This window comes from Anopheles coustani, chromosome 3 (genome assembly GCF_943734705.1).
Source record: "Anopheles coustani chromosome 3, idAnoCousDA_361_x.2, whole genome shotgun sequence".
Taxonomy (NCBI): Eukaryota; Metazoa; Arthropoda; class Insecta; order Diptera; family Culicidae; genus Anopheles; species Anopheles coustani.
The window spans coordinates 36,774,403-36,918,581 of record NC_071288.1 but is presented as its reverse complement, the minus strand read 5'-3'; the positions used below and the strand labels follow the sequence as shown (position 1 = coordinate 36,918,581).

At 43.1% G+C, this 144,179-nt stretch overlaps 2 protein-coding genes across 2 annotated transcripts; both read left to right on the top strand.

The window, feature by feature from the left end:
• The first annotated feature begins 41,385 nt into the window (after positions 1-41,385).
• LOC131258761 (histidine-rich glycoprotein-like) lies at positions 41,386-42,951 on the top strand. The gene has a single exon (XM_058260140.1). It carries the CDS (start codon positions 41,386-41,388, stop codon positions 42,949-42,951), a length of 1,566 nt encoding a protein of 521 aa, XP_058116123.1.
• A 17,280-nt stretch (positions 42,952-60,231) lies between these two features.
• On the top strand, positions 60,232-138,180 carry LOC131260551 (uncharacterized). Its single transcript, XM_058262304.1, has 6 exons — positions 60,232-60,310; positions 104,735-105,102; positions 119,014-119,236; positions 127,941-128,068; positions 134,014-134,182; positions 136,854-138,180. Exons 1-6 carry the CDS (start codon positions 60,241-60,243, stop codon positions 137,453-137,455), a joined length of 1,560 nt encoding a protein of 519 aa, XP_058118287.1. The 5' UTR covers positions 60,232-60,240; the 3' UTR covers positions 137,456-138,180.
• Positions 138,181-144,179: the final 5,999 nt, after the last annotated feature.

The window sequence follows — 144,179 nt, the reverse complement described above, 5'->3', positions numbered from 1 at the left end:
GTCAAATTTGGGTTTGAAGCCACTTTGCCTTTTCTAGCATTGCGTGCCTCTGTGGAATCTAAGTAATACCCGTGCAAAAAGTGGTTGTTTTCCCCAAACAAAAGAAACGGTGGGATGAAAATTGTCACACACAAAAAAAGAAAATACAACTCCCGGGAGTGTAAACGTGGAAGAGCAAAAAGGACGAAGAGAAAGGGCCAACTCCACCTCACGTGGGGGGGGGGGGGGGGCGGTCAAATCGGGTGAACGAAAGAGCCTTAAAATCAAACTGATAAATGTGCTCAATTACTTTTCAAGATTATATGTTTTGACAACGGCATTCTACTGCGGCGCGGGATGCGTTGGGCGGAGATTCAACATTACGAGCAGCGAGACCCATCAGCGTAAGAGCCATCGTAAGGGGCGGTAATGGTACGCGGGTTAGGGGCGCTGGGAAACTTCGACAACAAACAGAAACGGGACCCGGCTCCTTCTGTTTCCTTCCATCTCACGCCAATCGTGTGCGCAAAAGTTTATCGCGTGACGGTGAAATATGCTCACATTAGCGAAACGGCAGCCCGGAGTGGATGGAAGCTTTTTTTCGGTGCTGCTTCCGGTTTGAGCCCACGTGCGAAGCCCCATTCGGACAGGTATGTGTATCTGTGTGTGTGTGTGTGTATCGGTGCCATCCATTGAACCGAAACGCCGAAGCGTTCAAATTGTTGACGGGGTAGGGCGAATTCACAAATTCAATAGGCAAATGGTGTTAGCGAAACATCGTTACTAATTTATAATCAAAAAGCAAGCGCAAACCGAGAGTTTTCACGCGGGGGAGGAAAAACAGATGGGCTCGGTTTGATGGTAGGGTTTCCCTCGAATTCGCTAGAAAATAACTGTCAAAGGCAATTTGGTGTGATTTAAATGTTTACCACGGAAGGGATTGTTTAACTGGTGTGCGTATACCTGCGGGACGCGATTTATTGTTGCAGAAAAACCTAAGACGGTTCGTTAATGCGTTTAATTAAAGTTTTAATCTTCACCGAGAACCATACATTACCGACGATGTCTGATTAAAAATAACCCCCCTCGAAGCTGGAAGGTATGATACCTGATGTATTCTGTTTCGAGTTTTGTTTATCTTGATCTTATTTTGTGCCATGATAAAATCGATGTTTATTTTCTAGCAGAAAGTTAAAATCTCGTAGAAAAATCCTTAACAAAAGCTTGCCTTATATACACGTTGTCTCGCTTGTCACTGTTAAAACTTCAGCGTTTGCTGCAAAACTTCGAATCTTTTCCAAAGATCGCCTGTGCCGGCAAGTTTTCACATCACTTGCAGCTTAACGCTTTGCCAGTCGTAAACCAGGATCAACCCGCGGGGGCAGTAAGTTTAAAGCTTACCGGAAAAGTGTACTATAGTACCAGCTGCAGTTTTCTTCCGAACCAAACTGCCGGTCGTAAAGTTCTCGTCAGCAAAACGGCCGAAGTTCGGTTAGTGGAAAACCTGCCCGGTTGCGCGCCGAATGAAGGTGGCCCTCGGTACTGTGTTTGGCGACTTGAGAAATATCCTAATTAAAAGTTACGCCTTAACCGGAACCATTCGCTGGAATGGTGGTCGGCAGACAGTGGAATCTATTTCACACCTTCCCTCACACCGCCGTGACGGATGGTTGCGTTCATTTCATTTTAACTATCGGCATCGCGCGTTGTGTGATAAATCTAGACTTTGCCGGCACGATGGATCTTTAAGCGTAGCCCCGTTGCAAAACGGGGTTTCTTGTTTACGCAAGCCAGGAAAAGCGAAGATTCTCGCACCAGTAAGAGCAGCCCGGAAAAGAAGAGACGGTTACAATTTAGAAGGTAAAATTAGCTAAATGGAATGAATTCCAAATATTTTTGCGCTCGGTGAACGTCGAACCAAAGCTTGTGCCTCGACTGTTTCCTTTGAAGCAGGAGGATAGCATGCGGAGACCAGAGGCAGATATAATTACATGAGGGAAATTCCTCGAAATCTTCGCACCTCTGGAAAATGGCGGATTCGGTAGAGCGTAGGACGCAAGCAAATCGTATGTAAAGACTAACAATAAAAAGGAAGGCTTCCGTTCCATTCACTCCAGGCCAACAGCACGAGCTGCACAACACAAACACAGAAATCTGTACAAACAACCAACCAAACCCTCCCCTTAGCGCTCGAGCGCCGGTACGAACATCAGCTATTTCGGAAGGAGAAAAACTTTCGCGGAATTTCAAACACCTGCTCGCGCGCGAAAAACTCACCCGGGCTGGGGGGTGAGGCTTCTTTTGTCTTTACCCACTCCGGTCCCCCTTTTATTCATTCCGGTTTTGCGTTCGTGGTTCCATCCGCGCAAAGGTATGGTTGTTTCCATCTGTCACATTTCGCGTAATCACAATTCACCGGAGCAGTGAGCCTACGCATTGTTTAGAAAGAATCCTATGGCATCTTCTAACAGTGTAGCGTCGTGAGCCGTGCGATCTGCGGGAAGCTTTCCGCGTTGCTTCTCCATACGCCGTGGCGTTTCGGGTTACATACTTCTTCCCCGGAAAGACGCTGTAAACCACGTTTCAAATATTCCACATGCTGGTGCGTGCGCGCCAAAAGCAGCCAAACAAACGCACGAAGCTAAGCCCAGAATCTGTGCAAGGTTAAGTGAGGCTTTGGGGGAGCCTATTGTTAGAAGGTTGAAGGGAGAGAATATTCCACTAACCATGCAAGGAATCCCTGTCAAAATGCTTTAAACTTATGATGCCTCAAACTGAAATCCTATTCGTATATGGAAGGAAGGAAACATTGCGTTTCGTAACCTTTGGATGGCTCAATGTTTCCTAATACTAAGAAAACTACGCTTACGCATGAATTTAACATAGATTTTTATCTTTTAGCATAAACTGAACCCAGCTAAGAAAAGTATTATTTCTTAAAATTATTATTTTTTTTAACTCATGTTGCATTAAAATTTATGTTTTTCATTCATTTAATTTCATTTATGAAAATACTCTAACTTTTCTAAAGATAATTCTATTCTTTTACTCTTTCCAGGTATTTCAAAAACATGGCTCTAATTGATATCAAACTTAAGATATTTGTCCAAGGTACGTCAATTCATTGCAGAAATGAACAATTGTTGTATGCACTTTATCCTAAATCATCGAATTAACCTAGTGCTCACTCTGACTTCAATTGATTTAGAATTTTCTTGGTGCACCGGGTGAGGTGGCTTCATTTTAATTGAAACAAATAAAACTAAAAAGTTAAATTTGTTCGCTTTTAAGCCATCGTCCGCTCGTTTGCTAACGCTATGGCACTGTCTGATCACGCGCCGGACAACAATGCTGACGAACATTTATGTTAAAACGACGTGCAATACTCAACTGCCACTAGGGAGATGAACTTTGGACGACTGTAAACTGTTCCTCCCAGTTTCAACTACTATTGTTTCGACCCCCGTCAGAAACTTATGTTTGCATATCTTCTGTCTATTTCAAAAATTTATCTTTCGTCTGGCCAGCGTTGAAGAAAGGTTAGTTTAGCCGAAGGAGTGCATTGCACAGAAGGAAAGTTTTGTGAAAACTCTAATATAAGTTTTAAGGCTTTTCGCCATAGTTTTGCCTTTTCTCGATGTCGTTATCCTGCGGGAAATGTTTGCTGGTCCAGTCACGCAACGGGAAACTAATTCAACATTCAAACACGGTCCGGAACATTTTCTATCCGGGTCTACTAAATGTTTCCATAGTTTTTCCACTCACCTGTAGACTTTATTCAACTTTTATTATTATATTTGTAGGTTTTTGTTTGGATTGTGTTCTTTATGCACAAAAGAAGATTTAAAATTATTTTCATTTGTAAAAATTGAAAATTCATACTTTAAATTACCAACAGCTAGTTTATTACTAACTCGAATCTTTTTATGCGACCAATAAACAACGTTTTTATCATTAAAATATTAACCTTTATTACGTTTTAACTTTTTCCTGCACCTACTCTACTTTTCTAACCACTATTTATGTTGTATGTGAGTAGCGATAGTGAATAAAAGATATAAAAAATACTGTTTTTTACTCCATCCTTTACTCTTCAGCAAGGTTCCCTCAAGTTAACTTTAATAATCCTTCGAGGCGTGATTAGAAAACTTATGTTTTGCCGTGCACCTTTAAATTGTGTTAGTTGTGTTTTTTCCTTAAGGAAAATAGCTTAACGGTAAACAACTTTGCATCGCTCCCGTTGATAGCATGATGCATTTAGAGCAATCCAGTGCGGCATGAAAGCGTTTTATTTGTACTGTTGTTTGCGGATGCAAAAACGAATTGCATTTTTTATACCACCCCGGCAAGGTGCACCGTTCTCATCTTCGACTCATTCCGCTTCAACACTATCTAATGCACTCCCGTTATTTTATCTCAGCGTGCTGGACGTCATAGACAAACGGAAAACATGATGCACAAAGGCAGCGAGAGAAAGGGAAGGAAAAATAAATGGAATAATGGATAAACATAGTCTATTCGCCTTTTTTTCCACAATCGCTGCATCACGCTGTCCTCCGTCCACGTCCGCGCCCCCTTGATTAGCCATCGTACTACACCCAGCAGTAGGTTCGCCTCGGGCCAAGCATATTCCAGCTCCAGTCCCAACGCGGCCCGGTTCACGACTTCAGCTATTAGCGCTCCGGGAGAACGATGCAACTTTACCACTGCATCGCAATCGCAGTCGTGCCCGTTGCGCAAACTTCCGCCCCGGGTTTCCACTTTCCGCGATTCGGTTTGTCTAAAATAAATTTTTAACAGGCAGCAGCACTGGAAGCATCGTTGGCAGGGCGGCCCTAGTCAGCGTTCGTACTAAATATGGAAAATTATGCTGCACGATAACGAATGGGTTGGAAAAAAGGCTCGAGACTTCGGTGACCCCTCGATCCCCCCTTCCACTCGGTGCTCAATTATCCGTACTCGTTGATTCCAAGGGTGGTCCAGGAGGATTAATTACTGCATTAAATTCGTACGCCGTGCAGGCAGACGCTGCCGAACAAAAGGGGTCCGACTTGTCAAGCATCTTCGGATGCGGTTCGAGGCGAAAGGGACCCGTGGGAGCGGAGAAAATATCGTTTGTATCGAGCCAGACCCGGTGCACAAACGTAGGTAAATACTTAAAATCTTCTCGAATTGCACTCGCTTCCCGAACGGTTCTCACGCTATTATTCATTTCCATCAAGTACTTTTCATTGCGCCAAGCTCAAGACGATCCCTTGAATCGACCGTGTGCCCGAACGCGATCCATTTTCCCGAGCAGCATATTACTTTCGGGGAAATGGGAAAAATTATCACGAAACATAAAAAAATAAAAATACCCGTGATTCGTGATACCTTTCACGGGATGGACGGTGCTCGGTGCTGTGAAGGCGATAAAAAGTTTGGCTCATAATAATGCTGAATAATGTGCTATTGTGGCCATCGCCAATGGCAAAGGGCAGCCCTGTTTGTGCACGCCAAGAGCAACGAAACAGCGACAAGCAAAGGGGTACTTGGTGGGGTCGCATTGAAGTAAGCATAAACTTTCCCAAGCTCCATCTCCGGCGGCGGTGATGAGGTTTTCCCGTTGTTTTTCTTTTTCGCCTCAACTCAGCCTGAGCTGCAATGAAAATTATTGTGCGCCAGTAATTTGTGTGGAGGTTCATTTATCAAACGGACTAATGCATTGGCGTGCCGGGCGTACATTGACTCACCCGTTGTGCATTTTTGTGGGCAGGATAAATGTTCACTTTACTGTTTGTCAGCAGTAAATGGAATTTACCGGTACGTTGTTCGCCGATGTTTTCGCAACTTTACCGCACACGAGAAAAATGGCGGAAATGTTATTAGAGTCTCGAAATGAGGATTATATTTCAACCGACGAGCGAGCATCGCATGGCTTTTGAAATGCCCGGCGCACATTTCGATGCCTTCGCAAAGCGCATCGAGTGAAAAACAACACACTTGTCTAACATCCCTAACGCTAACCTTGCGGAAAACGATACGAAACCGGTGAGTTTTAGACCCGAGCACGTGGTGCTTATGTCGGCTTAAACTCGACGCTTGCAGCAAGCATAATCCGATTAGATCGGTTTAAGTTGGTTGGCAGGGTGACTAATGGGGAGGGACGAGTGGGAGAATTTCTGTCATCAAAAAGTGATTTACCATTAAGCCGGAACTAATGCGCAATCAATACCACGTCACAAACAGTTTGGAGGTGAGTGGGAGGCTTGCAGGCGGAAATAGACAGCACCACTCCATACATCGTTTGTTGTCGATGCTTCGGCATTGTGGTGACTGTTTTAAAATCCATTCCGTTTTTTGACACCCTCCAGCCGGCTTCGGCCTGCGAAGCCATGAGTGCGCCTTGCACGGCAAGCACATAGCAAACGCATCAAACGGCCGGGCCAGCTAAATGTAAACACATACGCAACAACAACAACAACAACGCCAGCTTCCACTGGCACCGCAGTGATCGTTCGAAGTGTGGCCGTCATCAACGGCCGTTTGACACATTCAATTAATTTTCCATTAAAGATGAGTGCGAAAGCGGGGAAAAGTGTCAAGTGGAGGTGGAGAAGCGGGCGGGATGGAAAAGAAATTGACGCTTCGCAACAAACACTGGCGCTGACCTCCTGCTGGTGCGCGTGTGGTGAAATTTCTAAAGGCAACACAGCGACACTTAGAACCGCCAAGAACGGCGAGTGCTGGTTGAGTGCTCTTAAACACTCGTTTTCGATGTTTTTAGCTATATTTTCTCACACACGCCGGTGAAGTATTGCTCGCGAAGCATGTCGTTCGAGCATGGTAAGATTTTTTTTTGCCTTAACCTAGTGACTTTTGAGTACACAAACCATTCAGAAGGGCTTTATTGTAAAACAAGTCGCCTCGAAACATTGGTTGGTTTTCACAACTCAATGTGGCACTGTGAAGAATTTCGCCAGGATGAAGACTTGTATGTGCTCTGTGGGTGGTGCAACATTGTTGTATCGGTAAGATATTTGATACTCACTGTCGACAACGACAAAAGGTGTTATGTCTAGTGACACATTCCTATCGAGACAGAGAAAACGGGATACAAATATAACTTTCCTTTTGCCTCAGTTTCGGAGATTCATTTTCCGAGTGTGTCGCACACAGATTTAACAGCTTCATGGATTTTTCCACACCATGATTTCTCAACCAGGGTCAAAGGGCAACATCACCGGCAAGGGCGAGCGGTGCGAGTGTGTAGTTTGATTGACAGTAGCTAATACGAAACTCACCGGGCGAGCGAGATGCGCTGGGAAAACTGACGGAAACGTCGGTGACTTTCCCAGCTCGCGGGCTCGAAAGGTTATTTCTGGCCCGCCAGCCTGCACTCGTCCGTTCGCGATTCTCCGCGGGAAATTGTTTACGTCGTGGCCGAGTGGAAAATTTCGAACCTGGCACTCGCAAAGGTAGTGGCAAATTTTCATAAGTGCCGTATCCTTCCACCCGGCACGTGCCAACGCATCACGCAGTGTGTTGACTTTGACGTGAATTATCCTGATTGGAAACGTTTCGGGCCTGGACGTGACGGAAATCGGGTCCCCGGGCACAACCCTGCTGGGGGTATGATTTGGAGCCATGAACTGGAAGGGCAGCGTGCTTGCTGTAGAGTCGTAGCAAGTAGCTCGGCACGACTTTCTCGAGGGTGATTTCCCGAGAAAAGAAACTTTCCATGGCCATTGAGGTGCTGATCGTTAACGTTTTACGAGACGCGTAACAGTCTCCCGCGGACATGAAAAGCAACATTAAAGAAAATGTGTTGTCACGCAAGTCTTTGATAGTTGACTGTCGGACATGCAAAGCAACGCAAGGGATGGTCTGGGAGTTCATACTTTAAAGTCAAGATGGCATGCTTTTTGTATCAATCTAAAACCGTTTGTATTCCGCAAAATGCTGTTGGAAAAATTATGAGATAATAAACATTCATTCAATCAGGAACCACAATTTTTGGAAAATATGCTTTTAATAAATTTTTCAGTTTTTAGTTAGAATACGAATGTTGTAACTGCTGAATTTATTAGAAATAGAATTATTAATTTTCCTTTCATTGAACGGAAAATTAAAGGAAGCTTTTGATAAATTTTGAATTTTTACAATGTGAATATTTCAAGCATCTACTCATCTTTTCCATGACAGTAAGCTCTATTCTCTCTCAAAATTTATTGCCACCCGTAAATTGCTTTTTTTAGAAAAAAACTGAAAAATGGGCAAAATAATAAAAAGAACATAAGGCCCTCCCGTTCCACATTCGCCAAGCAAACGAGGGCAAAAACAATATGTTATGACATCTATTTTTAAGCCCTGTCTCATCGAACATGAAAAATACTCCCAACTGATATTGAGCTATACGGTAATGGCGCAACCAGAAGGGATACGGTTCCCAAATGAGTTACCCCAAAGGTTTCCGTCGTTGCATAAATCATGCACACTCGTGATTAATTCAGAGTGAAAAAGGAAACTCTTGCCCAGCTGTCCAAAACCTTTTCACACGCAAAACATGCTTCGCTTCCCGTCCGACAACCTGCTTTCCTGTAGAGGAGATAAGGAACAACTAAGACCGGTTCTTAGCCCGCATCCGCTTTCTCAATCAATCGATCTCGCACGTCCATCCGTGTGTGTGTGGCAAGGTACGGGTGCTTTTTTTTCCCCTAACCTACAACTTTTCGCAAAAGTTAAGTGAAAATGGAAAACAAGGCTGGGCGGAAAAAAGGTACAGGTAAACCAAATGCGTCTGGGAATTGAAACGAGATATAACAAAAAAAAAAAAAAAACGAGTGGCACATCGGTCCGATACGAATCGTACGTTCGTGGTGGAAAGGGTTGGGATTCTTTGCCTTCATATCTGACGCATAAGATTCAGCCATATTCAATCGGATGGTATAGTGTAGGGCAGCCGTATAGGGAAGGCAATCGAATTCGAACGGTGGCTGCGAAAACCTTTCGAACGGCGGCCGGATTTCTGTCAGTGTCAGCGTAGCCGGTCTGAAGGAACCTGCCGTACAATACGTTATCAAAATGCTAATTCCTAACCGTCAAGGTACGGTCCTGACCTGACGCAGCTGCCAAATCCGGCACCGAGGCGCATGCTGAACCTGGTTCACACACGACCAGTGTCGTTTTACATGCGCATAAATGCCGTAGTGTGCCAGTTTCTTCTTCCCGCATGCTCCATTTTCATTGAGTGCCAACGAGGAGATGCGGTGAGAAGCGTAATGTCAGCTGTCAGCAACTATTTCGGAGGGATCGATCTCAGCGCTGGCGAAAGGTGAGAAGAAAAAATAAAGTTCCAGAAAATAGGGCATCAACGCTGCCATCTTTTCCGTCTTGATCTGAGACGTTGCTGTGCTGCTCACGCATTCCGATGCCAGAACATAGCGCCGGGAGTGTATTAGCAGCTGACTAAGGAAAGCAGTTTGACACTTCATGTGTGAATTGAACTTGTTTTGCAAACGACGCGTGCACAACTTTCTTCATTTCGAAACATTGTGCAAAACTTATTCAATCCCGTATAGTAGATTACAGCAGGCAAGCGCGGACTGGAAGAAATTGGATCATCCGACAACGGGTGCACATGGGCTGCCTTACCATTGAACAAGTTTGAAATGCCGTAGCGTGTTGCTGGGGTTAAGTTTATTAGTTCTGGAAGTACTAAAGCTCAGGCAAATATGCGTTTTGTACATCCTGCACGTTTATACGTCTTAGACCAACTTACGGATAAATTGATATGCTTCACTTTGCACCTTGTCGTAGGTAAAATATTAAAGAGGCCGGTCGGCCACCTGCCGGTCCATTTGGATCAAAAACCTCAGCAGAAAAGAAACCGATTAAAAAATCGCAAAGTACTTCATCCACTCAAGAAAACATCCCCCTGGGGAAACAATCATAGCCGTGCTGAGGCGGTTCCCTGAACGTTTTCCCATCGGTCGTAACGATCGCCGCTTGATGAGCTTTTGACGGTTTGCTGCGGCGTGCAACATCAATCAGCATTACTTGAGTGAAAAATTAAACCCGGCTTACGATATCCCGGTGGCACAGCGCGTCAACTTGGCGCGAGGTGAAGGAGAAAAATCAACAGCGACAGTAGAAAAAAAAGAGGCAAACAAACAAGCTCCTCAAAAGTGGGCCGAGCAAAGTTCGTGTGCAATAAAAAGGGAAAAATTGCCTTTCCTTCGTTGTGTACTTGAAGAAATGTTATCGTTTTTTTTTTTGCTTGGAGCACATCAGTACGCGCTGCGTTTGACGTTTCGGGTTTTTCGGTTCATTTTCATCAATCATTGAAAATATCGAAATCCTCGCGAGAGACGCTAGCAAATGTGGGTACACGGTTTTTCTTGCGAAAATAATAAGAAGTAATAAAAAAAAATTGTGAAAACAAGCAAACAAAATTTATTGTTGGTAAAAGCACGATGTTGAGAGTTGAGGGCATTTGGTGATAACCGAAGGCCTTATAAACGACACTGATAGAATGTACAGAAACGGTGTAGTAAGCCCATTTGAATGAAAACATAAATATAACCAACATGGACAGCTATAAAAGAGCAAACAAAAAGGCGTACTCAATGATCGTAAAAGAGATACGAAAAGAAAACCCATCCCACATTTTATTGTGTAGCAAAGGCAGCAGAACTAGTCCTACGAGAAAGAAAAACAAAACTCAAAGACATTTAACTCGACAAAAATGATACAACGTCGATGAAACCATTTTGTAAACGGTACCACTGCTCAAGGGAGATATAACCAGCGCGTCAGGGATTCGAGTCCTTGTCCATTCCAGCAATCACGGATGGAATCTTCCGATTGAATCGAAGTAGCTTCGTTTTGGAATGGGTCGGCTTGAATGACGAATCTAGAGCGAAGGATCGAGGAAACTGGCCGGCAGAAGCGGTGAATGTGTCCAGATCAATCCCGGGAGACTTGCTATTCCCAGAACAAGGGACCGATTACCGTTCAGGCAGGAGTGGGGAGCGAGGGTGAGAGAAAGAAGTAGCTGGTTAGCTTCGGGGACTCCGAGCAAAACCGAATTGTCATGGGATTCTGAAAACCAAACCATTTATGTGGGTTAGTGTGGTGGAGCTGTGCACTGTGCTGCAGGAATGTTTCCATCCAGAATCGCTAGAAGCTGCAGCTCGCGGAACTAAGTCAAGTAGAAGAATTTGATTTGTGCAACAATGTATACGTAAGACGATCTGCATATTTTCTGATGAAGCGGAAAGGCAATGGATGAAGAGCAAGGACAACCCAATTGATTGAATTTGAAGACAATTTTTGTTTCTTCGTTAACTCCTTCGATGGGACTGTGGAGTGCAAATAATGTTACCCGAAAGGAAGGAAACCGTGTCGTCACTCAATTGATCTCGATTGTTCTAAAACTAATGTTTGTGCACACAATTGTTACGCTGCATTGGTTTGGTCTCCACCGGAAGAAAGTGTGCATTATTTTAGACAACGACAGGTTTTAGAATCTAGGAGAGGTTAATGTTGAAGGTGATGGTTATGCAAAGGAGATGTACAGTTTCCACTTTTATTTGACCAGAGAAACCTTTACCAGAGAACTCGTACTTTATCTGTGGCTGTTTTGAGCCGCGGTTTTCCTGATTCTTGCCTCACTCTACGCCCGATGCAATAGTTGTTAAGGGCTTCAAAAACATGCCACAGAGAAACGAGAGCGAAAGAGAGAAAGAGTAAGAGAAATGATGATGTGTCGAGGGAAGTAGAAAAAATCAATTTCTACGAATGGATTTTGCTCAAAGTTCACACAAATTACTTTACCCCGCCCGTGCCGTCACGCCCCCGGTTAATGCTAGCCCAGCGTCTTGCATTTCCTAGGAGCAGCTTTCGGTATGCGTCTGGCCCTGGTTCTCACCCCGACCCATCCAAAGGCTCCTTCTAGAGTTCATCGAAAGCGGGTGGCGATAAATATTCGATACAGGAGGTCGATAAATCTTGTGGGGATTTATTTCATCCTTTTACTCACCGTGAAAGGATCCTTTCAACCGTCGCCCATTCTCCATTACCCCACGGGCCGCCGTCCTCCGGTGGATAAAATATTCATCGCTTCATCCTTCATACCGGTGCGCTCGCTGGCGTTCGGAAAGTTCCGCTGGCACCGGAGTAAGCAGCTTTTTCCTCGTTTCGGACCGTTCATATTTCATTGGCACTTCGGTTCACTTTCGGAAGCGGTAGTGCTCCCCGAAGGTACGAAGAATCTGTATCGAAATCGAACGAGTGTTTTCTTTTCCCGCACTCAGGTTCGACTGGTCGACCAGAGCATTCCCTTCGGGGGGGGTGTTCTTTGACCAAATTGAACTTTATACTTTAGAATGCTGTTACGGGGCGGATTAAGGCAAACGCAATCAGATTCAGCTTCGTAATGTTTCGTCCGGCAAAAGTGGAACTTTTTTTCAGGTTCGGTTTCCGGTAACCTTTGTATTCTTGTATAATTACTTTTGCCAGCATATGGTGTGTCACGTACCAGAGGTTGGTATAAAGGGATTGACTATTTCGGACAAGCCAAGCACTTGGGCAATGCTTTTTGGTCAAGGATAATAGGTTCGATGCACAGTGAATAAAAAATATGTATCTATTACATCATGCGATTATCTATACAGTTGTGGTTTAGTGAGTGCATAAGAGAGCATCACACACAATATCTTCGTTATATCTACACGTTGCCCGCTTCTGAAACCAGTTCTCTGATGCTAAATATTCAATCCACTTGTTAACCTTGTTGGAAAGTTTGATAACTATTTATGTAGCTCTATAAATAGTAATCAACGGGGTATGAGGAACTCCTTATGTGACCGTTCACAATTGCTGGTCAGGCTGGTCCACATGTATATGATTATGAAATCTAGCTAAGGTATATAATGACGGCATGCCAAAATATCATACCATACACATCAATGATGATTCAAAAAATCTGGTGGGAATAAAATATTACTGCAAATGAAGTAATTCGAACAAAATACTACGACCTCAATTTGATTAGTTCTGGATTTTGCCTCATTGTGATCTTAAGGACGACATATTTAATTTGAAAAAAAAAAAATTAAAAACTTCAATTTGTTTTACCAACGATACTTATTATCAAAATGGAAACTTTTTCACTTTCGTTTGCTTCAGTTGGATGAATTTATTTATTTAACCAATTTGGTTGCGTTTTTATGTGGGAATATATCAAATTGAAGTACTTAAATAGAGTGATCGGTTTGTTTAGTGAGGACTAGGATTTCTGTTCAAAAGGTAATACAATTTAACAGATTTACTGTTAACTTGAACATACCTTTGTAAATCAGTTTGGCATTGAAATAATTTACGATAGTGTTGGCATGTTTTTTTTTTTTTTATAAATCCATATTTGTTTTTCATACTTAAGTAAGCTCATAGAGAGTCGACGAGCAGCATTTCACTTCCAGAAAATCATTTTATCGTACCCTTAAGTACAAGAGCTGACCGTCACCGCCAGAAGTGGACACTTCACGAAAGTTGTACATGCGTCGTTAGTGAAGGTCGCTAGGAAAAAGCCGGACAAAAATACGGCAACTTCGAGACCACTTACACTCACGCACAGTAAACCCGGTGGCGAACGGTAGGCAGGACCGTCGCGGCAATAGGCGTGGCTGACTTTGTCGTGCAAATAATTATGGGTGACTAAATTAAAGGCCCGAATGGTTTGGATCGCCCGGACCGAACAGACGAGCGACACAAACTCATCCATGCCTTTGGGCACGCCAGGCTGCCGCTAAAATAGATGTTTGTCGAGATGTTTGGTTAGGTTTGCTTTTCTCGGTAGCTAACAGAAAAAAAACGAAACCCTCCTCGCACACAAATAACTCTCCCTCGCGGAGCCAGAGAACGCTCTCGGAAAGCGCCAGAACTTAGCTGAAAACCATTAAAACGGCAAACCGAAAGATCGGATCTTTTCCAACGTCCCCTCCCCAAGGGAGCAATAACAGCGGGGATGCCAGCCCGCCGCATGGTGAGAAACGATGTCAGCTTGTCGGTGACATTCTTCGTGGGATGGCATCATCGTGGTCATCAGCTTCAGTACCAGCTCGATACGATACGAGCTCGTGCGACGAAAAATTATAAAAACCCTCTAGGTCAAAGCGCTGATAGGATCGCAGTTGGGTTGGGTTAGACCAAACTTTTTTTTTTTTGTCGCCTACTCACTCTCTCTAGTGGCACGACATCTTAACTGTGGCCGCTGATATCGTGTCTGTTAGGTTATGATAACGTTAACAAACTTACCAAAAATGTTTTACAAAAATGATCGTTATGGTAAAAGCTTACCTTATCTTTAACATCAACTCTTAACGTCGTTCCTAGTCCAGAAGTATCTTAAACAGGAGAGAAGGTCGGCATCTTACATCTTCAGGAAGACATGGCTAGTACCTTCCTGAATTTCCAGCGGGAGCTCAATAAAACGATGGCCAAAACCTTCGCCCTCTACCGTTACTCTGTTTCCATGATCCAACAGGAGAGTAGAAAGAAAAACAACCTTCTGTATGTAACATCGCGTAAAGGAAACTAGAACCGGGAAAAAAGCTTCAACCTCAAGAACAAAAATGGCATCCGAAGGTTGTACAACCGCACTCACGAGCCCAACAGTAGCCCACTCAAGTTCAAACACCGTCCAAACGAGCCTTGAATAGCAGTACCTTTATCAAAGAGTATCCTTAGGCGATTGAAGCAGCATAAAAGAAAGGGAATGCAGGAAGGCACAAACCTAATGGTAGCCCTATTTTTCGACAAAACCAAAGACATTCCTTGGCATTGGAGGCACTTGGTTTGTTCTCTAGAGCCAGACACATCCAAGAAAATTATTTAAAGATTTGTAAATTAATTTAATACTTGCGTAAAAATGAACCCCCATTAGAGATTTGAATATAATTTATTATACTTCAGCAATACTAAATAAAACTGCAAAATAATGCGTCAACTTCAAGAAGAAGAAAAGCAGAAAAAACATGTCAAAACGTATGCCTCAATTAATTTTCTGAAGTGTTTACCGTTTGAATTCCCATTTTCGGAGAACTACGGTTGCGCTTTATTTATATTCGCTTTATTTGTGCTCGTTTGCACATTTTTGCACATTTTGCACATTCAACAGGGTTTCCAATTTCCCACACCCTTTGCGAGGGCGGTTCGTTGAAAAGCCCCATCGGTTGCTTACCTGGAGTGTCACGAGCGACGCATTAGAACGTAAATCGCCCGGTTTGCTTGGTGTTAATACCGTTTGGGTGTTTAATTACTGCCACACAACCACATTCGGCATTCAGCTCTGCTCTGGCTTCATTGGAAGGGGCTTTTATTTAAGGCTGATAAACGAGTACATTGTTTACAGCAACGAAGTTCCTACCGGGGAAAAACATATTTACGCAAAGTCAGTGGGCTGCGACTGATTAAAATTAAAAGCTTGTTTTCATTTGAATCCACACAAAACATGGTGGAAGATCTTTGCATCATTCGGAAAATAACTTTGGAATGTTTTAGTCAAAACTGAGTGACGAAGGAAAAGCAATAAATAAACAACCAGCATCATATCTGTAAGAGAGAAAACATTCACAGAAAGATTTCTATTAATTGGAAGGATTTTGCGAATAAGCAAATACGCTACGGGACCAAAAATATTATGAATAATTTGTCACAATTAATACAACTTCTGTTGAAACATACTGACAATACATTGAATCATGAAATAATGAAGAAAACAGGCTCTCAATTTTACACATTTTATAGTCAATCAGTAATTTTGCACTATCAGTACCAAATTATTTGGGAATTACATAGATAAACTAAATCAAATTAAACTATCAACTCAGGCTTTGTATGCACTCGCGGATTTATTGTATTCACCATAACTCATGCTGTGCATTAAAGAATACAAAACTAATCAAACGTTCCTTACCACGTCACCCAAATATTCGTGTTTGATGTTGGACATTTTTTTTTTTTTTATTATGTGGCACGACATCCCCTAGTGGGACAAGGCCTCTCTCCGAAGAGAGTTTGTGTGACCGAAAGACGGTATATTATAGATCGGTGATCAGCCGTTCGTAATACCGGAGGGTGCCAGACTCGAGATTCGATCCCACACCTGTGATGTGGTGTTTCCTCGCGCTACCGCTGCGCCATGGGCACCCCCAATGTTGGACATAGATTGTTTTATACTCCAAAACCTTTTTTCTGTGTAGGATGAGTTAGTTTTGAAATGGCTGATGAATGCGAAATGTTAACTGCTACTGCTGAATTATTGAAAGCTTTTCTCCTCTAAAAAGATGCAAGACTTGCCCGTTGATAGTATTATTTTTGGCATGGAACGTGTTAACTCTACGGTTAACTGGACGCTCACCAGATAGTCTATCCCGCACTAAGCGTCATATCGCAGTGTCAGCGATAAAAACTGTCGCTTTTTCATTACACGGATGTAAAGTTTGGAAATACCTTGTACGCGGTTTTATATGTCCAACCAAAACGGTTTACTAACAACATGATCCGTGAAAATATATAGCACTTTGAACAGTAGTCTCCAACTGCTATCTAATACAAATTCATCGACATTTCGAGTCAGTACAGCATATTTATGACCACAACCTGCCGATGGACTCGGGTGGTTGAGGTCAGTAGCGTAATTCGTTTGCTGTTTTCCTATCCAAATGTGCACAATTTTATTTGCAAGACATTCGATTCTGTCATAATGTGGCTGGGGACCATCTGAATACCATGGGATGCATTTTGTTGTTGCCTTGGGTTAGCAGTGGCATGCAATTTCCTTATTTTTCCTACCACGCCCGGCGCCCGTCAAACCACAAAACCACAAATTTAATGCTTCAGCATGGTGTCAAAGCTTTCTTGGGTAAAGGTCTTCCAACTTCTTGCGCGAATGAAACATCCCAATCCAGCAGCTGTGCTAACGCTATGCACTCTGTATTTGTGTGTGTTTACCCGTTTGTGCAGCATTTTATTCGTCGCCGGCTCTCGGTGTCAAATTAAATTCCTCCCGATGGCAGTTGCTGGAGCGAAGGCGTGCATTCAGCCATTCGAATGTAAATATTATGTACCATAATTTACCATTTTGGACCCCGGGACTGCACAAACTGCAACCATTGCAGATTGTAATCAAACAAACAGACGTACTTCACGTCGGCACGGTGCCGTTTTTCCACTTAACCGTCGAGAAGAACCGCCAGCAGAAGCGCTCGGGCTGGCAGTTTTTCTCGAGCATTCATTTCGAATGCTTCGACAGGCCTGGTGCCGACGGTTGGCGCAAGCGGGAGAGTGGAAAAGTGCCGATAAATTTTCCATCCATTAGATTTTCACTCTGCGCTTCGCACTGGCAAGCCAGCGCCAGTGGTAGCAGCACGCCGGTCAACGCGGGAGCTATACTCACTGCCGCTGACAGAAGTTGCTTGGATTTCGAGAAGATCTTCGCATTCTTTAGTGCCGCCCTCGATTGTGCCAGCGCTTTGTCGACCGAAGGCCTGCGGCTAAGGAGCGCCAGGCGAAGGGCGTTTCAAGGATCATTGCCGCTTTTCCAAGTAACTATCCTAGGAGAATGGTTTTACTTTGCTTTCTCCGCTACCGAACGATGGTACGAATCACGGAGCGTATGAAACCGAGTGCCTTCGCGGCTGCTCATTTGCAGTCTTTACGGATAAATGGAAAGTATATTGGTGGTGGTGGTGGTTTGCGTTGTAAAATGAATTAAACACCGTTTGAGAGAACCCGAGCTTTGCACAAATGAAAGATCAGTGAAGCACATCTGAAAACCTTCTAGGGTGGGAAAAAAGGACAGTAGTGAAGACATGGACACGTTTCTAGGGTTTTTATTGCGCCATATCACATTTCATCTCACCTCAGTAAAAGCTGTTATTCCACTTATTTAAAATCTTTGATAACTCATAGTATGAATAAAAATGTAATGGCAAAAAGATTATTTTATAAAAAGAAATAAATTTCTAACCTTTTGAAATACATCAATGTATGCAACATATATTGCAAGGAACCGTAAATCATAGAGAGTTTTGTTTTATCTATTTTTGAAAGCAATTATGCGCTTATATTTATTGCAAATTAAGGAATTCATTTGATTCTTCAAACAAGAATATATTTGTTGATATTTAAGAACTTGCAAGTCCCAAAAATTTACACAACTACACTTAAAATTTTGCCAAAATGCCAAACATCCATCCATATTAATTATTATTTTGCTTCACCGTACTGCATAGAGAAATATCGTTTCATAACACATAACGACCACTGGAAGGCTCACCGTTATGCTCAACCATTATCCCAAATAAATGCCGCACAAACGACGTCCCGCCTGCATCACACAAAAGAAGGCTCACACAAAACGGAAACATGAAAACTATAATCGAATGTCACGTGTCACTAAAATGGATTATCCATCGGGAATGGTGTCGGAACGGCGCTAGAGGACGAATCGATGCGTCGGTGTCGAGCGGGGAAAAGCATAGGCCACTCGCGAACCTGATAAGATAAACCCTGAAACAAATGACAACATCCGAGCGGGCGAAGGCAACAATGGCGATCAATGCTCAATCGTGTTGTCCCAGGTGGGACCGGGTGTTGTTGTCGTCGGGCAACGAGAGAACTACTGGAGCGCACGGACCCGGTGGAGCTTTTGCAAATAGAATGATGGATCGGGTTGTATGCGCTTTGTATGTTTTATCCTTTTGGCACAATAATGTTCTCTATCGTAGTTTTTACCTGTTTTTCAGCCACAACTCGAGTGTTCATACCTTAAACGTTCCATTTTATGTCACTCTTTGCAAGAGATCGCTTTTGTAAATTAAGGTTAGGTTAAATCAAGATGATTACTTTATCGCATTTATTTTGAACAGTGAAAGAGAATGAACATGCTCTTCATAACATTAAATGTACAACAGACCCCGGTACAATTAATTCTATTTCAGATTCGTCTGGTTGTTAATGCTGTTGCAAAGCAAATTAAAATGGGAATGCAGTCCGAGTCAGTCTGAAGTAGCGAATTCTGAACAAAAAGATCATTTGATGTTGAAGTATGCTATCAAAAGGAGAAAACCTTGCAAGCAAGCAAGATACACCAGTCGTACTTTCCTTTTTGCTTTGAGTGATCCACACACAAACACCCACCAGAGCTGGTCTCAATCCAAGCCATTCCGCTTATGTCGGGCTAAAAGCTTCTTCATGCTCCACTGACGCTGGGGCATTTGTGACGCGCTCGACGATGCTCCAATGCTTTGTTGTCTTTCGCCCGACCGCCAAGTTTTGCACCTAACAAACAGGTTAGCAGGTTCATCAGTTCATGTTTCGACGAGAAGAATGGCGTGGAAGATTGAGCACGTCGGGGGCCAGCGAGCGGACATTTACGCGAAACCCATCGGACAACCGATCGGTCTCCTAGCTTTTCCTTTTCCACTCAACCCAAAGCCACGGCTCTTGAATGGGCCCTCTTACTTTCCACACCACGAAAGCTGCAGCTTCGTCGCGTTTCTTAATCCTGTGTTGGGCCATTATTTTCGCTTCAATACTCCTCGACTCCCGGGGTCGCTGTTCTGCCGCGTGTAAAGTTTCCATTATTTGTTTTGCTTCCAACTAAATTACTTCAGAACGCTCCGCTGGTTCGCCAACGCAGGAGAAATGCCAAGGAAAACCATTTACCTTCACGTCGCTTCTCGATACTTCCGCTGGACCTCCATTCGTGCGGAAAAAATGTTTCCCCGGCGTGATGACGGTTAGCAAACCACTTGGGCTAGCACGGGCTCCCTGGTGGTGGTTCGGCTACGTAGCACTACGTCAATTGATAATGACGTCCGACCGTGCGATCGCCGGGACGGAAAAATGACGCTCTTTCCTTATCCCTTCATCGGCCGGACGGAGCGGAGGAAGCGGAAAAACGATACGCTCACTCACCGTAATGCGTTTTCCACACGCTTTCCGAGCGCAAGTGCATTGTCTTGCACTTGAACGCATGTGTTAGTCGCCATGCGATGCACCCGATGGGGAAGAATTTTTCATCGGAAACTACCCAGGGCATGGCATTTGAACCCTACACTAATCGCTAGTGAAGAATCGTTGAGTGTGATTTGTTGCGAATTTCAGTTGTTTTGGGAAATTAAGAAGTGTCCCAAGTGGTAGAAGATTGATTGTGCTCTCGTTAAAGTCATTACCGGTGAGAAAAGGTAGAAGACGTAGAGTCTAAGTCCTTTACGTCCTTACTTTTGACACATTAAATATTTCTTTAATTCACTTTTTCATGGTGGAAAACGTAGACATGACTATTGACCAAAACGTAAATGACAATATTAATCAATTTAAGACAGATATGTTTTGTATGCTTATAATAAATCTTAAACTAAAAAAAACTTAAACTTAAAAGCTGATTTAGAAAAAATAATTTTGCAAATAAAATTCACCAATTAAAACAAGGAATGAAAATTACTATAAATTATAAACGTAAAGCTAACTGATTAAGAGCATCTAAAAGCAAAATAAAACAAACCTTTGTAAGGTAAAATATGTGTTTAAAGCATTGTGTTTAAAAACAAAGGATGTTCTATATCAGAACAATGTTTTGGTTGAAACCGAACATGGATCAAGCCGACTAAATCTTGCAGATGAATTAAGTCCGAATTTCACCAATTCAATTCACTTCGATGCGCTCCAACAGAGCATTTCGGCACTACCCACCATCCGACATCCGCTTTTTTCCCTCTTTTTCCTGATCAACATTCTCTCGCAGGACACTGTCATTTGTTACCATCAACCCTTCAGACCCGTTCCCCCCTCGCCTTGCTCGAATGCTTTATCCGTTCCGTGAAGTAATTGCGTCCCCACCTCCTCCTCCGATAACCGGTTCCGGCGCTTCGTAAAACAATCCGCCCCGGTTCGTGAAATTGTTTCGCTCACTCGCCCGAGCATGTGGCGATTCGAACGGCTTTGAAAATCGGTGACGCTAGATGTAATTTTATCAGATCTGATTTCACTTCTATCAATTTGGTTCTATCTTTCTGGTGCAAAATAAAAGCACCACCCCCGGGTGGGCTGGAAGGGTGGTCGGGTGGTTTTGGGTTTTTGCCTTTGATAATGTGCCATTCTTATGCTGCCTTTGTTTTGTACGGCAGATTGGAACTAGCTTTTGTTTCGCACATCAGGTTTCATTTCGATTTCCATTCTATTTTAGCGGAGTGCAGAAGTGTATGATAAACTTTATCCCACTTTATTTCGCTATTTTGTTTTGCCCATGAGCAGCGTTCTACCATCTGTTGTTTTGAGCAGTTCGTTTTTCAGTACGCTGCTTCATTGTTGTTTTCTTAAGATTTTTTCTATTAGAAAATTTCGATTTACTGTTTTTTTCTAGCCTTTTTAGGTGATCACACTTGATACAATAAATATCATCTGGGGAGGTAACTTAATTCGCCCGTCCATCGTATGATGGCGTTCAGGCAAGTAAATTTTTTGCTAGGTTTTTATATCCAACCTCACTTGCAGCATATTGCCCCAAAGGTGGAACAGGAAAGGGGGACAAACTTTTCCAACTTCATTTTGACCATCTGGTGGTGTTTGTTTTTTTTTTCTTCGAGCAAGCAAACTTCGATCGATCCGAACTGGTTTCCAACTCGCCAGCGAACTAGGTCAATCACTTATTTACCAAATTGTTTTCTAATTTGGCACAAAATTGTTTCTCAATCGCACTTGATGGTGTTTAAATTTGTTTCACCATTCGTTCAAAGAACTATATTCGTGCAAGGTTATGTTTTCTATTTTTGCGTTTCCAGGAATATTTCTTCGATATTACAAAAAGATTTCCATAAATAGGTGCTGATATGTGTTGTTGTAAATGAAAGAACAAACGCCTACCATGGTCAGTGTAGGGTTTTCCTCTTCTTTTCTCCCAGTCCCTTCCACAAACCGTTTCTGAACATAACACCTTAAGCTTAAAATAACAGGTTCCCAAACAAACAGTCAGGAAGGACTAATTAGACTACAGGTTCTCGGAATAGTCCCCATCGCCTCGGGACGTCATCAAATGTGTTTGAAAGCAGCACCATTACGCCCCGAAAATGTTCATGTACATTCCGAATTTGTCGAACCAACCGAAGACCTATGCTCAGTTTCGCAAAAGAAAAATACTTGGAATGAAGGAAATGTGGTGTTGGTGCTCGTGCAACGGTGGAAAACCGAATCACGAAGACCACACCATCGACCGAGCTATTCGTTATGCAATCACTTCCTTTCCCCACTCGGGTCCAGTACCCAACCATCCTCCTAGAACACGTTTGGGTTCGTAGGCTCGTAGGCGAGTTTCTCGGTGCCCTTCTCGAAAACAACAACATGGCCAACCCACTTGATTGGCGACTGCTTTCGACACTGATGATGCTTAGCCCCCACCCTTTTTTCCCATTCCCACTCCGTCGTTGCCGGTATCCTTTCGAGGGGGGCCCCCGTGTTGCAGCGCGTGTCACATTTATCGTTTCGTACTTTCGAAGTAGTGAACATATTTAAGCCATTACGGCACGGTACTGTTTTTCCTCCCATCGCACAGCGGTCGGAACTATGCACGTCCAAAGCTTGTGCGTTCGTGCAGTGTTTATTTTTTTTTTGTTTTCTTCTCTTCTGTCTTGTACTTCCAAATCCTGGTCCTTTGCATCACCCGAGTACCAGCATCGTCATCATCATCATCGTCGTCGTCGTCGTCGTCGTAGTCGACGTCAACACCATCATCACGAATCACGAATTCGAGTGATTGAAGTGTCTCTCGTCGTCGGGGTCAAACCTATGCTGGTATTGGCGGGACCACGATGCCGACGGTGCTGTGGGATGAAGGAGGAAATTAATCAAAAATCGATCAACATCATGTTTATCTCGCTGCTGGTTGCCTCCTTTTCGATCGGCGGCAAGAAGCCGATAGAGGCGTTTCACAGTGCCGTGTGGTCTGGAGCGTAAAACGGGGAACCTTGTTTCTGTACTGCTAACAAGTGCACGGGCAGGCTCGGCAGCTAACAGACACTGGCAATCATCAATATCTTTACGTGTTTCACGCAAACATACACTTTGTCAGTGGCAAATCAGATCCGAACGATTTAAAATCAATTAGTTTAGCAAAAATAGTGTTCGTTTCCAAGCCATGAAAACGAGGCATGATTCCCAAATTTTTGGTTGATTCAGCTATAAACAGCAAAAAAAAATATAAGTCTACTAAACTGTTTTAGGCATATTTTCAAAAAATAAGCTTGATGAATAATTCAAGAAAATAAGAAAGAAAACACTATTCACGAACAACCGATTTGCTTCATTTGTTGTATTATCCTTCTAATCAATTAATATCATAGAAAAGAAACACAATCAAATTGTATCCAAAATTCATCGAATTGTAATGAAGCTTTTTGAGTGACATTTGTATTTAAAGTTTCATATATTTTTTCGACTTCTAAACAAACATCTTCTTTCGAAAACATCTAAACAATGTCAAACCGAATCAAATCTTGAAAAAGAAGATATAAGATGGCTTAAATGACGGCAGTGTAGAAAACATAAATGATTACTTACAAAAATATGCTACATTCCATAAAAAAACAACGAGTCAGTGGCAAATCACTTCTCTAATGATCCGGGAATCGTTGAAAAGTTTAAAATGACTCTCAACCATTTTCTGTGGCCAACGATAGAATTACTGGAAGAGCAAGACAAACGTAAACATTTCCTATGCCAGTGATGTTTTCCTACGCGGGTAAACGATCTTACACCTTTTTCCGCTTTCTGTCACCGATTTACGTCTTCGAAAGGTTCGTAATTATTTTCCGAACACAGCCACATTCCGACTCAGCTTGGAAAAGGAAGCACTTTGAAGTTCCGACCGGCCCGTCGAAGCGATAGTGAACTCTTTCTGTGCCTTTTTCTTCATGCAATTTTCTTTTAATTTGCTGCATAGGGAAACACCCAAGCACCCTTTTTTGTCGCCATCATTTCGTTATCGGCCCGGACGCCGAAGACGCTCCTTGGGTGAACCTTTTCAAGTGATCGGGTTTGGTTGCCCCTTTAAAATGGCCGCTACCTGTTTTATGGGGTCCATTTGCTTTCATTCGGTAGCATCTTCAAGCCCCGGTGGGCCACACTTCCGGCCGGTGACATCGATAAAGGAGGCGTCCGTGCGAAGTAGAATCCGATACAGCTCGGTCTATCGGCGATAATTTTCAATCAGGCTTGTTTTGCTCCTTTTTCCGACCGGCTGCCCACCGGTTTCCGCCGGTCCGCATCGCTTGCCAGCACGCAGCCTACCGAAAGTGTTGAAAGCAAACGAACACAACCGAAACACAAACAAAGATGTCAGGAAACAAGGAAAAACGACGATGGTTCCCCGATCGAACACGATTTAAAACACCCTCGGCCGGGAAACTCTGTCCGGTCGAACAAAAAAAGGGACGGCCCGGGTCAAACTTGTGGCGGCCGCGAGAAAGGAAAAAAAGCGAGTGCGCTGCAAAAAGTCGGAGTCCCGGTCCGTGGAATTGCCTCCGGTCAATCTACTTCGGTTTCAACCTCAAGTCCCTTCGCAAGGGATCGGTTTGTTGTCGGACACCAAGATCAAAGGGTCAGGATTGTGGGTTCCTGCCAGTATCTTCTTCGGCCGTCGAGGAGTCTTTCACTCGGGGTAGCGCGGTAGGTCGGTTTGTTTCAGGGTTCTCTTTTTTTTCCTAGAAGCTGCGGTGGAACGTGTAAAATATCTTACCATTTGTAAATTCCGCAAATCTTCCGCCCGAAAACACTCAACCGTTTGAAGCGATATCAAATGAGCGACTTTTGGGCTGAATGGAAAAGCACCATCTCTTTTTTTTAACATTTTCTTTTCAACACGCTATCGAACTGCAAAGGTGGGTTGGTATGAAATTCACCTCAATTGCATCAGTCACGATACTTTTCTACCAAAACAGCTTGACATTTCCGAATCCATGGGTTGGTGGTTGCTTGCGTTTAATCATTCAGGCTGATAGAAAAAGCAATTTGAGGATTACAGGAAACCTTTTGTGGTTGTATTACAATTTAAAAAATAAAGTGGTACCGTACTTCGTAGAACATTTTAAAACATGAAAAGTATTTAAATAAATTTCCACGAAATTTTTTCTCGTAACATCCACAAAATTCAAAAGACAACGAAAGAATCAGGGCGCAACAAACCGACTGGCTGACTCTAAAACAAAGATGTATAATTTTAAGAGCGATTTTGGTGAAAGCTCTTATTGTTTGGTAGTGTTTTAGGTTCATAACTTAAATATTTTGAAATATCAAATATGGTATAACTATAAAATAACGATTTGTTATAGTAATATCTAGCAATCAATTTGGCAACAGAAAGATCTAATGATTTTAAATGAAAAAATGAAGAAGCACTGCGAGAATTCCAATGGATTTCAGGAAATAATACTAAACAGTTGATGACTTTCGAAAGCAATCCGTTTGCCCAGCTTTGCTCCAAAGTGGAAGTCGTCATGAGAAAAGCGCTCACTGAAATGATTTACACTTCGTCACCTCCATCGCTCAATCCATTCGCTTCAAGGTCGTGCAAATCAAGTACGACAGATCTGTCACAGAGTTTCTCTTTTTTCCACAATTGGACTATTATACCGCTCACATCAACTGTCACCCGAGTGACGCGTCTTATTCGCTTCGACGCTGGTATCACAGCACAATGACTAGCGTGTAACGAGAATGCCTCGGAAAAGGGCCACCGTTTTCTTCACCACAACCATCACGGACAATACAATGCTCGATGCTGATCCTCCGGGAAACGGCTCTTCGCCGTGGTACAAAAAGTTCGGGCGCTGCTAAAGATGGCGCCCCTTCGTCGTCTTTTGTCTTTCCATCTTTATGCAAACCACTTTGAGGCAGCTTCCAGCGAGGGTTCAAACAGTGCTTCGGTTGGTATTGCGTCTCGCTTCATTTTCGACAAGCCACACGCAGCAAACCACGTGCTACAGGCCAACGCGTGGCGCTTCGCCTTCGAACGACTGTGCGCCCAGCGAGAAAGCAATGACTTTGGATAAATATTTTCCCAGCCCAACTCCGGGCGGCCACCAGTGCTCCGGTGGGGCGGTTTTTGTTTGCATGTTTTAATTCATGTTATGCCGTATCATCTTCTGCGAAGAGTCCCGTCCCACGCTGCAAGAGTTCGGTACAGCTCCCGGGAAGGGTAACACATGTTTTGTTGTCTTGTAAAATCTATTGTTTGTCTAGGCTCATGCTAAGCACATACACACGAACAGCAGCCGGGCCTACGAGCGATCGTGCACGCAGGGTCGGCCTTTTGCGTGGCGGGTGTCCTGCCGTGCGAGCTTCAAGTCCTCCGATTCCTGCTAACCGATGTGAAGAAGGCACCACGACCAACTTCCTTTCCAATTTCAACACCATCGTGGTGCCAAACGTTAATTTATAGCATTGACTTTCCATCGCGTTGGTTACCCAACTTTAAATCAGTTTGTGGTCTGTAAAGGATTTGATGGATGGTTTCTTGATGATGCATATTTGTGTTTGGTAGTCGTTCAACATCACTGAAAATCGTCCTATTGGGAAAAGTGTCCAAGTGGAACGAGCATGCTTTCTTGTGTAGACAATGATCCTTAAGAGAAACATGTGGACAAAGTAGTATAATCATACATTTGAGAAATAAGATAAATGGATAGTTTAATATAACTTGAGTCAATACTGTTATCTTTTACTATTGCTGATAAAACATCAATATTGAAACCGATGGGATTCAATGGTTGAAAATAAACAGATTATTTTTTATATTTTCACATACTGTCACCTTACTCAAAACCTACATCAAGTAATGTAAAAAAATGTAACTGTATTGTTATCAAAGATGAAACTTAATCGATAGTACAAACACGAAATTATGCAACATTTCTCACGTTGAATAAAAAACAATTAATATAAAAAATTAAAACCGTATTATCAATCCTTTTCTAGCTGCTTAATTTAAAGACATTTTTTTAAATGAATTTACGTAAAAGCTATTCATCTGGGCTGCTAAATTAGCTGCCACCATTGAACCTCAACATCGGCTCTCCAGGACCCTCAACAAAGCTATTTCCGCGAGTCAGCGAGTGGGTGTTGATCGGACACAAGATTAGGTCACACTTCAGTCACGATGCCGTTCCAATTACAGCCGAATATTAATTAACACTTGCACTCCGGACTTTGATCCCGGAAACCCCCTCCGTTTCTAGGAGAACGAGGGCAGATATTTGCCCGACACCTGCCCTTCCAATCCCTATGTTCGCGAGGGTCCGTAGTTCGTGCTGGGGCAAACGTTCCACGTTCCAACGTATTCGAGCCACGGCATGAGGTGAACGGAGCGACGAAAAACGCGATGCTCCGTTCGAAATACCGATACCATCGCCCGCTAAATACCATCCGTGCTGCTAGTGATGTAAAGGGCGGAAGGATCAGAAATCGTTTGATCTCGCGCCCGGCGCAACGGCGGGAAGTTTAAAATAATTGAGAGCCCGTAAAAAGCGAGCACAATTTCACGATGATCTCGTAGAAACAACAAATCAGCCGATAGCATGATTGTGTTCTACATAGAAGGTACTCTCTGTTGAATTTTGAAGGAATTTCAATAACTTTACGGCTGGAAACTTTGAATGACCTCTTGTTAAAATTTAAGATAAGATCAGATAAGAAAATAATAATGCATAAAAAATAGACAAACGTTCAGTAAATGTAGATCAGTGGTAAATTCACTTGATTACTCAATTATCTTTGATAAAAAATTAAACTTCGCGGCCCAATTCCCTACTTCCCCCACATGGCGTTCATCCTAGCGCTCATCCGTTGTGATGTGGGGCGTAATAAGGTCAAGATCGCGACCTGCGCCAGCATTAAATCAAGTGGAAAACAATTTCTGTTCGTTAATTTATATGGTCCCACGCTAGCGGATTTTCCCCGCCCATGATTGAGCGGCGAGGAATAAAAATGTACGGCAAATGGGCCAACCCAACCCGCCCGTTGCTTTTATTGTCCAGTGGATCGTAAAAACAACGTCGGCCATCGTGTGCCCTTTCGAGCTACATGGCCTATGGAACGGTAAAAACCGACGAACTGTGGATTGAGCAAAGCTCGTTGGTTTGGTTTTTGACGAAAAATCGATAGCACGGGTTCTGGGGTTGGCGTCTTTCACAACTCAACCAGTTGAATTTGGCGTGACCGTGTTGTTTTATACGTATTTTTTTGACGTCGGCATGTTTTAAATGATGCGCTATAAGCGATACTTTAATGAATTTTAATTTCATTCATCGGTTCTGGGCTATCATACTGTTTTCCTGGAATTAATCAAGGTGAAATTGACTTTAAACACATAAAACACACGAAATAAATTATTTTCTTTGACATTCGGCTCAGTACAATGGCAAAATGTCAAGTCAATTACAAGTTTCAAAAACATTTGTACCGACTATTGGATTTCAATAATGTTTACAATAATTTAATTCAAGTTTGCCTAACAAACAATTTAGTTTATAGCGTGGTTCTAAATTTAGTAATCGATTAGCTTTTTTAAGCTATCAGATAGAGACAATAACTGCCAGAGCAAAGAAATTAAAAAATAGTTTCATCAATTTACTAGCTCCTCAAAACTTCCCAATCGACGAAATTATTGCAATGGATTTCCCAAAGAAACCATCACTGCACAGCTGGTTTACCATTTGTTTCCCCATTCTCAACACAAACCCATTGTGCGGATTGAGTCAGATTGGTGGAGGTTCAGACTATCGATAACGGCATCCATAACTGATGGAGGGAAACAACTTTCCACAACTGTCACCCCACCCGGCAAGACGTCGTCCTAACGAGCGGCAACCTGATGGAATGGTTTTAATTAATTTTTCTCCAGTTTCCCCGACCAAAAGCGCGACGCACCCGCCCACGCCTGCGCCTCGTCACCGCCGAGGACGATAAAAATTGAAAACTAATTAAAATTTTACAATCCCTCGACGTAAAAAGGCGCGAACCGTCCGTGGCGGACAATGTTCGTTGAGTTAAAAACCCGAGCCAGCGCAACACAATGCCCTGCGCTGGCCACCCCCGGGGAGGACAATGGCGTGAAAAGCGATTAGGAAAAGGTGACACTCGGTTTAGCAGGCAAGTACCGGCCGATCGGCGCGGACTAACTTCTGAGCTGCGGGAAAAACCGTCGGCACTTCGTTCGCCTGCGATTAAATGCCGTCTTCCGGGCGGCGGCTATATCGCATCGCGTCACGGTTGACTGGAAAGTTGCGAAATACTTAGGAATTTTGTTCGGAACCGCGTGCAACCCTCCCCCCCCACTGCCCACTTGAGACTTTTTGTGCACAACTGCCGGAACACGTTCCCCGGCGCGTATGAAGAAGCCACGGGTCGGCTCGCTAGGCAAGTGGGTTTGTTTTAATTTGCACTCTCACACTCCGGAGTTCTCTCACCGTCTCATCGCCATCTCGACATTTCCGGCGCTGGTTGGGTTTCCGGGCTGCGCCCCTACCAGGGTCCGCACCAGCCGGCACAATGGGCAAAAGTTGCGAACAATGCGTCGGAAAAGCAAAGTAGCCAACTCCGCCGGACGGAGTCAAGCACCGGTCAATTGTCTTTTTATGCTAGCTTTGCAGAAACTTTGCCGCCTTTGGGCTCTCCCCGAAGTGCCCAACTTTCCGGCCGGCCCGGATTGAGCAACAGGCGGGCAACCGACGGGCCGAACCGAAGGCAAGGCTAGTGTTTGCTAAAATATGCAAAACCCCCAACCCCACCAGCCACCTCCCCGAGGCCCCACGATCAATAGAACATGGCTGTACGCACCCTCCGGGCGGGTGGGCAGGGAAAGGCGAGTTTATTATTTTTCTGTAAACCCACACCGCCCCGCGGCCGAACGAAGCGGGCCACCGAAAAAACGGGGCTCCGATTGGTGAATATTTAAACACAAACTCTCCTAGGAATAATTTAATTATAAAAACAAACACCCTTCAGAATTAACACTAGGTAAAAATGTTGCCTTGTCCAACGAACTTCTGCCCGGCTTGTTATGGTAACACCATGTACCGGTTTGGTTTCTTTTTTTTTGCGCTTCCTCCAGGATACACTTGGTTTCAACACGATCTCCTTCCCATATCCCATCCTAAACATACACACACACACACAGACACAATCACTCCGACATGCTTCATCCGTTTTCGCTGAAGTTGCCACATTTTCGAAAAGGAAAACGGGCGGCAATCGCCCATTCGGTATCTCCATCATTACTTCGAGGTGTACCACTTCCTGGTTTTTCGGCCACGCGGCGAGGGAGGTTTTCCCTTTTTTGATAATGATGTTGAACTTTTTTTCCCTTCCCTCCTTCTTCTTTCTATTTCAATTTTCCGCCGTACCGTAAAGTTTGCCGTTTCCATTTTTAATAACTTACTCAAACAAAACGTGCCCAAGTGTACGGCGAGCCGAGAACCAGCTAGCCGACGATTCTGCCGACCATTAAATCCCTCTATTTGAATATAATTCAACTTTTAATACTCTTGTTTTGCTCGCTCAACCCCTTTTCCTCCATCTCTATCCTCACCATGCGCTTTGGTTTGGGACAATATCTAACGATTAATCTTCCGTCTTCTCTTTGCAGGTCAGTTAAAAACCCAACAACTAGATAATGTTATTCTAGTACCGGAAGGAAGAAAGTGGATTACTGGCGTGAGAATGGTATTCATTTTCGTAAAGTACGTAACGTAATATTTATACATTTTCGACAAGCAATGTTTCATTATTTGATCATTCAGAACATAGGAGCGTATGTTTCAGGCTTTTGTGGAAGTTTTATAGTCGAGAACTAAAATAAGTTTGAAAGATAATTTAACGAACAGCTGGAGTAGATGTTTATCCGTATTTATTTTAAATGTACGTGGAAAACCTCCAACCACTACACGAGGAAAAATGTAAAATCAACTTCGTAAGCAAAAACGGATGGATAGCAATTTGTGCTTGCCTCGATAGAATGATCAAACAAATTCCTGAAACCCCCCGCTGGTGTTCAGTTTACATTTTCCAATTTCCGACACGAAAGCAAATACTTTACGCTGAGCAATGCAGAACATGCTTCCGGGTCTCGCAGTTGTTAAAATTAGAGACCTTTGCCGGCGTTCGGTGCTTCGTCCTTTCACCAACGCCACCCGCAAACGCGAACGAACCGATCGAGTTGCAGATGCGCCACGAGAAGGAATGCACCTACCGGGGATGATGCACATGACCTGCCAGCAAGCGCAGCATGCAGCGTGCACACGATGCCGACAACATCGGACGCTTTGTTCCGGCGTGCTGCGTAACCTCGCCGGCTCGCCCGCCGGATGCATTAATCATTCCACTTTATCTATCCAATATTGTCACAACGTAATCAATTCATGTATGCTACACAAGCACGATAACGATAATGTGCAGTGTGATCTAATCGCATGCAAATGCAGAGCGCACCCGCGCAAACAAGGTGCTGCTCGATGCTGCAAAAACCCACGTCCTGGCTGCCCTCGACAGCCCGATCATCATCGTCATCATCATCTTCGTCATTATCGATGCACACGTCATTGGTTCACCAGTGGAAAGCGTATGCTTTGGCAGCGAGGTCGTGGCGCTGATCCTTCGAAGATTAAGCTTTGTTCGCCCAGCGTGCGGTGTGTTTGAGTTCCGCTGAGATTAGATGCTTTGACTAATTGTGTTCACTCTCGTGATATCGTGGGTTCAGTGCTGGACTTGGTTTGCCGGACCAAGTGCGTGACTGTTTGATCGAGATGAAGGAGTAACTAATTTGTACGTAAACTGACTATCATGTTATTGATTTGAATGTCATTATTGGTCTGTCAGCTCAGCTTCTGTATCAAGCTGGTTGGTTAGTTATATACTAACCACGTATTTTTCTGTCGTGCCGATTAAATTGTTAAATTTAGATATTTTATTCCGACCATGAGATTTTCAAATGATTACATTTTTTAAAATACTTTTCCTTCACAATTTGTTGTTGTTGTCCTGTCTAAACAGAGCTCCAAATTTATTTAATTATGTTAATGGATTTGTGATAAACCTGGCATTAGTGATAATTTAAGCAATTAAAAGGAATGGAAATATTATCGCGGCATATCCTGCTGATGTCTTTGACAAGGCAATAAACATTAGTAAACCTTCACGATGGTTCAACGCTATAAAATACACAATACTGAAGCGTTAATGGTTATTACCGTCTCCTGCCTTGAAGCTTCCCGCAATCCCCACCTCACACGCACCGGCATAGTTCCCATCATCTTTACCATCGACCAACCGGTGGCGCCCAGGAAATAGGAAGTCCTTACCGGTAGGGCCAATTGGCGCATTTGACTATTGATCGCACGTTTTGCCCACATTCCATCAGATAAACGCATATAATTGAATCAATAATTTATAAGCGCCACATTAATTCACCATGGCGTGCAGGCCGTAAGCAAGTGAGTGTTCGCGTAGTCGTCCTTGCGTAGGCAGTTCTTCTACTACTCTATCCCTCTACCGCTCTCTCTTTCTCTACATCTGTCTTTGGGCCGCGCGGTCTCCGAGGACCACTTGAAGGGCACACTAGTAGGCGTGCACCACGGTGCAAGTGCCCGGGTCACGCACAATGTTGGAGGCAGACGAGTGATCGACTCTGTTGCAATCGTGCCAGCCACTCTAGGATCCATTTCCACCCGCTGCTTGGAAGCGGCACGCTCCCCACCCGCGGGTTCATTGTGTTAGTCGAGGCTCACGTGACCAGTAATGGACAGACAAAGTGAGTGATAGTATCAACCTGTCGTTCCGCGTTGATGTTCTTCCGGTTACATCATTCCATTACTCCCGCTCGCAGTTTCTTACACCGTCGCCGCTTCATTCCTCTCTCCGTGCGCGGCGATTCATGTTTCTGCCATTTTTCCGACATGGGAAACCTATGTCATGGTTGGGCATTGTTCAGGCTCCGGTTGCCCGCGTTGTCACGAAGGAAAATTAGGTTACGCTAGCGCTTCCCGGCAACTGTACGACGATGTTCTGCCCGGGCACGAGCCCGTTGCAGGCTGCAAGGACGGGCATCGATGGGAAAATAAACAGGGGACACCCGAGTTGACATGGCCTGGTAAAATTAACACGATTACCTCGCAACGACTCCGGAGTGGTGTAACCATTCCTTTCAGGCTGCAATTTCTTCGAGTGTTAAGTTCGTTGGTGAGGGTTCAAGGTTACGTAGAGCTGTATGCTCCGAGCGGAGCAATTGTTCAGGATAACATGTCACAAGGAACCTATTGTACCACATGTGACATAAGTGATGTCTACCAAATTTCCGGGAAAATTGTGATTGCGTAGTTAATAGTAAGACATTCGCAGAATAATTACATCTGAATGTATTGAGAGTATAAAAATACTCTTTCAGAAGCTATATGTACTTACAACGACCATTGTTTTAGCTATGTTTATTACGCCACTATACTGGAAATTTATGTCACAGCGAATTTCAACCGCACTATATTTACAGGTATGTCAATAAACGGCTGTGTTGGTCAATTTGAATTTGAAATAAACTGCTGCTTCATTTATCAACAACATAAAGTCGGCTGTATCAGCGATGCTTTTTTTTATGTAAAAATAAAATCCAATTCGTTCCTGTTTGCCCAAAGTGAACAAAGAATAAGTACATAACTACGCAATATATTGTTGCACAATACGTTTTGGCTTTGTATTCAAATTGAAAATCCTGAAAAAAGAGCTACTGTGTCGTTCATTGCAAAGCAAAAACTGTAGTGCTTTTTAAAAAACTAACATCGATGAAGTTTGCGTATCAAAAAAAATTTAAAATGAATCATGTGAACTCCTATACTTTTTGTTTGCTTGTATTAGGAAGGCTTTTACGTTAAATGATTAATAAAAGCATTAGCAGCAAAGCAAAGTAATACTAAAATCGATCTCTCAAACTGCAAACTGGTTTCATTTTTAGTATTCCTTAGAATAAAATAGTTTTCTTAAGATGCGAATGCGAATGTGGAAAACCTGGCAGAAAAAGCAAGAACTAATTTAAATTGTAATTTTTTGCTCCTATTTCTCCTATTATTCGGGCAAGCAGAAGTCTTTTCCACTCTTAAGTAAAAGAAACTTAGATCAGTTTTCAATTCTTTGTGTCGTGAAACTCTTTGACATAATCCTGGAAGCCAATGTAGCGTATGTGTGATAGGAGGATTGTGGTTTGACTTATTTTGTATAATTTGTCCATCACCTTTCGTGAATAATTTGTTCCAGCTGCTTTCTCTTTTATATAGAATAGAATATTATAGAATCATACTTATATTCTTTATATATGTTCATAATTTCTTGTTCGACCCTATCGTTCAGCGGCATAAAACGTTACCATATTTCAATTTAAACCGTGTGCTATGAATTTTCTACTACTAGATGACTGTACACAACTCAGGGAACAAATAAGGCAAATGAATGAATCAACGCAGCAGGAAAGCAATTTCGGATTATCGTATCACAAGTTTACCGGGAGAAAATAAGGAAAAAACCCACGTACGTCGAAATGCTTGTATCCGGAAATCGAATCCTCGAAAGCCGAAGCCACACGTTGCGGTTCCTTTACTGGCAACGTTCGAGAGGATTGTGGTTTGAACCTCACGGATGAACTTGTATCAAACTGTCTTCAAGCGATTTTTTTTTCAATTTCGTTTTTTTGTGCTTCATTTCTACGAGTTCACTGAGCCGCTGCTGTGCCAAAATCGGTGCCATAAAAACTATTTCCACCATTCGGTCGTTTGTATCAGCGTCAGCATTGTGTGTGCCTTGCCTGGACGGGGTTTTACAGAAAAAGATGGCAATGCTCCGTTACGCATACCAAATCGCCACGCAGGGAAATGCCATCCAGCGCCGCAATGCCGGTGGATGCTTGGAAAATGCCAAGAAAATTCTATACGGTAGGAGCCTTCACAAAACAATCCTTCCTACGTTTACGGCGGCAACCGAAACCCTTGATGCGTGTGCGTGTGTGAAATGTAGCTTTTTTTCGTTTTCTGATTCACAAAGTATTACGTGCCCTCGTCGTCACGGCGCTGACCAGGCCCGGGCGAAGGGTTCAGGTTTTGCATTTTCGTCCTCATCCCTAAATGAAAAGTCGGATTATGTGGCATTAAGAGGAGATGATTTTATACGTTCCCAGAATTGGCCTGCCCCGGGCCAATACTCGACTTACCCGGGAAGCCAGGACCGGCTGAGATGTTTTCTAGAGGCGGATTTAAGCCGGAAAAGCATGAAAAATGAACGAACGAAGGAGTTATCATTGATTGGCCACACAATTCGGATTTCATCTGAATCATGTATATTCATTTCGTTTTTTTTTATTGCTGTCGTGCCAAATCCATGCGCCTTCTTCCGCCGAATCAATTGCAGATTGATTTTCCGTTAAAATATGCAAATCTCGCACAGTGCTTCTGTTGGCGCATCCGATTAACGGAAAGTTCAAAGTATCGACCACGCGCGCCGGCATTCGTATTCATAACCAATCTTTCGCCCGGGAGCGAGCCGTTTCTTGTGCTCAATTCCCCGGGGCTCGCCAGTCAAAAGCAATGCTCATGAATTTAACGAAAATGGAAGTTCACACACACCGCACTCGGGCTCGGATCCGGGGGCTTCCATTAGTGCTGCATCAAACCGCCCACCGCGGGAGGGAGAGGTGGCTTGGCGTGCTGGGTGGCACTGGCACCGAAGTCACATAAGTCCTTGCCCACACTCGGGCACACCTGGGAAATCAATATGTTAGCTATAAAATTTACTGCTAATGAGTTTCGGAACCAGCTCTGCCGTGGAAGGGGAAGAGGGAGAAGGGTGTCGGGAAAGCTTGGAGATGGAGCGCGGTACCGGTTAAACTTTCCAATGCTTTCCGCAGGCTCAAAACTGCTCGTGAAACGGTTCTTATGGACGATTTGGGAGCCGGTGCAGCGATGGGTTTTGAATGTTGAACATTACCAAGGGATAAACCGATGCCGATGGTTTGTGCGATTAAATTCTCTCGACTCTTCGTACTCTAGCGAGACTATTTCACTGAAGTGGGCCACCGTTTTACAGCGTTTACTTCTGAATGCATGCAACAATTTCCTCATATTGTTTATTCAAACTATATCATGCAGTCTGTTTTTGATTCCTAGGAAATATAACTGTTTAGCAATATTGGAAATGTTGCCTATCGGTAATGGTGTAAAGAGTAGTAATACAGAAATAAAATATTAGGTTTAAACAGAGTAAATAACATGACAAGAATATTTTACAGAATAATGGCTCCTTTATTAAGAACTTGATGATAATATTTGCTTTCTATAACATCAGCATTTCTACACTTTGAGTAGCAAAAATCGATTTAACATTAAATGTAAAATCAAAATCAATGGCTGAATTTCCTTCCTCGGCAAACAACTTTGAACATGTATGTTGTCCCATATTTTAAACCCATTTGTCCCTTATTTTAAACACATAGATGCTGACAAGCAGAATGAAAGATCGAGAGAGATGAATTAAATAATTGTGATTTGCTTTGATATGCTTTCACTGAAAGCACATTTCGTATTTGTTTTGTATTAACTTTTGTTTGTTTGGCTTACCACTTTACTTTGTTTAAATGTCAATGAGTTGAAAATCAATTTTGCCACACACTTCATGCCAATTTAAACAAAACAAGTTTATCAGTCATTTTAATTGAATTAGAAGCACGTGTACTCCAAATAATATTTCTAACAGATTTCTGAAAAATTACAAGCAAATAATGATTCGAATATCATTTGTGACACAAAAAAAACTGTGAAGGGAAGTCACAGTAAAGCCACACGTGTTCGGTAGCAAATCATTAAACCAAAATCAGCATCATTGGGCACTTCCGGGGACCTGGTTTGGATTTGCACCTGAACATTGCACACCTACATCAGCTGTGTCGACGTTAACGAGGTTTCGGAAAATTTACGAGTGCACTAACCTGGCGGAAAACTTGCACGAGGAACAAATGCCATGGTGTGCCTGATGTGACCGATCGGTGATGGTGGCGGAGGAGAAGGGTTACCTAGTTACCCCACCACTAGACACACACAAACATGCAAACACGCACACCCTTCACCACGTAAGGGCATCGATTAGCGACACCAACGTCGTGTGTAGCATTAAATGACACGAACGAGCTCGATGGCGCGGTTACTGGAACCGGACCTGGACCCAGTTAAGTGTTTTGGGGTTATTGGGTTGCAGCTTCGGGGCGAAAAGTTGCTGACGCGCGATGCCAACGACGGCGACGACGTGGTGCCCAGGTGGAGCCCAGGTTTCCTTTACTTTACGGTGGTTTGAAGTTGAAAATTGTTACCACTCCCTCCAATTAGTGCGACTGCCGTTGTGTGGATGGGGGGTTGGTGGGGGTGGTTGAGGGGTTGTGAGGTTGCCCAGGTGGGGCTAATTGTAGTTTGTGTTTTGGTTTTCCCTGTTCGGTCACTCGCGCCTCCGATGCACCTGATGATGCAAGCCCGGCAGAAGTTTGGTGGAATGCAAATTTCCTTTTAACAAGGAATTGTAAATTGTCCACCTCCTTCGTTTACTGGGGAATGTATATGTGTGTGAGTGTGTCCGTAATAATAGAGTTTAGCCGAAATAGTTTTTTCTTCGTGAAATGCTTACTGAAGTAAAAGTACCTTAAATTACGTTTCCATGCGTCTTTAACGAAGGTGATTGCTTCCTTTCATGTTTCCACTTTAACCCGACTCGCCTAGCAGGTATTTCCCTACCGTTAAGCTTTTCCTACGTCGCGGTTTTCATACGCGAGGGCCGGACAACAAAAGAGAGACCCCGTAATGACGACGGCACGATGCAGCAGGGACGGGTGACATGCGACGAGAAATGTAAAGGAACCCGAAAACCGTAGGAAGCAGTCAAACTGCCACGCCAAACGCAAACCGAGGGAAGCCTTCAACTGGAGCATGCAACATGGAGGCGCGTTGAAAAAAACTACAGAAAAGAAAAATAAATAAAAACCGCCACGAAACGGTGAGAAACGGCGAAAAACATTAGAGTAGGTTCTGGAAGGGACGGTGAGGGGCTTCGCTGTGACGGCTAGTTCTCCCGAGCCATAGGTGTTCAGTGTGTCGTTGAGCTGGAAGACTCCGAACGCGGCTTGCTGGGAGGGTAAAGAGAGAGGGAGGCATGAGGTGGCATAAAAATGAAAACATGAAACCAACATATTTGCCATCCAACCAGAAGGTTATCCTCCCGCGAGCCCTACCCGTTCCGTTTCCTGCCTCGATTAACCTCCCGTCGGGTGATTTTCATTCCACGAGTTCTACGACGATCCGCTTATTTCACGAGCAACGTCCAACATTTCTTGAGGAGCTCGCGAAGGGGTGGAATAGGGGGTGAGAGGTTATTTTTTCATGCCTTCCTCTGCACAATATACCGACTGCCAGCACACAGCAGGGTCTTTGGCCTGGACTAGGAACTCGTTCGCCAATAAACAGACGCTTGAGCAAGCTTTTGTACGTGTGTTGTTTTTTTTTGTTGTTGCCGGTGTTGCTCCCTCCCCCCACCTCATCCCCTGCCCTAGGACGACGAAAAAGTCCTTCATCCATCGATTCTTTAACCCAACGCAGGAGCAAACAACATCGGCAGAGCATGGCATGGCTTTTCCCCCGCAGTGGCCCTTTGCCACGGCATCGACAGGGCGAACGAATTACATTACAACCACAATCAACAGTCATTTATTTGGGTAAATCGAATTCTTCGCCGTACGTACCCGTTGCGTTTGGTCGGCCCATTTGGCGACGAGGGAGAGTTGTGAAAAATAAATAAAATTTGCCATATATCATGCAAAGGTGTCATAATGGTCGCGTGGTGGAACAAATCGAGAAGAAAACAAGTTATGCTCGTGAGCTTGTCGTCGCTCGTATATGTGTATGTACATCGCAAATAATGTCCCATAGCTTGAAAGTGGTGATTTAAGGAAACTATTTTTTATAACCAATCGGTCGATGGAAGATGTTAGGACATGTACGATTTGCTAAAAGAATCAATGTAGCATATACACATGTTTATGCGAATTAATGGTCCATAACAATAATCTAAAAGGAGGAAAAAGATACTTTAGTTTGTTGCTCAATTTATTTTCTATGATTAATTCTAAGGCATAAGCAAAGTACAAAATTATAAATGATTAGGACATTAAGTATCTAAACTGCTCAGTTAGACTTCACAAAACATAAACAAATTCTTATTAAAATGAGATCGGAAATAACTTGGCAACAGCTTTAGCTGGTTCATCTTACAATAAACGTGTAGATCATGGTCTGATTTGTTTGACACATTGTTCATTGTCTTTGGTCAACATAAGAAACCAAATTTGGGTAATTTTGACCCCACCGCAATTTTCAATTATAATATTCCGAAATCGGCTAAATATTTTTATAAAACAAACTAGACTTTTCTTAAAATCCAAAGCTACATCTAAACCAAAAATTTCAGATTTTTCTGTTCGACCAGTTCCGAGAACTAACTTGAAAATCCCTAGAATGCTTTTTTGGGGTCATTTTGATCCCTATTTTTAAATTGATATAACTTCAACTTCGTTAGTTTTATGTGTAATTGTTGACTATCTTTTGACGTTTTTGGATTTTCAATGCATTTTTTCATAGTTCTTCTAACTCGGAGTAAAGAAAAAACGGTCTAAATTGAGTTTTTTCTACTTTTATTTATTTAAAATCTATAATGTAAATAAAAAAAGTGTACGCAGCAAAGTTAGTATGTTGAGGAGCATTTCAAAAATAAAATCATATTTCTCGCGTATGGAATAACGGAACAAAGCACAGGACGGAAAAAAACCTATGGAATATTTTGTAATCCACATCTTCAAGGTCAATTTGTGGCGTCATTTGATTTTCTTAAAAATATGAAATGAATTTTTAAAGGTGGCGTAATACATAAGCATTACAGCGAGCACTTTATCTAAAAATTGAAAAGAATTAAAATTCGATTCATATCGATCTTTTTTGCTTTACACCGAGCCAGCGGAATGATGAAGTGGTACATCAAAAAATTTAAAATTACAATAGATAGTCAAATATGCTAAAAAGAATTATATATTATTCCCAGAAAGAAAATATTCTCAGCTCAACCTCAATCAATTTCCCAATTACCGTTCCATCCCGGGACCAACAATTCGCATGAATACACAATTTGTGTGAGAAAGGGCAATTAAGAAAATCTTTCTTGAAGGTCAAAGCCGGTAACGAGCAGGGGGTTTTCTTCCGCGAAAATATGGCCTTTTGGCTCGCAGCGAACCACATCGATTTCACGAAACGGGAGACTTGTATTGACGGACAGACAAGATGAAATTAAGAGTGACACGAGCTAACGAAGGAAAAGAACAATTATTTTTTATACTTGCTATTTTTGGCCGACATGTACCTTGGATGGTTTAAGATTAGGCATGCAATGCGACATTGAATATTTAAGCAATGTTGTGAGCTGAACAAAGCTTCACGTACTATTTCATCCATGTTGAATTAAAACCTTATTAAACCATCTCTTCATAGCAAAACGATTGCATGTAAAAGCATTTCTTTTGAAACGCACGTAGTATTGACAGGCATTAGGTATACTTCTTCGCTTTAAATTAAATCTTTAAAATTTGTGATCGAAAATTGAAAATCGTCACAAACCACTTTATTTTAAACACTTTAACGCATGAACCTTATTCTAAAGCTTTCACCAATATTTTTGAGAGCTTAAAAACAAGAAATAAATGCCATCCCGATTTTATATCTTGGTTCGATTAAATTGGACTGGTCATCAATAATTTGTTTTCGTTTGGTGTCACTCTGATCACGGTAAAAAGGTGAGAAAGTTTTGGTCTGTTTGCTTAAGTTTCGAGGAAAATTAAATGGTGACAATGCTCCATACAAAAAGGCATAATAGTTTTGTGTTCAAAAATACGGTCCACTGAGGCGGTAAGCGATTTTAAGTGTGAAGCAATGGCTCGCTTGGGGAACATTTTTCGCAAAAAGTCGGAACCAGTAGGGCTTAATAAATTAAACTCAACGTAAACAAAAACAACTGACCTACTTGCGATTCGTAGGAATCATGAAAAACAATTGGCTGTAGCTAAAAACAAAAACTGACGATCGATCGCCGCGACACATTTGTTACCCAATTGCAACGATCGGGCCTTCTTCTGCTGACGCCGTTGATCGTTGGAACGCCATAAAAGTGCTTCCTGGGGCACTGATCGGCGACTAGTTGAGTTTGTGAGTTTCCCTCGGCAAGCCGCCTCCAGCAGCTGACCGACTAAACAGTGACAAGATGAAGTTCGTCGCATTGTCCGCGATTGGTGTGGTGTTGCTTGCGCTACAACTGACCAGCGCAGCTCCGGCGGAGGAAGTGAAACCAAGTGAGCAGCTACCGTCGAAAGCCGACCTAGTGAAACCAGTTACCCAGGTGGAGCAGCTTCCAGTGGCTGCCGTCAAGACGGAAACCGAGGCCCTAGCACCCGAGACGGCCCAGGAGAGCGAACAGGATGCGGTCCTTGCGGGTGCCGCCGAAGTGAGCAGCTTTGTGGAGGAAACCGCTGCCGAAGACGAGGTTGCTTTGGAAAGTAGTGAACTGGACTCGAGTTTCCGCAGCAAGCGATCGGTTGCGTGTACTGAGGTCGTTGGGGATGATGGCGTTACGCGCACGGTTTGCGCACCGGATCAGGAAGCGGAGAGCAGTGTGATGTCGGAGCGATCGTACGGTGGACACCACGGCGGCCATGGATACGGCCACGAGCAGAAGGGCCACGAGGCGCACGGTTACGGCCACGGAGGTCACGAGCACAAGGGTCACGAGGCGCACGGTTACGGCCACGGAGGCCACGAGCACAAGGGTTACGGACACGAGATGCACGGCCACGGAGGACACGAGCACAAGGGTTACGGACATGAACATAAGGGCTACGGACACGAGCATAAGGGCCACGAGCATAAGGGATACGGCCACGAACACAAGGGTTACGGACACGGTGGTGGTCACGAGCATAAGGGTTACGGTCACGAGCATAAGGGATACGGTCACGAGCATAAGGGATACGGACATGAGCATAAGGGCCACGAACATAAGGGCTACGGACATGAGCATAAGGGCTACGGACATGGCGGCGGTCATGAGCATAAGGGTTACGGACACGAGCACAAAGGATACGGACACGAGCATAAGGGCTACGGACACGAACATAAGGGCCACGAACATAAGGGATACGGCCACGAACATAAAGGCTATGGACACGAGCATAAAGGCCATGAGCATAAGGGGTACGGACACGAGCATAAGGGATACGGACACGAGCATAAGGGTTACGGACACGAGATGCACGGCCACGGAGGACACGAGCACAAGGGTTACGGACACGAGCATAAGGGATACGGACACGAGCATAAGGGTTACGGACACGAGATGCACGGCCACGGAGGACACGAGCACAAGGGCTACGGACACGGTGGAGGCCACGAGCATAAGGGCTACGGTCACGAGCATAAGGGATACGGACACGGACACGGCCACGAGCACAAGGGCTACGGCCATGAGGCACATGGCCACCACGGAGGTTACGGCCATCACGGCGGCTACGAGCACAAGAAGTCCCACGCTTACCGGTCGGCCACCTATTCGCACCCAGTTTCCCATGGCCACGCCGGAGGATACGGCGGCCACGCTGAGCCAGTGAAGTGTGGAGCGAACTTGCTCGTCGGATGCGCACCGTCGGTCGCGAAGGTTCCTTGCCAGCCGGTGCACGACCACGGACACGGACATGGTGGCTACGGTGGACATGCGGCCGCCTCGGAGCTGGCCTACCGGTTCGCCGAGCCGCATCCTTTCGAACAGGATGAATAGATATATAAAGTTAAATTAATAAATCAACTGCACCAAATATTTCTGATTTACGACTCTTGTCTTTCAAGGATGACATATTTGTTGAGGGTATTGTGTCATTATTAAAAAATATACGATCAATGATCGCTTTCTTCAAAGCTATTAACCCGTTTATCACAAATTCGTCTACAGAGCACGTTTTCACTATCAGTTCGCACTTCATGGGTTGACATTTTCGAAATGTTCGAAAGCTTTACGGAAAATTGTTAATCAATCATTTTCTACAAAAGACAGGTCATCAATCACGAGGGGTGAAATTAATCAATCCGGACAGTCGTCACGATCAAAATGGCTCAAAATTAGTGAACCATAAATCTTTACAGTTTTTTTTAGAACATAAAGCCTTATCTATTCGAAGAAGACAAAAACAAAAGTATGCCATCTTTTCAGCAACCTAAAATCTGAAATTATTCAATTCAACAAAGAAAAGAAACATAAAAAAAAATAATAAATTCCTCATGAATGCATAAATTGCGAATTCGGCAATGCCTATAATAATCTTACTTGTAGTTGTTTTATCTTAGCTCAGTAAAATATTGATTACGCAAAGCAACTTGAAACCCTGCTTTTATAGACTACATTGATGTTATCCCAATATTATGGAATATTGAAAATGTATGACACCACATAATTATTTCACGTCTCAAAAGACAAATTCATAATATTTTAGCATGTTGATTAAGTTTATGTTTTATTTGTCAATATACAAATCAAAGTAAGAATTTAATTTGATTTATCTCTTTTGAGCAATTTGAAACAGAATTTTTTTGGATTTGAGAAATCTGATTTCATAAGAGAGTTTCGTCATTAAAAACAAATAAACACAATCGCACACAGCACAGATTACGATCGAAAAAAATCCTTCGAATCGAGTTGTCAAAGTGCACTCTCGTGAAAATGCGCGGACAAATCTGGCTGTCAAGTTTCACACACCTCCCCTGAAATGTGTTCGTTTTACCTGCCATTTTGAATATGAACGAAATGAACTCTTTTCTCAAATCCGTTCGTTCCCGTTTGTATGGGAAGAAATTCACGAGGTTATAGGCCGTGGATTCTCAACGAATTCGTACATTAAAGAGTTCTTATTTTAAAAAAGAGTGTTAATTGCTTTTCTGAGAATCCTATTTGTAGTTTTTAATGAGTTTACTATCATATTGTATGATTATCAAAATGATTACCAACGACTTGGTTCGAAAAGAAACAATCATACACTTCATGTAAACAATTGAGCGCCTTAGCTATCAACAATACTGGAGGCTTCAAAGGAACTGTAGCGTAACGAACATTACGCTCAGTTTAAGCGCCACCACGGAGCACCCGACCCACACCACTAAACGGGCGACATAATTAGCCCCCATAATTATTTTAGAACAAGGCAGTGCCTTGGCAAAGTTAAGAATAAAATTAATCCTCTTCGAATCTGGACATCAAGCGAGTAAGACCATTTTCCCAGCGACCATCCAAAATCCAAAATCGATCCGAAATCGATCCGAAAAGGCGTAAGCCCCCAAAGAACCTTTGAACATATAAGGTATAATCGCACAGAGTTCATTTTTAACTGAGCGTCGAACGAATATTTTTCGATAGAAGTCCGTGCTGTGCACGATAGTATTTCATGCATCACATCTCTCGAAATCGAATTCAAAAGTATGTTACATCAACAAAGCCGAAAATTTTGTAAACGAATGGGAAGTGAAGCACAGTGAATAATACAACTTAATTCAACTAAGGCTGTTTGTATATTACTTTATTTTAAAATGGTTAAAACTATTTTTTCAGCTTTCATCCCTTGCAAACCCGTTAAAATTGATCCACTAGGAGGGTAAAGCATACTTTTTACCAATCGTAAGATCATTTGCATTTCAGTTCACAAGTTAACAAATCCTTTTCATGGAAAGGGAATGGTAAAATGGTTTTCGTGTTCCGGGAAATAAAAATTCATATCATCGTTATACACCATAATAAGTGCGTTGCAATGCTTATGAACCATGTTTTTCACCAGCAAACGACCACTACAAAAAAGCTTTAGCTTTCATATTCAGGAAGCAGTTGGAAGGATCGAAGCCTACATCGACTGTACGGTGTCATGTTTGCCTCGTGTGAAATTAATCAAGCGCATTATTTTTCCTCTTATTTCCTTACCGTACTCGCTGCTATCAATCCATCAACTCGAGGCATATCAAAAGCGACCGATACGTGCAACAAATTTCCTACTAGGCTCAAAATCGACTCGCGAACGGTCGAAGCCGAGTGTTCCCTTTTACCGGTGGTGTCAGGCTACGAAATTTTATATTTTCCTGCAAACATTTGGTCCGAGAGCCGATGATACGCCGACGAGGCGGCGTTCTACATCAGGTCGCTCTCTCGTCGATCAACCGTCAGCTTTACACTGCGTGATTCTATGCCCAAACGGAACCCTCGACCTTCCCATATGGTTCATTTTTCACCATCACAACGGCCGAGCGCGTCGCGGTAGGGATTTTGAAGTCAATTTGTTTAATAATGACTTTGACTTTCGTGTCCTCGGCAGCGCTCCACCGCCCGGTATCTCCGCCATTCTCTTCACGGGTCGTCCCGGGCAGGATCTGTTCAGCTTGCGCACAATGAACCAAGGCCGGGATAAATGAACAACAGTCACGTTTGTATTCTTGCAGCTTACAGGCTTTGTTTTCCTTTTCTAATGAAAACATTTTTCGTTTAAGGTTGGATAACAATTCAAAATACTTGTTTTGATCCCCTTTTATGCGATTGCACAAGACAAGAATTAACGTCCTCTGTATTATGGGTCGTACTTTAGGTATTTTAAAACACTAGCAATTAGCATTTGCCAAAGCCAACATTTTCTTTTTACTTTAAAACCATTTAAGTATCGCTAATGCTAAAGTTCTGCAAAGGCCCACCTTGTATGAAAATCTCTAAACTTTCCATGCTATACACAAATGTACCATGGATAATAAAACTGTTTCTTGTAAGAGGAGTTATATTTGATGGTCTTTTGCATCCCTTTGTTCACTGTGCAGCGGCACAAACGATGATAAAGATGACATTTCACGTGTTCCCGAGGTTTTGCCGGTGAGGGATTCCAACGAAATAGCTCGTTAGAGTTCGGTACCAACCCGGCACGGCTTGGGCGGTTGGCCTTTCGCGTCGTATGTCAAAAATTGTTTGCCACATTCCAGAACGCCGCGTTGCGATGAACTAGATCGACAGGAGCACGAGCGTGTGTTCGTACGCGAGCACTGGGCCGTCCATTTTATTCCGCCGTGTGACCCCGGGTGGACCGAGATGAACTACTGTCAGGAAAACCCACCGGCAACGGGATGCCGTGGCGGGGTTCCGGGGCCCGTGCATACTCGACGACGGTCGACGCCCATCCGTCACTGTGATGTATGATTATACTTCCAATAAATCAATGCTCCGGTTTCTCCAGTCTACTTAACATGATCCTAACACTTGCCGCGAACCGAGAGCGCGTATGTGTGCGTGCGTGTTTCGTCGACGGGTTAGTGCCTAAAGTTGGTTGAAATATATCCGGCGGCCGGAAAATTGAACAAGAAACGCCGAGCGAGGATGAAGAAAATGATGCTCGCTATCGGAACGTTTGGCGCTACGCTGATGCCACCGAGGTCGTCCGATGGCGACGCGAAATACCGCGGGATCTAAAATTCGGGCCTACACTTTGGGACTATCTACCGAACAGTGCTGGCCGCCGTAAATGAGCCACCGATAATTTATTATGGTTTATTGCATCCGACCAAAACCCATGATATGGAGGACTAGATGCGGTTTTGATGATGGAAGAATGTTTGCTGCAGAGTATCAGTTCAAACGCAGTTGGATCGGGTAGGTTTATTAAACATCTAATAGGCACAACTATTTACTTGTCTATAGTATATCCCCTTAGGTTGTAGAATTGAACGTAATTGATGGCAAATGCGTAATATATTGACCAGAATAAGTTGGATTTGACAAATCAAATAATTAAATGTAAAAAATTTTCAGAATATTATTCTTTCCAAAAAATTAGTATCATGCGTCAGTTATTCATATTTTAAGGAACATTTTACGGTCGCAGGTGTTCTCTTTCTCTGTCGGTAACTGTGTGGCATACGCGTCATCAGTAGATAGCATACCGGACAGGAACATGGGGCCCCCAATTCTATGTGTCCCATCAGAAATCCTTTCATCCTTTACCTTGCCATACAAGGCGCGCTGTCGTTTAGTATTGAAAATTCCAAGCGCAGAACCTTACCGAAACCTTTTGTTGTGACGTTGTGTCGGTGTCATTTTGCCATCGAGGTCATACTTTGCCATGCTGGAAGCGAAAAAGTGAGACAGGGCCAAAAGTTCACGTCCGGCAGGGTACACAATAAAACATTCAGGGAAAAAACCGGTTTAGAGTGCACAAAATGGAGGCAATTTCGTATCCGAATCGAAGTAGAACGGTGGGCGAGTGGCGCTACAAGCTGAGGCAATGTTTGGTCGAGCGAGCTATCAATCATCGGATCATAATTTGAAAAATGTTATCCGGGACGAAGCTGTGTGCCCCTCGCTTGTGACTCGCCGTCAACAGTACGCGCCCCCTGACCTCGAGTAAAGCCTTTCCGTTATGCTTTTTTTCCTACGCACATGGAAGCAGTACGAGGCAGTACGTGTGGCATCTTGCGCCTGACAGAAGCCAGAAGGCTTTCGTTTATCCATAGCCAATCAGTTCGTTAGCCCATAGCCGACGAAGGAGCTGGAGGCATCTCAGTTGGAGAAAGATAATCCTTCGCTTTCCCTTTGTTTACCAAACGCTGCGTGAATCATTTTGGGCATCGCATTGTTTGTGGGAAGAGGAAGAAGGCTTTTCTGGAAATCCAAACGTAGGGACCTGGGGTAAGAAGAGGAGCTGCAAAACCTCAACCGCACTGACGAAAACTTTAGCACCGAGCAGGTGACGGAACGCGTTCCGATTGTTTCCTAACCCAACAAACCTCCCCCTCCCGTCCTCCGTTGGAATATAAATAGGAAGTAAATTACCAGATAAGTTGCTGCCATTTAGACGCACGACAGAAAACGAATGGATTATTTATATGAGCCGCCGGAATTCGGCGGAAAACGCAAACGGGCGCCCATTTCGCCCACGTCACCTAATGGCGACACGTCGCGGAAGGCGGGGTGGAGGGTCGGAACCGATGGCAGGCATATTTTTTCCACCACGCTTCCGACGAGATAAATTGGGTCCCATTAAGGATGGGGAGCCCGATTTTCCGTTTTTCTTTTTTTTTCTTATTGGAAGACGACGACCCAGCTTGTTAGTCCTAAACGAAGCTATGAATATTTTTCACACTTCCCGCATCGAAGGGAACGTTCATGCTGGGTTGCGAAAAATATTTTTCCTCTCGACGAGGAATTTTCCCAACTCTCTCTCTCTGAAAATTATCTCCCATACGATTGATTCGTTACCCTCAATTGATGATTTATTGCGCGTTTCAGTTAGTGTGAGAAGGTATGCTTTTGTTCATCTGGAGCTTTAAATGTTTGATAAAAGTGTAATTATGCAACTAGTAAATAATATTTTTAATGGTAGATAGTTTAAAACACGAATGGAATGCATTATGTATTATACCAATTATACTCTTTTTTTATTAGAGAGCAGTGATTTTATGACTATTGTTTAGGCGTTGACATGTTTTTACTATTTCTTCAAGACTGTTTCTGAGTATTCAACATACGGTTCAATAAGAAAAAGAAAAAGTTTTAAATACTTTTAGGGTAGCTTTAAACACTATTTTTACCGTGGTCATGTGTGTGTGTCTGTGTAATCATTTGGTTGTATACTCTGAGATTATGCTATCAGATGAGTGGTTTTCGAGTAATAAAGTTGAGGAAAATGTCTGTTTTGAATGTGATTAGTTTGCTGCACGCCCAAAAGCACGTAAAACAAATTGTACCGTTCACCGTATGCAACAATCACTCCTTGAAGGACCACGTCCCCGAATACTAGGAAGTGGACATCCACTCACACGCCGAGGGTCATAAGTTCAATGACAGGTTAAGTGAGGCAACATGACTTGAAATCTTCGTCCAGAGACAGAGTAAACCGTCATCTTACAGGGTTTAGCCTTTGATAGGACAAAATAAGCAGATGATACCACAAACGCAGTAGATGATTCTACAAACGGGACAGATGATAAGCCAAGTGAGCCATGTATACCACAATCGTGGCAGATGATATCACAATTGTGGGAGATGATAACACAAGCCGGTACGGAAGGTGTCAATGAAGTATGTACGATTTTGTACTTCACTGGCACCATCACCCAAAGCTGCATAAAAAATGTAATATCGAGGTTAATATGAACATTTTGAAGGACCACGTTCTGCCATGGATGAGAACTAACTTTGGAGCACAAAAATACGTCATTTTCTAATAGTACAAAGCACCGTGGCGCACCTCAAAAAGGCCTCAAGCGTGGCTGAAGAAAAGTATAGAATTTTGGGCCATTTTACTTGACCTCCCACCGACCCGAACTAGAAACCTTCGGATTAAAAAATATGGGCACATGTTCAGCTTAAGACCTGTAAACGTTCTAGCACCATTGTTGGATACCTGACAGCTTCAATTGCCATGGCATGGATCTTGAAAACTAACATATATTGAGAAGGTATCCTCTCGATTCTCTCCCTGTCTTGAGGAGGGGATCGAAACAAATGGTAGACCTATGGAGTAATGAATACATTAAGATTTCGATAAAAAAAAAGAGTTATCGAGGTATGAATCTAAGGTATCGATTTTCGCATTTGTTTATGGGACATACTGTACTGTAACTGTCAAAAAACGTTAGGCAGAAAAATGCCCAGAAGCGGGAAACTTTAACCACAAACTAGTAACAATCCATGATTGCTGCTAGCATCTTTCCCTCTTAAGCTCACCGAACCTAGGACGGCTTACCACGAAGCTTTTCAATTCATTCCCGGAAAATTGTTTCCATTTCGACGATCACAAACTTTCTCCGAGCAGCGTTTCGCTCGCGCGTATCCTTGCGCTACCTGCGCAAACGTCCGGCGGGCATCAGAATGGAAGTGAGTGAGCCAGTCAGTTATTCCGCCATCCATTTATCCAGTTCAGTTTGGCAGTCGTACCGACCATGTTACTCGAAGCAATTTGGCATCGACAACGTCTTCGCCGAGGTCGCCCGATTCGGTGAAGTTTGCCCACTTTTCCTATGACCCGTTTTCCGACGGCACGCCAATGCCACTGATTCGCGCCCGGTTTGGTCGGCAGGAAATAAGGCCCACAGTCAATAGGACGGCGGAAGCTTGGGCAAGAACATCTTTGCATATAGATGAGCTATGAATTTTATAGCGACGGCGTGCATGCATGCACTCGCTGCGGAACGCAATGTTTGGACACGTGCGAGAATATGGCAGCAGATGCGAAGAAAACACATCGAAAGCTGCATCGCACGGTTGTTGGCGAGTAGTCGAATTGATGTTCATGGTGTTATTGACATTATTTGGCGTAAACGGGGAGGACGCCGGTGCGAGTGGTTCGCAATGCTCGAGCAATGCTTGGATGATAGCTTCATGGCCTTGCTTTTGTAGCTTTTATTCATTCTGCTGTTGGTTAGCTGATTTCAGTTATACTTTGTGAGGCCATGTCTATTTGTTGGACATAATATAACATCACCATTCAGTTTATACACGATTCATATCAAAATTTATGTTTATTTCATAGAGAAGATAATAAACGATAGTATATTAACATTAGTTTTCCTCCAACAAACATGAAACTCGATTATAAACGAACTGGACATTTATTTTTCAAAGTTATTGTTGGAATCGATTAATACTTGTTTTCAACATATCCAACTGTGAATACCACATTCACACCAACGAAGACAAACAATTTGCTATCATACTGCTTTATTTCCAACACGCCCCTGAGAAACGGAGGCTTCCCGCAAGAGTTACAAAACAAAAACACCCAACATGCACAAAATATCGAACGCAAAAGCTAACAGCAAAAAAAAAGAAACGCTACCCTTGCTGCGTGTCGCCGTAGTTTATTCCGGTTGTCTGCAACTTTCTGACCAACGTCAATGTCAATCATTTGTAACTTTGGCTGAAACGGCAACCGGGCTGCAGTGTGTAGGGCAAATAAAACATACCGATGTCAATTTACGGGAGGCAAGTTGTGTTTTCATCAAGCAAAACTTTTTCCCTCCGGGAGCTGGCGAGCTGGGTCACGGGTTGGGTGGAGGAAAAAAGTTGTTCATCGAAACACACGGTCCCGCACACGCAAGCCAACGCTGGGCATGCTGGCTATAAAGACAATGGACGAAGTATTTTATTTGAAAAGAGAGAATGAGAGGATGTATGAGAATTGTAGAGATGTGGCCCTTTTAGCGGTAAAACAAGCATGAGGAAACGAATAGTTAGCTATCGAACTAAATGCTTTTGAATTTTTTGCTTTGATGGCTTAAAACTGGCAAGTTATCTAAAGATTATTGCATATTGCCATCACAAAAGGCAATGACGACGAGTTCGACTTTGTCAAGTAAAATAGAATCTGTTAAATCTATCATGCCGTACAGCAACATTGTAAAATCAAATCAAATTCTTTAAAACAAAAACATAATGCAGAGCAAAACATTAACTATCTCAGAACTATAAGTGTTATTTATTACCAACCAAATTTAAATATTTGTTTTTGTATTACCGCCTTGCTTCACGCATTACATAGGCAACTTCAAAAGCTACACGTAAAATGGTGCAATTCGTGAAAGAATGTTAATAAGCAACTTATATTGCAAACAAAGTATTCTGTTAGTATTAAATGCACTACAAAACAAGGGTGAAGCATTGTATACAATAAAATTCTTGCAAAAGTTGAAACTAAATACATTGAAACTAAAATAGGACATTTATAGGAGACAGTGCAATTTGTAATGCATGGATATTATATAAGTATCACAAAAATATATTTAAAAACAAGGTTTTACACAAATGTAATTCAATAAACAGTTGAGTGGAATAGAAAACATTATTTTTGGTTTAGAACCTTTTCAAACCTTTTCAATCAAACGTTTAGAACCTTTTTCAATCAACCTACAAATGCATGACGGTAAAAGATTTACTGCCTGCGAAGCACAGAATAGTATAGTAACCTAGTCAGATGGCGTCAAAGACCACCGAGCTTTCGAGTGAACCAGACCATATTTAAACGCTCTTTTCCGGCCGAGAACATCCTGGGAGGCAAGTCTCAGGTGCCAACTTGGGCGACACCTTACGCAGCTGTCTGTAGTTTATCAAAAACTTGTTGTGCGCACCCGACGGCAGAGGAAGTAAATTGCTACCGTCTGATCAGCCGAAACCCTGCGACCGATGCCGTGCTTCTCTGGTGACTGTTGTTTCTGCACGCGAAACGTTTTTCCTACCGCAGCTCACGGAGCAAGTCCGTTAAAGCCACTTGCACAACGAGGGTGGTGGGGGGAGAGTGCCTAACGCAATGAAAACAACGGCTTGGAGGACTATTTCTTGTGCAAATTTTCACTCGTGCATGCCGCAGCTGCCGAAGCAAAAGAAAAGCAAAGTGCGGCTCTGCACAGCAGCAGCAGCACCAGCACCAGCGTTGGCTGTTATTGTGGCAGCGTTCTAGGCAGCATTGTCTTCGGTCGCGAAGAGGGAAAACTTTTCCGTGTCCAAAGTTCACGGTACGATAACGAACGAACTGCCTTGCAGCCCACGTCAGGGAACGGGGAAAATGTGCACGAGTCGCGGGCTGCGGGGGTGGAGCTCGTGGAAATGCTACATCCGCCGGCTACACGCAGCCACCGAGTGGGAGGGCACGTGTGGCACGCGGCACTGCGACGCAAACGGTTTCCGCGAACCGAAAGAAGAAAGCAGAACTATTTCACTGCCGACATACTTTTGGTGATTCCATTTTCTTTTCGTTTTTTCCGTGCTTTGTTTTCATTGCGGGCTCAACGGGTTCCGATAAACCCAAGCTGGGTGTATTTGTTGCCGTTCGTTATGTGCATCGAAGCCCCGGACATGCGTTTCCTCCGCTGTTTTGTTTTCCCGAAAGGAGTTTTCTTTCGTGAAATTCTTAGATTTTGTAGCCTGAGAAAAGAAAATTGCTCCTTGCACCTTCGAACGAGCCGAGCGGGGACGGTTTATCCTTGGCCTTTTCTGCTCCCGCAGTGCTAAGGAAAAGTCGTCGATAGTTTGGCAAGAAGTTTTCCCTCGGTTTAACAAAAACAAAAACAAAAACAAATGTTGCCTTAAGCCGCATCGTTCGGATTTTTTTGTTTGTTTCTTGTTTTTATCCCTCTTGCAGAAACAAATAAGCAACGACCCGTGCCGACGCCGATCCGATTCTAGCATTGCGTTTGGCCTGTTGTTTGAGCGTTCGAAGCTAAAGTTCATCCGCACCGTTTGATGCATCAGCCAGTGCTATCGGAAGGAAGAATTAGTTTTCCCTGGCTCGGGCCAAACCCGGGCTCACTTGGTAGCCACAAATAGGGATGTTGTTTCCGAGAAAAGTTTGCTTGTTATTTAACTATTTGTCTATTTGCTCATCGATCGTTCGGTCGCTGGTTCTTCGAAAACTTTCGGCAAATTCAATAGGGTGCAAAGTTGAAAAAAATAAAAGAAACACGCTTGCACACACACTCAAACACACAAGCAATGATAATAAAACGCACCCCAAGCTAACGAACCACTCGAATGTAGAAGAACGCCGTCGACGAATGAATCCGTTGCTTCGGAAAAGTGAATCGTTCTTTTTTGGGATTTCCGTTTTCGCCGGGAGTGCAACGACGGAGCAACTTTTGCATCGTTCTTCAATGTCATACCAAGCCGTACCTTCAATCACACATACGGTTCGGCAATGACGAACACGAAGACGAAACTACATTCCTTTTTCCTAATTGCAACACTCGATAGGAGAGATGATTAGTTGGAAAAGTTTTTCGACTGGGTTTGGTTCTGGGCGGGAAACAGATCAATCGAAACTCAACGACCCCACCACTACTGGAAAACTTTTCTCACCCTCCTTCACCTCCTACACACACCTTACCAAGGAGTGAGCGTTGCACAAATAATATAATTGTCTCAACGTTTCGATCAACAAATAGCGTAAGGAGATCTTCCGGAAACTATTTACCCGCGTGCCGTGTGCGGATAGGGGTTTGTTTTTCTTCGCCCTAAGCAATGGGGCTCCGAAGAGGAAAATGGAGTCGGAACCATCCGGTGCCGAAAAACCGGCGCATAAGTTAAAGTCAACTTTGGAAACGAAATCAGCAAAGTATTATGTCACTGATTCAGCTCAAACTCCGTCCAAATGAGCGAGCGGGAAGTTGATCTCTGTTGACAGTGGTGATGAAAACCGTACCGATCGGTTGTGACAGAAACAGGCCGACTCATGAGCCGAAATGCGCGGATAATGATGAAACACACATCTACACACAGAAAGCAGCCTCGTGGAGGCTAGTGGAGGGTTGAAAAATCTAATAACGCAATCACCAATCATCACCAATCAGTTTGCGGTACTCGTCACTCGATGGTGGCGGACACCGATCGATCCGATTGCGGACAACGATTTCGCTGTGCAAGTGAAACTTCTCTTCTGGGCTGGGTCAGCAATTCGGCCAAAACCCTGGACTGGGAGTGGGGCACGGACGGGACTTTTGCGCGTCGACCCAAAATCGACTCCCTCGATTCGAGCCACCCGAGGGCGAATGCGAAGCCCTCCGGGAGGGCATTCGGATGGCATCAGCGAAAAACGAGGAGCAGAGCGAAAGGTGTCACGTTCAGGGCCGCAAACGGCCGCGAGCGTGGAGTGAATTTGCTAGCGATGAGTGATTGATCGGAACAGGTCCACCAGAGCGTACCTGGCCGTGGCTGAACACGAGCCAGCGTATAAAAATTGAGCCTGATGCAATTAATACAAATAAGTGAGGTTTTTACTACTCAAGCTAGTTTCGCTGAGTCAGTGGGGCCAATGTAGCGGAAATGTTTTCATAAAGATTGAGTAATGGTGGAGTTTAATACGAAACAAATACAAATATTAAAATGTAAATTTTTATCATGATGAAAAGTATAAATAGTGTAAACGATTGCAAAAAAAGATTTTTCAACAAAACATGTCAATTGTTTCATAAAAGATTGTAAAGTGGAAACTTTTCTCTAAACAAAAGACAAAAAAGAGGGTAGTTTTCAAGCACAAACGTTAAAATGCAAGCACATTGGATCGGATTTCGTTCGGTAAAACCGTATAAACGCTGAAACAAACATTTAGCACTCACTAGTTGCGTAGAAGAATCGAAAACTGTTTTGTCCCTCCTAGGCTATCGCCCTCCTGAGTTGAACCTATTTGTAGTTCCAAGTTAGGTGTGTCGACCTGACAAGATTCAACGCAAATGCAATTCGTGTTCATTGAACTGCAAAACGCGAATCGACGAAGCCAAAGCAATGGCTTTCGTATCTTCCAACAAGAACCGAACGTGGTGCCATATTGCGTTCGGTGCCATCACTAAAGTGGGGAAATGCGTAATATTCCGCAGAACAGAAGATGCAAAACATAAAGCGTTCAAACTTTTGATCATCCTTCTCTCATTACCGTTTCGGTGTGAATGTTGCCAAAAATTTCGCCCGTAAACGAATCATGAAATCCATACGAATCCAGGAATTGGCGAGTTTTCAGGAATCTGCCATCCTAGAAGGACATTGATATACGAATGGTTGAATGTGATTAAAATGGAACTGCGAATTAATATTGTTTATCAGTTTTTATATTTTGGCTTTAAGCACAGTATATCGTCTGGTAAAGTAATCGCGTTTAAGTGCACGCAAAACCATACAATTGATTATAAGGGATCTTCAAATGTAAGGGATTAAAATAGAAAGATGTTTTAAATTGAACAATTCTTTTCACAAATATGAACCAAAACTTTGTAAACTATGAATATGTCTAGTAAATCATAAAATTGATGTAATATTAGCACAGGATCGCATAAGCTATCTTCTTCTTCTTGGCGTAACGACCATCATGCTTGCCCATCAAGGGTTTACGATACTTTTTCCCTTTGTGTACGTGGATAGTCAAGCCCAATACAAGAGCTTTTTACATTTTTTTTTTAACATAATGATTTTTCATACTTCGACATATAATTGCTAGTTAATTTTAAATGCAAACCTGGAAGACATTATGTAAGGCTATGCATTTAGATTAAATTGTTATCCATAAGTTTAGTAGACAACAATTTATTCTTATGGTATAAATAAAATGGTAAAACACTTAATTCATTTGTCAAAACAATTATGCAGAGCTCCATATTCAATTTTTTTTTCAAAAATTTTTAATTATGCAAAACTCTGGTGAAACGATTGAAGAAAAAAATTATTGTAAATATGTTTAAAATCACCTTTCCTCTGGCCCCCGTGTTTATTTGCAGATTAATTGGTGGTAAACTCCAGATGCTTGGTTGACAACATTGGGATGTTAAAAAGCGCACTTTTTATAACCTTCAAAATCACTGAAGAAAAAGGATATTAATATTTGAAAGCATATCCAATACACCCGGCATTCTTTTAAAAATTTTCATAAATATATATAGCCCTATGTAGCATTACATTGTAAATTATAAGTAAACGTTAGAACACTTCGTTTAGAGCAAGGCCCCTGTTAGCGTTCTTGACATAATTTTCCATCTACTTAACCCCTATTTACCAATCGCTTCTATGCTCCGTAAACACAAGTACATCACGCATACAGGATTGCTCAGTGTAAAGACGGTACACCCTTTCGCAGGGCGCAAAGTAAAACGAACGAGTGTACAAACACGCATGTAGGTTTCGAAAAAGTTCCGCTACGCAAATGTTTTTACATCTTTATTGCGGTTTGGCTCCACATTTTTCCACGGCACATACGTCGCCGAGGAAGAACGTGAGCGGCAAAATTTGTCTGGCGATGGATAGGAAACATTTGTTCTATTTATGTGCAGCGGGCACGGAGAGTCGACGCGTGCGAGACTGCTTTCCCTGCCCTCAATGCCCATTCGTTTGATGTCATTTCCATGACGTACGCGACTGGATCGACAACCGCTACCGTTTGATGCTAGTACCTTTCGGTCGTACCGCATGATGTGTTGATTTTCGGTTTTAAGGCTTTCCTATGCCGTCTGCCGCAAACCGCTATTTAAGGACGTTCCGGCCGGGAGCATTTGCTCGCGGGGAACGGAAAAATCAAACATGCCATAAAAATCATAACGCGCGTGCCAGCAGTAAGCTAGAGGCAGTAAAAAGCGTTGGCGAAAAACTAGGAATCTCTGCCGAGGTTAGAAATGTTCCGTTTGCGTTTCGAAGAAAAAAAAACATCCCGTCGAGGAATGTAAATAATTTCATACGCATCAGGCATGTTTCCCCGTACGAGGGAGGAATTTTAAACTGGATATGTCTGCGAAATATATGAAAATAAATTGAAATGCAACAATTTAAAACAGCTCGTTTTCACAAAATGGAAATAAAAATAGACTGTAGAAATTTGAAAGGAATTTTATCTCATCGTGATCGAATCCATATGATTTCAAAGTACCAAATAAGAACAGTTCTGGAGATGATTAAATAAAATAAACGCAACATATTTATTGCGAGGTTTGAAATACATTCTATTCACTTTCAGACAAAACACCCACGAGAAACGATTTCAACCCGACAACCCATCTCACACAGTGTTGTACAAATCATATCAGTTTTGTTGCAATTCGTGTTTCATCGAAAAGTATATTTATGTTGCCAATCAATATTCAACTGTGTTACGATTTCACTGACACCTCACTAACCTAGATCTTGTTGTCATTTTCTTTCTGCTTTTTCCCCAGCCGATGTTTACCAACGCATCCAGAGTGCTGCAACCCAACATCAACAGCACCATAAACACGTGGCACATCCAGGATTCTGCAGCACCGCCTGCTCCGGTGGAATAAATTGAGAAAATCGATCGACAACCTTTTCCCTTCGCCAAGCGGCAGCAAAGTGCACCGTTGAAAAAGGCGGTGCATCCGAGGGGGTAACCCTTTTTTTTTGGTCCCGCTGCCAGCGCCGGTTCCAGATCGTTGAGCTTTCACACCGATAAGCCACCGGCAAGCGAAGCTCGCAGCGCTCGGACGCCAAGATTAGAGTGGCGCTTTGCGGTGAAAGCGTTCGCCTGGGCGCGCGATCGATAAATGGAGTGAATTAGTGGCCGGATGCCACGAAGTCAGCCATCGCAAAATAAGAACCGAACTAGCTGGAAAGGTAGAACAGATAAGCGGTTGCACCGTGGCATCAGTGGAAGTAAAAAAGCGGGACCCACCAAAGTTAAGAGTGGCAGCGCCATTCGGTACTTGTGTAACGGGGTTTGGCAGTAACAAGCAGCAAACAAGCGAAAGCCATACATGGCGAGGTGCAGCAACTCCCCGCGGGCGTGAGACACAAGCGAGCTCGCACTGGTGAAGCTTTGGTGAATCATTTAGTGAGGCGCAAATAAACTTATCCTAATTCAACCTGGGATGTATCCTTCACACGAAAACGAAGTTCTCTCCACCGATGTTCCGTTTCCCAAACTTTTCACGTTGATAAAGAGGTTATGGAGTCGCGTACGGTGCATCGACACCGTATCGTGCAGCAGGAAGTGAATGTTCCAAGGCAATTCTATTTTATTTTCAATTCTTCCACCTTTTTTCCATTCGCATTTTCCCTTTCCTGCAACTGCTTCGTCGACACCCCGTTGGTGGCGTGAATTGCTAGCAGACAGCGGGTGAATAAAATATTCAAAGCACTGAACGACGGCAACGGTACGGGCAGAAGTGATATAAAAGATCGCGAAGCAAAGCAAAAAGCGCCAAGCGAACAGAACAACAACAACAACACAAATCACCACACTCAGCTTCACATTACACTCCCGGAAGCGTTGGGAAAATCTTCGTACTCCGCGCGGGACCGCGAAAGTGTTCCGGAAGACGGTCGTGCAGGAATAAACAAAAAGAAAGAGGAAAACGCAGCATAAATAAATAAAAACAAAACCCGAAAGAGCGAAGAACGTGTGCGAGTGCGCTCAATATTGTGTTTGGAAATGAACACTTTCCGTACCCGTTTCGCAAAAAGAAGTGACGTAATATTCGGGATGCATGGAGGGAAACCATTCATCTCACCAGCGGTGAAAAATAACCCAAGGAAAAAATCGTGAAACCCCGGGAAAGGGAAGAATTGTCGTGTCTGAAAGTATGCGAGTGAGCGTCGCATCCTTTTTTTTGCGTCAACTAGTGTTTTACTGACGAACCTCACACGTGAGCATCATTTAAGTTTATGGCGTTACTTTCTTTTTCTCCTTTTAGCATTGATGAAAAACTAAATAAAATCCGGTGCACGGTCGGAAATAAAAATCCCAGAACTGCTGGCGGTAGCCAAGTGTACTTATTAAAGTGAATTCTAGCAAATGTCGACACCCCGCGATGACGCGATGATGGGCCCATCCGAAAGACGAAAGTGAACTTCATTTTGACCAACCGCAACGCCGGTTGTAGCCCACAGTGCCGATACCCTAACGGTGAAGTCAGTGCAAGTGCAAGCTGTGCCATTTACAGAAAAGGCAAAGGTAAAAGGGGCCGCTTTCGGTGGAGGTAAAAGAAAAAAGGTGCAGTGCAGAAGAATAAAATATCCCCCTCCGAGGACCGGAAAAGGTTTTCTTTGATCATGCAAACGGTATGGTTGCGTGCAGCGCTCCACCCACCGGGCGGATGAGGGTTTCTTTGGCAAAAGCAACAGAGTTAAGGCTAGTGTGTGTGTAAAAAGTTAGTGGCTCGTATGTGTGTGTATGTGTGTGAATGTGACCCCACCAACTGCGGTACCGGCTGCGTGTGACTGACCGACCGGTGGAAGCTTCAAAGCTTCAAAGCGACCCACTTGACGCCAACGTAACCGACGACGCCAAGTGCATCCAAAGACCGGCGTTGCTTCGACAGATAAAAACCCCGAGCGCGGGACAAGGAAAAGTGTAATTGCCCTTATTTATATGCGCACCCGGGCAACTTCCGCACACACTCACACACACAATCGTACCAAGTGTCGGGCGTGGTTGTATCCCGGGGCGACTACGCTACGAGCCATCCGAAACCGAAATCTTTCCCCGGTGCAGCAGGAAGCGGAAGCGGAACAGGATACGGACCACTGCTACGGAGCCACCGGCGGGAACGATCCCCCGAGTGGATAAGCGCATTCAAAATGACAATGACGAAGGCACACATGCTGTGCATCTTGTGGATGATTATTTTCTTCAGCTCGAGTAGCACAGGTAAGACATCCGCCATCACATTCTAGATAAGCGTTCGGGGCTGGGGGGCTAGACGTCGGTAGGACACTGCGTTTGGTTTGTTAGACTGATTGCGGTAAAATGTTTAGTTTCTTTTCCAAGTGCACCTCGCTTCGAGAGGCAAAATACGGTTGCCACTACGCGCAATTACAGTAAGCTGTTCCGTCTCTTCGACTCTGACTGACGCTCTGACAGGCTGACGGCGAGTATGCCAAGCACTCCAGGAAACGCATCTTGACATGGATGGGTGCATTAGTGGGTTTCGCCAAGCGCTGAACCGCATTTACCACCGAATATTTGCGCCATTGCAGCAAATAAGCGCAGTGACTGGCTTCATGCATTCCGTGTGTTCCTCGGGGTAATCCTTTTGTGGTTCAATCGAGTGGATCGGTTCATTTCCGAAGATTTCTCAGCAGCCTTTCAAGCACGACAATCGCAGTATGTGAGTAAAGTCGGAAGTCGGATCATCGAAGACGAATGCCTTTAGTTTACTGATATCGAGATTCCCGTTGGGATTAAACATGTGCGGATAAATGTTGCTCTTGTGGTTTTAACAGACTGTTTATGTTACTTTCTTCCGAATATTTCGACTTTCTTAGTTACTTTCTTAAATTGGTTTTGGCTAGAGAATTTTTTGAACCAAATCAAATCCAAAAAGATCATCTTTCAAAATAAATCCATGATGGGAAAATTGTCATTTTTTTAATCTGGAGGCATGTTTATGCTAGTACTTTTACATACTAATGACATCATAAACTTGTATTTTATTTGAGTTCAAACTATAACATCTTCAATTGCTGAACAAAACACCATAGTGGTGCTATTGTTGTATTTCCACGCCATATTCCATAACTATTCGGCTTAAATGTTGATAGTCTAGATTGTGAAACTTATTGCAAAAACGTTTCTAACATAAAAAGCTCAAATTTTAAGCAAATGTAAAAAATAATATAATATAGAAATAAGTGTATTAAAAAACAATTGAACAATTTGATCTACGATGTGAAATGACGAAACGATTAAGGAAAAACTTTTGTAAAATGCAAATGAACAACATTTTCAATGTTTGAAATTATTTGTCTCAAGGATATCTCAAGAATTGACACTACATCGAACAAAATAGAAAATAACTTGGATTAAATAATTGATTATATTCAATTAAGCTCTGCACATGCTTTCTCCATTTTAAGACTTCTAGCTTTTACTTACTAGTTTAATTATTTATACTCTCTTTTACCAACAGAGTTGATTTTTATTTGATTTTGTTTGATATTTTATCCCTTTAAAGATTTTCAATGTTGCTACTAGAGATTCGTACGAGTAGTGTAAAGGTGCAAATTTTATTGCAGCTTATTCTTTCGGCTCGATCTATACTTTTTTCACTCTTAAGTTTATTATTCTTTATCTTTCGAATCTGCATCAATTTTCCCTTTCCCAATATTATTTTAATTCACTTTTCCTTAAAAACGAACCCTATCGGCATACTTCAATAAAGAGCGTACACATGGCTCAGTGCCCAGGAAGTTACGCAATCAAAAGATTTGCGTAAAGGATATTGAATTACAATCCACAACTCGGAGCCTCATCAAACCGCCCACCGGCCGCAAGAAACCGGTTTTGCCTGGGAGCATGTTGAATTTCCCTGCTAATCATTAATTTATATTTGTTCTAGAATTTCACCAAATACACACCCTTATGCACACACACGTACCGAAACCCTCGGGTTCTCTCTGTCTCTTTTCGTGGTACCAAAACAAACAAACGCACGCCCACGCGTAGGGAATGGAAATGTGCCCACGGAAACAGCCAGCCTCGTGCGATGATGTATTCGATTCCCGAAATGAACGCTGCCGATGTTTACTTTGCGAATCAATATTAAAAAACCAAACGTATCCACGAATCTCCCGCCGTGCTCCACCGTACATCCCGATCGAAAGTTGGAGAAGGCAAAATAACACAAGCTACGCCTCTAACAAGCGCCACAAATTCAGCTGCGGTCGTTTCGGAATGCGGAAAAAAGAATGAAATGCCGGCTGGATGGAATTTCCATACATTCCGGAGAAATTGAATAAGCCATCAAAATCTTAACTCACTTCCGCCGCCGCCCTCGTCGGGTCGTCCCGTCGGAAAAACTTCTGCGTTCGGCCTGGAGGACGAAACAAAACAACCCCAAATGCAAATATCCGGTCTCCTTTCGTTCTTTGTTCCGCACTTGCGCTTTTCCAATGCGCTTAGCGCTCTCGCCCTCCCTCACGCGCTCGGGCACGATCGTCGTCAAAGAGTCGTTTGATGATTGACATAAAACTGGAATTGTTGTATTGCCGGTTTACTTCCTTCCCCCCCTCGGTGTTCCGTTCTGCCCCACCAGTTCCGCCCACCGGAAGGGAAAATAAACTTTCTGGCTTTATCGGTCTAGGCTGATTACTTGTGCTCGTCTGGTGGCGCTTGTCGAATAATCACAATCCGGGCAAACTTTGCACGCCCCCTCCCCCGCCGCGTTGGTGGGATGGGGAATGGCGCAGGGGGGAGGCTGGTGGTTGGCGTGCCATGAGACGGATTCCGTTTCGGCTTTGCTTCCCCTTTCCGCTTGGGCCAACGCAGCCAAACCTTAAATTCTCTCGCAGCACTGCTGGCAAATGATTTAAAGGCAGGAAAAACTCGCGTCAAGTATTTATGCCGCAATGGAGGCGCATGGTGCTTTATGACGATTGGCTGATTTTCGAGCCGTCACAGCGCCGCAGCGCACGTAGGGGAACCGTGCGACCGGAATTTAATGTGTATACATGTTTATGTTTATCTACGGTGATAAAAAATTTGCACATAATTTTCATCTACCACCCGCTTCGGTGAGGGCTGGGATGGGAGAGGAGCTGGAAAGCTTTTGGCTGCCGGTAAGAAAGTGATATGCCATAAACGGGGAAACGAACGCCGGAAGGGAGAGATCAAAGCGTACTTTAGTGCAGTTCACAATCGGACTGTAACGTAGCGCAGGTTACGATAAAAAAGGCAACGTGATCAATGCGTAAACGACGCGTTAGCCCCAGGAAGGTGGGTTCATTTTCGCTGCTCAGGTTAACGTCAATGAACGAGTGTGTGTTTTTTCTCCTCGTCCGCGGCGTAATTCCATCCCATTTCACATTGTAAAGCATATTTTTTGCTATACCAATTGCATTTAATCGTCATTAAAAATAAACCTATAAACGAGTTTAATCTGAAATATAAAAATACACCACAAGGCTTGATGGTATCAGCTTCAATCAGCGTATGGGTGAAGCGAATTTCAGCGGAATCAGTTTTCCAATATATTTTCATGTTATTTTTATTTACAAAAAATAAATATGTTTCGATGACATATTGAAAATTTTCTGACATATTGAAAAGTTAATGGGATTGGCATATCATTTTCAATTTTTCTCAGAAGCAAGATCATTTAAGTACACGAAATCAAAGACATAATTCAGGCAAAAGAGTCTAGGCCCACGAAGCAGAAAAATTCTACTCAAATTTTAATTGAGTGTTCTTGAAAAAAAACTACTTTACATACCACTCAAATTAAAAAGCATAATAAATGACAGTAAGAATTAGATTATGGCTAGAAAAAAACAAGAAGTTTAAATTTTAAAACGTGACTCATATTCTTAATTATTATAATGTGAAAAACAATATCCTGTACTTTAAGCTTAGTGGACCTCGTTGAGAACCACTGAAGCCAAAGATAATTTAACATTCATATGAAAAATTAAGCTGAACTCGTTTGCATCGAGGACGCCAGAGTCGATTGACGGAGCGGCCTGAATGTAATATTCCGGCAAAGACCAATTTGTTTTCTCGGCCAATCTCGGAAACGCGACGGTTCATTTGGTACAACCAAATTGCTTGCTAAATGGTCAACTGGTTCACTGCTCGCCCGATAAGGGCACGTTCAGTGTGAATTATGGCATTGGTGATTTATCGGCCCCAACGCAAAGCTTAGATACCGATATCCGATGAGGGCGGGACCAAACACAACGACCGTTTGACAGACGAGGTCGGGTGTTCATCAGAGCGATCAAATTATTGCTCTTTAATTTATTGAATGCACAAAATTCGCTTGTAAATCATCCGTTTGTATCCACTGTTCATCATTCCCGCTAGATTATGCGATTAACTGGACAAAGGAAAATGTAGTTTTTAAGCGATACACTTCGAATGTATTTGCTGACGTTGTTTTACGTAAACCTCTAGATGTGATGTTATATTATTCCCGCATGAAAAGCCCATTTACGTGACAAACCAATTATTTAACACCGTTATGTTGTTTACGAGGGGTTGTAGTAAATTTCTTCGTTTAACGTTTAGTAAAGCCTTGGTAACACGTTGTACAATGCTTTTTCCACAGTATAAAATGAATAACCAGTGGTTCATACTTTAACATTCATTGTCGAGTTAATTGGAAATCAAACATCGAGCTTTATTTTTATCGATATAATTCACCTAATTTTCCATTAACAAACACGCAAACGCTTCAAACCCGCATTCGTTGTGGTGTTTGTTTTTTTTTACGATCATTTTCATCCGTTCAATCTAGCAGCGGGCGCTGGTAAAGGAGCTGGGCGAGGAAAAAAATCCAATCTCTCCACCGTGACCCACCAAAGCGCGCTGGATTGGAGGCAATAATCGTTAATTATGCTTTTCCACTCGCTGGCTGTGGTCGGAAAAATCGCTGAAACGTATCATTGATCAAATCAACCGCAATCTCTCGTCGGTACCGCGCACATCCCTTCGCACCTCCCTTTTGACTGGCCGAGCATTTCCACCCCCTTCCCCCACTACCTTCACCTCTTCTACTGGGAAACCGTCTGGGGTTTTCGGTTGACTCGTTTGTGCTTCATCATCATCATCATCATCATCATCATCATCATCATCATCATCCCGCAAGGATTTGCCTCGGCCCTTCTACCGACACCTCTCAAAGCTAACTTTCTCGATTCAATAATAGCCACCATTCCAATGCGTTCAAATGCGCCAGTATCGGATCGTTTAGCGTCGGAAAATTGGACCGCATAGAGCTGCAGACAATGGAAATGATGCTTCACGCTTCCGTCGGCATGCCAGCATCGCTTGTCTTGAGCAAGCGCGCGAAAGAAATCCCTTCGCTATCGATTCGCCTTCAAAACCGTGGCCAACGTAAGAAACCACCACCGTTACGCATTAGAACAACTGCCACACGCTAAAGCTCGACTTCTCCTTCGGAAAAGCATTTTCTTTGTGGCCACGGTCCGCTTTAGCACGGGCGGGCAATGTTCGGTGCGGTCATTTCACGGATCGATTCATCGTGAACGGCTGGGTGAAAAAGTAAAATGGAGCATCCGTGAAACTAAACGGGCGTGACGCAACACCAGAATCAAAAGGGGGGGATAAGTGGTGAGGGTACTCGTTTCCCATGGCAGTGGAAAGAAAGGGGAACATCATTTACATACGCATACCCTTGACCCGCTCCTCACTCCCTCACCACTGCCTGCGCGTTGTGACCCATTTGCTTTGCCGCACCCTGGCGGGGAAAAATCCATCCACAAATATTAATTTAATATGTACTCAATGCGAAGCTTGCGGCGCGTTAGGTAAGGCCGGGGAAATAAAAACCGTGGACATTTAATTTCGCGTCATTCAACGCGACCCAACGCTGGTAATGGGATGAATTTTCATGCTAACCGCATGGATTGCCAGCGTTATGTGCCGTGAAGAACACTCCCGCCTTCCCAGCGCGCTCAATAAGGGGTGGGCTGGTAATGGGAAAAGTTAATTCAAGTGCTTTAACCCCTTTGCCTCGAGCGAAGACACACTGGCCGTAATGAACTGGCTGTTGAGCGAAAGGGTACAAAATGTGATTTTAATATCAATGAAATACGAATAGAACGATTTAAAACTAACCTTTAAACCTTTAACCTAAATATATATATATATTTTTTTAAATTTCAAATGTAAGTATCTCAAGAAGCGATTTTTATACATTTGAAGGAAAGGAAAGCTTCCATTTTATGAATTATTTTAGACTATACTTGGTAAACACATAAAAAAAATTTTTTTTCAATGGGTTTTGGATTTGCAGACCAGCAGTTTATCCAATGCTAAATCGTCTAAAATAAGCCAAGAAATTGTATTTCATAGAACTCATATCGGTAACTTTGAAAAAGCAAACTTAAATCGCCCGAGAGAATTACGCAAGAAAAAATTTGTCCGACCGAACTCGTAATACTTCAAATAAAACCATTTTGAGAGGTTTTTAATTTGGTTCTACGAAAACAATGGACATTTCAACGACAAATTTGCTAGTTGTTGTATCTTTCACCAATCATTTCGAACTGGCTTAAGAAATACAATGGAAAAAGTTAATTCGTCTTCAAAAAGAGGTATACAAAACCAACCGTAACGTCGGATAGAACTCCTTTCGTCCAAACTGTTTTCCAAATAGTTGGTACGGAACAAGCTCAACAACCTGGTAATAAACATAACCAACGTCGCCTGACTCCTCAACGTGTGGTGCATTTGCGTAAAACTGCGTACGCAACATATTTGCCAGATTTGTTTTTACTTTTTGCGCCAATAACAATCCGGAGCAAGGTTACGAATCCATCCGATTGCAAATCCATCGATTTCATCATCAATCTGTTTCGGTAAACCAATCAAAATTGTTCGCCCCGTTCCCTCTACGATCGTTTTGGGCAAAGAAAAAACAACATAAATACAACATTATACAAGGAAAAACGAAAATCAGAACATGAAAAGCATATGGTGGATGGGATGAAAAAAAAGCTCCGAATACAACCTCGAAAGTAAATCTCGGACAAAACCTCAAAAGACCTTTTTTGTTCCCTCTGCTTCCACTTCGTCCCTACTGCCGGACCGTCTGTCCGGATGGTCCGCCGTCTCCTCTAATTTCCTGTCCCGGGTTGAGGGTTCGGGATTGTAGTTGCCACCCCCTGCCACCGCCCTAACGCAACTAATCCCGAATAAAATATCGAACAACCAGGCAAACGGAAGAAAAACTCACGTCAAATAAAATCCTGACTAAGCTGAAATCGGTCCATCTTCTCCGGTGCGCGCCCTTTTGGACAGCAGCATACATGGGAGATGGAAATACTCCACCACCGTCCTGTTGCTGTTCGCTTTCGAGTCGAAATATTTACGACCATGCTGATTATGCAGAATAAATCAAACCGTGTTCTGCCTTCGATGAATAAAATCCGCTGCACATCGTTCAGCATAAAATGTATGCCCGGGTGGGCGCTGGGTCCGTTTCGTTCTGGTTGTGTTTTATTTTTTCCCCTTTTTCCATCACCGCCTTCCACCTACAAAAACCCCCATCAAAACTTCCCTGCGGCAACACCCGGAAAACAAACGCGGATGCCCGTGGACAACTGGGACGACGAGGAATCGTAAAATATTTGCCGGGAATACCGCCACCATCCGTCCCACCTGGTGCCGTGCTTTCGTAACGCGGTTTCAATCGTCACTATGGTAATGATGATTGAATTTGAAATATAAACCCCAACCTGTCGCCAATCGGCAGGGTCTCCCGCCCTGGGAGGTGCCTTCTCCAACAGGCACAACATCCGCGTCGGAAGCTTGAACCGAGTTATAGTTGGCTCTCCATAATTCACAACTTCACACAAAAGGCAAGGATAGGTCGGCAACCGGTGCTCACCGTAGCAGGGACCGGGCTGGACACACGGTATGCCGACTGTGAAAAGAATTTTTCAAAGGAAAAACCATGTTCTTGATGACGACAGGTAGAAACGAATCCGGGCGAAGCAGGCCAACCAATGTTTACGACCGATAATCAACCCCAACGATGGTCGCATAACGGGTGGAAAATGTATCCCTCCGTGGTATGAAAGTCTTTTAAAGGAGGGGTTTTCATGATGTTTCTGTTTTTTCTACTTCACAAAGGAGCTTAATAGCACTTTAAATTATTGAAAATCTTTTATGAAGATTTCAAAGCAAGAATGAACTCTAATGAAAATGCCTTCAGCTTAAACGTAGTTCTCCGATTTCCAGTGGCTAACGAGGTTTGACTACAGAACTTTCTTATTAGAACTTTCCTAAATGTTCGATCCTTACTTTTTGGGTTGGGTATTTGTAAAAAATCTGTGATCGGAAAGGTAAAATGTCAGGTGAAAACAAAAACCACATTGCGTAAGCCATTACGGTAATTTCGGCCATAATTAGTTTATGGACCAGAACCCTGTACAGATACAAAACATGAAACGAAAAGGAATCATCTAAAAATGTTATAAATATGAGCTAAAATAAATCAGCTCCCTCTCTTCACCCAAAACAACCGGGTAACTTTATAGCTAAAACGATACCGAAAAAAATATTCGAAACTCTTCCTCAAAGATTACAGTGATTACTGAGTCCTTTGATAAAATAATTCACAAATGAAAGAATTACGCTAATCTATATTTTTATTTCGATTGTCTAAGTTTATAATCCATTTGCTTGCGATCTTAACGCTTAAGCTGGCGTTAAAATGGAATCCGATTTATTGAATTTAATCCTCCTGCAGTTGACTTCTTTAAAGACCGAACTGGCCGGGCAAAAGATTCCTTCCCTTCGACGGAGCAGAGCAGCCCGAATGATTTAGTGCCGCCGCAAATGTGGCCGATTTTTATCAACACCCATGCATCAATGTTAGCCGAGCACTCTCAACATTCAACAGCTCGTTTGCCGACCGAGGGCATAAACCCACTCCCGGCCCAGGGCCTGAGAAGCCCTTAAGCTTGCTCTGTCAATAATCAAGATATATGCTGCGGCCTGTTCAGCCACGGGGCTTCAGCCAAACCGAGCGGGCTTGGTATCTGGAAAGGATTTTCCCGGCCGCGAAGATATGTGTCTTCGGAAAAACTTCTCCCACAACGCGTCCCCCGTGGCGGAATAGTTCCGAAACGGACGCCGCCACTGCGGAGACTCATCTGTCAACCAATTTGCAAACATGCACACGCCGGCGAGAGGACTAATTTTTGGTCTTCCTACCACTCGCGTCCCGGGCTCGGATAACTAATTTGAATTTACTGCATCGGTGGTGGAAGTCCACTCGTTAATATATGCAAATAAAAATGGTTAATCTCTGTCTCCATCGGCGTTGGGTGCGGGCAGGGACCGGCAAAGACTTGCGCACGGAGCCTGAACAAATCGGTCCGAGCGTTGCCTAATGGTGCGGTTGGTAGGCATTTGTTTGTGCGGGAAGAGGGGGAGGAGCTATATTAGGTTTTTCGGTCGACATTATGAAGATACATGACGCATGCCGAAAGCGTCTACTAACCGGCACCGGCTAACGGTCGTCTCGGTAATGATGACAAAATGGGGGCCCCGTGCAGAACGGAAGAAAGTTCTCTTCCGGGCGTGTGAGTGGTGATAGGGACGGGGATGGTGATTCTGGAACGTGAACCCCAAGGCCCGAAGTCGAAGACATTTCTTATCCACCCCGCACCGCACGCACCGGCTGTCCGGTTCGGAAGACTAATCCAACAACCTTGTAACCGACCATCGCCTCGGGTACGATATTTGTTAATCCCGTCCCCGGAAGGGAGGCTTCCCCGTACGGGATCCCACGCTTCGACCGGAAGCAGCAGCTTTTGACGGCCTGTTTGATGTGGGCGACGGAGCGAAGAACGCTTTTCGGCCCGGGAGCGAAACATTATGTTCAGTCTTTCAGTGAACGCTCCGATGATTCTACCTGTCAGACCAAGATGGTGAATGTTTGCTTCGGAAGTGCTTCGTTTTCCACCTAGAATGTTACGAATTATAAATTCATCGTCAGATAAACACACGTCCCAAGGACTGCTCTTAAACATAAAAATATGTTAATCCTGATCGTTTTCTTGGTAACATAAGATTTTTTCCCCCCATCGGAATCCGCTTACCAGATCGAAGCATCGACCGGAAACAAGGAGTAGCTTTGTTTTGCTGATAATAGTAAAAAGAAAAAAAACGACTTGGAAAGGAAAAGCCCAAAACACATTCAATAAACTGACACAGCACGGAGGGACAACTTCGTCCAGCGGTCGGTCCAGACAGGATTTTGACAACTAAGCAAAAGTAGGACAAGCGTTTCGGGGCCGATGATCAAACCCTTGCGGTTGGTAACTGTTGCTATGCCTTCAGTCAGCCCTACCCAGACAAAGGATGAAACCCAGCTCCATCGTTTCCGGAACGAATGATTCCGTGCTTCTGCTACCCATTGTGCGTCACCCCTCCTGTCGTATCCCTTTTTCCGGCCACGCAGCGACAAGCCGGATGGTAATGGAATTGTGAACAAGGTCGGCGCCGGGGAAAACCAGAAGGAAGAAAAGCAACTCCGTCCAAAATGTTGATGATTATGAACAGCATGGACGAAGCAAAGGCAGCAAAAGTGTTCATTGGGAGAGGACGACGTAGAACAGAAAAAATACCATAAAGAAACAGCGGTTTCGTCGCCGGATGTGGAAGCGTGAGAAAATTAAGAAAATTGTTATTAACTTAGGTCATTAATTTTCACGGGACCGGAAGCGGAAGAATATCTTTTCACCTAGGATTGTGGGTTCTTCGTTTTTTTTTGTGCAGCTACAAGGTCAACACGATGTTGGAGGGCTGTCTAACATACTGTGGGCAAAAGCTATAGCTTAAACCAGAAATTAAAGCCATAAAATATTGAACAAATTAACTTAAGCAGAGATTTTGCCGCAAGCATCCATGAAAGGTCGTTTATTGCGTTAATTTTAATAACGACTCACTTTTTTTTATTTAAAAAATGAATTTGTTACGATTCGTATTCCCTTCAACGCCACATCTTAAGCAGAGAATCCATCATACAAAAACAACGAGCAAAGTCCTCCTCTTCAAATCCTAGCATTCCCATCCTTTGCGGCATCCCTTCACACCTCAACCGATAATGCCAGATAAAAATGCTCTTAAACGTTAAGCCCGGCAAAGTAACCCGCATGTTTGTCCCACCATTGGAGCGTTTGAGCGTCAGTTACATTCGGCTAGTGGTGCAGTAACAAACATTTCGTCACCAACGGATCCGCCCTTCGCCAGCTGGCAGGGCATCCGAAACAAGATATCGTCGAATGACAAATGCGGCCTGAGTGAAACGTTACGTCGATTCCGGGATCGCTGGAAAGGAACAGATTTCCTCCATTTATGCTTTACGTCGACGGATTACCTTCCCACAGTACACACAGTGCTTTGCATAGCGAATTTTTGCGGTCGCCGTTCTGCACCCGAAACACAAGGGGGGAAAAAATGAAACTTCCGCTGAGCGAAGCAGATCGTTGTCGGTTCGTCATTCACCGCGCACGATTGTGTGTACGTTTTATTTGGCCCGGCTGAAGCTCCACCAACCCGCTCGGACCGAAAGGACTATCGCGGAAGGCACGCTGTTCGTGGAGCCGTCCTCGGTGTTTCCCAGATTAATGGTCGCTATTTATAAAAGTGTAAATCGTTTTATCGCACCCACTGCAAGTGCTACGCCAAGCTGAAAGCATTCCGCTTCCGACGGTCCTTCCGGTCGCATTCCAGTAACTTCACTTTATTTATGGGGAGTTCTACCCTCTCCCGCCCGGATCGGATGGTAGCTAAGGAAAACGGCGTAATGGGTCGATGCGGCAAAGCGAAACAGCAGCCTCCCAGCCTTGTATTGACCGGGGAAAGGGGAATTTCTTTGTTGCGTGAACGTTAAGACGGTTTCGAGCATCATCCAAACCCTAGATGGTATCGCCAAAGTACACTCAAATGGGACCGGAATGAAACAGCCACAACCATTTCTTTGTACTCATTTTGCTAAGGTAGAATGTAAATAAGTTTAGTTCATTGGTGGGCAAAGATGCTGGAGCAAATAAAAAAAAGATGATCTTGTCAAAATGTTACCGTTTTGTGATAGTATAAAATCGTGTATTAGTGTATGTAAAAAATAAAACAGCTTGCTTTTTTTTGGTTCGGCTCAAACGTTTATTGTTTAAAGTTTGTAAATACTCCGATTGTTTCTGTTTAATGGTATATTGAAACTTTCACAACATACTAAAAACACAATGCATTAAACACCAATGGTCTGTCAACAGGACATTTTTTTTATCAAACTTTTGTATTTTGAAGAGTTTTTGATGGTAAAATAGTTCCAGGCAACAGGAAAAAATCTTTTGACATTATTTTGCATATCAATAAATAATAGTTTTAAAGATGAGATGACGTAAAGGCAGGATATTAGTTATTTCTAAAGCATTAAGAAATAAAATAAATTTCAAATGAAACCTTAGTTTTGTTTCATTACTTGACTGATCCAATCGTCTTGATATAATGTTCGCTTGATTTGCAAAAGCCATATTGCATGCTACAATGAAAAACAGTTTACGCGAAATGCCAAATACAATTTACGGATGAAATCTTTCTCTTATAAATGTAGAGATAGTTGAGGGCGGGAAATATTGAAGAAATGTGAAAGAATGTGAATATATTCATTAGTAGAAAAGTATTAAATTTAATCTTTCTTGTGTATTCGAGACAGCATATTCTGATTAACTCTGATTCTGATTAACTCCAAAACTCATGATAAGACAAAAACCGTATCTGATAGTAATGTTAGGAAAAGCGAAAATCTCACTCCCTTATACAAAGAGTTTTCTCTGGTCGCTACCGTTAGTATGATGCACTCTGTACATCATCGTGGGTTGTAAAAACAAACCACTCTAAGATTAGTTCACTGAACTTCATTGTAACACCGCATGTTTTGTTACGAGTGTGCAGGTTTCCAATGGACGGACCAGAGTAAACCTCGAGCACAACCTTGTTTTACAACTAACGTTGGAAGTAGCACGGATAATGCATATGCAAGGTACATACTGCATGGCAAAAATACATTTCAACTGCAGGCAGCTTCCAGAGTGTGTATCTCTTTACCTCCGTTTCCCTCCTAGCACTGACCTCCACTTGGATGAAAAACCTCATTCCGGGGTTTGACCTAGTCGTAGCCAAAGCGACTGCCAACTGGTTCGAGAACTCCCGTCGTGCGAGAAGTTATGCTTAGTCGAATTATTATCGTTATTATCCTCCCAGCTTTCGGAGCGATTGGAATGGATTGCACCGTTCAACCGTCCAGAACCTTCGATTCCTCGCTCCTGCGGAGGGAATTTGTGGGATGAATAATTTATCGTCCAATAATTACGTTCGTCGGTCAGTGGATCGGTCGTTGGCGTTTTCCAACGTTGTACGCTCCCGGGGCGTTCGTTCTTTTTTCTCTCCACATCTCCCCCCGATTTTCATATCCACATGAACATGAGGTCGACTTCGACGCAAACAAATAACCTAAGCCCAACACTGGCCTTACTTTCCACAACCGAATGGTGCGAGCAGAGGATGGCCCCGGGACCTTGCATGCACAGCCGGCAAATCCATGCTAAGTTCGATGCTAGAACCGGCCGGCCCGGTACCCTGTGGCCAATTGAAAGACCACAAGACCCGTCGCAACGGTAGGCCAAATGAAATTATCTATTGCAGCCGGCCGGAGTTCCCGGGCCGTTTGGAAACACTGTTTAACATTGATCTAGCAGGACGATTCGCTTTTGCCCGCTTCACGTACCCAACTCATGGGCGTGTAAGGATGTCACGCTGTACAGCCTGGTCGCTCTTGAGCGGGGGAATTACGCATCCCGACAAACGCAGACACATGTCACTTCAGTAATGAATTAATCAAATGATGATTAGTGTCCATCTTATCAGACGCAGTTAAAGTAGTCCATCGTGGAATAAACTCATACAGCACAATATGTCCAAGGAGACGATGTGCTAGCTATTTCCACGCGTTGTATTGGTAAGCGCGCAGGTGGTTCGATTTTTTTTTCCACCAAAAATGAATTGACCGTTTGTTGGCACCATTTATCATCCGATGGCAAGATAGCAGCTCGTTCGTTCGATCGCTCATTATTTTTATGCATTCACTCGTTAAATAATAATTCCATTCCGTTCGACCGGCGCAATCGATTGGGCCAGTAAATTAGATCACATTAATAGCATCATTTCCGGGCACAAAGGCACATCCTCACACACACAAACACACGGCCATGCAGGTTCAACTCAGCTGCGCCACTCAATGTCAGTCAATGATATCGCTTCGAGGATGCTTAATGCGAAAAATTGTATTGAGCTCATTATTACACATTCACCACTAATTGCATGATTTGTTCAATTGAATTTGCACAGGGTACGCAACAGAACTCATTTAATAATCTTTTTTGTCAGTGTGAAACGATAGATTAGATTTTGTATCAAATGTAATTGGTTGAATAAAAATAAATTACCAGGAGCACGAAACACTCCGCCATTAAATATGACATACCATTTTGAAAACCTTTCTTTAATTCTCCCTCAAAACTTTTATTGATGCAGTTGATTTCAAAGCGTCTTAATTAGGAACTACTAATCACCAGTGCACGATGGTATGGCCAACCGTTCTCGTTAGTTTCCCTTCCGGCACAGCTTGTTGGGGAGTTTTGAAATATGTAGTTCATTTAAAACAATTTTCCCTCGCAATCGGGCCAACGTCTGAGGGACACATTTTATTGGTCGCCGGAAACCCCGACCCCTCCGCGCTCCTTGGTGGCGGAATAGAATCAATTAATTCGCTTGCACGAGCACGAAGAACTGGTTTTTCGTTCCATGTCGACCCATTTTTCATCTTCGGTTCACCATCTAGGGAACTGCCCAACTTGGCAGGGGCCACCGTTCTCTTGCGCTCCTCCTGTCAAACGTTCTAAACTGTGGGCCATCGTTTTACCACTTTTCCATTTCTTTTTTGTTTTAGATTGACCCGGCAACGAGGATCGTAATTGCGTTTTGTGGTTAGAAATTGAAAGCGATAATTTAATAAATCGAGCGCATACGACATGTGCTTCGTGCATTTTCTATGATAACTTTCCTTTGCTCATTTGGCGTCATGGGGGTTCGGGAATTTCACAAAGCCACAATTCCAGCTCAATAAAGCGATGGATGCTATCAATTATCGTTCGTAAGATACCAGATTTTTCAACGCGGTTTACCATCGACATTCCTAATAATACTTTATTTATACTTCTTACCAACTTCAAATTTATGTTGATTGTGAGTTACACACCAAAGGTCGCGTGACTAAGTTGATATAGATTGTGGATGCGGTTTGTGTAACGCCGTAAATGGAATGAATCACATTTCAAAAACAGGTCATTGGAATTCCATATAATGATAAAAGTAATTAAGTCTGTTTTAAATCATTATTAAGTTTAATGTTGAATACTGATTTGTATTTCTTTCTTTTATGCACAGGTAATTCCATGGAGCATTTAAAATTGAATACAGGTAATTCTAGATTGCATATTATTATTGCCATGGAAAATTGTAATACAACATTTCATGTTTGTCTCTAGTTTAACGATAGTTTGTTCTTTCATCAATGATTATATTTCATCGCCGCAAAAAAAAAAGTTAAAACTATTTGCTCACCGGTAAACAAATTACTTACTTCAAATCACTTAGCTTCGAGCACCGCCTCATGACTCACGCAGTCCCATCGTGCAGCCAACACGGTGCTATAGTTACGGCGGTGAAACTTTCCCGAACAAACTGTTTCATCGCACGTTTTCAATGTACTTGAGTGTATTCAATATTTTAACTAACTAGTTGCTGCCGTGCTTCATCATCACGAGCGAAGATTGGAAACATCTTGCAGCTCAAGCACTGGCAAGCATCGTGCTAATGAGATTTCGGAACTAAATTACTCGTGCTCGGTAAAATGAAGCTGAACGAAAGGGATGGGCCGAGGTGGAAACACCGCAGAGCTGTGAGACACAATTTCGTCACATCGACGGGGAAGCGGTGCAAGCATTTAACGTGATTAGAACACAAATTTAGCTGTAAACTGAATCTATCTACCAGCAAGTTGTTGTGCCGTAGCGAGAAAGTTGCAGTTACTCTTTGTTGTGATATCTTTTTCTTTTAGCTGCTAGATTTGGTGGGAAGATTACTTACCTCAAGTTTGAAGAGTTCTATTACATTGCTTTCGGAAGGAATGATTTAGTCTGGACTATTTCCTAAACATAGAGGATATTTTAGCGATAAAAAGAAAAATTAAAGTTGGAAATATTTACAATTCAAAATTTTCGATAAAGCCTATCCGGTTTTAAAATGATAAAGCCTTCTCTGACAGCATAATGAGGTTCTCGGATATAAATGATATCTACGAAGACAATTTCTGTCTGTATGGAATGGATTTGGAAAAATTCGCTCAACAAAAAGTACATTCAATACTATTCATAAAGTAGTTGGTGGGATCGTTAAAAAACTCGACCAAAAGCTTGCTGCAATAAAAATTGTAGAACTGGTTCCATAAGTTCGGTACAGTTTGTTTGATGATCAAATGAAAACATAGTAACCAAACACTCATTATAACTTTTCTTTTGTTTTGCCCTATGAATAATATTGCTGTAAGCTTCTGTAATATATTATAACCACAGTAAAAACAACCTTGAAAGGCGAATTCGAAAAATTAATAAATATATCGTCGATCGACTGACACTTTTTAAAGAATAAATAAATAACGCAAGCCCTGAATACTAGATGAAAATACATATCCAATCAGATTGCTTCATCTCGGTTCACTTATTCCATCGTTCCGAACGGTTGATTTCGTCGACCGGATGATCCGGACCGAGCAATCGTGAGTAAAAAGTGTTTTTCCCATGATTTCGACCGGTCCCAAACGCACTTTTCTTGCTTCATTTCAACTTACCGGGCACCTGGCTTGCCTAGGAACGCCTCGCTTTTCTTTCCCCATGGTTTGTTTGCCGCAAAACCCCCACGAAGGGCATTGCTACAGGGATACAGCGAGCGATATTGATTGAAGCATTGAATGAATAATAAATTAGAATTTAATGAAAGCGAAACATTTTTCCACCGAGGAAATCCCACGTGCAGTCCCCAGAGGACAACCCTCGTTTCAGACGAGTGCGATGCGTAGGAACGCGGGTCCGGGTAGCCGGTGGGCAGTTAACTCGGGGCCGGAGTGAAAAACACATTCGCAAGGCCGTCCGAGTGTCGTCAGTTTCGTCAACCTGTGTTGAGACCGGTGGAAAGCAAATTACCGGGCTCAATCCATTATTACCTGCTGCCGCAGGAGTGATCGTGCGTCCGGCCGACTCGGTTGACACTGGCCAACTCCCCGGGTATTTGGATTGCTGGCGCTGGATTCGGGCGTCCGTGCATAATGAACTCATAATAATTTCGGCCATCGTTTGCCACGGGCTGGCCGGTTGGATTCGCTTGGGTTGGTAGATTTTGTTATTTTCTACTTTTTCCTGCGCCTTTTTGCTCGGCTTCGGCGAGACGTTAATGAGATTCGCTTGATTGCCGGCCACACGAAGGCACAATCGACGCACACAAATGCTTCAAACAGTTCCGGCGACGGTTTTGCGAGGTCAGCGTTATTTACTCACCGCGTGGTGTATTTCTTGAACAAATTCATTCGAAATTTAGCGATGGCCAACCTTGTGGAGGAAAGAAGCTGATGAAATGAAAATAAGAGCACAAATTGCTGTTTTCTATGTAACCGCTTTATTAACTACTCCATTCTCTTTCGATCGCATCGTTGTATAAACATTAACATTATAGTTTAAAATTATTTTCTGACTCTCTCTGCTACTGAGGGTTGGACATGTTCAAACCTTTCCGCAATTGATGTTCTAAAGCCCTTGAACAGAATATTAAATTACTGATGAAGTGGCATCTTAAGGACTTGAAGGTTGAAAAGAATGAATCATAACTCTTTTAACTGACATTGTTTATTTCATTCTGTTTTTATTTTTAGAGCACCACCGTTCTTTTTTACAGCAGGGCTGATCGATGGCCGAAATGAATTAGAGTATAAAGAGAAAAACTTGGCTTCGGTTGCTATTGAGTCTTCACTAGTGTTGAGCCTTATGAATATTTAGGCGAGATTCATTCCTATGAATCTTTCACCTAACTTTCATACAGATTAATTCATGAATCTTTTCCTTGGAAAGAAACCTTAGTGAATCTTGAGCGAATCTTGATGATTCTTTCATTGGTGTAGATCGTGCGATAAAAAGGGATCTCCCTACCCATGTTTTGGTCTTTAATTTTCTGTTCTTTCTACATTAACGATTCTTTAGGATTCATGCATGAATCTAAATCGGAATCACACAACTCTAGTCATTACCCATTGATCTTGTTACAACGTAAAATAATAAGGTCTGAACAGCAAAATCAATTTTTTGTACCAAATTGTCTTGATTTGTCATTTATTTTATTTTGTTTTTTAAGTAAAAAATTATTGGTTCGAACGTGATAAAACAATATTATACTTAAGTTTGACCTTAAACTGCGTCGTTCATGAAAAAGAAAACAATTAAAAAATAATTTCAAAGTCATTCTTCTATTTTAATTGTATTTTAGCCCGCTGTAAATGGTGTGGTCTAAATGTCTCGAAAAGTCTCTTTTTAAATTAGTAAGAAGATATTGAGAATAGATGCTGTAAAATATTGCTTTCCGCGAATGATTTCAAAGAAAAATTTCATGACAGTATAAATAATGTATTAAAAATAAATTTGCAAATGTGATTATAATTTATTCTTTTATATATTTCATCCGTTGAAGATAATAACTTTACCAAGCTGTACATTACATCTACCGTTAGATCTCAAACATAAATTCGCCGAAGGGCTGGATGAATACTCCAAACCACAATGGAGACAGAACTGCTGGTGGCACTTTACCCATCATGCCATTCAAGTAGCAATTACTTGATTGCTGTGCTAACCACTTTACTTTGGACCGTTTGTCCAGCCATTTTGACATTTTTGAAGTGTATGTAATTCCTTTGTGGTCGCCGTACGACGCCACCGAACAGTAATTCCTTTCCCGCGGGGGCTCGCAGATCAGCTGGAACCGAAACGCTGGCTACTGTTGCTGTGTTGCGAATTGTTTAGCATAACTTTTGCCAGCATTAACCGTGCACCTCTCCCTTGACCGCCGAGCGGCAGACAAACTGCCGGGCGCATAAACAATGCAAACTATTCTCCATTCGCTCCGGCACTATCGCGCCACCCAGCATCGTCGTCAGCATCGGACAAAAGTGGCCAGCTAAGCAGCTACAAATATAGCGCCCACGCCAATCTCTCGCTCTGACCGCCACAGCACCGCTTGTCCGACTTTTTGCCTCCCGCAAAAATGGCAACCATCTCACGGGATTTCCTAATGCTGGCGAGAAGTTCCCAGGAAATACCTCAAACGATCCTATACGGCGGGTGGCTCCGTCGGATCCAATTGGTTTCGGGAGTCAAACTCCGTCGGGGCAGTACCGCAAACTCGAATGGTAAAATTTTGCAAACCACCAGTTCTTTCCCCCGGAGGGTCGGGCACGCGTGCACCGTTAGCTTATTTATGGCAGGAAAATATTCCGTTTAGTGTCCCTTTTTTCCACCTTCCGCTGGAGCTGCCATCTTCGGGCTTTCCCGGGCGACTGTTTATGTGTTGTTTGGGGACGGGTGGGAAACTGACGCTACTTAGTAAGGAAACCCGCAAGTGTGGGCAGGCTGACAAACTCTTGGCTAAAAAAACGAGAGAGAGAGAGAGCGAGAGAAAGGTCGACCCGGTAGCAGGGGACAAAGGTACAAATCTACGCTTTCGGAGCATCATGTTTTGGGAAAGCGCTTTCGATACGGGCACGGGGGAAAGTGTTTTCCCAGCGAAAAACCTCATGAACCCTGTCCGTTTTGCTGAACGGATGATAAGCCCGGAGGCTTGAAGTGCGCTTCTCGGTGTACGGCAAACCGACAGAACGACGAACGTTCTTACGTGTCTGGGTGAGTGGCGGGGGTGGCTTTATGTGTGGTAGCATAAAAAATAAAATCATACTAGAAAGCACAAAACTCCAACCAACACAGGGTCGGGCAGGGGGGGCGGGGCGGGTATGCGGGAATTCGGTTCGAATTTCAATGTCTCATATTTTACGAGCATGCCACTGGCAGGGAAATGGAATCACAATTTATGCGAGTGCTCTCGACGTGGAAAGCGCCACCCATCCTCCCGTTCGCTCGTCCTCGCCAACCGACAAGTGCCTTGAGAAATGTACTCCCGAGCGCCCCGGCAGGATGGGACGACTGTGCGAACGAAATTTGAAATGAGCATGGGTGGGCCCTGTGCCGTGCGACAGCAGCAGTATCAATTGCGGTGACAAGTGGAAATTGTTCAAACTAACTTTCAACTGTCGGAGTGGAGCGCAACGATAAGGTGAGGTGGCTCGGTCGCGTTGCCAGGGCAGATAGGTAGGTTGGTGGCCGAACGCAAAGGCCCTGAAGCCGAAAGCGAACGACTTCTCGGAGTCATAGTGGCTTCATAAACTACTCTGTCAAGTGTCGTTTCTAACTGGTATCATCTGTTACGAGGACTTGGCCCAAAAAACAACGCTCTACCATGTAAAAGAACCTACCAAACGTTGCTCCATGCTACCGCTGCGGAGAACTACTCAATTACTGTTATTTTGAAGAACGAAAACCTCATTTCCCTAGCAAGAATCAGGTTTTTAGCTACTCCAACACCCATCGTTTTATTTTCCCCCGAAAGTAGTTCAGCTAGCTTCATGCGTCGTTTGTTTTGTTTGATGTATCTTTCCAAAGGTTTTTCGGCACTTGATCTGGTTTGATTGCAGTCTAACTCGTCTCTCAGCAGTGTGTTTGATGTAATACCAAAGGTTGAGAGATGCAAAAAGTAAGACACAGAGGTATTTTAATTTATTTCTGCTTGTAGCTCCAAAACACTTAAAGTTCTGAGCAAACAAACCAATCATAAACTTTTATATGTTTTGTCCCATGGTGACGAACGAACGTGAATGAAACAACTTTTACATTATGTTTATAAATAAAAGAGGTTGGTGTTTTATTCCGCAATCAATAACATTTGAATTCCTTCAAGGTGATTCAAATAGATGCAAAATAAATTAAAGTTGTAAACAAACTTGCTTACTAACGTGATAACGAGACGCATTGTTAGGAAACGCGCCAGGTAACAATCATTCGAAAACTAATATGTCCGGAACTAGATTGCGACGATCGTTAAGGATAAGTGTAACAGAAAAAAACATAAAAAAGGCGATTCAGGAAGCTATCGTTTTTCTGTTGGAAAAAGTAGAGACGAATGTCACTGCTTCATCAAGTCACTTTAATTAATAAAAACAACTGTTGGAAAAAGTGACAAAAATAATAAACTTTGGAACTGGTGCCGCATGATTTAAGGTAATAAAGTCTCAGAAAATTACATTCAAAATAAACTTTTTCCTTCAAAAGTATAATAATTTCTGTAATTGTTCGATGAATTTTTGTCCATATGAATGAAAGAAAGAGAAATGAATCAATCATCAATACCTAAACACAGTTTCACACATGTTTCTGCACTGGCAATGGTACAAAATATGTAACTCGTAAACATTTTGATGTAACATTCAACAATATTGAGTTTACAAGCATTCCGATGAACAAACACACTTCATTAATTGTTTGTTTCTGCACGAAAGCTGTTCATAGACAATCAATGTATGAAAAGCTCATCAACCCAAACAAAGTTTCAATCAGAACATATTTTATCAATTTTCCATGCTTTTCACCCTTCCCTCGCCCACCGTGCCCCAAACCGAAACCACTCTGATTGACTAATGCCCGCAAGAATATTTATAAGTCCTTAATTCTGCCGACTCCTTTCTGCTCGCTACGACAAACCTGCCCGTGAAAAATGCTAAAGTCACAGATCACAAGTCTGTCTGCCGCCACCGATCGGCTCCCGTATGCCGCGTAATCGTGTTTGGGGACTTGTGTTTACTTGTGCGGTTTCGATAACAATTCTGACGCGGCGCAGGGAATTCCGGGCCAACAATTCGGTGGTTAGAGGGAAAATAAATTAAATTAAATTATGGTAATAAGTTCAGCCTGGCGGCAGCAGTCGTCGATGGCTGGGTTGGGTGGATAATTTGAATCTTGTTGGGAGTGGAGATACCGAAGCGAAGCCGAGCTGGAGATGTGAGAGAGATCTGCCGTTATCACTGGGTAAGTCAGAAACCGGTTCCCGAGCTCGGGAACGCGCGGCATGTATGCCGGCGGTGGTGCGACGCATTTCTAGCATTCTCGGGGAAAAACTTCTGCTCCAGATGTGTGTGACAGCGTTTGCGGGGGCGGCAAATTGAACATGAAACCTGCGGCGACGGGACGTACCGAAGTTTTCGGGAAGTCTTTGGAAACGCACTGCATGCGAGCGAACGATAACAAAGCCCGGAGCCAGAGTTTCTGCACAAATTTATAAACTCAATCGTAATGGGAGTTGCACCGAAGCTCCGAGCCCCACGCGGGAGCGCAGGTGGAACCGCGCATGTAAATTCATCGAACATTTTGAAGCACATTGTTTGATGGTCCTGCTGCTTGGGAGAATACTTACACGACTTGTGTTCCCCATTTCTACCGCGTGCGTGTCTCATCATTGATCATCGTTTCACTTTATGTTGGTCCCAATTGAACGCTCAACGCGGTTCTCCCGAGAGTGAACCGCAACAGGGGAGGGGACACGATTAAAAAGTGGATGTCCCAACCATACCGGGCCCAATTTATCACTGTCTGAATCGAGCGTTTGATTTTCCACCACGGGGGCTGACATGGAAATCTCCAACGTTGGTCGCACTTTTGTGACGAGGGAGAAAACTTTATAGCACCAACCGCGTGGTAGACGCAAATTTATGATAATCGACTCACGCACTCCCGGGACTTTATAATCACAAACGGACCACTCGTTGGATGCTGCACTTAGCGTATTACAGCGTAATGATGCGCGAGTCGAACCATGCACAACCATTTATCAGTACGAAGCATTTGAATGCAAAATATTTCTTGAGTTACTTTTCTCCACTTTCGTTGTTATTCTTTTATTATTATTATTATTTATTTATGTCTTTTTTGCATATTTTTGATATGGATAACCGGTTTAGTAAAATGTTTGATTTGATCTCTCATTTTTCCAACCAACAAAATAGAGGAAACCTTAACTAAGTTCATGCTTGAATCCATAGAAAGTCGATAAGATAGAAGGAAAACAAGAAGATCATCCCAATTCAGCGCATTTTCTAAATCCGCATGGTGCGTCTTTAGTTAACCTTTTACACTGACGACCTTTTGTTAGCAGTTAGGATTTTTCTGGGTTGCCCAAGAATTTCAATAGACAACAAACAGTAGCACAAATTTTGCAGAGCCATCAACACACACATATGGTGCGTTAGCTCAAGGTCAACAGGAGTATAAAAAGAAGCTGAAAGCATGTGAAACAACAGTTGAATAGGTTTGCAGCATGAATTTCCTCGCAACGTAGGTTCACATAAAGCAAGCGAAATATTCATTCAACTGAAAGCTTTCGCGTATCGGTAACAACGAAACAAATATTAAAGAACCATTTCTTTTGATGCACGCTCCCGGAATCATTTCACCAGATTCCCTTGACGAGCCATTCTTGATTTAGCACAATGTCAGCCAAACGCCGTGCCATTTTACCCTTTACGACTTAAGGGAACGAAACAAAGTGTTCGTGCGGCGGTTCGGAGCGTTGCAAATGGTTCGCATCCTTGCATCGCATTTTAGTGCGCTCCATACACGAACGTCACATACACGAGAGCCGCAGTAACCGGGAATACGTGCACCGGGCCCATCAGGTGCCATCATGTACAATTTTGAACTGTTTGATTGGCTTGCGAATGGATACGAAACTTGGCACCGGTGGGGGGGATTTGCATCGGGCATCTTGGCCGGCTGTGGGCCACTCGAACTCCGGGAATGCAGACACCGGGATGCCAACACCTTTTCGTGGGTGAGTGAGAGTTGGGTGATGGAAATAGTGAAGGATAGCGAGGGTATGGAGGTGGAAATATTCCACACAGCTCAGAAATGAGAAAACTTTGATCTCCGTCTTCGCCATTTTAACAATGCCTTTGTTGGTCTCCAGGGGGCGGTCTAAAACGATCGAGAGCACAACAACGCGCCGGAATGGAGTTCCCGATTCAGTCATTTTGCAATACAAGGAAAACAACACAGAACAAAAAGTGATTCAACAGAAATTCATAGAACTGTACATTGACCTTCAAAGTGTTTTGAACAAAAAGTTTACTTAGGTTATTTTTCAGCTTCCATTACAATCACATTTTATTTATTTGTAAGTGGTCATGACTAAAATTTTTTGTTTTTTGTTGTTGCAAAATTCACATTCACATGATTCACATTTTTCATTCTTTTTAAAGAAACGAAAACTCGATTATTATCCAATTTTTAACTCAGAATTAAAATATTGCCTTAAGGTATAAACACGTTATTTTATATTCCGACTTGTGAAAATAGTTTGGCGCATTAAATGCTTTAGAGCAAATGTTTGTGGAATTTAGCTTCAACTAGAGATTTCCAACTATGTTTACATGAAAATGTAAAGCATTGCACATCTTTCCACTAGTAAAACTAATCTCAACTTCCCAGAAACCCGTTCCACAAAATTGATAAAATGTAGTTAAGCTAATCCGATTAAGGTGTTAATCTTGGCCTGGACTACTGTTGCCCTCTCCTCCCTTTCTTCGGAAAAGCAACCAAAGCTATTCCGATTTTGCGCCACTTCCGGCGCGCAGAGCAATCGTTCGCCTTTGTGCAGGTACGCCAAAACAGTGCCCTTGCCTGCCGCAGCACATTAGCTAAGCTGAAGGGAACTTTCAACATCCGGATTCCGTCGGTGATTTACGAGCGCCCGGAAGGCAACCGCAAAACCCGGAAGACAACAGCCATGCGGAAAAGCGGAACTCGTAGGTGCCGGCGGTGCACCGAAATAAAACGCTGATCAGGCTGAAGTTCGGAAAAACATTCCGGATTCGCCCGTCCGGTGGGAAGGAGTGAGCAGGAGAAGGAGGATCGGTGCTTAAATATAGAATTTTGTCTATGTCCCGCTGTGGTCAGGGAAAACAAAGCCAACGGGAAACTTCCCCACGCCGTGGGGTTTCTAGGAATGGAAAGGGACACTGTTTTTAATCCTTTCTCCAAGAAAATGGTTATTTATTTTACACCCTCGTTCTTCTGACCGACGCCATGCCGTTGCCAACAGCAGCATTTCTGGGGGGAGGGGAAACGAAAAGCTGTGATGTTGAGAATATGCGAATCTGACAGCCGTTCGTGTGGCGCAAACAGGTCCACTTCTGCTGGAGCCACCAACATTCGGTACACGCCATCCCACAGTTGCCCGGGCCGGAGAAATAAGGTTGTTCTTGTAAAGGTGATTTATGAGCCAGGAAGTAGGAAAGAATGTGCTCGCGATCGGATACGTGCACGGAGCGTACATCATATGGCTTCGAAACCGATGGCGTCAATACTCGTTGGGAAGATAAATTCATGTCGTGAACGTTTCACAGTTGGGCGATTGAGCGATTCACGGTCGTCGATTGATGGACTGCGAGCAGCTATGATACATTTGCATGTCACGCTCGAACGGTTTGCTGTAATGTGCAGCTATTAGAGCGTAAGTGACAGCACATGGTAATAAATTTCTATTTATTGAAGCGTTTGTTTTCACACGCAAGTCCAATTTACTTGCGATGATCGTATAGACATTCATTCCGGAGCACTTCGCATATATTTCTCAAAGGCAAAATTTCTTATTTTCTGCTCCAACAATGCGCCGGGGATAAATCAGGAACCTCTCCCCCAACCTAACACTAATTGAGGTCGAAGTGCTATCGGAAACCGATTGGGCGGACAAATAATTACTATATTAGAAATCGCTCAAAATGGAGCACTAATTGAATGGGCAGCAAACGAATCCATCGACCGAATTGGATCTGACCGCCATCGACTAATAAACGGTGGTTAATGAGTCCTCAGCCAGGCCAGCCAAGCGAACCAGTATGGTGATTCCGTTCCCGCTCCATATTGACGACCATTAGTTGTCCTTTATGTGTCAATACCGGCACCACTTTGGTCGCACAAACGGGCCCACGAGGGTCTGGCAAGCAGGCGGCCAACCCCATACATATGCCCGCACCTTGGTGATTAAGGAAATAGGCGCCCGGGCCATAACACGTGCCCGGAAAAACGGGAGCAGCAAAAAGCTACACCGGCAAAGGAAATTCTTCACCCAACAGCGCGCCACAAAACCGATAGCCGATTGACGATCCTGGGCCCATAATCATTACATTCATTTTTATGGCCACCGAAGTCGACCACCATCACTCGAGTCGGGGTGCCGTGTGTTCGCTTCCGATAGAGCCATAAACGGGGCGAACCCGGGGTGAAAGTTCGTGCGACATAATTGAAATACCACAACACACACCGGGGCGGACATAACTGGCGCTTTATGGAATACACACATGTGAGGGTCACGGCCCGAACGATGGATGACATACACGTGTGATGGAAGCTGGAAGGATGCGCCTACCGGGCCATGAAAAAAAAATGGCCATCGAGCTCAGGTGAAAGACAAGGAAAATGAAAATCATTACATCCACATGCGCGCATGGCACAAGCATATCGGCACGAACGTTCGCCCGTGTAATTATGAATTCCTTCAAGCGTTTTGGCTCTTCTACAGGCAAGTCACATTGTTGGGATTATTCGCATGGTTCTGCTAAAACCAGCAACGATAGATAATATAGAAAAATGACACCACAGAGAGAATTTTCCCACAAATTACAACGGAACTCGTTTGCTCGATCTATGGAAAGAATAAAACTTCCAAAAAAGTGCCTCTCGCCGACATTGAACAAGTAGGTACGTAAAGTCCTACTCATGAATAACGTTAATTAAAATTCTCCTCTGCCTATCCACTTCCAGTGAACTATAATCAAAAAGCGGATATTGAATGACTTTCGAAAACTGCATTCAATATTCGCATGCCATATCGTTTAAAACCACGTCCAACGAGTTTTTCTCACAATCGGTCAGCGACATAACGAGGTTCATTAAAAGAAGATGAGACATTCTTTTTTATCGGTCGTACGTTAACAACGGATAAAGATGTAATCACATACACAGGTGATCGTTACAAAACTGCAACACATGCCGAAACAGGTGTCATTGAATAGTAAAAAGTATACTTACTAAAACAAAATGTACCAGATTGGCAAGTTTCGCATGTAAGCGAAACAGTTGCGAAGTCAAACGAACGATGCAAATATCGACAAACAAATGGTTTGCGCGAGATTAAAATACTCTTTCGTTGATGATTATGACGATGATGAAGTTGAAACAGCTTAATAATTGAAAAATAATTACAAAACTACCCCACCACCACGGTGATACCTTTGTGTATCAGTGTGTTTTCCACCGTTTATGGCTCGTGAAGTTTCATTTCCCATGATGTTGCCGATTCAATTCAAGCGAACTTTCGAACCGTAGCAAGGCCGGCAAGGAGGGTGGGAGTGTGTGCAGAAGGACGTCTGTTTCAAACGGCCCAAGCGGAATAAATTACGGTCGGTGAACATGAACCTGTACACGAGCGTTGGTCTATATTTTTCCGGTGAAAACGTGCCTCACAGCTACCCCTGTAGGCTTCCCAGTGGAAAATTCTATTTATTACACTTTGGGACATGATTGCCCGAATGATACATACATTTAAAAAAAACGGACACCAATTGCACAGGAGAGACCGTGGCTTCCTGGAAGCGAGATAGCCGAGTGAGTGCGTGAGAAAGTGAGTGAAAGAATGAAACGGCTTATCTTAATTGACAATAAGTGAACCGCAGCGCTATAACTCATTTTTACTCAATTAAATTTCGCGCACCAATTTTCCATCCAACGGGATGGAATAAATGTCCTTTTGATATCGCCAGCATTGTGCTGGTTTTTCGTTTTTTTTTTATCGTGTATGTAAGCAAAGAGTGGTGACACATGGGCACCTCGGTTACCCACTTGATTTTCGAAAAACCCTACAAAGTTATGTTTACATTACAGCGTACACTATGATTTCATTGCATTGAAACGACAATGCAGTGGAGTTTCAAATTTAATTTTCATCACAGCATATTCCTGAAACAGAAAGTCAGTAAAATGTAAACAAAAATGGAGTATCTCATCAATCGGAGCTTTTGCTAAACATATTCTTTCAGCTCATCCGAGTTGATGATCTTTCGTTTCGTTCAGTGAAGAACAGATGATGATCTATTTGTTAGTTGTCTTTGATTGCTCATCCGTCGCATCCCCTCCTCCCCCCCCCCCCCTTTCCCTCCCCGTTCCTCATGTTACCCTGTAACCCTGTTAGCCGAAAATGAAGATTCATCCTACCGTCAACACAGCCGAAGGGTAAACGAGAAAATCGTGCCTAGGATACTGATTAGCAGATCAAATATTCATCGAAGGTGAACCCTGGCACGCCGGCACACCTTTCGTTCGCGTAAAGGTCACGAGAGTGCGATGATGCCCACGCAGTGGCCCTCTACTTCGTGTGGCTGCCTTTCCTATTGTCCCACGAGCCAAAAACACACACACAACGAAAGCATGGTCGGAAAACAATCACTAGCCAACAAATCGGCAAGCGCAAGGGACACTGCCCGGAGTTTCGAGCTGAACAACTAAATGTCATCTAATCAAACCTGATCAAACTTTCATCAAAAGTAAATCACTCCCCGGATGGTTTGGTCCGAAAATCTGATTACACCTTCGATGGGTTATAATTCAATTTCCGTCCACCCGAGGGTATCGGGCGGAGTTCGTTGTTGCACTCGAAGGGAGCGTTATTATCCGAAAGGCGCAACAAAACTGGCCCGACCAGGCCCAAGACTTCCCCGTGCGGGTTCGGTTGAAGTTCATTGCGGGGCCGGACTTTGAAAAGCGAATTAAATTGATCAACAAATCGGCCAACGGAGCACGCTAATTACTCGCGAAAGTGGGACCGGGAAGATTTGTTTGCATTTGTGTGTGAAAAGTGATTTATGCATGAACAATGTTCTGCGACTAGACTTGATTTGTGGGTTTAAAATATTTACTCACTGACCGATAAAGCACCGGTAATGGACCTGTGTTGATTTAAATGCTGCATCGGTGAGATTAGAAATTAAGTTTTTGTTAGCTTCTTGAGCTTCGCTTCAGTTTCCCATGTTGGTTTGAGCTAGAAACTCATCGATGTATGATGCATTGAACATTTTCGTTACCTTTAGGGCGATTAAAGGTAAGGTGATAACAATAAAACATTTTTTAGAAGATCCTCATCTCACTCTTGCCTTTGAGTAGGAAACGCCTCGCCTTTTACTTTGGCTTTTCCTCCCGCCATAGCTCGTTCGCAAAGGCAAAAGTGACCCAGGGAAAGCGCTTTACGGACATTTCGAGCGAGATTCAAAATGAACATTTGCGAGCAGGAACCGTTTTGCACGGAAAGTGGCCGCAAATTTTCCGCCTGGATGCAGAAACTCATCGTTACAGAACATTTGCGTCCTCACTTATCATCTTAGCGTCATTCGGCCATGGCGTCGAAAGGTCTGGAGGTGTTTGAAAAAAAAAAGAAACCAACCCCAAAGGAAATAAAAACGGGGGAACGAAGGAAAAGGCCGTCAAGACGAAGGGCAGTGCACTTTTTTGCCCGTGGTGGTGAAGGCTTTTCGGGCAAAAGCTCCTTTCCGACCTGGGCCAGTGCCGGTGGCAAAGTGGTGGTTTTCGTAAAGTACTGGGCCACTTTAGTTGAACATTTCAACAACACTCCTCCGCCAGCTCCTGGCAAGCCGGGCTGGTTAACCGGAAGCCACCGTCGCTGCCGACTGGCGTGCAGGAAGCGTAGGCGGGAGTGGGAGCGGAGAAAAGGTGGTCGGCAACCCGAAGACACCCGACAAGGCAGAAGGAGAAGAAATACATAAACCCGTAAAGTACGAGCGGCCCCAAATTGGCCTACGAAATTCTGCGGCGAAGCATCTACGGCGGAACTGCGAATCGCAGGAAAACTTTTCCGGCCGACAACCGGTAGACAGATTTCATTCCATTTGTTCGAGCGGAAAAATTGGGTACCTTCATTTACAACTTTCCATTCCGCCGGGATGCTGGAACGAAAAGGTTACATTGTAGGAAGCAGCTAGCAAATATTGCAATTCAAAAAGAAACACAAGGTGCTTTGCATAAGTTTTGCATTTTTGTGTTTCAATTTATTATGAAAAGCAATACAATTCAAATCGGATTTCAACAAAATAGGTGGATGAACTAATCAGCAAAAGTTGTTAGATATTACTTCGAAAGTAAAATGCCATCAAGCCACTCAGCTTTTTCCTTTGGGAAGTACATTACCATGACACAGTTCCGTACTACTGTTGCTCGACCAAAATACCCTAAGCTTAAGCCTTTATAATATTTGGCTTTCCTGTTTCAACCATTTTATTCACAGTACACAATGGGGAAATGACCGTCATAAGCCGATCAGTAGTAGAACCATTTCAAAATTTTCTCGTAGTAGCCAAGTTAACTGAGACCGATCTAAATATTCCAAGTAAATTCCGAGGAATAATCTATCAATGCCGAAAGAGTGATAAAAATGGCCCCTACAAGCAAATTATTATGGCAATCCATCGCAACAACATATACAACACAGTATATAAATATTCTGTGTTCGGTGGAAAACACACTCTCTCTGGGGGTGCCCATGGCGCAGCGGTAGCGCGAGGAAACACCACACCACAGGTGTGGGATCGAATCTCGAGTCTGGCACCCTCCGGTATTACGAACGGGCTGACCACCGATCTATAATATACCGACTTTCGGTCAAACAAACTCTCTTCGGAGAGAGGCCTTGTCCCACTAGGGGATGTCGTGCCACATTAAAAATAAATATAAATATTCTGGAGTTAGTTATGCAAAGTTTTACTATCCGCATGTTTCTGGATAAGTACTTAAAGTTTATCTTCAAAATCAATCATCAATTATTAGGCAGACGACAATTTAAAGAAAGTTAAGTCTGGCTAGTTGTTTAAATAAAAGAGAAAAAAATCAAGAGTACTGAATTCCGTTTGCGGGATCTTCAGGGACAACACACGCATTAAAATCGTCATAATAGAATAACTTAGAAACTGCTGATTTTTCGGGCGATACACATCCAATGTGGATGGATCAAGTCCATATATCAAAAAGAGTAACTTTCCTGACATTATTACAGACTCTTTTATAGCAACGGGCAAACGATGAATCATTTATTTCAAGTCCATCTTATATCAACCAAGTAGCAAAATTAAAGAAAATTCGCTAAATTTAATTATGGCCACTTTTTTCATACAAGTTTCCCATTGTACAGGGTTTTGTTCACAGAAACAAACAAGTCTGAACATTGCTGGGGTTTTTATTTGGGACCCATTTTGGCAACCCAAAAATGAACCACCGACAGGCCGACCCCAAAAAGGCTTTATCTTGCATAACGCAACTACTAAGTGCATCCACTATGCGAAAAAGTGCACCTGCCAAGGCCCTTTGGTTCCGATTGTGGTCCGGAATTGTAATGCCAAGATGTGGTTGTTTTTATTTTGCTCCCATAGTGTTCCATACCGAAGCATCAGCGCTGAAGCGGTCGAAGCTGAAGGGGGGCAGTGTTCGTACACCTGGTCATTTAAACCGAGAGAGACTAAAAAGATCACTATAAACGAAGGTAACGGGCTGGAATGAGGTCGAGCTAGTAAAAGGAAGCAGTTGATGCCCTTATTTTAACCCCCCGGGTCGTCCGGAGGATGCATATAATTTTTATGCGAGCACACAAAAACCGCCAGTGCTGAGTCAGCACCATCGCTCGAGGTGGTTGGTGGCATAAGGAATGTCACCGGGCGAATCCCAACCGCGAAAGCCACTTCAACGGCAGCAGTGGCCAAGCCGTTGGTGGTTTTCCAGCGCCGTTTTTGTTAGTTTTACCTTCCTTTAACAGTTGCTCTCGAATCAACATACGAATTGTAGCTGACTGTCGCTGTTTAGCGCGAGCTTACGCGGGAATGAGCAACCCAGCCGGCCACTTGCAGAATGATTCAGCGCTGAATCGTTGTTTTTGTTTTCCGTTTTTCCCGTGGCAAGCGATTGTATGCGCCATTTTACAGAGAATCTGTCGCTACGGTGTACCTCCGAGGGGTTTTCCACGGGCCGGGCAGCGTGACAATATTTTGTCGGCAGTAGTTTTCGCTGAAAGGGCACCAGGGATGATTTTAATACTTGGGATAAAAGTACCGTGAAATTCACGCTTCTGCACTATTTCGGGAGCTTGTTTGTTGAGGGGCATTTATTAGCCCGTTTTCCTACCTCGTTGCTTTCCTACGGTGAAGCAACGTTAGCTTAAAACAAGCCCTGGAAAAAGCCAGAGGGATTGAAAAACTGTGCTGTAGAAGGTTACTTAATTTTTTTAAGCCAAAGGCCAAAAAAGTTCATCCAGACAATTGAATACAATTTATTCCAATGTGAAAAATCCTAACCTAGAAAGATGAAATAATTTCAAACGTTTAAAGATACTTTACTTTTTAAGACTTTTATTTCATAGTTCTGCAGATCCTTATTTGTTTGCAAATCATTTAACCATAAACTGTTTTTTTTTAATTTCCGCGTATGATTTTTGGTACACATGGGAAGACATTTCTAACAAATCAGTTACTTCTCTAGCTAGAAACTCAAAGCTTAACTATTTTCGACGTTCTGGAGTCATCAACCGTCCACCAAGTAATTTAAAAGCGCCGCTGTTTGTTTGCTTGACCTATTTGAACGTTCAGCTCCAAAAATTAACAAAATAAAAAAAAGAAAACAAAAAGAAGTTCAACAAACTCCACCATTTCTGTTGCTTCATTCCGTCCTGCAGTGGAGCAGAAGGTTTCGGTTCCACTTTTTCTATTCGTTGCAGGGTTTCGTCTGCTATTTTCTTTCGTTCACTCCTATCTCGATGATAAACGTTATCGTTCGTACGGCGTGTGCGGATCCGCCCGTAGGCATCAGGCCGAGGAAGCAGCTCTCCCGTGCGGAGCCGCTTAAGTCAAGCTTAACGCTTTCTGGGCGCTTTGCCGTGGAACCAGAGTTGGCTCGAGGAGCAAAACAAACTCCATCGACGAACGGAAGCTGTTTTTTCACCGCTTTTCACCACTGTGACGGTTAGAGAAACAAATAAGCCAATGCAAGGTGCAGTTCCAAGCTTTTCTCTGGGATTTTCGGGGTGAATGCCACCGAAGGAAAACGGACGCGGTGGGTTGGGTTGGAGTAGCTCGTTCGGAATCGGATTGTTGATTTTTCACCGAGGCTGACGAGGCGCGATGAGCAGAACGAACTAAGATTAGTCATATCGAGTGAGCTTTGAATGTTGGGAGGATACTTTAGCACAAGTCTCGTTTGGTGTGTGCGAGTTGTTCGGCTATGAAGCGTTTAGTAGAACGAGGCATCGAAACTCGAGCGGCATTCATAAACATTCAAGTAGTGCAACGCTTTGATGAAACAATAAGGTCCAAACAGTTAGTGAAAAGTTTGTTTTGATAGAAGTATTTGATTTGTTCCGTAGTACTACTTTTACCGTAGTACTACCGTAGTAGTAATTTTTAACAACTGCGCTTTGCGGGGGGAGGGGGGGGTTACTTTAACCATTGAAGTGGTTTTCTTTATCTATTCCATCAAGTTTTGGCCGACTTAAATGTGACTTTTGATATTTTATAGTCAAACATCGAAAAGAACAAAGCATTTGTCCAATTTTTCTTTCCACTTTACCCGGCATTGACAAAAAATTGCCTCAACCTTTCAAAAACAAATAACAAACATATACAAAAATGGTTGATTTGAGTAACACACAAACCAAATAATGGTTTTGTTACTGAAAGTAATTTATGGAAACAAACCCACAAACCCACTCGATTTGTTTTGTAAGTTAGATAAATATCATTGATTCATATGAATAAGTAGTAAGCGATAAAAATCTTTTATGGGTTTTAGACAATCCGAAATCAAGGATGAAACTAACTTTCACTTTTGTTAGACTACACAAAGCCCCACAAAACACCATGCTCTGGCTATGGTTTGTGCATAACACGTTTCTGTGACGCATGCACTATGACTATGAGTATTGTGCCTTGATTCACCTTTGGGATTCATGAAACTCTCATTTTAAAATTCATGAATCTCTAAAACGCAAAGAATCATTCAGATTCATAAATCTGAATCTGAATTACACAGCTCCATCTATGACACGTTTAAAAACCAAGCTATTCCCAATGCGTGCTTTTAGTCCAAATGCGTACACGTTTCTTTTTCTGAACCATTTTCAGTGAACAGAGAACTCACCGAAAAAAGAGATAGAGAGAGGAAAGCAAACCACTGTCTGTAATGAAAACAAATGGGATTTAATTTTAAATGAGAGGACAACATAAATTACTTCCCTTTTTTGCCTGCAGGAGCCAGTCTCCGTTCGGTTCGACTAAAACTGGTAGTAAAGAACCGCTGGGAAATCTGCATTCCATCCCGGTTTCGGTTACACTGGTCAGGAACGCGTACCGTGCTACTTACCATTATGTATTGCTTTTTGCTCACCTTTCCAGCGAGGTCCCTAGGAAAAACTATGCTAATCTCTGGGTAACGGCAGTGGGTGAAACCCCAACCACTCGAGCGGAGCAAAACCTACCGAAAAGAGGTTTTTGAACCGGATTTTTCCCCTCTCGATGTAGGTGCCAATGATCGGACGTGGTGTCAGAAATCGGTATCAACCGGTCGGAAACCGGTCAGTAGCCGGCGGTTTGGAGAGGAAAGAGCACATCAAAACGGCAGATACTCCACATCCACACCGTATTTATGAGTACTCTTCCGTTATCCTGCGCAGAAGCACATAGTCCGCTCTAACCACACGTGTGGGCAGACGGCACAGATTGAAACACAGATGGCCACGCACCGAACGCTCGCATTCTGTGCGTTACGCCCGGATCAGATTTCCCAACCCGACTGTAGGTGTTGGTCGAACAGCTCACCCCGAATCGGGGGTCAAACATCTCCCGCACACTCCTGGCAGGAGTGTGGATCCGGTTTTGGTCCATCGAGCTTGCAGCCAGCTCGCAAGGGGTTGTCTTTTCATTCCCGTGAGTTTTCCCACAAATCTTACCACCCGGAAGTGGGCGGGGTCGTCGGTGTTCTTGAGTTCTTGCCGATTTCATAGAACTCCTAGCAAAAGGTAGAGTTTGAATATGGAAACAGAATTGAATCCAGTCAGCCAAGGTAAAGAGAGTGCGAGAAAGAGAACAGGGCGTTGGAAAAACTGAGGATGAAAATTGTGTGAACCACACTGTTTTACGACAACTCTGACCGGGTACAGCCATTTATCTTTCCTACGCCCGGCAAGTTCGCCATTGCGACATACACCAGGACCACAACCTGCTCGGTCTAACAGCGTTTGCCGAACGCTTCCTACCTGCAATACCTGGTCCCGGATGCCGGAAACGCAGAACGAGCAGAAAGAACGGATTTATTTATTGAATATAATGAAGCAAATATAAACTTCCGTCTCCTGCCTCGCAGCCGGCCACCTCCGCTTCCGTTCGGTACGGTCCACTCACTCCACTTCACTCCCGGATCCTGGTTGGGCAAACTCTTTACTTCCTGGAAGAATTGTCCCACTGTGAGATCCTTTCCTCCCCCATGACCCCTCCCATTCCACGAACATCTACAGATGCCTTGCACGGTAGAGTGCCCTGACGGCATTTGATTTCTTACCGCCTTGGCCGAGGGGCAGGTGGAGCGTGTTTGCCTCGCCCTAAATGACGGGAGTTCCGTGACCGTTCTCGGCAACCGAATGTCTACGAAGGTCGTCCAGTCCGCACGCTCGGCTGCAAAACCGAACCGAACGGAACATTTAAATCTGTGAAACGTTTTACGATGATGGGAGTTTTTCTCGGGCAAACATCTTTCTGTCAGTTTCAGCGTCGAACAGCCAGAAGTCCAGAAGTTTTCCATCCTTCCGATGCCAGTGGGGTTCTTTGTAAGGCGCGTTTCATGGTTCCTCTCGCTCTCCCTCCTCCTCCGCCTCGTCCTGTTTGCTCCAAGCTTAAGTGAAATGGATAGGAAGTGTATTTTTCCATTCCCCTTCGGCTGACATGATGTACGGGCGGAAAAATCGGGCCGATCTCGACCGGTCGTCGGTGCTTTCAAGGCCGCCGGCTGTGTGTAACGTTAATTCTGAACCGAGAGGCCCAACTTGAGGGTTCGTTCGAGTTTTCTTTTTTTTTCACTTTCTTAAAACATAGAACCAGCGACGAGCTGCTGCGGAAACGTGCCGAGCCGAACGAGGGCCGAAGGGTTGAGTGCTCGAGAAGCATATCGTTTTCTTTTATGATTCTCCTGTTTGCTTACCATATTTGAATGTGTATGAGCCATCCATATGCACCGACATGAAATGTGAGCCAGAAAACTCCTACATCCCTACATCCCGGCCATGAATAAACGCTGAGGATGGAGAACCAGCTGCCTTCGGTTCGCTTCCGCTCGCTGCCGCCTTGAAAGCGTTCCTCCGTTCACCTTTTCTTAGAGAGTACACAAAACGCAGAGGAGGAGCAGGGGAAGCACTCAGTGCAGCAGCACAAGGACTATCATATTCAGAAACGGAATATATCATGAGCAGGGTTTTGATTTGAAGTTTTATTGATTGTAATTTGTGCTGTGAGTGTTATTTAACCGGGTCGGTTCGATGCCGCTATGCGACACGGAATTGTGTCGGCACAGCAAATCTGAAATGCATATTTTACATGTACGTTCCACACTCTGTTCAAGCAGCTGTTCTATTTTATGGGAGCACCAGTTCGTTGTTTTCTCTAATTGCAATCCCAACCGACCAAGGATAAAGTTTGTATTTTATTAAATGGAATTGGTTGCCTTGGATGGAAAAGTGTCGTGCACTTATGCACATTTCATTTGTTTCATTTTGTTTCTGCTATATTTTACTATGTTATTTTATAGTTTAGCTTAGACAAATTTTCAAAGCAAAAAATATTATAGCCCTTTCTCGTTCCAGATGAAACATTATGCGTTGATGCGAAAGCTTATGTAGGTTGTAGCAGTACAGTTAAAATTTAAAACTCAACCCGACCAGAGCACTCTCACGCAAAGGGTCTAATAACAACTCAACCCTCTAATGCAATGTTATGATACGGTTTGTTTCGCTGTATATCAGATGCCGGGCGAGTTTCTTCTTCGATTGACCTACATTTTGCGTTGATAAGACAACCGAACGGCACAAATCGAGTCCCTCGGTTGGTGGAGTTTTGAAAGAAAATTCCATAAAGTCCTTATCTCCATCAGGGCTGGAAAATGTGGGACGCGGAAAATGTTTAGTCTGTTCCCCGTGCGCCACCAATCATTCGTCTTCTCGACCGTGACGGGGTTCTCATGACTGCATGAGACCGATGGGCCCGATGGTTTGACTTTAAACACATTCCATGCGGGAAAAGTGGATGCAGTGAAAAGTCTCATGGACGCCGCAAGAAAAAATGACTCCAGCCACCAACAACACTTCAGCCGTTGCTGGCGAAAAAAGGTCGGGCAAATTGTGTGCCCTTTTCTGGTTTTATTTGTGATCGTTCTTTTGCTTTACGCCACTAGAAAGGCCTTTGGTTTGGGAAGATCTTCATCAGTACGGTGGACACCCTGGGCGAGACGTTGCACTCTGGGAATGATGGGAGCGGAGCCGGAAAAACTGATAAACGAGCGCTGATTAAATAATCAATAGCTTTCCATCTCTATTTGTCGTAGTTTTGCGTCGCGGTGGGAACTTACTTCATTTCCCCGGAGGAAAACATCATGGGCGGAATGTTTTTGCGCCACCCAGATCTTTATCGACTTTAGTCGTAAACCGTTACTTCGGTTCCACGTTCTTTTAATTCCGTAAGACAGAAGTAACTGTTGCAAAGAGTAGGAAAAAGTATTTTCAAACCTTACCCTGAACGCAGACTAAAAAGTGTCGTAAAAACCAAGGTCTAATTTGAGTACTAGGGATGAGCAAAATAAAGGAAACAAAAACCCTTAACAACCTCAACATGCACGCAAATGTGCTTTTGCAATTTTTTTTTCTTCTGTTGCGTGATTTTAGCCGAATGAAAATCACTTCTCGTGTACGCCTCGTGTTTTCCGGCGATTTTATTTGCCTTCGCCCATGTAAACCTCCCAAGGTCAGCCCGTGCTTCTATCCGGTAGCGCTGTCCCGGTCAGGGATTTAATCGTCCTTTGCGCAAACATTGCCAACAGACCGTGTAACAGCCTCACACCAACCAGCCAGCTCTGGCGGGTCGGGTCGGCCAATGTGGCTGGTCAAGCGAAAATGCTAGCCCCAGATTTCCTTCGAGAGTTGTTTCGGCCCTTTCGGGTTGTTTCTTTTTTGTGTGTCTCCCACACGGCACACACATTTGGGAAGAAAATGTGGTTTTATTCGTTTCGCTCGTTTTTTTTGTCTCCAGTATGCTTTTCCAAACCCCAACCCATCGTGCTGTGCCCTTTATTGCCCTTACTCATAGTTGACCCGGCTCCGCTCGGTAAGGTCACCGCCACCGTCGACGTAATAAGCCGTACAGCATTGTGAGGGGGCGAAATTAATTCAATCAAATATTAAACGGAGTAGCTGTTTAAATTAATTGGATCTGTCAATTCTTATCAGCGTGCACAGTGAGTCCAAACCGTCGCAAAACGATGCCGGGCGCGGCGTCTTCCAAGGCGGGTGGAAAATAAAATGATGGCAAACGTCGGAAAGTCGTGCCACCGGGGAAGGAAAACTCAACAACGGACGGTTGGACTGAACACAAGACGTTTGGACGACCGCAAGCACACACCATGTCGAGCCTCTTGGCAGTGCTTATAAATATTCAATGCACCCGTGTCAGCACCGTAGCGAGACGAGAACCGGAGCAAATGGCCGGGTGGCGTTGCTTGGGGACAACTTTCGAGATAATTGTCGCTCATGAGCGGCGTCGTCAACTTTTCAACGCTCGCTACTTCGGACATTAAGCATTATGCGACAGCCACCAATCGTTCCCGATGGCACCATTCGCGTTGCGTCGTATGTGTATGTATTTTGTAAACTGATGACGGAAAACCATTCAGACTCCGAGTTTTAAATAATCTCACATGCTCGGAACGCCGCGGGAATCATGAATCTTCACGAATACACCAGTGTGTACAATTTTTAATTAAATCGTTAACCGTGGAATACACTGTTTTTGGGGTCAATTCGTCCGTGTTAACCTGTACTTTGTCCACGTGAAGCTCTTGTGTGGTGGTTTTATTTTGAAGCTCATTCGTAATGATTGGCGCCTTCACTAGCAACTTTGGCGTCACGTAATTACGCTGGTAACGCCTCGGTGATAACGCCTCGGTTGCTCTTTTCACGGATGAATTATAGTTATTTGTAAACAAACTAAAACTGCCAAACAACAGCATCACGTGGGCAAGAAACAGGTTCACAAGAACAATTTGACCCTGAAAACAGTGTATAGTGGCTCGAAGTAGAATATTTGGATTCACGGTGAGAATTTTCGGTATTCCGATTATTGCTGAATCAAGAAGAATATGATAGTAGATGTGAATTTTTAGTCAAAAGACAAAGACAATACTGATATCAATCGGGATACCAACAGAACTTCTCAAACCACTGTTAGAAGACTCAAAGCTATAATCGGGACACACGGTATATTCCGAAATTGTCTTTCAGAAAACATCAAATAAAGGTTCTAATTTATTGGTATAATTGTACTAAAACATTCCGATTACAGTTACAATTAGTCACTTTGTGAACGAGCTCAACATAAACTTTAAAAAACCAATTTTGTATAGATTACTCACTTGTATACCTGGTGGATTTCAAGATAACTCAAATAAATTGATTAAACTAATAAATATAAGATTCTAACAAACAACCTTCGAAATCGTTTACTTAAATTTTGAGTCTGGTGGCACCCTGTATAACCCAGCTGCCCTTATCAAGATTAGTCACAAGGTCAAAAATGTGCATATATTTCTCCATAACGATAAAGAGATTCAATTACTTGAGTGTTGAGAGCACTTTGAGTTGTAGGTTTTAATCGAAATATTCTATGTTGTTTGTTTAATGTTCTTAAGAGTACTTGACAGCAAACTATTGTGAATAATAAAATCAATAGATCAGATTTAAGCTTCGGAGCTTCGCGTGAACACTTCACAAGGTATCAGTGTCATTGATATCGTCAACAAGTTTGCGAACCGCTTTAAGTTCTTTTTATTTGTATTAGATTTTGACAAGTCGTGTCGAGAGATCTACCGAAAGCCCTGAATAACTTTATTCTATGACGTGAATATTGACCTAAATATTGCATACTAGATGTATTTCAATCATTTCCATGTACTGTGAGACAATGTGTTTGATTAAATCCGTAGTATGATTTATTTATTAAATCCATACGCGAGTAGAACAAGATTCATAGAATGAGTTCAGGCACACACCTAATAATAAACGAGCTAGACGAATTAAAACCACCCGAACAAGTCGTCCTCAATCAAAGGACGCGTCTTTCATGGCTTGGGTGAGCCGGGGTGCTCGTTATCATCCATTTCATCGAACACATACCCTAGAACGAGCTGCAGTAAACCCAAACGCACCCAGATCGAAAGATAAACTTCATTAATCAAAGCGCGCCAAAGTAAGTGCGCCATTGGGTTCGCTTTCAGCGAAAAAGTAGAGCGACCACGAACCGGCGGGGAATCACCGTGGCGGAAAGAGCTGGGGAAGTATTTTTCCCTTCGCCTGCGAGGGCATTAAGCCATCCCGCCAATCGGACGCAAGCAGCCCTGATTTCATCGAATTTGTCGCACTTCGCGGGGCACGGGAGATCGCCGGCAAATAAATTATTTAATCTTCATTCATCTCCAAAATGAATGCCGTTAGATTAGGGAAATTAGTTTGTTTTATTTTCGCTCCTGCGCGCATCAAACCCCACGCCTCCCATCTCCCTCCCTCCTTGGCGCCGTTGGTCTATCGAAGAAAATCATTCCCCACCGGCTTATGTTTATGGGAAAATAATATCCCAGCCCCCGCGCGCACCCCGTCGTTTCCGTCACTAAATAATGGCACATTTTCTATTTACAGTACTTTCAATCTTCATCCGTCGGTGGTTGGAAAGTCACTTTCGGTGGTAGTGGTAGGAAAATTAGACATCCGCTTCACGCCCCAAATTCTGCGATGATTTCCCTTTTCGCGTCGTTATCGTCGGCTGGGTGGCTTTGGGAAGTATTTTGCTAACCAATAAACCAGCCACCTCCCTCGATCGTACGCGTCCCGCTGATAGACAAACTTGCCGAAACAGTGACTAGCTAATGCAGCATTATCCCTTTTTCGGAAACTCATAATACATTCTCGGCCGGGGAAGCTTCCATCGAAGCTCAATGATTAATCTTTTTCGAAAGTGTCCCGCTGGTCCCTGGTGTGACTTCCATTTTCACAAAGAGAGCGTAAAACATTGAAGAAAGAGTTCGGAACTCCTGAATGAACGCCTTTGTGATGTTTAGGGAGCCCAGTTGTTTATTTTTGCTGTGGTACACACAATTAACTACAAAATGTCTGACCTTTCTTATCAATCGCTTCATTGGACAGTATCAAAATATGGTGGAAACACATTTCCCGGGAAAAATATTCTGCCGAAAGACGAAACAACTGGACAGCAAGGGCACAAGGAGAGCCTGGGGTTGTCAAAGAAACAATATTTACCACATTTGGGTCTGGAAAAATGTACTGCCATCCCTACCCGAGCCCCAGTTCAATCGCCCGGTCCGTTGTTGGGTTGATTGATTTTTAATTAGATTAATGATGCCGCCATTCTGCGTGGTGACGCCCGCGGTGAAGAGATTATTTTCGATCAAGTGATTTCAATCACGGGATTTGAGGCCGCCCGGCCGTGTCACACCCGTCACGCTCTGTCACGATGGCGTGGATTTTCGGTGGCGTAGAAAAGGACGCCCAGCAGACGCGACCCGCGCGCAACGGTAGAAGCGAAGGGAAAAGCTTTGAATTTGCTAATGAGCCACCGGAGTCAAGGCCGGTGTGTCAAATCGAGCAAACGGATGAGCAACAGCCGGAAAGTTTTGATCGCCACGGCAACTATGGGACACTAATTAGCTTAAATTGAAATACGCACCTAGCCTTTGTGCGTGCGGCATCGGAATGATTATTCTAATTATGAGTCGGTGGAAAAAATGGAATACTCGTCGAAAATGGTGTGGTTGGCGTGCCGCGTACGGGCAAGTGCGCCAATTGGAACGGGTATAAAATATCATTTGCTGATTCATTTGAATTTGCGAGTTTCGAATGAAAATTATTTCCCACATGAATATTCTAACGTAAACTCGTTTTTCAAAGGAATGGTAAAATCATTTCCCAGAATCACTGCTCGATTCTTATTAATTTCTCGAGCGGCTTATGTCATTCGACACTGTGTTCGTAAAACCACTAAAACCTCATCAAACTCAAAAGCCAGGCTAATTTTTATAAACCAACGAAATAATTAGTATCTATCACCGTAATTGGAAAACTTTTTTATTTGTTCATGATGTTGGCTAACCAAAATACCTGCCATCACATTTTTCATACCTAAGGTAGAATTTACCCATACAAAGCTACACACTAAATGTAACCGTTACATCCCGCTTCGCGTGAGTTCACGCAAATGTAGGTTCATGATGCTTCCAGGCGGTTTTTCGCCAAAACAGAGCTAATGCACGCCAATTACGGTAACCCTTTAACGGTAAACCTATTTCCTGCCAAAAGGATAAGCGAGTGGGTTTTTTTTTCTCGTGAGCCAGCTGTTATTTACATTTCAATCATAGTTTCGAAATTATTCAATAACACCAATCCTGCCGGAAAGCATTAAACGCGAATGACGGCTCGCTTTCAAATTGGCGAGCATACGGTGGCGACCGAAATGAATTCGATAGGCCCGGGCTGATGAAATGCATTTCGCAGTTAAGTGCATTTTAATTAACGCAGCGCCGCTCCGAGTGCTACCACCAATTGGATGCGAAATAAATCGAAAATGATCCGACATGGAAATCCTTGGCCGAGAAGCTGCTGGCGGAAGCTCGTGGCATGTAACACAGCAGTAAAAAAAAACCCCAAATCCCGAACAAACCATTCGCCCCGGGCAAACAACATTCGAAAACATGGCTGGCAATTCCGCTGTACCGGAAATTGAATTACAACAGTTTTCACCACGCCATCAACCGGTGCGATCGATCAAATGTTTTACGCTCTCAAGTGCGCGAGCGCTCTCGTTTGGCTAAATTAATTTTGCCCCAAAATTTTATCCCCTATGCGCGCGCCCAGGAAAGACGGGGAGGTGCGGTGTAATGGAATCCGGACCGCGTTAAAGTACGCACACCGATATGGATTACGAGGTACCGGCTTGTGAGAGGGGTGCCTCGGTGTAAAAAATAGGGCTGGGGTAAGTGATTGCATTTTACAGCTTCACCCAAACCCGATGCCGATGCATTTGGCGCCCAGCCAAGGCTGCCAAAGGCGGACGTTGGCTCTGGGTTGGCACATTTTTGCACGGCCAACATAAATCAACAAATTACGCATCGTTCCGCCTGCTTTCAACCTTTTCATCCATGGAGTTCGCGGGAAAACGTTAAAAACCTAATTTAATTTGCTCTCGAGAACGCTTCGAAAATGCCTCGGTAAAGCTTGTAGGCAGTCTTCAAATGCAGATGTGAGTGTGGAATCTCCTTTCGAGTAGAGCTCGAGATAAATCGAACGATTTATTGACCCAATTCGTAGGACGCTGTGTTCATTTATTGGAATTGCTGGAATGCATGAATAATTAACAAACGGTTTCATTTGGAATATGCGACGAACAGTTTTTGGGGATCATTTTTATTCTGAATGTTTGGTTTGATCAATACTCGGTAGATGTAAATTGAGGAGAACTTATTTCTGTCCTTTAATTACATATGAATAAGTTTACTATGAATGCTTGAGTAGAATATTACTTGAGTTTGGCTTCTTATATGTAAATCTGAACTACTGTAATCATGCTCATAACCTTGCCCTCATGTTAGAAAATGTTTAATTTTGTTTGTAATAAATGGATCAAAACAATACTGTACCGCATAAAATCCAAATTATTGAAGTATAAATATACTGAAAATTTTTCTGTTAATACTTACGATTTTCTAATTGTAAAACTCGTATTTTAAGTGGAACAAAGCATCAAAATATGTATCAATCAAAATAACTTTTTTTGTAATAAATTCCTTGAAAGAACCTACTCTAACCGTTTGATGTGAATTTGGGTCTAAAATACAGTTATCCAAAAATGCACAAACATGCCATAAAAGCTCAGAAAATACTAACAATATTTTGTGGCCTTTTCTTTTTCCACCCGTCCGACAGTTCGCGGAGCGCAACGAGACACAGTGCCGAAGCAGCAGCAAACCACATCAACAAAAGATAGCAGCACACCAGGACAGCTCGTGCCCGTCAGCAGTAGCGGCGGTTACAGAAATAGCACCAGCACCAGCGCTGTCAGCAGTAGTACCAGCATAAGCATAAGCACCCCCAGCAGTAGCAGCAGCAGTAGCATCGCAAGTGGTTCCACACCGGGAAGCGGCCGGTTCCTGCCGGCAGAGACGACGGCACCACCGACGGAGCAGGCCCGCGTTGGGCCGTACTTCGATGTGGCCGCCTCCAAGAACGTCACGGCGCTGCTGGGCAAAACCGCCTATCTGAACTGCCGGGTTAAGAATCTGGGCAACAAAACGGTGAGTACGAGACGCGATCCCGCACCGCGCACATTCCGGTATGATTGGCCACCCCGGGACCACCGGACTGGTTGCGGAAGGGATGCGGATTTGGTCCGGACGTCCGCACAGTCGCCGAGGCGTTCCCTTTGTGTTACGAGCTCGCGAAAGATTTACGAAGTGCAGCGTAAAATTCTTCAAACACCAAAACGATGAAAGTCAACTTCCAACCACCCGGAACCGAGTTGATGCTTCTCGTACGGGCAAGGTTTACTGTTCTCCCTGCCTAAGCTTGCCTTTCTTTTCCACCACCGAAGCATGGCGTAACGAAGATGAACAAAAATTAAATTTGAACGTTCTTTTCTGTAGCGTAGGTAGCAAGCATCGTCAGCAAGAAAAAAGTATAACAAAACAACGATCCTGTTGCTCATTTCTTCAAACAGAAAAAAAAGACGAGAGGAACATCAAATGTTGTGTTCGACTTGAATCACGAAGCTGCCGTTCGGTTTGGTTTACTTTCATGTTCGCGGTGCTTCACTGAAAGGCTTTGCGCTTGACGCAACCCGGATGTAATTGCATTCGACGGCAGACAAAAGCAAGACTCACTACAAAAACAGGGGAATGCATCTTCTGCATGTTGTATGCAGTTAGGATGCACGTTCGAGAAGATATTCTGATTGCAGGCTCAAGTTTTCGAACAACTCTGCAGTGCAAATGTAGCACAAATTTCTTTGATGAGATTTTCATTTATAAGAATTTGTTTGAATACGATGCTTTAAGGTATTTGAAACCACCTAGACGACCTTATGCCCTCCTTTTCATTATGCATAAATTCAGTATCTAAGATTTTAACGCCTTCGACTAATACCAAGATCGAATTGAATAATCTTTTATCTAATTGATTCACTGCAGTTGACGCTTTTGGCCCATTTTGAAGCTTTGGGGATTTCAACCACCAGCACCATCAAGATTCCCATTGGCAATGGAGCCTTCGGGTAAAGCTCCATTCGGTTATCGGGTTGGTTGCGTTAATCGTTGCTTGGATGCGATGCTGTTCTACAGTCCAAAACCGTCGAAATGGGAAACCACAATTGAGCTCGAACCACCGAACGGACGCGCGATGCGCCGAACAGCCATTTCAAGCCATTGAAATTCACAGCTCGTTCCAGTTTGCGTCCGATGTTAAATTCATATTCTCGGTTGGGCCGGTGTCTGAATGGAACACCCAATCTAGCCCACCCTTACGCCGGCTTCAGCCAATCTCGCAGGCCGATGGTAGGTACAACGGTTCAGCAGCCACGCTGTGTTTGATGGCCGGAAACGGTGCGAAAAAAGAAGAAGAAAACACGTCAGTAGCCGCGTACCAAGGAGGAGCCTTAACACGTGCAAGTAACGCACTGGCAAACGATAGTCGGCGTTCGAACGGAAGACAACTGCCAATCGGTTCGATTTGCGTTCGAACATTTCGTTCGCGACCGATCCTTGGCCGCAACGGGGCGGCTAATGCCGCTGGTGGCCGGAAAAGTGCGCGGAACAAAAACCCCCACTCGTTGTTCAATGTTCGTTGCGCTTTCACCACGACAATGGTCCGCAGTTGTACCCTGAACGGGTTGTACTCTCCGCAATGAACCATTCGATTGGCAGGATGGAAAAAAAGGAACCATGAACGAACGCAACGCATAGGTTTTGGTCATCGTGGTTTTCTAACGGAGAGCTGTAGAGAACAAAAAACAAACAAACAAACAAAAACTTGGTCCGTTGTCGAACGCAAACTTTACGGACGGATATGGAAAAAGCGGCCTGACTGACTGCATCGTGCGTGAAAAATCTTTCCGGATCGTTTTTATCTGTTCGCGTCCGATGCGTCTGATCGCAAACGGCTTCGATCGGGGACATCATAGCGCTTTTATGCAACATACAGTGAGCAAATGGATAAGAAAAACGGCCGCAACCGTTGTATTTTCACTGCAGCAAAACGCGGACGGTACCAGTTGTGCCTTCAACGTTGACGGCCAACACTCGGGAAGAAACAGCGGAATAAAAAAATGCATAAAAAAAACTTCACAAATCGAAAGGCTAGCCAAACATTTCACGAGCCGAGTTGTGTATCGCATTGCTTGTTAAGTGATTTTCAAAAGCATTTAATTTTTTGTTCTTTGACTTTGCATACTTGGTTCAAGACAAGCGTCAAACCTAATTACCATTCCTCGATCAGTTTTCAAAACGGATTTATATGGAAACTCTTTGACTCATTTGACTCATCAAGTTATTAGTCATTGAAAGAATTAGAGTTCCAACGTCACATAAAATATTATTCTGACTTTTGTTGAATGAAATTGACATCATATTTCTATATGAAATATCTTGCATGATTCTGTGATGTGGATACAGAATAAGTACAAATTTAAATTCGTATAGTTTGGACACTGCAAACCTTGGCTATTTTACCTAACATATACAGCAGCACATTCTGCTCTACATAAGCCGGTGCATATTTCCTCCTGGCGAGGATGTTTTAATTTTTGGCCCCACAACCAGAATGCAAGGTTTATTAATCTTTTCGTTATAACTTAAACCAAAGACCAGCGACATTTATAGGTCAAATCCTACCCATGAGATTATTTTTCAGGCCAGAAGGAACATTTTAGAACAACATACAAGTAACAATACATCAGAAATCTTATCGGATTCCTTCATGATGGAAGAAACCTAAAACGATGTATAGAAGAAACATAAAACGTACGATACAACTGTTGAACGACGTGTTCTTATACCTTGGGACTTCCTCAGATACTTTTTTTTTCTTTTCTTTCCTCGTATATTTCTTAGTCTCGTGAACTTCGTTCAGAAACCAGTAGTAAAATAAAACACGTATCCATACTAAATGACTCACTAATGAAAATTAAGAAACACAATTTTGGAATGTGTCGTGACAAAATATGGTTTAGAGTATTTCGAGAGCAGTATTTTAATACATCCTGAAACTTAGTAAAACCTTGCTATGGCACAACAATTTGTGTAGATGATTGGTTTCAAGAATAACTAAAGAAAACAAATTGAAAAACACCGAACTAACACGTATTGAGTGCAAAATAACGAAACGAAATAATTATAAAAATTAATTTGTTAAAAATAATACTTTGACATATTTTATCATATGTTTATGCTACTTTCCAGATTAAAAAATCAATACTCCATTTCAGAAGAGTTTATTATCACTTTGGAAATATTACAATACCGTTTAAAGGTATCTGGCTCTTTGGCTTCATCTGGCTGACCCATACATAACTATTGCAGGGAAATCTTAGATGGTTTCAGACACCATCAGTATTTTTTCTGTTACTGTGTGTTTCTGTGTTCTGTTCTGGTATCTGGCTCTTTGGCTTCATCTGGCTGACCCATACATAACTATTGCAGGGAAATCTTAGATGGTTTCAGACACCATCAGTATTTTTTCTGTTAATTATTATTGTAGGGCCGTTAACTTCCCATAGGATGTATTAAACTTAATAATTTAAATAAAATCTCCAAATTTTGAATGCTAAAACTATTTTGCATAAGTGCTAAAGGCGATGCATAATTCAAAGCAAAATAAATCCTAAAACCTATAAAACTCAATCACGGTCAGTTCCCCAAAGAGCACAACTTTCGGCCAAGTAAATGCATATCTTGAAAGTCTCAACCAAACTCTAGCTTTGCGTCAGAACCACAAACGCTCCCTCCAGCACACTCTGTTGGTGAAGTTTAGCACACCGTGGTATCCCATTTCAACCGGGAAGGTACTCTGCTGGCCAAAAGTTTAAGCGAATCGATCGCTTCCGTACTGCTCCGAAGAAGAAGTCGATCATGCCATGCATCAGTCCATCATCGTCGTCATCTAAGATCTGCCCGTCAACGCCTTGGAGGCAGATGTAGCGCAAACTTTTTCGGGGCCGCTACACCAGGGGGGCAGCTCGAGAACGAGAGTATGCTGCCCATTGTTATCCAATATCTTTTCCCGTTTCGTTGGCAGCCGTGCTTTCCGGTAATTAACGACACCCTGGCAAAAGGCGAAGAGTGTTCCCAGCGTGTTTGTTCAGCTGCCGGCGATAGGGGTGTGTGTGTGTAAGGCAGGAAGGCAAAACGGAGAGAAAAGAGAAGCACAATTTTTTTTTTGAGTCCTAGCAAGTCCCAGCTGCCCATGACCTCCAGCTAGCGGCTGTTGCATCCGAGCCCTCCGATGTCAGTTTCCACAATCAAGCTGCAGGAAAAACTTTTGAACCGCCTTTTTGTGCGCCCGCCCTTCTCAACTCGCCCCTGTTCCCGTCAGCATTTTCTCCTCCAGGGCATACGACGTTCGGGCTGCTCTCGGAAGGGAAGTGAACTATGAATTGGACACCATCATCATTGTTAGAACTTTGTCTTTTAAGGCAAACCCGGGCGAGTTGGGCCGGCATTGGGTGTAGTTTTCGTTTTCTTAGCCTACGCGCGCCCAACCACAGCCGTCCGAATACGACCGTACGAGTCGGGAGGGAGCGTTTTGAAAGGTTCCGGCAAGATTTGCTTTTATTATTATTATTTTTGCTAGAAACTTCGGCACCACTGCACTACTCGACCCGCACAAGTTGATAAAGGTTATCCGCCGAACTCGGCTAGGGGAGAATGAGTGTATACCTTCTGCGCCATTTCTTGGCGCACATTTCAAACATTGGCCGTGAAAGCTTTGTTTTTCTTTCCGTCTTTCATTCCACGCTTTGCCCAAGCGCGAGCTCCACCCCTTTCTGTGCGGCATAATTAAGAACACTCTTGAGAATCGGAGCCGCTGATTTTGGCCCAACTCCATTCGGTTCCTTCGGGTAGCTCTGCTGGTTTCGGAAAGAAATAGTTTCATTTCCTGCGCTTCGGTATGCGACGGCCGTGGTCTTCCAATGTGGTCATTTTGCGCCCGCCAGATGGCAGTAAGTGTCTTCGGCGCCGGCGACTTAGTGCATGAAAGTTTCATTAATTCCACGTTGCAACGTTTTTGGGGCAACCAAAGTGTGGGGATGCCATCGTATGGCATATAAGGCAACCCTTAAGAACTAGAACCGGTTCGGTCATTAAACGCGGAAAGTGCGGGAAAAGAAAAGGGTTTCTTTTTTAAAGGAAACTCCATTCCACCGACCTTTGCACAGCTGGTTCCACACGAACGGAGCAATCGCACCGGAGATAGGAGGGAAAATGGAAATGGCTAGCAAATAGAGGTTTAATTTGGGACCTTTCACATCCACTCGGCCCTAAAGAAATGACACCATCAAAATCATGCAACGCGTCAAGCACATTTCACAGAAAAGATCATTTCGATGTTCCGCCGAACGGAGCGACCCGCCGGCCCAAATCAGTGTTAGGTGCAGACGGAATCGGCAAAACGGAACGGAATATAAATGTCCCGAAAGGTCGTCCAATCGCAACCGGAGTGGAAAGGGTGAGGATCCCGTCCTGCACTGTATCGGACAGCAAGTTCATTTATCGTCACGGCACAAATGACATCTTCGTCTGGTCGGTTTATGTTGGCCCCTTCCTACCTAGGAAGGTACCGTTTTGCTTCATCTTCACCAACAAATCATAACTGTATTGAACCGTCGTTATCCTCGGGCGGTTTGGCGACTGTGGCGACCGATGGCCATGGTGACCACGTTCGGCTCCGTTTTTTTCCCCGCTCCTATTTTGACGTATGATGAACCATCGATGAAAGCAGTGACAAAGGCATAAATCTTGGTGAGTTACTTTGAAACGAAAGGGCGGTCGGATTGGTTTTTTTACCACCACCCAAATCCACTCAAAAACGGATCCCGAGCCGCCCTTTTCGGTACCCTCTCCGGGCAGCGTTTATTTTAGCTTCACCGTGGAGTGGTTTCCTACAGCAGACACAGGAAATAGAAGAAAAAAAAAACGTTATCGCTTGCTCCATGAAGAAAAGTACCGCTCGGACCAATCGAGACACGGTTGGTGGCGGGAGAGGCGGCGTAAAACAAACAGGATGACTTGTGAAGTCTGCAACGAGCACGGAGCATCGCCATCGTCGTCCTCGTCGACAGGGCGTATACGTGTGTGTATTTGTGTGCTTGTCGTATGTTTACCAAGACTTTTTCGTTTATGATTATTACTATTTTTCCCACTTTATCCAGCCACGGCCATGGTGGCCATGAATAAAACATGACCTGCTGCAGAAGCAGCTTCCGAGCACGCCCGGGAACAAGCTTCCACGTACGGGTGAGCCAGCGAAGGAGAAAAAAAAAACAACTACAAGCTCCTTCGCATCAACCATGAGAGTGCCAATAAAAGTGATTCAAATCTAAAGCAGGGGACAGCCAAAATTCACCGATAGTTACGCTGCCGGGACAGTGGAGTTTTGAAGAAGCAAACCCCCATCCAACCCCCGGTGGCAAAAAGTGTGTGAGAATATTTATGAGAACTTCATTGGGCTGGAACGATGTGACATCAACGCGAAGACGGGCGCTTTACTATCATCCACAGGCCGATTGATTTTTCCCTTATCACCGAGCGTTAGCAACACAACATAGTTCGCGTATTTTACTATAGCTCGAACATCAACCAAATTTCACAATTACTCAAACATTCTAAACTCCATAAAACCTAAAATTATTCATGAAACATCAATATAATGTTGAAATACTCGTAGAAAACCAATTTCGCACCAAACTAAACTTGTAACATCATAAACGAAAGCTGGTATTTTAAAATGTCCATAAATATATAACAGTCATGTCATCTGATTTCCATTTTGTCAGACCTGTTAGTTGTTAAACAACATATTCAGAAATTGTTTGGAAGGATTCCTTTGGAAGGACCCATACATTTTAAAATTGTTAATCCACCTCGATGCACGGAACCGGAACAGAAAACGAAACCATACATCTTTCAGCGCGAACATTCTTCTTTTTTTGCGAACTAAACAAAACTGAATGGTCAATCAATTTTCTTGATTAGGTATTTTCTCAGTTCATTCTGTCCAATCAAGTAATCAAGCGAATCGAAGTGGTACCAAGCGATTCCACGGACGGTAGCAGCCGCAACAGAAAAGAAAGGGGGAAAACGCAAGCGAAATACACAACTGGCCCGAGCGATTGGACCAAAGAGGGCAGCATTTCGAAAATTGATATTTTCTATTTGTCCAACCGCTTCGGAGCGGACGGCACCGAACGGAGAGTTCTGGCGTCGGAAGGCGGGCTACGATGGCCGGTTGAACGATGACGAGGGAAGGACTGGCATCTGCGATCAGTCTTTTTGCCCCCGTTTAAATCAGTTAGATTTTTTAACAGCTCTTCTGGTTTGCTTCCCCGGGAAACGGCAATTACTGAGATTCCTCGGAAAGCATTTAGCTCCAGTGCCTAGCAGTTGCGGGGATTCTCTATTTTCCATCGAGAATGACCAGGAGCTAGCGATTGTTCGGGGTACGGTTGTTTGTTAATTTTTCAATTCCGCCATCGAGGGGTCGTAAAACGTTATCATAAATTCGTGCTACCCAGTGTTGGTTGTGGCAGTTCCAATTTTTCCCGATGAGACTCTCGGCCAATAAATAATCGTAATCGGGGTCCCCACTTTCAAGACGATTGAGTGCTATTCCGTGAGTGGAATATGAATGTGTTTGGGATACGTCAGCGTCCTAAAATTAACGGCATCCCCGACGAAGACTTCTTTTTCTTTACAACTCCTACATGCGCTCTAGCGAGAGTGAAAATTTAATTACATACCCTTCTCAGTCACTGCGGTGATGGGTACCTTCTACTTTCCTCCAAGAATCCAGCCACTCGTCATGCACTCGAAAGGAGCAACTTTTTTAATAGAAAAACTCAAACTGATTCACATTAATATTAAACGGGCCGGACTATAATTTCATTGATTTTTATCGGAGTTCAGTACCGTCATGAACGGGCCCGGAGTTGAGTACAGTTTCTTTGCACTTCGGCTAGCGCCATTTGGCTGCCGTGGAAGCTCGTTAAAGGCGCTATTCATCTTCTTCCCTATCGGTCATTACCCGTACACACATCGCTGCAAAAGGGAGTCCATAATGGAGCGTGATTAGACGAGAGGAACAAAACATAAAAAATAAAACGATGCATAATATCCCACCGAGAGTTACTTGGTGTCCTCCCACTCGATGTTTGAGAAGAAAATTAAAATCCACAAAACATGTGTTCATCTTGCATGGGACGAGATGAAGCATGCTTGCGGTGGCATTCTTCGGAAAGTATTTCTTTCTCTTCGAACGCTTGCCCGTGCCGTCCGTGCTCCTTTCCGAGGAAAAACTTATCCTCCAACCCAACCATCGGAGCCGCAGTAAACCCACAACACTGGGTGAGCCATGGCCGCATGGTAGTGGTTTTGTTGGAAAAGTCAATCAATATATTCGATTATGTTGTCTCATGCATTATTCAAACATAACGAGCGGACAAGAAGGGACGGCCGGAGGCAACCACGAAAACGACGACGTCTGGCGCAGCTGGGTGCCAGGGATGGCGCAAAAATCTGGGAAGGAGTGGGGAGGGGGATGGTAATGTCGCATAGTTTACAAGTTGAGACATGCAGTTTATTTATGATGGTGCAAACAACGGGAATGGCTAATGATTATCGCTTGCTTTGGCAGTGAATAAATAAAGCATATCCACCCAGATTTCCAATAAAGGGGTTTAAGATTTTTTTTACTTTCACGCAATTCAATTTCCTGGATCTCGTAATGAAGGCATTTTGCATAATGTAAATTTCAGTTTTTTAAATCCACTTGAATGGTTTTAATGTTTTGTTTTTTTTTTAATTTGAAATGAATCAAATATTTTTTTAATTTTTTTCCTTTTGTTTGTAACAGTAGAGATAAATGTTTGAAAGAATAAAAAAGTCGCATTATTTTTAACCTAGGTTACGAACTTCATACGAAGTAAATTCTAACCCACGGGGATCGAAATATAGGGAGTATGCAAATCATAAAAAATTTAAACAACCTATTTTCAAAAATTTTTGATATCTACTTAGGAAGTTGTAACACAAACTGCTTTTCAACAAATTTCAAAGAGAATTTTATCCCTTGAATAAAAAAAAAATAAACAATAAAATTTGTCTGCTTTTCATGTGAGCGTAGATGAAAGACGTTGTTACATTTCATTTAAATAGAGTGATTGTACCCAAGGGGGAATTCGCAGAGTTAGGGAATTAACAGAAATTTGTCATCATTCAGACCTCACAGGTTCCCATAAAAAGGCATTGTACGGAAGTGACTGCTGTAATTGAGAAAGTAACTTAATTGTGAACAACGCATATTTCGTATTGCATTTCAACATATACAGAAGCATATATGGCTCAACTGAATCTCGAGTAGTTAAATTAAACGCATTTAACCTCGAACATGAAAAAAACGGAAATCAAAAGTGACCCGTAAATACTTCATAAAATAATTATGCCATTTGGCATTTAGTCATAATTCGGTTTCCGGTCGGGATGTATCCTACAAGCGCGCATTTTTAACAGTGCAGGCACGGCCGCAACCTCACTTCGAGCAACCCAAGGCCAACTGTTCACCATTCAATTTCCAACCACCGGATGTTAATAGTTTCACGTCCATTGTGTTGCCTGCAAGCTTCCGGTGGGCAGAACAACTCGAAAAATGGCTCCAAAACCACTGCTGAGAGTTTCGGTGAGGGCCAAAAAACCAACGACAACAACAAAAAAAACCTCAACGCTAACGGGCAGGTGCCCATTGTGATTCAGCTCTCTTTCAGAGGGTCACAGTTGGAAAGTTGAACAGCGGAAAAAAAGAATCACTTTGTTTTGTTCCGCATTCGATATCGCGAACGAAAATGTTGGTTTTTTTTTTGGTTGCGCTTTGCATAACAACTGCCTCCAGCCCGAAGCCCCCGAAACATTCATGGATAATTTATTCCTGCTGCATACAAGCAATAAATATATTTTATTGTATTTATTTTTCCCTCCACTCGTCGATGGGTTGCGTTTCACTTCTTCATTTTTGCCATTGTAAGTGTGTGCGTTTTTATTCGCTGGGACTGTGTTTTGGGGTTTTTGGTTTGCTCTTCTTCAAGCAAACCCTGCCCGTGTTAGCTGATCGCCGAACATTGCGTCTGGCTGCCCTCCCGTGCGGCATTCTCGATCGTCCCGCGTAACGTCCTTCTGCACCAGATAGCCATTTTCACGCTACACGGCCCGGGCTACATTGTCACAACGCAAATTGGTTCAGTTTTGTCCAGTGGCTGTAGCGCATCAGAAACAACAAGAAAAAAAGCATAAAGCGAAAAATGGGACGAAAGCTCCCTCCACGCTTTGGGATGAAACCATGTTTTGGAGAAATTTTACGACCACTTGAACCTCCGTTTCACACGAGACGGCAGATGGAAATGGGTCGGTGCTTTAGCAAGCGTGTGGCATTACCGGTGGCCGCTCTCCCGAAAACCCGAATGAAAAAACCCTAAAATTTATTTTCGAGCAGTGAACAAAACACACAGGAAACATGCGGAATCCCATGAGGCTGATTTGTCCATAGTGACTTATAGTTGTGCGGAAAATATGTGCACGGCTTCTCCCACCAAATCTACGTTCAGTTGATAAAGAGTGTTCGAATTATATCAATAAGGAGAACTCACGATTTTCAACACCTCGGCTTTTTGAGTGAGTGACTACTAAAGTTATCGGTGTGTCTCTTCTGCGTATAAAATAGTTAAAAGTAATTTCTTGATATTTTTTCTTAAACAACCAAAATAAGATACATTTATTTCATTTCGGACAGCTGAAATGAGAGGTAGTTTTCTCTACTTCAATTCGCAAACGGGAATAGAACACGAACTCAAGCTTGTCGTAGAAGCTCATATGGAATGTAAAACGAATAAAACAGTCCCATGAAGCCTCCATTTTGCTGCGAACCCAGGTTCCTTGACTCCCCGTTGATGGATCAAATATGAATGAATCAATTAAAGTCTCGCGTCGGTTGCGTGCCGACGTTGACACGTGTCCGTTGACGTGAAATGAACGGTTGCCATTTTTGTTTCTGTTTTGTTATTGTCTCGACTGCCATTCTTGGGGTTTTTTTTTTTGGTTTTGTCAATGCGTCGTCATCGTATTAACCGGAGGTGTGCGTGCGTAGCGTTCGTTTTCGGGCTTGGTTTTTTTTCATGCTCATGATTTGTGATGGTCTAATCTTGTGCCTTAAGTGCAGAAGTATGTTCGTTGGCCGCGCGTGGAGTGCAACACTCTCGAGATAGCGTGCCGATGAGGGAGGGGATACTCCAAACCATAACGCTGTAATATCTAGTACGTACGGACAGCTAATAAATTTTCACACCCAACAGGGCACGACATTGCCCGACCGCTTCGGTTGCTACAGGGAAGATAAATTGATTGTTTAACAAACGGTAGCGGTTAACCACCGGGCGCCTCCATCGTCTCACGTGCGAGCGATGGAGGCGCACGGTTTCGCTAACTGATGGTGATTTTTCTCCGCTATGTAAACGCACTGATTTATTTGAGTGGTAATTTTTGGTTGAGTGTACATTTTCAGTTGGTAATGTTATTATTAGAATGTTTGATTATCTTCCATTCAAAATATCTAGGTATACCATGATATTTGTATTTTAATTATACATTGTATTATAATGATTCTCTACTAGGCGAGTTATCACCAAATATAATAATACATATGAAAGTGTATTGAAAATACTATAAAGCCATATTGAATCGTATTTCTATTGACCTAACAATTTATGCTCCCCATTTATGATTTCAATATAACATGGCACGTTTCAACACACTCAATGTCTTTTCTCAAATCATCCGGAAGAAAAACTATTATCCGATGCTTTCCAAAACTGACCCAGATAGCATCTTGCGATAGAATGTGATGCCCTTTTCCATAAATCCATACTGCCACATTTTTCCAAGCGAAGGAAACCTGAACGCCGGATCTGCTGTAATAAATCGCAAACGATCCCCATGGCCCAGAGGCGACATTCACCAGATGCTTTCAGTTTCAGCCAGTGCCGTAACCGAAGGATAAAACTAATTGATTTCATTATTCATGACATCGAACATTGCATTCCGCCACTTGCGACGCCCCGTGGCTTATCCTTCCGTTCGTCGTGGCACTGGAGCATCTCACATTATCGCCTGCATCGGTGCAGCGGTCAGTGTTCAGTTAAGCAGAAAAAGAATACCGGTGCCGACATGTGCTGCCGAGCGGCGAAAATTTATCTTTCCCACAATTCGACCGGATGCGCCAGGCCGAAATGATCGGGGGGAAGGGGGGGAAGGGGGGGGGGGGGGGCGGTGCATCAGAAATTTCAGGAAATACATTTGTACAGAGTCGATCCGGTTCTTTTTATTCAGTTATTTTAACATATTGCAAAGTTTTCTCCAAAAATTGTGAAGCTAAGAAAAACACCAGTATGAAACAATAGCACTTCAACTGAAAAACAACAAAACAATTCAACTGAAAAACATTCTTAGAATATACAATTTGCATCGACCTTTAGTCATTCGGATAAAATTGTTCTTTTATGCCTATTCCCGTCTAGGAACATCTTCCGATTTCTTTCCGAGAGCATGTTTCCTTCGAACGACCATCTGCTGGTCTTTATGCAACAACCAACCATCCTGACAAGCCAATTCATGCAGGATATTGTTAAGAACAGACCGGCAGGCCGGGACTGTGATAAACATTATGCATTGTATCGCCCTGGACGTCTGCTCTCTGGTCCAACTTGCTATTAAAATGATAAACTACGGCGATTTGCAGCTTGTTGCTGCAATGACCGACCTGTCATGGCGGAACAAGTGAGAGGTTTCTCCAGCTCCAAGTTCATGCTCAACGAGGAAACCATTTTTTTAACCAAAAGCAGACAACTTGAAGGACGTTGAAACATGTTTCTCGATTATCTGCGCGTAGGAGAAGTGTTACGGGGCAGCATACCGACACCGGTACAAGATGTACCGATGGATGCAGTTGCCAAATGATAAACCGAGACACTCAATAACATCGTAAGTTAGTCCCTTAGAAGCCGTCTTAGATGGGATTTTACACTGTCTTAAAAACACACACCGTGCGATCGAGCAATTCATCTGGTTCCCATTTAATTAAAATAGAAATTATAATATAGTAAAATTCATTCCAAAGAGTTTATTTAACTCTCGTCAACATTATATGTCTGGCAAGTTTGATTTATGCTAACCATCAATTCTAACATAATCGAGGAATATTTAAAATACAACAAATAAAATCCTTTGTACCTAAACCAATTATTTATTCTGAATATGAAAAATCAATTGAACTTAAAAAAAAAGTTGTGCTAAATGCTTTGATCAAATTTTATTCCATCAGTAGCAAAAGGACAAAATACATAAGCATCCTGCCATTTCATGCCAATGCAAAAACTCTCATCATAAATTATTTTCAAACAAGCAAAACTAAAAAGCAAATCGCTGCGATATAATGAAAAACAATTACCTTAAGCGATCACGTCCATTTCGAACTCTCTACCGTTCCAAAATGTCCGAGTTTGTTTCGAGCCAGAAAAATGGGTAAAATAAAAAAAAAAACTAGTCCGAAACAGGATGCAGCAAAGAGCAAACATTTACCTTTGGTACCTAGGAAATATGCACGCTGGTCGGAAAAAGCGGCCGAACTGGTTCCATGCAGATGATCCGGTTGTTTAAACGAAGAACTGGGAGCAAAACATAAATAAATAAAAGAAGTATCCAACGAAGGCGCTTCCGGCAAGCTGGCCCGATGGGTTGTCTTATCCCGGGGAATGTCGTGTAACGAGCATAAATCAGATCACCTTTGGAACACCGTGACCAAACCCGTCAGCCCGACTGCTTGTCCCTACACGTTGTCCACCCTCTCACGCTCTGTTTACAATGGTTCACCTTATTTCTCTCTCCCATCCTATTTCACAGATGTTGCTGCAGGTGTCCTGGGTGCGCCATCGGGACATCCATCTTCTGACGGTGGGCCGCTACACGTACACCTCCGATCAGCGCTTCCGGGCGATACATCATCCGCACACGGAGGACTGGAGCCTGCAGATCAAATATCCGCAGCATCGCGACTCCGGCATCTACGAGTGCCAGATCTCGACAACGCCCCACATGAGCCACTTTGTGCATCTGAACGTAATTGGTGAGTACCGTATCCGACCGTCCGCAGCCGGGAGGAGTAGAAAACTTTCTCTAACGTCGAGAGTGCACGCCAATGTCGGGAACCTGGTTTGCCTATGAATCCTGACGTCCGTCACCGAGCAACCAGTGCGCCAACGGTCGAGCTTCTGGCAAACGGCACAAGGGCATGCACGGAAATGAGCCTCGGATCCGGTCGGCTAGCTTCCTGGTGGCTTTCGGAGCAATTTCTAAATTAATTTTAATTCCCCCACGCCCTGACCGCATCGTTAAGTCTTTTCGGTGACCGCCGTCTCCGAGGCGGCCTCGGGTGAAACACATTCAAACACGCCCGGGCCCGGGTGAGAGTTCAAACCGATGGCGCCACGTGCACTCTGGGGAATTTGGACCTGTACACCCGGTCAGAGAACGCCATGGAAGTGATTTGTTTTATTTCGTGCAAAAATGGATAACATTTTAGGCAACGATTCAGTTTCGGTAGCACCTGAGGGAGCGGCTACGCTGGCTTCGTGTATGGTGCAGTGGAGTTTTCTGCCGGTTTGCAATGACTAGGGCATAAATTTGAAGTTTTAAATGATGAATTTAAGTTACGATTTACTTATTCTCGATATAATTTCGCATAATTTCACTATTCGATTCAGATCTCTACCATCAAAACCACAGTTTTAGGAAACCACATAATTCAGATTACTTTTCAAGGACACTTTGGTTGAACTAAGGCTAAATTGCCTTTTCAGCTTGTTAAAACTAGTGGTTTTGCAGTAATTATACATTCAGTATACTTTTCTATATGTTCAGTCGCAATGTTCATCTACCATGGTTTTTCCATCATGTCGGGATTTATTTATTTTAAAATAATTACGATATCGGGAAGAAGTCCAATAACTTATTCAAACCGTTTTTGCTTTTTAAAACCAGCATAAGGCATGCCTTAGCAGCGGAACACTGAGCAATATTTGATCAAACATACGCAATTTTTGATTCATTGAAGCTACACATTTTTTCATTCCTTGTTGTTCTGAGCTCAGCCAAGGTTTACCATGTTGCGTTCGATGCTTTCAAAACGTGTTCGGTCACAGCCAGTAGCTATGCGAATTAAGCAGTCTGTTGTATTCAAGGTAAACAATATGGCTCATATCTTCCACACACGCACTTTACAACTTATGCTCCATTTGACTGCTATGCAACATTCCGCGGTGCATTTCAGTGCATCTGCATATCAAAGCAGAAGCAATAGTAGCAATTGTGCATGAAATGAAACAACAAATTTAACGGCCCATTTGAATTCAGCGCATTCAGAGGGTAAAGTGGGATGGTAATTATGTGAGTCTGATCGCATTGTCACGATGCATAATGGCAGACAATGACGCGTGTAGCATGAAGTATTTCACAGCCTTCGAAGCAAAAACATTTTATTCAAATATATTTATATTCATATCAACATAGAAAACAATTTAATTGAAAAGTTTGAGATGTGTATTGCTTAAATTAAAAATAACATTAGTTTGTAAAGAATGATTTTAATTTAGTTAAAATTTAAACTTTAAAATTTCAACAGCTTTAGTTTTAAAATTTTAAGCTTTAGAAGTTTTAATAGCTATTCAATGAATAGCCAAGTCCCGGTATTTACATATAGCATTCTTCATGGTAGTCCTAGTGAACCGGCACTAAAGAATTTAGAGACTACACATACCGTCCGAGACAGTTTATACTCTGCTTCTGCACAATGGCTACCGAAAATTGTTTTCCAAAGCAATGTTTATCACAGCCAAGCAAGTATGAAACGTGAGTAAATATTTTACTACCTGTTTATTCACCAGAATCAAAACCAGTTTACCTCCAGATAGCTCCGTGCTCATACCAACATAGTGTACCTATGTGCATACCTTGTCCCACAATTGAACAATGCGGATTGAATCGGAAACGGATCCCGTTGTAAATGCGTTGACTACTGTAAAGGTATCGTTTGAAACCGGATTCAGTGAGAGGTAATGGTGCGATAATTCAGCGTTTCCCATAGACACTACATCCCTGCACTAATTCAATGGCTTAGCTCTGCGGGCTGTCGGCGAATGCCAGCTGCAATTGGTAACGAAAGGTACGGTCCAAGTCTCTGTCCTCATCTTTTCGCAGAAGTGGTCCGGTAAAATCCACCGTCATAGCGTAAACGTTACGAATCCATATATTCCGTTCGCTGGATAAATTTGGCTTCGAATGCAGTGCAGTTCCAGCCGCGAATTCATTGTCCACATGTGTTGCCTGGGATACGAAAGTTTAACAAGAGCATACCGTTTCTATGGACTGGTGTGTGTAAACATCCTGCTGCAATGCAGTCCCGTTGGATTGCTCCTGGGTTTTTGCATACCTTGCGTTGTTGATCGCACCAGAAACGCAATAGGTTTCTGATACCATTTACGTTAGAGTTAATTTGGTTCTCCTTGTCAACCGGACAACGAGGGAAATAAATACCAGGTACGAAATAACGTACCTGGTTACCGACAAGCCATCTGAAGCCCGAGACCTTAAACGTGTATGAAGTTTACACGAATTTTACAGGAATCACAACGCTCTACTATCCGCTCAAATATTGAGTAATTGTCCCTGCATAACTTTTCGCATGTAACCTGGAAAACTTGAGCAAGCACAGGTTCTGGCAACATTCTTTGGCTTCGTTTTAGCAACTCCCACAAACAAGTTTCACCAATTTGATGGACACAGTCGTTTCCGTCCATTTCCGGATTGAATACAAGCGAAGTTTGTCATTCCATCGACATCATCCTGGTTACGGAGTAAATATTTCCAACATGTGACACATGATCAGCAGAAATCATTTGCAATCGATAACAAAGCTAAAGTAATGACATCGGTTAAACCTACGTTCATCGTACCATTAACACACTCGATAGGTACAACAAAACAGCCTAGATTACGTAGGTCATAAAATGAAAATCTGAACCGAAAACATCGTCAAGTGGGAGCTGCATGCAATCGCACCTAATCCGACCCGTTTGGCAATTACAAACAAGAGGCTTAGCGCGATTTAGCGACCGTCAACGGTGCTAATGTGCAAGAATTTACAACGGTTTCGCTAACGAAACGACAACACACCAAAGCGATGCACTTTCGAAACCCCAAACTCCCTGACAAAGCAGCCAAAGGGAAAGGAAGGATTTGTTTACTTTTATCCACGAAAATTCACAATGATTCATGTAGCCAAGTTGTTTTTCGCTGAATAGAAATCCATGTACCAGGTTATCTGATTGCCCTAATGTTACAGTTGCTGTATCGAAACAAGAAACTCAAATCGAGTAATGGATATTTTTATTACGTTTTTATAAGGGTAAACGAAAGAATCAAAAAAAATTATTCCAACTGAATAAAACTAAATAAAGCAAAAAAAGTAAGGAAAATTCAATTTTTTAAATTGAATGATTTCTTTTTACAGAAGACTGGGTTTGTATTTGAATTATATAGCGTGCTTTTCCATTTTCTTGTGGTTTAATTTAAGCTACTAACCTATTAGTATTCACGGTGACACTGTTCAATTTCATTTAAGCTATTTTTCATTTCATTATAAATTTGGCTACAATCGGCGATTTCTTCCGTAATCGAGCTGTAGGTACATAAACTAATAGTCTTAGCATAGTGAAACAAAAACTATTATTTTTGTAAACGGAACATTTCCTTTCAAATGATCCTGTGCATACGTGGACCATTTTTTGGGGATTTATAACTTCTTGTCGTACTTCGCTAGGATTTTTGAAATTTGCTATTGACATCAACACAGAGACATAGAGTGTTTCCCGAGAGGGCAGAGGCATCCTGTCGGTGGTAAAGGGTGGAATCTTAACTGAGATGAGACGGCCCTCCATATAATAGAATCTGACTATTCTCGCAAGCAAAGAAAACTATCTAAAATAAATCTTAACGGGCAGAAGGTTGTTACGTGAAAGAAGACGGAGAAAGAGAGAGATTGGTGTTAACAAGAAACAATCAGCATTATAAATGTAGAATACTCATTCCTTACAAACTTGTTATGCAAACGTAAACTATAGTTAAATTACTGCAAAACCCGAGAAAAAATTAATGTGTTATCCTTGTTAAGTCGTTTCCTGCACAAACTTCGTCGATCGTCCAGCGAAGACGTAACATCCGACTCACCCTGTTACAGACAGAAAATAATTACGCCAACCACTAAGTGCAGCATGGCACCACGAAGTAAATTGTGGGCACTTATTCTTAGACCAGAATCCCTTCCTCAGCCCACCCCAAAGCTCGAAATTAAATCAGACGCCACGGTTCCAGCGTACGCTCGTGATGAAGAACAAATCTTCCCCGGATTGCCAGCAAAGCTCGTGGCCCAGCCAAGGATCCATCGCCACTAGATCGGGTCACAATAAATCACGGGAAAACCCCGAAAGCAATTTTCCGTATCAAATCACACCAACACAGCCGCACTGCCAACATCTTCCTCCACTGTCTGACTGCTGATGTTGGATAAAGGGGCACACGGAACGCCACGAGACCGAGGTGTAGGAGCTCGTGCAGCACGAGTGCGACCAAGGCCGTGCGTCCTCATGTGCAGCATATCTTGCTACATGGCACGATAAATTTCCGTGCTCATTTGCATACGGAAGAAATAAACCAAACCACGGCTTAATCGACAAACTCATAAAACTGAGTGTGGAGCAATTAAAACCATCGATAAATATTGGAGAGCGCATTCCGTCCGTGTCTTCGAGGACAAGGCGGACCGTGGAAGCTTAAAAGGATTCCCCGGGAGAAGGTGGCAAAACTCCAGCCCAGGCATCCAGGCCGGGTCCGGTTCCGGTTGGGAAAAGGTCGAAAGTTTTCACCGCCGGAGGAAGCAACATTCCGAGTGTAACTCGGGTACGCCTAGACTCCGTATTCTCCGAGACGGTACGTCGAGCGGCAGCTATTTCTGGACATCGTTAGCACCATCCAGATACCGCCGGAGATGCCCTGCGAGGAACATTACCGGAAGCGGAAAGTTTCCACTGGCCAAAAATAAACTTCCATTACACAGGGTGTGCAAGTGTTTAGGAAACCCGCTTAGCTTATCGCCGGGAAAACTTTTGGCCAAACTTTATTGGCCGATCCTCGCAGTAACGATTGCTCCTCGTTGTGTGCACTAAAGCACACTAACTTTTTCCATTGCTTCAACCGCATATGTTGTTCGATGCATTTCCATTGCAACAATCAAAATATTTCCCTGCGATGGATAAATAAATGGTCAGCTACCATTTGCATACATACTTTAGGTCAACAAATCTATTAATATATTTTAATTTTTTATATGTGTGGAGTTTTGTGTACACTAAAAACTCTACCTAGACTGAGCCGTCGGTTTTGTAACTTTCCACACATTAAGTTAAAGCACTGTAGATGTTGTTGAAAATTTATTTGATTACGTTTTTAATAAAATCTTCTATATTTTATAATTGAAACATATGCCAAGGTGTATCCAGTAAAGTTATTCAACAAGGTTTATACAACACGGAAAAATCGTTTAAATATCAACAATTTTAAACTACTCAATTAAATAACTCATTTAAATTAAAATCTCTCAAGAAACCACGATTATTTTCTCAATCCTTTCTTCACGGAGCATCGCCTGAGCGCCAAGCTAGCAGTACCATAAAATATAAACTAATTTACTAAATTATACGCATTCTCGAACAACGTAACAGTAACCAGATCAAGAATGCTTGTACATTTGGCAAAGTTATTACAAGCCCCACAGTGTTCATTACTGTTTTTCGACACTTGTTGATAAAGTTTATGAAACATTTGAATAAATTTTAGCTTGAAAAAAACTTATACGTTCTGAGTATCAAAATCAAAAATACCTTTACGGTGCATGACGAGTGGCTTAATGGGAAAACTTAATCCATCTTAATGTAAGATTCTTCCCATTTTAGGCTAAATTCATATGAAACATATTACCTTTTTTCAATTAAATATAATTTCACTTAAGGCAGATAAACGATTGAACGCATGGAATGAAACCGCTCAAACATTAAGCTTGTCTTAAAGCTGAACCGCATGGTTCCCATTATCGCGCACGTCATGTGAATGGTTGCAGCTGCGTGATTACGCTCAAAGCTGTGCTTAAGAGAAGCGGCGGGAAAAAAATACTAATTGATGAATTATCATAAATTCCGATAATGGGGAATTCCACACATCGTCCCGGCGGGAGCCGCTTTCCGGCCGGCGGCTCAAGCATCCGGGTTAATATACGCGGGATTAAAATAACATCCATTTTCCCCAGTGACAGCCCGATGTCGATGTTCGGCACCGTTTCCTTCCTTCGATTCCGGATGCTATTTGGTTGGCTGGTGATCGAGTGCTATGTAGTGGCGCACGGATGTGCTACGCTACGGAATTAGCACGAATTTTCCTCGACGATTTTCTTATCGATTTGCGAGACAAGGAATCCTTCCCTGTGCTATCCCTACGTGGCTTTCCGGTAGCATCATACGGAGCGGGAGCGAAAGAGATCACAACCTGCAACTCCGGGTTCGAAGTCCGAGGTGAAAAAGGAGAGCGACGCAATCAAACCGTTCTGTTTTCAATCATTTCCTCCGGCGAGGGGCCGAGGACGGAGACAGCTGACGGGTTTTGCGTCGGGAAGGAAATAGAATCAAGTGAAAATATTTGATTTATTACTCCCCGTGTTAGTAATAAGCCGATGGTGAAATGGTGAATGCTCCAAAACCTCCCGACCATCGAAAGCGATCCTTCGCAGTGAAAGGCAAACAAACGGCGTTGGAAGTTTTGTAGACAAAAGAACCCAAGACATCCGACCCGTCCACCCGTCGCACGGATCGTGCCCCCGCTCTCTTCGCATAAATTCAACACTTTTTTGTCTTTTCATCCCACGTTTCACCCACCCATCGTACGGTAACCCTTTTCCCTGACGGATTCCTTAGCCTCCCTGCGGGCGTGCTGTTTTCTAGGAATGTTTTTCAGCCAAGCGAAACCGGACGCCCCAACCAGAAACGTAATATTGTCCACGAGCACAAAACGGACCGCTGGGTCCAGTTTTGGGGACGAATTGAAAATTCTGCCAAAACAATGCCACACACAAGCACACACACACCCCAACGTTAGCCCAGGTATACCTTTGTTGCAGGGTTTTCTTGCCGCTTCCTTCACCGTGTGTTTTCGTTGTGTGTGAATGTCCTTATGTCGGTGGGCTTAGGCCACACATAAGCTACCTTATTCCTTTCCGTACCGTTCCTCCTTTCCTCCGTCCCCGCGTTCGTTGTGTATCGAGTTGTGAAAGGCAATACCGGGGCTCGAAGAAAAACCTCCCGTGCGCTTTTCTTCTGCCATTTCGGGTGGCACATCGGGCAGGTGAAGCACGGCATAAATCTTCCCAACATGAAATAGCGGCAAATAATGGAAGGGAAAAGAAAAGCAACGTCCAACGTTTCCGATCCGAACGAAACACCGCCAAGCAGGCGAATGCAATCGATCCAAAGAGTACAGGCCTGTTGGAAGGGTTGAAAAACAGTGCCATACACACACACACACACTGGAAGTTCAAGCGAACGACTGAGACTGACTGGTGAGAATGTTTTTTTTTTCTACCCATCGGTTTCGTTATCAGGTTTCTCAGATTGTGTGAGTTTGTTGGCAGGCTTCCCGGGGTGCTTTTTAGAGTTTTCGTTGTTGTTTAAGCATTTTTTTTTCTCACGTTTCATCGTCTTGTACTTTGTGTTGCATAGCCTAGCTTCTTAGACTTTTACTTTGGCACCGTAAGAAGATTGCGTTTGCTCTACGTCGAGGGTATTGAGTTTCCTTTCCGAACGGTTTTTACGGTCTGTACCGTTCTTATTTTAAGACAAGGATTCAATTTCTTAATCGGCTGACTCACTTTGTTAAAAGCAGACAAATTTCGAAATATTTGAATATAAATAAGAAATTTTCATTTTCCTTGCGGTGATTTCACAAATTTAGCAAAACAAAAAGAAATGCGAACTTCTTTCGAATCGTTATGATGCAAACATATTTCGTTTACTCAAGCCGTTTGCTACATTTGAATAATGTTGTTTGCAAGCCACATATAAGACACCGGTAATATGTGGAGGGACAAAAAAGCTCGCCGGGTCACCTCTGCCACCGATCAAGAAGGTATATAGGGAGCCAAGAAAGTGGATGGCTTTTTTCTTGGCTCGAAAACGGACAAATAAAGCGAAGGCTTTTAACGCGTGCTATGATAGTTTGAAGCAAACGCTTGCTTTTTCATTATCGAGAACCGAAATCCGGCCAAGAAGTTGCGAGAGTTGCAATAATGGCCGATAACCGGCATATTAACCGGCATATAAGTTAATTGTATCTGAATAGTATTCCAGACAACCAATAATGATCCACCGAGTTAATGGAACTTATTTGCCTATTAATGGCTAAGATTTTTTGGATTTTTATAAAATAAATAATGAGTTAACAGGAAATAGTACTTATGTATCGGTAGAGGAATATCCAAGTACTCGTTATACCTGAAACAGTTCTACCTCTTCCGATATTAAAAATATTGTTTTATTACTCGCCGATGAATTCATTGACGAACTGGAACTACTGATTGCTTCCTGCAAAAAATCGCGCGTATAACAATTAATGAACTATTGCTAAAATTAATATTGCATTCATAATGAACCGTTAACGTTCTTTCTCATTTACAGAACCTTCGACAGAAATCATTGGCGCGCCAGATCTGTACATCGAGAGCGGCTCAACGATAAATTTGACATGCGTTGTAAAGGACTCGCCAGAGCCACCCGCGTACATCTTCTGGAACCATAATAACGCGGTAAGTAATTAAACGAGTAGTATGCTCTCTGTTGCAAATTAAATGTGCCTAAGAGCACCCAAGATGCATTCTACAAATACAGTTTTCCTAATTTTCTGACTTGGTTCTACTGATCGCACCCGAAACATTGATTAATTGTAATCTATGTGCCCATATTATCTAGTACAAAGATATTTGTTTTCCTTATACTAATTGAACACACTAAAGCTGGACTGAATTTAGTAATTTTAAATTCACCTTCATGTTACTGTCGAACAAATTGAGTAAAATGAGCCATATGGTATGATATACCTGCTCTTTTCTGCAGTCACAGTATGTAAAAGTTAAATGTGAAAAGCACTTGCTTTCGGATGGGTATGCATCGCAGGCTAATTGATTTTTACCGACACACCTAATGAAGTAATTGATTCCTCACATACTACTGTCCTGAACCCGTAGCGCTGCACGTATCGAGGATAATCCCGACCAACGGAACGACTCGGATCGTTCACCAACGCTCTCTTTTTTCGCACATGATGTGCATGATTTTCCTCTTTTTGCAGCTCGTTGCGCCCTTGCGGCACATGGGCAGGATAAAATCCTCTCCATTTCCGTAATAAGCATTACGGAATTACGCCAAACGGTGAAAGGTTCGTGAAGTTTTAGTATGATTTTTTGTTTCATTTTTCATCCCCGAAAAAGAAAGTCCACAACCAGTAAGCGGTCATGCCACGGTTGATACTGTTGCCATAGCGGACGGTGGGAGAAGAAAGAATGTCCAAAATCAAAACCGAAAAGAAAAAATTGGATTCGAAAAATCGACACCACCCAGCAAAGCACGGTGCAGCGGAGCGATCGGGGATCTGGTTTCACCTTGGTTCGCTAATTTATATTCCGCCCGGGAACTCCATTCTCCCGGAAAATCCATTACCATATTCATGGATGCACCGTTGCGCGCTGCGTTCGGCTGCTGCACCGGCTATAAGCGTCACCGGCCATCGGTCTCATCCTCGCGGCCTTGCCGCGCGGTGGAAGCCGGGGCCGCATAAATGACAGTGCAAATGGGTTCCACGGTACCGTTTACGAGCACTGATGCACCCGCAGTCGAAACTGCCCGTTAGACATGGACAGGTAGATTAAGCATAGCGTTGGCTACGCCACCGACTCGTCCTCGGCCGTTTCGATCGATCCGGAGACCATGCGGATGCCCTCTCGGACGGTGTGCCATCTGCAGGACTGTTTAATCGAACGTACGGAAGGACCGGACACTGCATTGCAAGGTGCGTTTGTGTGTGTGTGTCGAAAAAGCGGCACACCTCGAAACGGCGAAAAGATGAGCTAAAACTAAATGAATTAATAGGATATTGAACACGATGTCGGATGCACGTACACTGACACAATCCCCCAAGCTCAACTACAAAAGCCAACGCTAGGAATTCGAACTGTCAGTCCAACGCTCGTTGACGGGGTTGGTCCGTCAGGTGGAAAATTAAAATCCTCGGTCCCGTCAGCGGACTTGCTGACAGCGCTTTGGCGCAGGAAGTCAAAATGGTACCCCGAGCGTCAGGGTTTTGTCGGAACCACTCCAATAAGGTGCTCACATTGCATCTTTACGAGACGCTACCGTAATGACCCGGAACCGAGGAGATGTTTGACTTTTTCATTCTTTTTCTTTCTTTTGATTTTTCTGAAGTGATCGACTTTGACCATACTTTTTAAAACACCAAAGGCATCATTTTGTATCGTAAATAAATGAAATAGTTATTTAATGTATTTGATTTCTACTGCCCCTTTTTTCTGTACTTACTTTTTGCATTTAAAAAAATTAAAAGCTGAAAAGAACTTTAATTCGATCTATTTTGCTTTACACCGAGTTAGCAGGGAAGGTGCGTCTAAAATCCCAAAACCCGAAAAAATAAATAATAAATATTCTACAAAGTCAATAGCGGATTTTAAATTTCCTGAAAAACTACAAAATTATCTAAAAACTCTTCAAACTTGGTCAATTTGGTTCTAGGAACTGGAAATGAAAAATCTTTTATTTTTGTGTTAGAATACAATTTTAGATATTAAGTTTTTCGTTTTGAAAAAAAAAATTCAACCGATTTTGGGATTTTACAATCTAAAATTGAAATAGCGGTCAAAATAATCGTAAATGAATTAATGTACCGAATTCAGTGCAGCCATAATGTGTACATAGACAAGTAGACCGAGAGCATTGACTGAATATCACATACAGAATACAGAAAGAGCCTCGACGATGTAAGAAACACCAAGAGAATGTGCAAAGAGTAATCCGTCCTTAGTAAGAGTGAACCGTACAGTAGCGTTAAACAAAATTCCAATGACCAGCGAGAGAAACAAACGAAACCAAACCATATGCTTCCATTTCAAATACTTACGAAAATTTAAAAAAAATATTTAAAACACTGTGAACAAAAGTTTAACGGATTAAAAATTTTAAAAAATCAAGCCTTTAATGGGCCTTAGCGAATCAGTTTGTGTTACAATTTATTTATTTAGATTTATTTATTCTTCTTTCTATATTTAGTAGTAAACATGTTTATCAACTAGTTGAAATCAAATTAGTACGACATTATGGAATCAACTATCAATGAATGAATTCAAACCTCTTGGAAATTAAATTTCGTTTTAAATAAAATATCACAGAAAAATATGTCAGGTTTTAAAAATAATAATAAAAAGAATTAATATGGCACAAAGCTTTTTCCAAATAGAGAAGCGCTTCTAATTTTATATTTATTTATAATATTTATAAAGCCCTCATAGTATCGGTGAACAAACCAGAAACAAGTTTATCGAAAACTTTCAGAATGGTAATTATTTTTCTAAATGTGGCATCAACACACTGTCCCAGATAGATTCATTGCCTACATACGGAGGTAAAGTTATTGGTGCTTATCGTAGCGTTTCATGAAGTCCCATCACTTGGTTACTAGTTACGGCATTTCCTGTGCTCGCTTCCTGCCAACTGAACCAAATAGGGTTCAACTTTTGCTACCACTTGATGAAAATTTTTAACCACAGAGATTGCGTAAGCTTCCAACCCCTGGTGAGGCGCCATTTTTATTATATTGTTCACCAACATGCGAGGGTGTTTTCGTTAAATCTGATACTGTTGATGTTGTTGATCCACACCGGAAACCGGATGCCGGATGCTGGCCGTTCCGGTGGTGCTGGATATTGCGCTAAACCTGTTGCAGAATGAACGTGGCTTTTTATCAAAATAAAATAGCTAAAAAAACGTCCGTACACGTACCTGGGGAAGGAGCGCAAAATCAACCGCTGGAAACATGGCCGATTTTAAGCTTTACAGAAGGCAGCATGCGGTAGGCAAGAAATTAGCGGAGCATGAGCAGTGATGTGGACGACTTACGAGCGAGATCCCAAACCAAATGGATAGTGGGTAGAGATTCGTTGTGGCAACAAACGGAGTCTGAACCCTAAAATAAACCGACACCTCTGGCAGGAGCCGCGTCATACCTCGCTTCGAACATCATACGCCAAGCAGCATGGTGGTGAGGCCTGATCAAGTGTAAACAGCTGCGCAACTCTCAAATATTTGCTCATCAATAATTCATGAAACAAAATTACGTCCCCAATGGCTTGCAGGTCGAAAGGGGTTGAGGAAAGTTGGACGCCGGTGCAGGTGTCGGATTGAGGGTGGGCAATGATTTTTTTTGTGCGCCCTTCCGGCTGGGGAACCCGTTGGCCTTGTTTGCAATAAGCCTGATATGGTCCGGCAGCGTGAATCCCGTTGTCGATGGTCAGAAAAAATCGACCCAGCTTTTCCAGCAAAGTACTGACCACCACCACCACCACCACCAGCAGCAGGAGCATAGTGTACGTTGGCACGCAAACATCCGACACGAAGTTGTGTGGACACACAAGCAAACACGCTCGGCAAGCAAGTGCACACCTTCCGAGGTTTGCGTACCAATACCAGAGAGTCCGGGGATGAAGCAATCGGAACGAACAACACTGTTGGGTACAAATCTGACCGTGTTACTAAACGTCCAGATTGATGATGATTACTGAGGCTAATGACAATGATTACGGGAACTAAATGTAGTATGAACCGGCCAGGAGCTTCATTTATTTGCATCTCTGTTGCAAAGCTTGGGACTATTTTTGCCATTTGCTCCACTACTTCTCATTTGGAGCACCATTATGAACACCTAACCACAACTGTCGGAAGCATAGTTGATCGGTCGGCCATCATCATTGCCGTTCGTGGGGGCGAGTGTCACCAGCGTCATCATTAGTGGATGGTTGTTTTTTTTCCTGCCACGAACAGCTCAATCAACAAGTAGCAGCGAATAGCAGGGGACGTTGTCTAGTTGTCGACGTTTTTGACGGGGCGCGCTACAAGTAGCCTCTGTGTGCAAGAGAAACATGCGACCTTTAGCACCGGCATGAGAAAGTAAAGGGAAAAATCACTTGGTCATGGTGCATTAGACCAGCACCGGTGCCAGGGACGATGCCAGACGAAACTCCTCCTCGTCTTTCATCCAGTTTCCGGCACTTCAATGAACCGTTTCTTTCGGTCGGCCGGGGAGCAAACATTACTGGATTCATTAATCATGCAAATCGCCTGTCAGGCCAATGGAATTGTGCTGCAGAGAAAGCGACAATATGCATATCCTGGGTGGTTTTGTGTATCGTGACGATATGTTCCGTTCAACGGAAGTTACCCACATTTAAACGTTCACTGTTAACTATTTTATGCACAAGTAAACGTTGAAAATGATCTTTGAACACACAATGAGAAGAAAATAAATATGATCACTGCTAAAAGTAACTTTTAGATAGAATAAATGTAATTTTTGCAAATAAAGATGACAACATTGGTGTTGGCTTCATGGATTATTATTCATTCATAATTAAATTATAACAATACAACTGATGTAATTGTGTAGTACAGAAATAAAAAAAAAATTCCACAAACATTGAACTACTCATCAGGCGGGTTTTTATACACGGCAAAATACGGGATTTTAATACAACTCAACAAGCAGCTTTATATACTTTTAAACGATGGTTAAATTTGGTGATGTAGGTCATTTTATTCTTTACAGAAGGCTTTGCAATATAAACGAAGGTGTATTTGCTTCTATAACGTTTCCATTAAAAAAAACGTTGTCCAATAAAAAAATCGATGAAATGGAAAAAAGTAAAACTTTTTTGTTTTATTATGGAATAGTAAATATTTTGACAACCAGTCAGTTGAACTTACGGCAGCTGACTCGGTCCATACTTGCTTATCGATTTGATTTCTATTAGTAGTAATGGAGGATCGTTGGAAAATATGAGCTAAGTTGAAGATACTGATCTTTTAAATTGGTCAATTTCAACAAGCTCTGTGCCTTGTTTTTTAAGTGGTTGATCCCGATTAACACTTCCTATCTGTTCTTAATTTTTCTAACTGTTTAACCACTTGAAGTCTTTCACTTCTATTGCGTTTGTTGTTGAGGTTGAGGACGATCCGTGACCGGAACCAGGTTTTCAATTGAAGCTTTAACTTTTCGATATGAATGACAGAATACTAAAACAGAACTTCTTCAACGTTGTCCAACATATGCGTTGTCCTGCGCATTACTTACTAATAAAAACCAATCAAATGAAGTCAGTCAATAATAATGACATATTCGAGATACATGCGGCGTTAAAAGTTGCACTCAGCCACCTGTAAACTTATTTTTAAACTAAACCAATATAATTTATATAGTAATCCAAACGAAACTCATAAAACTAACAATTTAATTAAACATGCAGGAGCCTTACATTTTATTTGAGTGCTTCGTTTATTTTTTCATTTTTTTAATTTCCTTACACTAATTGCATATTTAAATCTTGACTCTTAATTAAAATTTTTGCTAAACGGTAAGATTTTGCTCATCGATAACAAAGCTCTTGTAATTAACCAGATTTTCTATCCTTTTCAGATTATCAGCTACGATTCACCTCGCGGCGGCGTCTCGGTCATCACCGAGAAAGGTGACACGACGACATCGTTTCTGCTCATCCAGAACGCACGGCCATCGGATTCCGGACAGTACACGTGCAATCCGTCCAATGCCAAAAGTAAAAGTGTCACCGTGCACGTCCTAAACGGTAGGTCGACTAATTTATTTCCCAACATGAGTGAGCATGAACCACTGCAGACCGCACAACCGCCTTCACCGTGAGGATCGAGGTTCCACGGATGGTCCCACGACATGGCTGACGTGCACATTGTTCTCTCTCACGCTGCCATCGTGAGCAGTACCTTGTGGGCTGTCGGTGGCGGATCGTCCTCGCAGAAAATTCCACTGTCCGTTTTTTACGACGAAGGCCAGCCCTTCGTGCCAGCGCAAACGTCTCAAAGGTCTCGTTTATATTGCCTTACATTTTGAATCTTGATTGATCGTTCCAATAATGGACTTTTATTAGATTGCGAGCCCGAAGACGATGATAACGGATGGACCGGGCCGGGACCGTTCGGGTGCGCTTCGTTACGATTGTGTCTGATAAAATGTTGCCCTTGACGGGCAACGGATCCCGGGTAACGGTTACTCCGTTCCCACTTAGCACTTACGGTGCCCACAAGCGGCTTGGAGGAATCCTTCGGAGAAACATTCTTGTCGGAACCCGGCGTGTCTGGCCGTCGTTGTTTGGAAACCTCTTCAAACGGCTGGTCGTCTCGAGTGAAGCCGTGTGATTTTCTCACTGAAGCCCGGTTCCGAGAAACGCATCCTTTGGAGAGACTTTTCGCATCTGCCAAACCGGTCGCTCAGAAGATTGTCAATAAATCACCATCGTTCAGCCCGAAATGGTCCCTGGGCGCATTTGCCGCTAGGGCGGGCTTGATCAGAAGCTTGGGAAAACGCTTTCCCATGTCCGTATCGTGTCGGTTACTTGTGATTGGAATACGATGGACGAGCGGGAAAAGCGTAGATAGTTAAACAGCAAGATCTTAAACACTCCCGAATGGATGAAAATTGCATCGATTCGCAGGAAGTGCTGGAAATTTCCCTGGAACGACCGGACCGAACTCGGGAGCAGCACCGGTACGCATCGCCCTCGGAGACCATTCTCGCAAGACGGCAACCTTCCGTCGCAAGACGGCAGAAGTCACTGGACGCCAGGACGCACCGATAAGCCGCTTTCGAGCTTTATTTACCGAACCAAACCGTATCCGGCCGAAGCGTTTTCGTAAACCCCGCCAATGAATTGTGCCAACAGGCGAAGTGCGGGCCGCCGGTAACCAACTTAAACACATTTCCTGGCTCAATTTGCGCCCCCCTCCCCCATTCCGCCCGACCCGTCCGGCCGAAGGTCAATATTAAATTTGTTAATATCTCATCTCGGCTCATTTGCAGACCGACAGTCTCTCGGGTCTCGGATCCAGGGTGGTCAGCAACACCCCAGGGGTGAACGGAGGGCGGGGATATGATTTATGTTAACTGGTGGCCGGTTCGGTGTACAGCAAGCGCCTCCCGACCGTTGCGAGATGTAACCAGCAGCTCCGTTTGGCACCCGCCATCGGGCTCCGGGATGATTGGCAAAAACTTTCCCGATCAAATGAACGGACCGTGATGGAAATGATTATGGAAAATTAATTTCTGATTCGTTCCAACTTTACCAATAAGCTCTTTTGTTTGAGCACGAGATAGATGGACTGCCCTGCAAGCCATCTGCCTAGTGCGAGGCATCTGCAACCGAAGCGGTTTGGAAGAACTTTCTAAATTGTTTCGGAGACTGTGTTTGGTAGACGCTCTGGAATTACTTTTGTGAATCAACCTTGAGACTAATGAAATCCCGTGACTTGCTTAATGTAATGAGAAAAAATTGATCTGTATTCATAAATGTTCTCTGGTTCTAGCACCTTAGCAGATTACTTTCACTATCGGACAAATGCTATCTTGTTTTAATTTCAAATTCCATACTTTTACAGGAATACTAACAGGAGCAACTGAAACCCTGATACAATAGAATTTAACTTTTATTTGAACGCGTTGATGGAATAGTGGAAAACAATGTACTAAAAACTAATTATCTGAAAAGAATTTATCTATTACAACCAACCTTTCTATGATTTTTCACATTTTAGCTCACTTGTTCAGCTTTGCATCGAATGCTTATGATAAATTCATAATTTTCGTTGAGATTTTAACACTCTCACGTACCTTATGATATTGTTGAAAATTTGACGACTCAGAAAAAATCTATCAAGCTTATTGATGTATGTCCCATGTTGATGCATTTTTTGAAATGTGGTGTTTTCTGCTGGATTGCGAAATTTAAATAATTATAATTCTAGCTGCACTCCACAGAGCACGAAATTCTGCAAAAATTTGTTTTGAATAGTTTCTCATCGAAACTGCCCGGGAAATACATAAATTAATCTCCTGAGGTTATCGAAGACCTATATCCGTTTTTTTAGAAGCACACACTTATGATATTTGGAGATGCAAAATTACTTAGCGTTGATTGTGTTCTCTTCAATAAAATATCTTTCGCAAATAATACACGATTACCTAGCACCTACAATGGAAATGACACACAATTTGATTAGAGGATATCAAAAAGAAATAAAATTCGCACTTTTCTCAAACTTTGCAGCAAAAATTTAACGATTCAGTTTGCAGATGCATGATGGAAGCATGCAGAACAGATGGAATTTCATCTCACATTATGAATGAAAAGGCGGTTTGCTCAGTGGTTTATGTCGGCCTCCATTTCCACCATAAATGATACATTCTGTCCAACTGGTTAAGAACAGTTTGAGGGAAAAATTTGACAGGTGTTTCCCATTCCGTTTCCAGGGGAGTACCCAGCAGCAATGCAGCGCGCGGGACAACCGCATCATCGCACGCCGCACAACCATCAGCTCTTGGTGCTGGCGTCGGCGCTTGTGTCGTCCTTGCTCTGCTCCATCGGTATGCTGCGTCTGCCGGTCACTTCCGGTGGCCGGGTTGGCCGGACACCGCGGCCGGTCTCGTCGTAGCCTGCTTCTTGCTTCGCCGCGCCGTGTTAAGCGTCGCCTCGTTCGCACGCACCGCGCACACCCGGTTGTCCTGCGAGCTTACGCTCCGCTTCCCGGCCTCGCCACACACGAGGCACTCCTTGCTCCTCCCAGTGCACCGAACGTGCCCCTTGCCGTCGTCGTCGTCGTCGTCGTCGTCGTGCAGCAGTCGATCCCGTCAGCACGCCTGCTCGCACTACCTCTGGAAGCTTCCACTGGACTGGCACCACCACAATCACCGCTGGCGAACGGCCAGCAGGACCCCGAGGCAGACGGCAGCGCATAGCGAGCAGCATGTACTATGCTCCGGGCAGGGACCGTGTGAGGTCACGCAACGACTGAGGCCAACGCAGCAAGGACGACCGCGTGCCGTTCGATGAGACTCAGTTCGCTTTTCTACTCACGCACATCGTGGCGACGGCCGCAGTTTACGTTTTCTATATCTCTCCGTGTCCTTCCAGTCCATCCTTCGCGAGGATCATCTCGGAAATCTTTAGGGAAAGTGTCTCACACTCGCTGGATCGATCGTGGGTCGAAACGAACCGACTGATCGGGTGTCAAGTAATTCAACACATCATTCGCTCAGATCAACACTACACAGGCAAACTCACAAAAAAACACACCCACATGCAGACAAGCGTAACATAAGATCATACAAACCGTAGGAAAAGAAACGTTTCCATTGCAAAATAACTCTACGGCCAAGGATATCCCCCGAAAACCATACGAGAAAGAAGCGGCCAGCCATTTAAGATGCATGCCATCATTTTAATGAAACGCAAGCACACTCATCCCCGAAAAAGAAAACCCACTTGTTCACGTTTTACCAAGCGTGTGCTGGTTAGTTGTAAATTTATTCTAGCAAACAAACAACAGGCAACCCCCAAACAAACAAGCAAAACAAAAAAAAAACAAAATCAAACGCACTAACATAAACCATCTGGTAGAAATATATGAGCAACCACTAAATAAATTAGGTCGTGCAGCTGGAACGTGATGGCCGCCATCGGGAGAAGAAAAATGCCGATTACAAGATACTCCGCAAAAAAAAAAATCCGTGACGAAGGAGAACTGCGAGACCTAAACGACCGTTCGGCAGTACTAATGCTTATGAGAGGAGAAGACGGGAGGGAAACGAATGAAGTTGTCGCATGGCTAATGGGACGCCGCGAAGAAGGAAAGCGAAACCGGGAACGGGAAACGCATTAACGTGTAAGTTAAGCAAAAGTCTGTTAAAATGATTTAAACTTTAGGTATCTCCTTAGGTATAGACAAAACAAACAAACAAAAAAGAGAGAAAAAAAATACACACACACGGACACAGTCAGTCTGCCCGAGGCGGCTCCAGTTCGGATAGCGCGAAAGCAAAAGGAGTAAGTAAATTTTAAATGAATTAAACGTGGCCATAAAACCGGACCCTACCTAGGACCCGCAGCGTTGTGGAAAGGCTAAGCAAAGGGGAATGCGAATGGCAAAGATTAGCAAAGATTTAAAAACCGACCTTAGATAAATCAAAAGGCTAGCGAAAGGGAAGCGAGAACGTGGAAAAAGGGCTGCAAAACAACTGTGTAAAAAAAAAACGGTACCTTGGTAATGGGAAGGAAAGTGAAAACCTTCTCGTAAGTGCAGCCAAGCGCAAAATCGCACACCGGTGAATGGTCAAACCATTGCAGCGAAGGGTGAACAACGAGGCGAACCGTAAGCTTCCGCTCACACAGGCGGTGTGTGAGAATGGTGGGATAAAAAGTTATTAAGTTAATTTTTAAACACTCGTTAAACTATGATAAAATTATAAAAACAACAGAAAAAAATCATGAAATGAAAAACACGAAATATTATTGGGATAATTGAGTGATATTTTTCATATTTCAAAAAAACGACCTTGTAAACAGCGAAGCCCCATCGGGCTGTTGCGGTAAGTGTGAAAACTTGATAAAAAAAAGCATCCCCAACTCACTCTCCCTCCCGACAAAAGAAAAGTAAAACAAAGACATACACACACAAACAAAAAACATCCAAACAGCATCCTGAACTGTAACCGTATTCAGATGAAAAAATAGTGAATAAACAGATTTAAACAAACGAACAGTCGGAGAGAAACAACAAAAAGAAAACCCCTTTACACATCATGGTATGAGGTATGGCGTCTGTCGAGGTTACACGAACAACATAACCAAAACCGGAAAAATAATGGCAAAACTGTTAAGGCACAGCTTGAGTGTATGGGTGGCAATGGCCGCAGACGATACTCCTGGGTGAGGATCCGCGATATGCCGCCCACATGCCGGACGATGATGAAATTAAACTGAATCAACAGAACCGAACAAGCACAACCGGCAGAACGGTGCAGATAAGCTATGCACTTAAACCGATACGCAAATTGATGGGGCTGAAGGAGTTGCCGGTTTGACGATGAGAGGAAAGGAAAAAAAAACAATATATGATAAATGAATGTACAAAATAATGGAAAAAAATATATATGAAATAAAACATTAAAACAGTAACAAGCTCATGTGTGCCTCACTTTCACGGCATGATATTTATCTTTTTGTTTCTCATTTTTCAGTGTTCCCCTGAAAATGCATTACAGAACAAAAACATTTATCATGCTGTTCATGAAGTTGTGAATTTTTACTTTTGTCCTTTGAATGTATTAATTAAACCACAGATTTTTTTTGCTAAGTATTAATTACGTTTGCCGTTTATTGATGGTTTACATTTTAAAAATTCTAAATTCATCCCAAGATTTTATCATTTAATTTTCAAACAATTTTCGAGCGATCGTTGAGCATTTCAGTTATTTATTTTCATTTTCATCTGCCATTTAAGTAAACAACTTGAATCATCATGTGATTGAACTTGAAAAAAAATCAAGGAATCAATGCTATATCAAATATTGTTATGACCCTCTCAGCATTCAATAGCAGAAAGAAATGGCAACATTAAATTTCCAGCATCTCACCAGCTATTTTTCAAATCTAAAACATTGAACATTCACACACGGTTCAGTGAGCTGATAGGGAACCTCTTACTTACGCACTATAATTTCCCTCCGAGTAGGGTGTTTTCTTCGAAGGTTACATGCTCCAGACCCGATCTGATTCGAGCACACACTCCACACAGTCGGTTGGGTTGGAAATATTTTCCAGAAGCCACTCAACCGTTAACCCTGGATGGCTGCACTACTGCTGACGACAACAACATATTAATTTACACTCATCCAGCAGTTCGCAAGGGGCCGTGCGGGTAGAGGCCAGGAAAGGCCGGTGGACAACATAAAACCGCACCATCGACATGTGCACTTGAGTGGACACTAGCCCGATGGCTTGCACAGGCCATGGTATGTGTACAGCGACTGTCGACCCCAATCAGGGTGAAGCCAGGGCATAGTAAGAATACCCGAACAGGATCCCGGTCCGGTTCGAACCCTTGGCTCGTAGCATTATCGATGTAGTTATTGAGCGACTCCGGGGCATTAGCATCCAATTTAATAAGCCAGCTGCTACACCCAACCACCCGAGTCCGGCGTGTGCTTGTGCATCGGAAAAACCCCGGTTGGACGAAGGAAATACATTTGTACCCCCACAGCAAAGTCCATAAACATAACTAATTAAAAGCCTAGACCCGAAACAACGCTCGTTCATGTGTGCATAAGGGGGTCTGGACAGTGGAAAAGGAAAATAAAATTGCCACGTCAGTTTTCTCAACCCTCCAGCGGAACACACTTCGCATGTCGACACCCTGGCGAGGTCGTACAAAGGAAATAGCATCGCTTTTATGGCTTTAATTGCCTTGCACTCGCTCAACGTTATGAATTTCATGCCTATAAATGTTGTCTCGTTTTGAACGCATGCTGAGAATATACTCAGGCATGACAATTCAATATGCGAGGGTAGTGTGCATCACCAAGAAAGAAACGTTAAGAAAAACGTCACACCGGAAACCGTTCAATTGGATCCGAAAACATCGATAATTTAGCAAGGTTCGCCTTTCCACATTATACCGATCTTTATATTTTCTTGTTAAACATTCATCCACCATAATATTTATTGGCACTTTTCAGTTCTGAGCAAAGAAAAGATAAAAATAATAAATAATGTTTGTTTGGTTCTTAAAGGACATATAACGAATTAAACGATATTGAATCAATTTTATATTTTAACTTATAGTTCTGAGGACTTTTGTGTACACCAAAAACTCGACAAACTCTGAACCGTCAATTTTCAAACATTCCACATATCATATGTAAGTACTGCAGAAGTTGTTAAAGGTTTGTTTGAGTCCTGAATTTTGAATAAAATCATCAAAATTTTGCATTTGAAACTCAATTTTACTAACACAAACAAAACAATCATGTACAATGTTTGCATTTCTTAACCAAAAACCAGCACATCATAAAACTGAGCAAATTCTTTATTTGTGATGCACAATCCAAACAATCCAATCCAAAGAATGACGCAAACCAAAACACTGTAAAACTTGTTTGGTTCTTCGTAAAACAATAATTATTAGAAGCAATTTTGGGGTTTTCATCAGTATTAACCCCAATTTAGACTCATACGTACTAATACAGCATTCCCCGGCTTATAACTACAAAATCCTAGTAAGCTACGAATAAATGCTAAGTTTCTTTTAACAATTTACGCTCCATAATGGCAACAACGTACACCCTATGCCCCCCCCCCTCCCCCACCCCCCCCCCCCCACCCCCCACATTACCGTTCTACGAAGCCATATTCGACGAAACAACATTGAATATTATTGGAAAACAAAATAACGATTCAAACAATACCTTATAACGTGAACACCGTGAACCATAAAGGTTTTCTGCTGTTCTGAGACCGGCTTTCTCGAACCCTTGAGCTTCATATCCAATTACGCATCACGGGTTCACAAAACTCAGTTACCAACCGTGTAGGTTGTAACCTTCGGTACCTCTTGAAAGCCCATTCCCAATACAAACGTGTCTTACTGTCACCCAAAAATAATGCCATTTCCGCCTTCACTGTTTTTCTGAAATGCAATTTCTGTGGAAGAAAGGATTTGGCGTAAGAACGGAAACGTCTCGGACCAATTTTCCATCGTACTGGGATGTCGTCCCGGTGGCTAAAACCATCGGCGCTGATGATGTTTCGCTCATGCATTACACTTTCGTGAAGTACCAAGATGAATAAACAGTAGCAAAATGCGGGCACGAGGGGTTTAGAATGTTCCGTTCCAAAACGTCTTCTCAAATGTTTCTTACACACTTTGACTTGAAGATGAACAAAAAAATGCTCGCAACAAAAAATCGCGCCTTGTATCGGTTTCTTCGAAGGCTTCGTCCATCTCTCTTTACGATACCGGTTTAGGACCTACGACTGATCGAGAGGCTGTCGATGCGCCGAGTGGGTAGTCAATTGGGAGTAAAATCGTCCCGTCACGCGAATCGGAAAAATTGCTTGACACTTTTATGCCAACATAAAACGTTTGCCCTCCAGCGCTCACTTTACTTTCATGCTTTGGGACACTAGAGCACCTTTTGAACTGGATTTACTTTATATCCAAAACAAGAACGACCATTTGGCAGTAAATGCCTTTTACTGACGTGACGCGATTTACTATGTACTTTTCCAAATCAACAACCATCCAACGAAAAGAAATAATCGAGACTAAACGAGTCGATAAATTTCAAAATATTTAACTTCTTGGCATAAACGACAACAAAGGTGTACAGAAAAACAGAACAACAGAACTTAGTTTTATTTTTAGCTTTGAGGGATAGAAAATGGCGTCCCCTGAACGGCGTGGGTTCGAATCCCAACACAGAAAGAATCCTCCCTTGTAAGAGAAGACTGACTACGCCAAGAAGAAGAAGAAGAAGAAGAGGAAGAAGGAAGATGATCTGTATAATTAACAAAAACAGCATGTCAAATTTCCAAGCGTAGAATAAATACTAATCTTACTAGAAACGTGGATTGTAGATTCTATAGAAAATAAATTTTACAACACACTTGACTTTTGTCTGCTTTTCCCACATTTTTATCCAAAAAAATAGGCGTTGTTTATACTACACAATACTTTATAATGTGTCTGTTAGAAACATTTTTTCTATCTGGTTTATAAATCTGGTTATTGCGTTGAATGAAAAGATCTTCTATCACTTGTGACTTGTATATTTATTCGTAAAATAAATCAGTTTATGTAGAAAAACTGTTAGTAGAATGTTCAAGATATGTAGGGAAATATAAAAGAAAAGTGAAAAAAACATATTCTGACTTTCCTTCCCTTAGCTAGCTTTTGATCCTTTGATACGTCTAAATACATCGCCCTGTGCTGACTTCGCGATGAATTTCATTGGTCAGTTGGAACTTAAAGTTTATTGTCTAACATTGATAACACTAAAATAAGTCCACCAAATAAGTCAAAACTTCATCAAATTCCAACGCTTAATGTACTATTGTTCATAAAATATTATGTAGGCGTTATTAAAACTGTCGTTGATTGTTGATCCAGTTGATTTAACAGTTTACCCTGAAGCGATCAACACTCTTTACACATTTCTAACAATAAAATGAAATCATATGTTGCAAACTTGCTTTGCATTGCGTACTTCCTTGTTTGTGTTTCCGTGTTTCATCTTATTTAAGAACCGCTGTCAGGGAAGACATCCAAGAAAAGCATAGAAGCCATAAAGTAAACTTTAACCATTGTGATTTTGAAATAGATGGTAAATCCACCATTTTTAAGATAGTTGTAGAATTTGGGGTTCACAATAGACGACCGTCTAAAAAATAACTCACGATTGCTGGTGCACTAACTTCGACGACGTGGTTTCGAATCCCAACTGAGGGGAAGGGACGAAGGGAAGAAGTTCCAAATTGAACAGGCATTATCAACGACAGTCTTTACGCCAACAAAGGAGAAGATAATGCAGCGATTTTTGAATTTTCGCATAAAAACCAGGCGGTGGTCGTTATGCCACAAGTGAGATGATACGAACAGTTATCCCATAAGTAGAAGCTTAGTAAAAATTGATTCAATAAGACAACTGCACTCCATTCCATCGACGACTCTCATATTAGTTCTGATGATATTGTTCTGATCTCAAAAACATATTACATA

What these genes read in the sequence shown, in the direction of transcription:
- LOC131258761 (XM_058260140.1), top strand. Translation starts at nt 41,386, where the DNA reads ATGAAGTTCGTCGCATTGTCCGCGATTGGTGTGGTGTTGCTTGCGCTA.
- LOC131260551 (XM_058262304.1), top strand. Translation starts at nt 60,241, where the DNA reads ATGACAATGACGAAGGCACACATGCTGTGCATCTTGTGGATGATTATT. An exon ending in TCTGGAACCATAATAACGCG is followed by an intron (nt 128,069 to 134,013) that starts GTAAGTAATTAA and finishes TATCCTTTTCAG; the next exon opens with ATTATCAGCTACGATTCACC. An exon ending in CACCGTGCACGTCCTAAACG is followed by an intron (nt 134,183 to 136,853) that starts GTAGGTCGACTA and finishes AAAATTTGACAG; the next exon opens with GTGTTTCCCATTCCGTTTCC.